General features: G+C 44.7%; 2 protein-coding genes, 1 non-coding gene and 2 pseudogenes across 5 annotated transcripts; 1 reads left to right on the forward strand and 4 right to left on the reverse strand.

The window, feature by feature from the left end:
* Positions 1-10,474: 10,474 nt before the first annotated feature.
* Positions 10,475-11,884, reverse strand: LOC116913867 (annotated as a pseudogene).
* A 5,286-nt stretch (positions 11,885-17,170) lies between these two features.
* LOC116913868 lies at positions 17,171-17,613 on the reverse strand (annotated as a pseudogene).
* Positions 17,614-28,954: 11,341 nt separating this feature from the next.
* Ctsh (cathepsin H) lies at positions 28,955-47,416 on the forward strand. The gene is made up of 12 exons (XM_032917916.1): positions 28,955-29,091; positions 34,033-34,064; positions 34,941-35,046; positions 35,935-36,005; positions 37,413-37,517; positions 37,758-37,844; positions 38,647-38,702; positions 40,181-40,262; positions 41,062-41,130; positions 43,949-44,055; positions 46,196-46,321; positions 46,985-47,416. Exons 1-12 carry the CDS (start codon positions 29,007-29,009, stop codon positions 47,058-47,060), a joined length of 1,002 nt encoding a protein of 333 aa, XP_032773807.1. The 5' UTR covers positions 28,955-29,006; the 3' UTR covers positions 47,061-47,416.
* A 15,637-nt stretch (positions 47,417-63,053) lies between these two features.
* Morf4l1 (mortality factor 4 like 1) lies at positions 63,054-85,342 on the reverse strand. 3 transcript variants are annotated; one of them, XM_032917503.1, is made up of 13 exons: positions 85,163-85,271; positions 80,636-80,682; positions 77,502-77,569; positions 73,843-73,956; positions 72,596-72,682; positions 70,938-71,018; positions 69,183-69,208; positions 68,692-68,780; positions 67,877-67,978; positions 66,617-66,705; positions 65,933-66,105; positions 65,069-65,153; positions 63,054-63,789 (listed from the first exon to the last, which is right to left on the reverse strand). In XM_032917503.1, exons 1-13 carry the CDS (start codon positions 85,200-85,202, stop codon positions 63,705-63,707), a joined length of 1,086 nt encoding a protein of 361 aa, XP_032773394.1. In that variant the 5' UTR covers positions 85,203-85,271; the 3' UTR covers positions 63,054-63,704. The 3 variants fall into 3 exon arrangements, with proteins under 3 accessions (XP_032773394.1, XP_032773393.1, XP_032773395.1); XM_032917502.1 differs by having other exon boundaries at positions 73,843-73,959; XM_032917504.1 differs by lacking the exon at positions 73,843-73,956 and having other exon boundaries at positions 85,163-85,342.
* Positions 85,343-94,468: 9,126 nt separating this feature from the next.
* On the reverse strand, positions 94,469-94,541 carry Trnak-cuu. The gene has a single exon. It is a non-coding gene; the product is annotated as a tRNA-Lys (tRNA).
* Positions 94,542-138,237: the final 43,696 nt, after the last annotated feature.

The raw sequence follows: 138,237 nt of genomic DNA on the forward strand, positions 1-138,237 counted from the left end.
AAAGTGATCTTGCCAGGCAGAAAGGGGTCTTAGGGGAGGGTCATGCCATGCAGAGGGAGAGGCATACAGAAAGTCCCCGAGACATGAGAGAATTACAGTGTTTGAGAAATGCTAGCACAAACGTGCAGGGTGTTCAAGTTGTTGGAAAAGAGGTGGGGGGTACAGCAGAGGAAATCAAGCCATAGGAAACTTGGAAGAGGGCTTGCAAGTGGCCCAGCAGGCAAAGGTTGATCTTGCTGCCAAGCCTGACGACCTGAGTTCAATCTCTGGGGCTCACATGAGGGAAGGAGAAAACGGCCTCTGACCACATGTGCGCATGTGTGCGCGCACGCGCGCGCACACACACACACACACACACACACACACACACACACACACACTCCCCACAAATAAATGGAAACCCAGAAAAAGGATTCCAAACAGAAGAGCACTCAAGACTTGGACAACACTGCAACTACATATAGGGCACATTCCAAAGCCCCCAGGAATGACAGGGGAAGGTGAGCAGACAGCAAATGGAAAAGGTCTGAGCACTGCCCCCTGGAGGAGGTAGCTGGTCACTGCATGGGTCTTTAGGCATGAGTCCTGGAACCAGCATCCACCTCAAATGTCTCCTCAGCGCTACCCATAACCACCACCATCAATCACAGGTAGAAAACCTTCTGTGAGATGAGGCCTAATGCAGAGCTTCCTTCCCATGTCCCACCTTCCCCTGGACATGAAGCCAGGCTCTCTAACTGCTCTTCAGTCTCCCCACCCCACCACACCCCAACCTGTGAATGTTCCCTCCTCCCACTTATGATGGGGCTAAAGGAAAGGCAGAGAGAAAATGGTCTCCAAAGGATAAAGCAGATTTAACCTTCGGCTTCATCAGTGTGGTCATTAATCTTCATGGTCCACTTGATTAGACTTAGGGTCACCTAAGAGACTCGTGTCAGGGAGAGTATTTCCAGAAGGATCTTAAGTGAGGCAGGAACACCCAACCCTAAACACATTTTGGGTTTCCACAGGCTGATCCATGGCTAGACACAAAGGGTAATGGGAGGAAGGCAGCTGACAGCCGTTCCTTCCTTCTTCTTCACTGTGGATGTAACCAACTACCTCATGCTCCTGCCACCGTGTCTCCCCCGCCATGATGGACTATGTCCGTCCCCTGAGCCATGAGCCAAAAGTCAATTCCTCCCTTGAACTGCTTCTGTCAGGGATTTAGTCACAGCACCAAGACAAGCCACCAAGACAAGTGCTTGCTGGCTAGATGAGTGCTCCGACCTGAGGGGAGTTCAACGGAGACCTGGGGAGGGGGCAAAAGAATGGGGGACAGGAGGCGCAAAGAAGGCGAGCAAGTCAGTTGTCTGATCAAGCTCTCAAACTTTACTTCAGGGCAGCGGCTTAAAAAGACAAGCAGGGGGGAAGGCCACACAGGGCCCAAGACCAATGCATCACCATCATCATCCTCCCATAAACCGTAAATTGCAGGTATAACTGAGAAGAACAGACAACTGGCTAGGTTTCCCAGAGCCAGAGACGGTAAAAGTGATAGGAATGGATAACTGGCTAGTTTTCCTGGAGACAAAGGGCTGTAAAAGTGAGTCTGAGAAAACTCCTGAGGAAAATACCTGCGACAGAGCACGCTTGGCTCCCGGAATCTCCTCCCTTTTTAACTCTTTTTATGAGGCCAGTAAGCAGCCAGGGATGATTGCATTATGAGGACAAATGGGCATTAACCAGAAGTGGGAAGCAGTGACCTGATCCCCCAGCACTTTGTGCAGTGGGGTGTCTTTTTGGGGAGGAGACGAATTTTTGTCTTGGTGATCTCAACAGAAGTGTTATCTGTGAAATTCGAACAAGGGAGAGATTAACAACACCAACCTCCATGCAATCAGGGTTACTTCTCAGGGGACTCAGAGACAGGCAATAGGGTCCTCCCCTTGCAGTACTTAGTCTCAAAACCCTGTCAGGTAACCACGTCATGCCCGCGCCTTGTCAGGCTGACGAGCATAGGTCTGAGTCCTATGCAGCTCCTAAAGGAGGTCCGTTTTCTCCTGGCTTGGCCAACCCTTTGTCAGCCAAGTCCAGCCTATGGTGATGAACCTGTGAGGGTTTGGATGCCGGGGAGTCAATTTGTTGTTTGATAAAGTCTGTGAGCCAGTTAAAGGCCCAAGGCCCAAAAGCCAGGAGCAGGAAGAAACCGACCAGGGGCCCCAAACTGGGAGGAGGGGGGTAGTGAGCCAGGGAGAGGAGGAAAACCAGCTCCTAAAGCAGTCCTCTTCCTCTCTCTGTTTCTTTCTCAGTTCTAAACCTTCTCTAGGCTTAGCCATACTATCTCTGACTACCCCGGTTTAGTTGGTGTAGAAGCAACATTCTTCTTTAAGGGTGGCACACAGCCCCCTTTGCTGGAGGGAGAGCAAATCGAGTTCTCCTCAGTTCTGGAGAACCACTTCAGACTAGTCTTGACAGGGAATGATCCATTTTTCTTAATCTGTGAAGAGGAAAGGAAAGAGGGGTCTCAGGGAGTCTCTCTTCCCTGGATTTCGTCACTTTTTAATCTTTCTGGGGGACAAACCTGACAGCCCTAGGGGTTTGTCTCTAATTCGGGGGGCCAGGGGCTAGGCCCCCTGGGAGTTTCCCTGCCTTGGAGGCAGGTTGTTACCCTGGGCATCCGTTTTAGAGAGGCACTCAGAAGTCCAATGCCTGCCTCTTTTGCATCAAGGTCCACAGAGAGGAGGGAGACGTGGGTTCAGCCTTAGGGGCCCTGCATTCTCTGGAAAAATGGCCTGGCTGTTTGCAACTGAAGCAAGTCTTTGGGCAACTATCCTGGGTGAAGTCTTTAAGGGCGACTCCGATGGCTAGGCGGATAGTATGAGCCGAACCGATGCCCGCACAGAGTTTGATATAGCCTGAAATGTCATTGTCGCTATGGTGGGGCCGTATGGCGGCTTGCCAGGTGGGATTTGTGTTTTCAAAAGCAAGAAGTTTAATGAATTTACTTTCGTTTTCCTCTTGGCCAACAAGCCTTTCAGCCGCTTTCATCAGGTGGCTGTGAAACCTTTTCCCCTTCTGAATCTCCTGAAACCTCATTCTCATCATCTGAGGCTTCATCAGCCGGTGTGGGGGTGGGGGTGGGGGGAGGGCGGGGGGTTCCTCCCTGATCAGAAGCATTGTCTTTTCCAGCGTTCCTTCTAGGGGGAGGGGACCTATTTTGATCCATGGGACCGGGAACCCTTGAAGGGTTTTAGGGAATTTTTTTGTTTCTTTGTTTCAGTTGGTTTTTTGTTTGTTTGTTTGTTTTTTGTCTCAATTTTAAGAGGGGTGGACTCGGGAGGGACCGGGTTAGCTCAAGATCCAAAGCCCGAAGTTCTCTCAGTAGAGTAAGATGTTCCCTTTTCTTTAAGAGTAAATCTTTAAGGGAGGCTACCTCCCGGCAAAATTTCGTTTTAGCATTTTCAGTGGCATTGACAGTATCTGAGTCAAAATAAAAAATGGAAGCGCAAAATGGGGGAGCAATGGCGTAGGGGGGTGGCAGCGTGTAAGGGTGGAGCAGCCTTTTCTTCTAGGAATAATGAATCCTTTGAGGGAGGGGCCTCATCGGGCTCGCTGTGGACTGGGGCTTTCAACTCAGTCAAGAAGGGGTAAATTTTAAGAGTAGGGACCTACGCTGATGCCTGCTCGGACTGGGCAGGCAGTCCGGGAGGGCCCGGGTCTGGCATGACAATGGAGACAGAGGGAGCTCAGAATGGCACTGTAGGACCTTTTCTCCCAGAATACTGTGCTCTTAGTCTGTAACCAGAAAAGCTTGTATCATGCACTCTCTCCCAGAGTAATAATATAACCATAACACTCAAAGTCACACCCATTATGAAGATTAAACAATTTTTAAAAGGAAGTAAGCTACACAATAGTGTTAAACAATGAGCCTGATAGGCTTTTCTAATCTGTCATATCAGGAAAATTAACCCAAAATTCCTGCGGAGTCCACGTTAGAAGGAATATGAGCACCCTGAAAGACTTTCTAAATAGCTTTCTTTAAAAAGCAGCTTTAATCTCTAACTCTCTGAGCTGTCACTACTTATCACACAGCAGGGGATCTACAGTCCGCAAGCCTTTGTTTGCTGTAAAATTACAAAAAAGGCTGTCTTTTTCCCCTACTAGATCCAGCACTGTAGTGCCCCAAGATATCTATAGATATCCTCATCTCAGTCAGCAAAGCCTCTCACTCTGGCCCACCTTTTCTCATCAATAGTTTCCTCTTGGGGAAACCAAGAATAAACATCATCAATGAATATAAAGAACTTGGCAAAATCCTTTTTCCTAACCTGAGTTCCTCACACTTTGAGGGACTCCTTAAGACCCTTTAAAAACAAGTCATGTTTACTCAATGCCTGTCCCATAATTGTGTTGCTTAATTTTACCTTACACGGATCGGACTCACAGTGGTGACTGTGGCGATCACAATGTGGATCTTCTCTTGTGTCCTTCGGGAAGCAGCGATCCTATGTGAGGGGGACATCCATGGGCGAGCCTCACGTCTGGGCGCCAGATGCCTGGACCTACAGGGGTTCAGCAAAGATCTGGGAAAGGATGAAAGAATGGGGGACAGGAGGCACAAAGAAGGAGAGAAGTCGATTGTCTGATCAAGCTCTCAAACTTTACTTCAGGGCAGCGGCTTAAAAAGACAAGCAGGTGGGAAGGCCACACAGGGCCCAAGACCAATGCATCACCATCACCACCCTCCCATAAACCATAAATTGCAGGTATAACTGAGAAGAACAGACAACTGGCTAGGTTTCCCAGAGCCAGAGACTATAAAAGTGATAGTAACAGATAACTGGCTAGTTTTCCTGGAGACAAAGGGCTGTAAAAGTGAGTCTGAGAAAACTCCTGAGGAAAATACCTGAGACAGAGCGTGCTTGGCTCCCAGTAGATGCCAGCAATGTCACCGAACCTCTCAGAGACTCAGTTTCCTTATCTGAAAAACTAAATATGAAAATAGCATGTGCAGCTGGAGAGATGGCCCAGAGGTTTAGAAAACCAGCTGCTCTTTCAGAGGACCCAGGATCCAATCCTAGTACCCAGATGGTGGCTCATAAGGGTCTGCAATTCCAGTTCCAGGGATTCCACACCCTTTTCTGGTCTCCACAGGCACTAGGTATACACAGACAGACATCCATGCAGTCAGAACATCCACACGTGTTAATGCTTTAAAAAGGAAAGTTACACTTCATCACAAAGTAGAACTGAGCCAACACAAGCCAAGAATCACTCATTGAAAACCCAAAGTCAAAATGTTTCCAAACCTAAGACTCCTTGATTCCCAACATGGCAGGCACAAATGGAAAATGACATAGTTGACTTCATGAGACAGAGCACTGTCAAAAACAAGCACATCAAAAATGGTGCATCGGGGGCTGGTAAGACGGATCAGCAGTTAAGAGCACCTCTACAGCACTTCCACAGGATCTGGGTTTGGTTCCCTGAACCCACACCGCAGCTCATAACCATCTAAAACTCCCGTTCTGGGGGAACGTGACAACTGGTGCACAGACACAAATGCAAGCAAAACACCCATACATACACTTAAAATAATTTTTAAAATGGCGTATCAAATTACTTTCAGGCTATCTGTATATTAGACTGAGGTTCCATGTCCCCAGATATCTCGTCTTATATATATATATGCAAAAAATAAATATATTAGCCATAAAAAAATTAACCATAAAACACTTCTGATCACAAGTGCTTCAGATAAATACTCAACCTTAAAATACTTAGCACAGAATAAAAAGGTGTGGCTTTCATTCGTAATCCCAACAGGAAGCCGAAGCAAGAAGGTTGGGTAGTCAAGTCTGGGCTACTTAGGACAGTATTGTTAAAAATTAAATTAAATCAAATTAAATTAAACAGAGTTAGGAAGATGGCTCAGTCAGTAAAGTGCTTGCAATGAAAGTATGAGAACCTCGCTCAGTCTCCTGGAATCTATATAGACCCATGGTAGCCTGGGTCTATAACGCAGAGGTAGAGACAGGAAGACCCCTGGGGCTTAATCTAACCAAATCAGCGTGCTCCATGCAATGAGAGAACCTACCTCAAAAAACAACATGGACAGGGACAGAGGGATGACACTGGAGGCTGACCTCTGACCTCCGTGTACCAGCATTTGCTGACCCACGTATGAACACACAGAAACTGGCTGGTCATCTGGTTATCTCAACGATCCTTTTCTTATAAAAGAGAAAGAACAGGACAATAGGGGGGGAAAGGTAACTTCTGGTGTGAGGATTAAAGACAAAAAGAAATGTGAGGATGATCTGTCTGTGACATCTGTCGCCTCATTGGTCGCCAGGGTTGATGCCGCTGATCTGATTGGCTAAGCAGGTGTCCCCTTCCTTCCTCATCCATGTGCATTCCTCCTGAAGCTGTATGCTCTCCCAAATACTGAAGAACTCCGAATACAGGTATCTGTTTTCCCTGTCTAGAACCTTTAAGCAAGCTCTCAGGACCAAAGGAATTCATTCTACTGAGACCAATCTGATTGAAAATGTGGCTGTCATCTCTTTTTTCTATGGCTCTGTTTTGTTGTTTTGGCTTTTGTATATTTATTTTAGTTTTGGTTTGTTTGTTTGTTTATTCATTTGGAGACAGGGTCTAATTGTGTAGCCCTGGCTGGCCTAGAACTCACTGCATAGACCAGGATGGCCTTGAACTCACTCATAGAGATCTGTCTGCCTCTGCCTCCCCAGTGCTGAGATTAAAGACATACACTACCACATCCAGTCTTTGGTTTTTTTTTTGTTTTTTTTTTTTTTTTTTTTTAAAGATTTATTTATTTATTATATATAAGTACACTGTAGCTGTCTTCAGATACACCAGAAGAGGGCATCGGATCTCTTTACAGATGGTTGTGAGCCACCATGTGGTTGCTGGGAATTGAACTCATGACCGCTGGAAGAGCAGTCGGGTGCGCTTAACTGCTGAGCCATCTCTCCAGCCCCCCAGTCTTTGGTTTTAAAGATCAAATAAAGAGCTTAGTTTAGGGTTGGTCATGTGAAACCTGAATATGGGTGACTAACTTGGATTTTAGTCTGTTTTGTTGCAATCCACTGCATACCAAAACTATAGCATCCCGTAACAGTATTTAATCTTCTATAGAAAGGAACACAGGGTTTCTCCATCAAACCCAGAATGTATGTAGCTCACCTATACAGCCGTCTTGTTCAAGATGTTGTTTTGATCATCCGGCATTTATGTGGTACTGGGGATCCCAACCTCCAGCTGTCAGCTTGTTTAGCAAATCTTTTGCTACTAAATCTTTTACCAGACCATAAATATCCTTTAATGTAATGTTTTTTAAAAGACTAAGTTCACACAGAAATTAGCGACACCCAAGATGTCAAACTTGTAAATATCAGACACACTGGTATTTCTCATTGTGGTGGTTTGAATTAAAATGGCTTCCATAGATTCACAGTGAGTGGCACTATTAGGAGATTATGGCCTTGTAGGCGTAGGTATGACCTTGTTGGAGGAAATGTGTCACTAGGGGTAGGCTTTGAGATTTCAAATGTTCAAGCCAGGCCCAGTCTGTCTCTGTCTCTGTCTGTCTGTCTGTCTGTCTCCCTCTCTCTCTCTCTCTCTCTCTCTGCTGCTGCTGCTGCTGCTGCTTACTGATTCAGATATAGAACTCTCAGCTACCTCTCTATTCTCCAGCACCATGTCTGTCTTCCTGTCATAATGATAAATGGACTAAAACTCTGATCTGTAAGACAGCACCAATTAAAGGTTTGTTTGTTTGTTTGTTTGTTTGTTTTATTAGACTTGCTGTGGTCATGGTGTCTCTTCACAGCAGTAAAAACAAATACCCAGTAACCTCAGGATCCTATACAGCTGACTGACATGGGCCATGGTAGACCCTTTGTTGATAATGTACAAAATGCCTCTCAAGAAACAAAAGTTGAGGGGATAGCCCAGAGATAGAGCAATTGCTTAGCAAACTCAAGGCCGCTGGCTCAGTCCTCAGCTCTGGAGAGAGAGAGAGAGAGAGAGAGAGAGAGAGAGAGAGAGAGAGAGAGAGAGAGAGAACAACACTGCTCTGGGTTGAAGATTAATTCCTGGGAAGACAGGTTTGGTTTTTGTGCCTCTGTATTTGACTGGCTTTTTAGGGCTGCATCCAACCCTGTGACAGCACACTGTAAAAGTTGATGCCTTCTTTTTTTATATATTAAATAATTAATGTAAATACTTTATTATAAAACTATTTTACAATTTAAACTTTTATTTGAGAAATGTATTCACACGCACAATTTCTTTAAAAGCTCTTTCCATGACTGCATCCCATAAGGAACAAACAAAAATCATGTTGGGGGGTGGGGGCGGCGGCTAGCATTACCACTTCAAACCGCCTCACTTGCTTATGTCTTAAATGTCTGTGTGTTCACATATGGGTGGCTAGTGACACATGCCTCTTCACCCAAGTGGCAAATCTCAGTATCATTTAGAGACAGGGCAGACCTGGACGCCTGCCACAGGTTGCTTACATCATAAGCGTTGATCATGTCAACAAAGAGCACAAAGTAACACAAAGAGGGCAGCAGTCGGTAAAATGTGAACAAGGAGAACTGAATGCTAATCCCTTCCCTGAGAGGCAGGGATAAGAATCACTTCCTGTTTTATTTAGTTATCGCAGGGGCAGGATGCTGGCGTCTGAAATGTTCAAAACAGCTGTAGATCAGAGACTTTACAGAGCTCAAGTTTCCTGATTCCTCGTATATAGGCCGATACCATCTCAAACTGCCTCTTAAGATTCAAAATAGTGTTCACCAGATGAGCCTGAGAGTTCCTGAGTCACACCCAGATAACAAATCAATATTGTAAGAAGAAAAGATAAAACTGAAAGTTTCCTAGTAATTATCACTTGAAACTCACTCCCACAAAATGGGAGAGAGAAAAAAATAGCTATAGCCAGTTCACACCTAGGCAGAGAATGGGAAGTTCTTGCAGATAACGCCTGCGGTCTCCTGGAGAAAAACCCCCAGAAGGCACCTTACCCAGACCTACTCCGGTTAAAGACCCATTCCTTTTGGGCTCATGTTCGAGCGTGGGCGTTTGCAAACTACGTTTGGCCTGAAAAAGTCCTTCCACGTTACAGAAAACGGCCCTTGGATTGAGCAGTTTGATTTGTAATTCTCAAGGAAAAAGAGGTAAAGGGAGAAAAATGGTCAGGTCATAACCCTTTAGTGCAGAAAGAACAGGCCGTTCAGTTATTTTATCACATCAGCGGGTCAAGTGCAACCAAGGGCAGCTTAACAGCAAAAGGATTTGCAAATTCAATTTCAGGTCTGAAAATACTTTAACAAGGAACAGTTACTTTGAAAAAGTCAGATGACACTTAGTAATCTATTTTTTCAAGGAAGAGTTGCATGCCCGTTGCTCGGAGAGAAATTATCTAGGAAATCTCTGTTAGACTCCACGGAAGTGAAACCTAAGCAGGATTCCTCCGGTGCACTGGGCATGGCAGGGTCCGTTGATGCTTAACCAAATTCTGAGAAATGTTTATGCTAATGTTTAAAAAGTAAATGGGGATTTAAAAAATAAGAATTTTTTAAAATGGAAAAGACTCTTAAAAATTAAAGAAGAAATAAAGTTTCCACCATTCACCTCTCCGAAGCCTCAGACTGGTGATAAAAAGCGTTGTGCTTCATGCCAACTTTCACAACACAGTAAGTGGAGACTTTTCCATGAGTGAAATTCTTTAAAACAAAAGAAAGAAAAGGTAATGTGTTTTTTACAAATAATCTCTCTTCTCTTGACCCTAGGGAGGAAAATTTGTGCTGTTAATTCCAAGACTGTTGCCGGCCATCTGACCCACTCCCCTTCCCATGATGCTCAGCACAGAAGGGGCTGGGGGGAGCCCTGCTGGTGGAGCGCACCCACTTAAGCACCTTTCCTTCATACACTGCGCGCTCTGCCTTTAATACAGAACCCACAGAGCCTTTCTGTGTAAAATGTTCTCCAGGTTTAGGGATGCTTTCTAGATCTTAGGACGGCCTGATAAAGTTATAGTGTAGAGTCAGCTCACCCAGATTGGGTGGACAGAGATTTCATGGTGACTGGCTACGGAAAGCTATGTGACCTCTAGATGACTACGTAATGATTTGCAAGTGTTACAGCTGTTTGCTCCGTGTCCCACACATTCCCTGCTCGACACTCCTGTTTCTTTATTCTTCATAGTTTTTCCCCCCACCTTTATTAAATTGGGTATTTCTTATTTACACTTCAAATGTTATTCCCTTTCCCAGTTTCCAGGCTTATTCTTCATAGTTTTCTAATGAACAAATTAGTATTCCTGAGTAAGAATATAAAAAAAGTTAACCATCTGCCAAAAGTATAAAGACAAATAAAACACTGACACACAATACAAATTTTACAGAGCAGTACAGGTGCACAGCTAACGCCTGCCGCTCTCCGTGGTGATCGGCCCGCTCCTTCACAGACTGCAGCAAGACTCAACTGTCCAAGATACTCCGAAGCACGGCAATTAGATGCTTCAGACCGTAAACATACCCCTCATCCACTGTGTTGCTAGGGAACACGTGAGCAAAGCCTATCATCCGCACTTCTGCTTCTGAGATCTCCTGCCAGCCCACCGGAAGGTGGTAGAACACCTTTTCCAGTTGGGAAAGCACGTTTCCGTTTAAGTGTTCCTGGGACATGCTTTTCCACCCGTTGTCTTGCTCCAGAGTGACTCTGGTGCCTTTTTGCATACAGCTTTCTGTGCCTAGAGTACGCCTTAGATTAGCTCTTGCCTACTGATGTCCCGCTGGCCGGCGAGCTGAACAGGTGGAGGTTGTTATTGCACTCTGGTACATCCGCATCCGACAGGGCTCCTTCGGAGAGAAACCTCCCCGCCAGAGTCCTATCGTTTGATTTTGTGGTAGCTGGCTGAGATGAACCTTCGTAAACAAACAGGAAAGAGCTTGCATAGAAGTTAAGCTGCTTCTGATTTTCAAACCACTGGAGAATCTTCTCCACCTTCTGAATACTGGCTGCAACCGCATCTTTTCTTAAACAGAAGCCGTTGTGGAAAAACTTGGAGACCTTCCTTCAGAGTCTCTTTCTCTTCAGAGTCGGGCCTCTCCCGTAGTGCTGGCTTTGGGTCTCCTAGCTGTCAGAGTGAAGATGATAAACCTTGGCCGCTCAGGACCCTCCCGGCTCCTTCACTTGGCGGCCATGCCTCTCTGTCCTGCACTCTTCTCAGACGTAGCATCTCTCCTCTTCTCCACATTCTCCGGGCTGGCAGATCTCCCATTCCTCTCTCCTCGATGCCTTCTTCTTAATGTCCATCTATCTTAACAGAAACAAAATACCTGGCCAAGACGGCTTAAAGATTATTCTGGTACCCAGTTCCCAGGGATAAAGTGTTCATCATGGCTGGAGAGCCTATGTGTTCAGCTCGACTTCTTTTTAATTACTTCAGGACCCCCGCCCAAACCACCTACATTCGTGGTGTCTTGTTCCACTTAGATTAACGTAACCTAGATACTCCCTCACAGTCATGCTCAGACATTTGCTTCCATGAGGATACTAAATCTCATCAAACTGACAGTCAAGATTAACCATCAGCAGCCAAGAGTATACCTAGTGCTACTTGCAATTTAAAGCAGACATGAGCTATCTCACCTACCTACCCACCACACAGCCTGGCTCCCCCAGCAAGACATTGGGGGTGGAGGGAGATCCAGGTGAATCTTGGGCCCATTGTCTAAGGGGGGGTGAAATACCAAGCTGATGAGACAAGATTGGTGCTTTCAAATGTCCTAGAGCAAGCACCTAGTTGTTAAGGATGCCAAGGACATACATTACAGCCACATTGCCAACATACCTGCCCCATGATGAGGTCCAAGAGTCCCTGGATGTTGCTGTCATTGACATATGACAGTCCCTGATATCATGGAGTTCCGTGAGGCTATGACCAACGACAGCAAGACAATGGTGGTGGTATTTTCTGTAGTACATTGAAGCTGGTGTCCCTGGCCAAGAGCTGCCTGACGATGACCAGCACGTGTTTGGAGTGCTTCCCGGAAGCTGCCTACACCAAGTGGTTGGGCCTGAGGAAAAAGGTAGGAGTGATGATTGGTACAAAACCAAAAGCCACTCCGTGCGCTGCCTCTGCTACTTTTCGGAGTCTTCTGTCCAGCCCACTGTGCTTGGAAAGCCTTGGAGGTCTCTGGTGCCAGGAAGCTCTCCGCCCTCAGCAGGTCTTGCAGTTTGGGTATGCTAACTCAGATGGCACAGAGCCAGCCAGCTTCTTTCCATCTGCTGTCCCCAGGGAAGGCTCTCAGAGAATACTCTCAGGGGAGGAGTAGTGACTGTTGAGCCTAATGGTGCCCTGGGACAGGCCCATCTGTCTATCCCATCATTTTTGTTCCCTCTCTTGGTTGCTGAGATGACCCACCCCAGGCTGCAGCCAGCCAATGCCCGTGATCAAGATTATTACCCCCTAGAGGTGAGACCAGGGCCACATGCTGTTGGGCCATGGATGCTGTTGGCCTCTTCCTGTCTTGGCTGTCACCGCTGAGTTTCAGTTCTTCCTGGGAAGTTTCTGTTCCCCCTGGTAAACCCTTGGGCCTTGCTCTTCAACAAGGCTCTATCTCTTTTCACTGAGGATGGTCTGGACACTTTTGCCGACCACCCTTAGTGTCGATAGCCCCTTCTACATTTCACCAGTGATCGCTAAAACCAGTCTGTTATGTGGCTGACACTGGCCTTGTTGGGACTCTGAGGCCTGGGGCTTGGCTCTCAGTGAGAAAGGGGAGTTGGTTTTTTAAGGGGGGTTTTGTTTGATTGCTTTTGGAGTTTTCTGGTTGTTGTTTGGGTCGTGCATGGAATTAATAATTTGGGATTAAAGTTTGCTACTTATGAAAACGAAGCAAAACAAAAAGGCAGAAGGCTGACCATCACAGTGTCCTTTGTTGTAAGTAGGTTTCATGACATCGCACGCAAATGGTGCGGCTGACATCTGGCTGCCCCTCCCCAAGCTGCTTACTCTCATCCTGTTTAATGGTCACAGCATCTTTCCCAGGTCCATTAACTCTCTCTCCATTCAGGAAGCATCCAGGTAGTCCTGATGAGGAGTATAAAGGAGCCATCGAGAGCCATCCAGACCCACCCACCTGCCCCTTGGAGTGAGTTTCTGTGTGTGCACACCTAGGTAACAAGCATCTACCCACCTCCTGACTCCTGAACTAGTGATTGCTTTGAGGAGAAGAAGCCCACAAGTGAGGTGACTCCCACACTTCCAGTTCCAGCCACCACTATCCGATCTGTAGGCTCTAGACCCTTAGAGCTAACTGTCGCCACCGTCCCAGGTTAGGTTCTCTGCACCCACGTCCAACACACCCTACCGCGCTGACTTGCCACTTCTGTTACCTTCCCTGCCATTCCCATCCCCTCTGCTAACACTCCCATCCACTTTGCCAAGTCAACAATGCCACTCTCCAACTTCCCACTTCCAGAGGGCCATGAGGTCCAGGCTACGTCACGTATTAACTCTCTCTCCATCCAGGAAGCATCGGCTCTACTGTCGCCTTGGGCGAGCTGATCTCTAACACTTTGGCTTCCAAGAGCCCTCCATACTTCTAAAACTGACTGAAAACCCTTAAAATCGTTCGCATATATGGATAATATCTGTCAATATAATTGTACTGATGATTTTTTATTCAAAACTTTGGGAGGACTTATTTGTTGATACATTTAAAAATAACAGTAAGCTGATGCTATATGTAGCTCACCATAGAGAGCCTACCTGGCCTGTCTGAAACCCTGGGTTCGATTGCCAATAGTTAAATAGATAAATAAAAGGAGTTGATGTGATGATACTTTGAAGGTTGAGCCAGGAAAACAAGAAGTTCAAGACCACTTGACTACATAAACAGTTTGAGGCCATCCTGGCCTAGTGAGAATCTGTTAGTATTGGAGAGCTATTTGTGCAAGCAACAGTCTTAGCAGCGACAGGCCAGAAGGTAGAACTAACCTAAATGTATGCGAATGAGTGAATAACATGATAAAAACCATATACTGGCGCATATTCAGATTCCAAAAGGAATAAGATATATACTGCAATTTGGATGCTAAGTGAACTAAGCCAGACACAGAGAAGTCAAATGTATGATTCTTCTTCTATGAAATATCTGTAGACGGAAGGTAGTTCAACAGTTGTCAGAAAAGGGTAGAAGTCAGAGACTGTTCTTTTGGACTGATAAAATCTTTTGAAACCAGAGAGAAGATAGCAGTCCTGTAATGCTATGCACATACTAAATATGCTGAATTGTACACTTTAAACTGCTGGGTGTTTCGGTTGTTCTTTTGTCTGGGTTTCTTTTTGGCTCCTGGTATGTATCCCTGGCTGGCTGGATACTCACTGTGTAGACCAGCCTCACCTCAAACTTTCAGAATTTGAAAGTCCTGCTTCTGCTAAGTGCTAGGCTTGCAGACAAGCACCACCAGGTCCAACCTAAAATTATTAATTTGCTTATGATGTGGGGATTTAACCTCAATGTCAAACCAAAATCCTGGGCAGGGAAGCACAGCTGAAGGACCACTTGAGCCCAGGAATTCAGGGCTGGGTGTGTTATGTCCATAATACAGTAGTGCTAAGGCTGAGACAATGACTCTGGCCTCTCAGGTGCAGACACTCACCAGTTTGCCTAAGAAGGGGAGCCTCTGTACTGGTGGGAAGCCACGAAGGTCCGAACTCCTGTGCTGGACCCACATCCGTGAAGAAGTCTGCACTCCAGCTCTTGGGGATGGAGCTGTAACTCAGTGGAGAGACCTTACTAGAAAGGGTAAGACCCAGGGTTCCATGGCCAGCACAAAACCAAATAAAAGCAGGCCCTTAATAGAAACCTTGGGCTCCTAGTAGAAAGGAATCCCTGGCTGTCCCAGGTAAGTCAGGCCCCTCATGGGAAAGGGCTGAAGTGTGAGAGAACAAGGACAGATGCTTTGAATGGGGCCATGGTAGGTGGAGGGGCCAACCGGAGATGTGAGTGGCTGGCTCAAGAAGTACCACATCATGGAATGATGGTGAAATCCTGCTAGTCCCTGTTGGCCAACCTGATTCCAAGAAGGTGCAGTCAGGCCTTTCCTCAGACCTTATCACAGCATCTGTGATGTATGTTTACCAAGCAATTAGCCCCCATACTCAGACCAAGTGACTCATGACCTAGAAACTGCCCAGGCCACTTCTGAGTACCAGTAGGGGAAGTCAGAGAACTCTGCCCACCCAGGGAAAGTGCTCTCAAGTTTCTAGGACAGTCTGAAAACTGTTCTTTGATTTTCACAAGGGTCTAGGCCAACAACCCACTTTCAACCCTACCCAAACCACAAATGTTCAGCCTCTGTGCCTGACTTTGTTCCCTGTAGGCCTTCAATATCTCCAAATCTCAGTCACTTGGAACCCAAATCCAAACACAGTCCATGCCACAAGCCTTTTGCTATCTGACTCAGAATAAGCAGTGCCCAGGGCTGCTAGGATTTAAGGTTCTGCCCTTGAGTGTGTAAGAATGTCACCCTCCACTTGTCACCAATGAGGGCAAGGTACAGCGTTGCTATGGATCTCCAGAACCACCAGCCCACAGTACGGTATAGGCAAAGCCTCTCAGACTACCACCAGCCAAAAGATACAAGAGTCTTCACAACCAGGCTCCTCAGGACGCCCTACAAGTCAGACAGAATTAAACAAGACTGATGGTATGAAGTACAGGCGATTAGCTTAGGAATTCAGGAAGAGGGGATTTCCAACGTGGGTAAGAAGGGTGTGACTGTGGAGAAGTACAGAGGAGAGTTAAAGGTGGCGGGCGCTGTGCCCAGAACAGGCAGCCGACTGTGGAACAATGCGTGCCGTGTTGATCAGTGTAATCTGAATAGAAATGTGCTACAGAGGAGCTAAAATTTCCAACAAAAGTGAATGTGCAGTGAGAACTTGTGAATGCTGGGAGAATTATTACAGGGAGCCCAGCAGAGCTGACCACTCAGACACAGTGTATAACCAATTAATGTCTTTGTTCCGGCTCTCTGAGATCTCATCCTAGTGTCTGGGGACTTAGGTGTGGTCCCAAGTATACAGAACATGAGATTCTTAAGAGCAGAGGCCTCATGGAGGCTTCTAGTTTGGCAGCTGCAGAGCGGCCTTCATAGAGTAAGCAGTTTGAAGCAAGCACTTTTTAACTGAGGCTAAGAAAAGTGATCAGGCAGCTGGGGAGGGGTTCTGAACAAACAGGCAGCTAAGATAAAAGGTTAGCAGAAACGACTGCCTTTCCAGAGGTCCTGAGTTCGATTCCCAGCAACCACATGGTGGGTCACAACCATCTGTAATGGAATCCGATGCCCTCTTCTGGTGTGTCTGAAGACAGCTACAGTGTACTCATATACATTAAATGAATAAGTAAATAAATCTTTTAATAAAAAGAGGGTAAGATAAGTTAGCTAGGACATCCTGACCTTTGGCACCTACAATAGAGCTGGGAAGTTTTCCATGGAATTCTCCACCAAGGAGCTCAGATTCTAGTTAAACTCGGAAACGGGTCTCATCAAGAGTACAAGACAGAGGAACCTCTGCTCCATCACAAAATAAAGGAGGCCCTGGGGAGGAAACTGGAGGCAGATGTGTTCTAAGTTCTGACCTATGCAGATGTGAAACCGGCTGAGACTGGATCGGTTCCTACACAATGGTGCAGAAGGGATTTACAGGAATGTTCATAGGTTGGTGTATCATGATGAGGTCAGGGTTAGAAGTGAGGCACACCCGTTGCAAAATTTAAGAGAGTTCCTACTCAGTAGCTAAAACTCATGATTTAATGCAGTGGCTTGTTTAAGACACAGACTCACATACCCCAAATTGGCCTTAACCGTCTGCTACAACTCCTGCACGTCCCGAGTGCTTGGATTACAGGTGTGCATCACCATAACTGGCTTATGCAATACATGGTGAGTTGAGAAGTATTAAGACAATGTCTCGTGTTACTCAGGCTGACCCAAACTTGCCATGTAGCTGAGGTTGGCTTTGATCTCTCCATCCCCCTGCCTCTCTCTCCTAAGTACTGGAACTACTGTGTATACCACCATACCTGGTTCTTTAATGCAAACATTTTTTAGAAGCTTTTTAGTTTATTTTATCCTCTCAGAAATCTGCATATCACAGCAGAATATTAAGTCACCTCAGATCTACTCCTTTGGCTCTTTCTAATATACTCACTTTTGCCTCTAATATACACTCACTTTTGCCAGCCCCAACATTGGCCTTCGCAGTCCCCCTGACCTTCATTCTGTTCTTGTGTTCCTTTCACTGTTTGAGGGAGGTCTTTTTCTTCTCATAAAGGCCACGTCTTGTAAGTCTGTGTTGAGGCTCATTCCTCTTTGCACACTAAAGAATCATAGATCATGCCAAAGCCAGGTGTCTTGCCACCACCCAAGTGGGTTCCGAATCCAAATACAAAGATGACATCTGGTGTGGCTTTGTACATCTTAGCCAGTTTTCCCAAATGTCTGTCTTTGGTACTGTTTCCTCTGAAGCAGATGGTTTGTCATGAACTTCCTGGTCCGGATGGTTACCGTGGCATTCATAATGGCTACGGTTCTGGAGCTGTAGAGGAGGAAAAGAATAATGCAAACATTTTTAATCAATTTTTTTCGAGACATAGTCTTGTTATGTAGCCCAGATTGGCTTTTCTCAGGGTAATCCTTGACCTCTCAAATGCCAGGATTTTAGAGATGTACCGTCATAACCAGCTAAAAAATAAAAGACATTTAATGCCATACTTAACAATACATCCCACTCTTAGTTTCTATAGATTTACTTGTTTCACTTTGTGTGTGAATGTTTCGCCAGCTTGTGTGTATGAGCACACCACGTGTGTGATTGTTGGATCTGCTGGAACTGGCGTTAGAAATGGCTGTGAGGCACCACGTGGGGGCTGGGAGTTAAGTGTAGGTCCTCTGCAAGAGCGACAAGTGCTCTCAACTATTGAGCCATCTCTTCAGATCCCATTTTAAAGCAAACACTGTCTGTGGATGCTTTGCAGTGTGACCTTACCTCTTCTCCCAGTCCTGGCTGTGATGAAGGGCCAGCCTCTGGGCTCTTCCACAGGCTAGGTTACAGTGTACAGCTTTCAGTGCTCAGCCAGGAGATGCTATTATTCTTATTCCTTGTCCTCCCAGGGGACAAATACTGTCTTGTGTAATCAGAAAGCATTCTTCTGAGGGCTCTTCTCTGACCCACAGTGATGGGACGTGACCAAAGTGACTAAGCAGGATGCCGCCTGATCTAAAATGAAGCCAACAAAAGGCCCAAGTTACTTTACAATCCAACCTCAGCCATTCTGGTGGCTGAACTAACTTCCTGCCTGTTAAAGATTACAGAAGACCTCATATCTCTGTGGACTAGACCCTGCCCTAGTCCCCACCAGCCAAGACCTGGAATCAAAATATGATCACTCACAATAAAGCTTAAGAAGCTGAAACGCAGTGGTCCAGACGGAGGGAGAAAGAAACAATAGAGAAGTGATGGTTCTATTTCCCAACAGGCCAGTTTCATTTTCTGTGATACTAAAGTTCCCTTTATCTCAAATTAATCGTTACATACAGAAAAGTAACTTTAGGGTATGGTGGTGAGCATCTGTAATCCCAGCTCAGGCAGGACTATTCCAATATCTAGACCAGCCTGGAACTTCATAGGGAGCGGTGTACAAAGCAACCAAGTCATCTAGTGCTAATTAGTAACTTGCCTATTGTTCTCCTTCCTTGCCCTGACACACCTTGCAAGAAAAAGAACAAAGCTAATCCTCTCTTGTCTTTTGTTTTTTCAAGACAGGATTTTCCCCTGTGTCCTCAGCTATCCTGGAACTCACTCCTTAGGCTGGCCTCACACTCATTCCTCCTGCCTCTCCCCTCTGAGTGCTGGAATTAAATGTGTGCCACCACTGTCCATTGTACATGGGTGGTGGTGGTGGTGGTGGTGGTGGTGGTGGTGGTGGTGGTGGTGGTGGTTGTCCAAATGTTCTCTACCTTTGTTTAGCCAACCGCAGCCCTCATTCTATTTAAAGACAGAAGGGTTGCCAGATTGTAAGACTGACAATAAAACCAGCCCCATGATAACTACATACTAAATTCCAGTATTGTGATGCTGAGGCAGGAGGATCATTAGTTTAAGTCAACTTCGGGCTACATGGCTAGACCCTAACAAGGAAGGAAGGAAGGAAGGAAGAAGGAAGGAAGGAAGGGAGGGAGGGAAATGGAGGGAAGGAGGGGGAGAGAAAACAGAGAGGTTATTAATGTATTTACATTGTAATATTAGAAAGAGTGGTCTGTAACTTCAATCCCAGCACTCAGGAGGCAAAGGCAGGCAGAGCTCTGTGAGGTCAAGGACATCCTGACATACATAGCAAATTCCAGGCTACATAATGAGACCCTGTCTCAAAAATAGCTGATTAAATAAATAAAGAAACCGGAGTTTGTCCTTTGCCACATACATCTGTATCCATTAGTATTCTCACCACAAACTTGGGTCAGTCATCTCTGCATTCATCCATCCCTCCTTTAATCCAGGTACCCTTTTTCCTTTCCACCCATCCACCCATGTTTCCATCTGTCCATCCAATCGTGCATTTACTCCATCATGAAGCTGTTTTCCACCCCTTCTTCCTAGTCATCCATATGTACATCCCTACAGTGGGCATCCAACCATGTACTCTATGTAGTTCTTACCTCATGTATAAAGCTAGCGGGTGGAAAGAGCTCCAACACCCAGCATTCGGCCTCTTTAGCTTCTCTGAGTCTTTGTGTTTTTGAGCTTGTGTCTGTTTGTAAGACTCCATGTTGCTGAAGATGCCTCCTGCTTTGTTTTCAGGATCTGGAGAAATCGAGCTATAACTTGGTTGGAAGCTTCCTCCGTGTTAGATAGTCCTTATAGCTAGAAGGTGCTATGGAAGCTTGTGGGGGAAGCTGACATCAATAGTCTTATTCAGCTGTGGGCTCTGCACGCTACACACCAACTGGCCAGGCAGGTAGTGCCGTCATGGCAAGTCTGTTATGAAGGTAACCAACCACTGACTTTTGTTTAATTAAAATAAACATCATTTCCCCCTTCTGTTTTCTCCCCCCAACCCTTCCAACATTCTCCTCCTTGATCTTTCTCAAATTCATAGCTCTATTTTTTAATTTCTGTACATATAATACACATGTATGTGTGTAGATTACATATATACATCATATACATATACACATACATCATATTCATATACACACATACATAATCATAAATAAAATCTGCTCAGTTTATATAATGTTACTGGTATGTGTACGCTTTCAAGGCTGACCCCATGGTATTAGGTAACCAACTTTGGAGGCTCTTCCCTGGAGAAGACCACTTCTCCCACTTTCAGCATTCCTTACATCCCTGTGGTTTTTGTTTAGAATTGAGGCCTCATCAGCTTTCCCTTCCCATGTCAGCATGTCTTTTGTTGTCCTTGTTCACATCTTGTTTAGGCAGCCATTTTGATGGGACTACATGGGTATAGCTTCTCTGTCATTTCTATAAGACATGGTCTCACAGTAAACTTTCTGTCCCTCTGGTTCCTACACGCTTTCTACATGATATCCTTGAAACAGCACCAAAAGCTCGCCACAAGGTTGTTTCCATTTCTTAGTTATTGGGAACGATGAACCATTTAATGACTGGGTGTTTCAAAGGAGGCAACTCACATCTGGTACAGGAAATCTGGTCCAAAACCCAAGGCTGGGGAGGTGTAGGCCCGGGTGGGAAAGTTACCTCTGTTGTTTTGATAACTGGATACAATGTGTTCAACAAACTGCCTTCTAAATGTGTTTTCATTTTAGACCCATAGATAAGAGCTGCTATTGGGCTAAACAGAGAAGCTTCGTTTTGCAACAGGTAGAAGTTATTGCAGAGACTCATTGCTGGTCTATGTTCTGAGAATAACAGACATTGAAAACTGAACCTTAAATGGAACACCTATCTTACCTCCTCCAAGCCTCAGGGAGCATCATGGATGAGGGGACAGAAAGAATGTAGGAGCTAGAGGAAGGGTTGGGGTGCTGTGGAAAACTCTTCTGGGCATAATCCACGCCCTGCGTTCTTGAGCTCAGTAGCTGTGATTATCACACGAGATGCAGCGTCCCAAGATTGATCTTGTCAACATTCTTTTCTTTTTCTTTTATTTGTTATATTGGGGGGTGGCACACATGGGGAGATCAGGGGACAACTTTATGATGTTGGTTGTCTCCTCTACTTTTATGTAGTGTCCAGGGATCAAACTCTAGGCTTACACAGCAAGGGCTTTACCCTTGCAATCATCTCAGAGGTCCTGGGCCTGTCAACATCCTGTCATGAAGTGGAGATAGGGGGACCGTGAGGCCTGACCCCTCCATTATGCTATAAAGGCAATTATCAGTTGCTGAGGGAGAGAAAGACATTTTCTTCAGTGCTATAACCACAGATAAGTTCCCAGGCTCTTGTAAATAACCTATGTTTTTGTTCTTATAAGGAACCCTAATTAAACAAAGTGAGACACACACACACACACACACACACACGGGGCGGGGGGCATGGCAATAGAAGGTGGACTGTAACCACTGCAAACTGAAAAGGCCGGTGAGAGTGGGACTGTGGGGTTTGACAGCCAGCCCAGGTCAGTGCCTCCTGACCTGATGGCACTGCCTAGGTCTTTTCTCTGCCTAGAAGTGAACTGCTCTATCCCAGCCATTTGAATATTCAGACATGAATAATAATTTACACAGGTCCTGTGATGACTAAAGAAACTCAATACGGAGCCAGGCATCACTTAAGAGCTCTTGACCTTTGTGTTCCGGAATCCCTGGGAGATCTTAGTGGCCTGTGGGTGAGATAAAAATAGATAATGGGAGATAAGGTGTTGACAGCTGCCTTTGCTTCTGTAAAATCTGCTTAGTGCTATACGAAAGGGGACCAAATGGTCCTTATGTTATTCTACAGAGGGAAGGAAAAGACACTGAAGGAAGTGAAATAATTTTCTTGCTTAGCTATGAGTTACATGGATTTCTGTAAAGTATATACCTTTCTGTTGTCTACCCTTAGAACGACTCTTAACCACCACTTTCTCATAACAGGCTGTATTGGCTCTATGTCTTCCTACTAGCAGTAAGAAAAATTCATTTAGTAGAAATTTGAATCGAGTCTAAGTCTCTGATTTCTCCCAGTGGATTTGAATGCCACAACAGAGTCAAGAAAGAACCGTGGGGATAAGTATAATCAAAATACAGTGTATAAAATTGTGAATTTCATTTCATAATGAAATCTATTATTGTATGTAATTAATATATTAATTAGAGACCGACAGATGGCTCAGGTAGTGAAGGCATTTGCCACTAAGCCGAATGACCTGAGTCTGGATCGATGAACTCTGAGTTCCACACAATTGGAGAGAACCAACTCCTACAAATTGTATTCTGGCTTCTACACTGTGGCAAACATATGTGAACAAACACATGTGCGCACACACACACACACACACACACATACATACACACACACATATACACATATACACATACACACACATGCACACACACACATGCACGCACACACACAAATATATATATATATATATATATATTTGAATTTAAAAAATAAAATTGGCAGGTTTTTTACAAGCATCAAAGGACAAATTCCACTTCAACAGTGGCCGCTCTTGTTACCGAAGTCACTGTTATCATAATGAGATACCGTGGGTTGAGGCCAGGTTGAATCTGCTCACAAGCCAGTCTATCTGCTAAGACATTAACTCTGGAAGACTGTAGGTAACAGTCTGAGATGAGAAAAAGTTGTGGTGGGGTGGGGTGGGTGAGGGCAGGGCAGGGCAGGGAGGCAGAAAATTTGTCTTAAGGAAAAAAAAAAAATGGATGTGAAGACTAGCCACCAGGAGGCCTTCTGCAGGCAGCTTCACTATCGAGTCCAGAAGCTGGCATTGGCTGCACTCAGAAGCCCTCCTGAGGCTGCTTGGGATTCTGGGCCTAGAAGGTTAGGAAGGTAGACAAGTCTTGGTTTCCTTCATCCACTGTCACAGTGTGTGTGTGTGTGTGTGTGTGTGTGTGTGTGTGTGTGTGTGTGTGTGTGTGTGTGTGTGTGAGAGAGAGAGAGAGAGAGAGAGAGAGAGAGAGAGAGAGAGAGAGATGTGGAAACTGGAGCTCAATGTGGCACTGGTACTTTAGGTCTTCAAATGCCATCTACCCTGTCCCGAGGCCCAGATTTTATGTAGGTGCTGGAAGTTGAACTCCTTACGCTTGCACTTTCTTAACTAAACCTAGAGCTCTGTGCTCAGTTATCCAGGCATTCAAAGCTCCAATCCCAAGTCAGGTGTGGTCTTGCCTTCATGATATGGAGAACCGAGCGTAGGCCTGCGGGATTTAAGAAAGAACAACATACTCAGGTCATTTGTGTTACGAGAATGCCAAAGCTTTGCTGAGGTTCATAGAATATATACCCCAAGTCCACCAAGTGGAAAATTCCAGGAAGCACAATGGAAAAACAAGTTTACACTCTCAGCAGGAAAACAGAAAAGGAAAGAACTGGCATCAAAGATGTCACTGCCCAAGGCTAAACAAGGAATTACCTTCCTAAAGAACAAAGGCTTTCACAGCAAGGCTCAGCAGGGGGTAAACACTGAGGGGGCCTGGGAGGGTCTGACACTTAGTGAAGCCCTCAGAGGCTCAGTCACCTCACCTGTATGAGGATGAAGAGCCCCGACTCCCAAAGTTCATCCGAAACCCGTGGTGCTTGGAGGCAGTGGCTCTAAGCCTGTTCTCTTGGCCTCTCCTATGCTAGACCTCTTATGCTTTCTCCAGCCTTCTGTCACCAGAGGAAGGCACTTGCCTCACTGTTACATAATCATTGCTACATAATCATTGCTACAGACCTAGAGGCTGGGAGCAACACACACACACACACACACACACACACACACACACACACACACACACACACATTCCTGAACTGCCTGTGGTTCAGAGATCACGTGTGTCTTCTTGATGGTACTGCCTGTTTGAGGTCTCCACAGTCAAAATCAAAATTCCAGGGAGAGTTCTCCTTTCTCAAGGATCTGGAGGCAAATTAGCTTCTGAACGCACTTAGATTACTGACAGAACTGTTCTGTCAGTGCTGTGTTGTTACAGAACGTAGGTTCCTTAGCAGGAGTCAAGCAAGGCCATTTCCTGCCAAAGAGTCTACCTGTTTTTGTTGACTTATGCCCTCTGATTCTTAGGATTCTAAACTCTCTGGCTCACTTCCCGCATCATCCCTTCCTAAGTTTGTAGTTGTTTGTTTTTTGTTTTTTAAGATCATGTCTATTGTAGCTTAAACTCTCGATGTAACTGAGTGTGATCGTAAACTCTGGATGTAACTGAGTGTGACCTTGTCCTTTTGACCCTCCTGCCTCTAGAGTGCTCAGATTATATACTAGTATATAATATATATAATACTATTATATATACTATTACATATACTATATAGGAAGTATATATACTATTGTGCTACGTGTCGTATGGTGCTAGGGATTTTGTTGCTGTTGCTTTGATTTCACTTTTCAGTACAGGGTTTCTCTGTGTAGCCCCTGGCCTGTAGACCAGGCTGGCCTCAAGCTCAAGACAGGAGTCAGCGCTCCACACCCCCCAGCTAGAGTCTAAACCCAGAGCTTCCTGCACATTGAGCAAATACACTGCCGACTGACTTAGGTCCCCAGTCTTTCCTCTCTGCCCAATTTTCCTTCCTCTTCTGACTCCCTCTAACCTCATTTCCTACCTCACCTTTCCTCCTCCAATTGTAACAGGGTCCCAGACCTTCACAGCCCCACGTCTTAGCACAACTGACTCCAATTATGAAAATACCACTCAGACCGGAAAACGTATCAAGGAGACAGCACCACCTGCCACATGAAAGCAAAGACTTAATCCATCAAAGTCCACAGCTCTGGGAAAGTCTCTAAATGCACTAACCTTGCTTTTGGCTTCTGTAGTTCCACTTCTGGCTGACTATGCTTGTTAACTGAAGTGTGTCAATTAGAACATGAGTTTTGTGCTTAAAAGCTAACCCTGAGATCATCGCTGGCCAGCTAGTAAAGGTTTTCTGTTGGCTTAAACCCATGCAGAGCAGTCTTCTCTAGTGGATAACCGATAGCATTCTGCCTTTGAGGGTCCTGTGATTGATTACAAGGCTCCCAAACTGATCATGTTTTAAAGTCAATTAACTTGGGGTTACTTTCAGGTTGTAAAGTCCCTTCCCAGCAGTACTCAGAATTTGTTTGACCAGATAACCTGAAAAAAAGGGACCTGCAGAGTCTACCCAGAGCCTGTCCCCACAAGTCTCTGTCATCAGCAACAGCCTTCAATAACTTCACTGCAGATGCATAGAAGCCAAGATCCGTGGAGAAGAAACCTCACAGGTGCAGAGGCAAAAGCCAGCTGACTTCAGTAGGGCAGACAAATTCACAATCAGAGCAGGTACCATGAAACCCAGCTTGTGGAAGGGGCCAATGACTGGTCCAGCTTGAGACGCATGCCAGGAGAGGGAGCCCACTCCTGACATTGCCTGAAGAACCAGGAACCGGAGGCTGGAGACCCCAGAGACCCACAACAGAAGAACACAAACACAATTGGCAAAAAGAAAAAAAAAAAAAAGAAAGAAAAGGTTAATGAAATGATTCCTAATAATACTATGTTCTACTCATAGACCCAAGCCCAGCATGATTGTCATCAGAGATGCTTCATCCAAAGCAACTGCTGGGAACAGATGCAGACTCACAGACAAACACTCAGGGAATCCTGCAGGGGAGGGAAAGAAAGGATTGTAGGAGCCAGAGGGGTCAGGGACACTAAAGGGAAAATCACGGAACCAACTAAGTAGTGTGCATAGGAGCTTACAAAGTCTGAACTCACATCAGGGAGCCTGAGTGGATCTGACCTAGGTCCGCTAAATATATGTTAAGGTGTATAGCTTCTCCTTCTTATGGAACTCCTAAAAGTAGGAGTGTCCTCCTTCTGACTTGCCTTAACCGGTTTTAACATGAGGGGTGTACCTACACTTCCTGCAACGTGATATGCCATATTTGTTTGATATCCCTGGGAGGCCTGCCTTTTTCTGAAGAGAAATAGAGGAAGAGTGGATCTAAGGGAGACAGGGGAGGGGGGATTAGGGGGCCAGAAGAAGAGGAGGGAGGGGATGTAATAACTGAGAGAAGAATAAAAAGTAAAATAAAATAAAATAAAAATCAGGTGTCACAAGCTCAGAATACAGAGTGCATCCGGACTTTGGAGAAGCTCACATGTGGTCATGCTCAGGGCTCCCTTACAACACTTTTCTTGTGACTGTATTTAATCCTTTGACAAGGACAGTTAACTCGTTTTGCAGATAAGGAGACTGAGGCCCTCTGGGAGCAAACCATCCGTTCAGGTGACAGAGGGAATTTGTGGTCAGGCTAGAATGACACACTGGAGCCCAAGAGACCAGGTAGGTACCCTCCACTTCTCACTATCCAGGGGCTTCTGCCTCTGGATAATCTACAATTGTTAAGCCATGGGAACAGCCCTGAGCCAATTCAATACGCAGGGTCCTTAAATCCTGCTCCTCTCCAGGAGGCCAGTGTGAAGGAAGGGTGAGGCAGTCTCCACACCCTGCAAGGCAAGACATCTGCAACAGAGGGCGTCTTCATCGGATCAGGAACTTACACTCCAATTAACAACCAGGAAGGCTCACTTCAGAGACATTGTCCTCAAAGCACAGCTCTCTTCCAGTAGAGCATCTGCAGTACCAGAAGTCCGAGGGCAGGAGCTGGAAAGGTGACTCAGTGGGTAAGATACTCGTCCAACAAGTGTGAGGACCAGACTTCAGATCCCCAGAACCCACTAAAACGCAAGCAAGTTTAGTGCCTTCTTTTTAATCACAACATTCAAGTGGCAGAGACAGGAACACAGCCACAGCAAGCTGACTGTCTAGACAAGCTAGAATCCGCTCAATAAATAGAGCAAATGATCAAGAAAGACACCTAGAGTCAACTTTGGTCCTCGATACGCATCTGCACACTCACTTGCATGAGACACCTGCACATACGCGTGACCACACTTGAGAGTGAGTGCTTGCATGTGTTTGGAAAGAAATGGATAATAAATAAAATGCAAATGCTCTTCAACTTCCATAGTTGAAAACACTATAAATTAAGAGTGTGTTTTACTATATATCCAACTTACCAAACATCACAGCTTTGCCCAAAGAAAACACTCAAAAGCCAACCATTGCCAACAGTGGGGCAAGACCATTTGACAAATGAAGCCCATTACATAGTAAAGACCAAAGACCAAAACAGCTCGAGCCATTCGCCACACAGTTTGCTTCAGAATGTTAGCTGCTTCCCTCAGTATCTCTGTGCTCACTGGAGCTGCGGGGCACTGAAGCTGCCGGCCTGGAAAGAGCTCAACATTCAAAATTGAAACACATCAAGTCAGAAATCCTAAAATGGGAGCCCTTTCCATACTATCCGTCCTTGGAGTCATATTCCAGGTCTGTCAGAACAGATGAACGTAGATTCAGTGTCCACATGTCCAGGGCATCTGAAAGGCATGCCGTTGTGTGGTGGCTCTTGGTTCAGTTTGTCTATTTGGTTATTTGTGGTGTGTGTGTGTGTGTGTGTGTGTGTGTGTGTGTGTGTGTGTGTGTGTGTTTCTAGAAGTACTGGGCATTGAATTTAGAGCCTTGTGCATTGCTGGGCCGTGCTCACTGAGTTACATCCTTAGTCCCGAGGCTTCTTCACTAGAGTTCTGAGAACCGGTTAAATCCACTAGACCAGTAGTTTTCAACCTTCCTAGTGCTGTGACCCTTTAATACAGTTCCTCATGTTACAGTGACACCAACCATGAAATCATCTTTGTTGCTACACCATAACTGTAAATTTGCTACTGCTATGAATTATAATATAAATATCTGTGTTTTTAAGATGGTCTTAGGTGGCCTCTTTTAAAGGGTCATTTGACCTCCAGGTAGAGAACCACCACACTACACTTAATTTTAAAAGACTTCTGGAATCTGCTTCCCCTGGCACCAGAAAGGCAGAATCTGACCAAAGAATGTCAGGAGAGGAAGGTCATTCTATCGTCATCAAAATGCCATGGGCTGCCAGGGGACACTTACTTATAAAGGAGGCTGAAAGAGGAGGGTTACAAATTCAAGGACAGCCTGGGCTATATGGAAGACTGTATGATGAAGAGGGGGGAGTGGGGGAGAGAAGGAAAGAAATGCTATAGTAGGCTCAGACTTACTATGGGGGAAACTACCCATCTAGTTCTAAGGCCTCAGTTTCCCATTTATAAAGTAAGGAGTAAAAAACGCGTCATTTGGTAAGGCAATGATAAAAGTGGGGTAACTCGGCCTCCATGAGTGCCAGGTTTGAGTGCCAGGCCTGGTGTTGTATTGTCTGAATTCCCCTTTCTCTTTTAGAGGAATCTTAGCAAGAGGGCTCCTTAGTACAAAACAGTGCTTTGTCTGTTTATATCATATGCAGACCTTAAATGTTTCTTTTCCTCCTTCAGACTTGGAAAATAAAGAAAATGGCAAAAGTACAGTGTGACTTCCTCGGAACCAACTCAAATTCCTATTGGGGGTGAGCAGTCAGGAGAGCCCTCTTGTTACCTCATTCCAAGCTGTGGGGAAGGCGAGGGAGCTATGGTTCAAGAAACCTCCATGGAGATGGGGACAGAAAGGAAACTGGGGATTAGGCTGCGCTTCCTCCCACTTGGCAGAGACTAGTCTTTAGGGTCAGGCCCTGAGAGCTCTTCTTCCCAAGAAAAGAGAAGGAGTGTAATGGCCGCAGGGGGCGGGAGAGGAACTAGCATCTCTTTGGCGGAGGCCAGAGTCGCCCCACCTCCTTCCCACAGGCTGGGCTCAAAGGGCACTCGGCGGGGACCCAGCAGTGAGCGCCGCGATGTGGACTGCGCTGCCCCTACTGTGCGCTGGGGCCTGGCTGCTGAGTGCTGGGGCCACCGCTGAGCTGACCGTGAATACCATCGGTATGAGGGAGAAAGTGGGGCTCAGGGCTCCGGGGGAGGAACGGGGAGCTCCGGGCTAGTCTCGGGGGACATGCATCTTGTGCGATCCGAGGAACAGGCTGGCAGGTACCCAGAGTCCTTCTGTCTCGGGTCTAGATACAGAAGCCCTCAGCCCCTTCTGCTCGACAGCTGGGACAGCTGAGGACACGGAACTTTCCTGCCCCACGGTGGGAGCGGGACATCCCAGCCTGTACTTTTGTTCTTTCCGTGGACTTGGCCTCCCCGGGGATCGCCTAGTCCGACTGTTCCATGCTGGGTGACTCCCTGCCCTGAGGAACACACTGCACCCACAACAGTTTTAACCCTAGTGCCTGTGGTGTGCCTGGAAAAGCTGGCTCGGGAAAACCGCCTCAACTCTTGGCAACGAAGACTGGCTAGTAAATATTTAAATTGTGTTCAACGTTGGTCTCTGTAGCAGCTCCTAAAGGCTCGCTGTGGGACGAACGCAGCTACCGGTAGCTTGTTCTAAAAGATGTTTATTTATGGACAGTGAAGACAGAAGTTAAATGATTTTCAGGCGCAGCTGTTTTCCCACCTCCTCCCCACCGCCAGCCATTTTTAAATGTAAAACTCCCTTCAATCAAAGCCCCTGGCTCCAGGGTAGGTGCTGGTCTGTGGTTTCCCCCTGCTGCCTGCCCTTCAGCAGAACACACAAAACTTCCTTTTTAAAAATGATTTTTATCAGCACATACTAACTGTGTTGAATGATAAGTTTCATTCTTACATTTTCATGGGTGTTTATAAAATGTTCTGACCGTATTTCAGCCTTCATTACCCTCTTTTGTCCCCCTCCCGTTTCCACTTCCTCTTCCCAGCTTGTCTCTTTTCTTTCTTTTTTGTTTGGTAATTCACTATGTAGCCTTTTCCTAGAGAGAAATGGCCCTGGCTGAGCTTCTGGAACAGGTCTGGGGCTTTCAGAACGAGATATAAATGCCACATAGCAAATGGTTTTCGTATTGCTGTACTGGCATGGATCCCTGGGGACCTCCTTGGGCAACTTGGAGCCAACCCAAAAATGATCCGAACACAGATGGTATCAGCGACGACATCAGTTTAGAAACTAGTTCCTCCCACCTCCTCCCCATTCCTCCCTCTCTCCCTCCTTCGAATCTTTTATGACCCTCTGGGCTTTATTAGGTTATCAAAAACATGGTCACCTTACCTTACCACCTTACCAGCAATGTATCTTCCCTCCTCCAGCAACTATTAACTACCTATAAATCCTCAGGCAGGACCAAGACTGTGTGAGCCCCTTCACCCGTTTTTGGTTTTGTTTGTTCTAACTCATTAAGTAGTCAAGGATGACCTTGAACTCCTGATCTTTTGCCTATCCTTCAAGTACTGAGATCACAGGCATGTGCCATGCCCTAGGTAAAAAACGTTCCTTTTAGAGAGGTAGCTCAGTGCTTAAAGCCCTACAGGTCTGAGAGCCAGAGTCCTTATCCCTCAAACTATGAAAGAACTGGCCAGGTATAGCAGCCATTTGTAATTCAGGAGGCAACTGTGAAAGGTTCTTGGAGTAAACAGGCTAGCTAGCTAGAGCGCCTTGAATCAGCGAGCTCTGGGTTCAGTTAAAGACCTCTACCTCAGTAAAGCAGAGTGTGCGAGAGAGGAAAACATGGGCCATCTCTTCGAGTACACAGTGCACCCTGCCCTGCACACACAGTGCACACACAGACACGTGTAAAAGGATAAATTGATGAAACGACTTCATTTAAGTCAGAGTAAGCTTGGGATGGGTCGAGGTCATCTGTGCCTTCATCCACCAAAACTGAAGAATTCTGGGGCTTTCTTCTTGTTGGTTTGGAAACCACCACTACTACCCCCCAAGCCCTACAAGAGGTAAAGGTTAGCCATAAACTCTACCTGCTGCAGAGCCTGGTCCCGGGCTGACCTTTGTCCTCTCTGAAGGCCTCAGCCACAGCGGGCCCTTAACCCGGGTTTGGAATCCCCTGCTCCCCACTCAGGGCTTGTCTTGAGGAACTATATGACAGCTTCTGGAGCAGGTCTGGGGCTTTTAGATAGACATGTAGGTGCCACAGAGCAATGGCCTTCAAACCGCTGCGCTGGCCTAGATCCCTAGGAATCCCCTGCGGCAACATGGAGCCATCATCCCAATGGATCTGGACACCGATGGTGTCAGTGGAACCAGACTACACCCTATACTTCCAAACTGCCCATTGACCAGATCAATCTGGAGCTGAAATCTCAGCACTCATAGAACTAAAGCGTAAAGACTGTGAATTCAAGGCTAGCCTGGGCTATTTAGCCAGATGCTGTTCTAAACACACATAGGAAAGAAACACTTCCACTCAAGTTTTACTCTTTTAGGTTTAACAATGACTTTGTCACAGTGCAAAATATATTTGGAAAAAAATTAATCAAGGTCTTCATAATAATTTTGATTATTGCTCAATCTAGAATAATCTTTTAATGATTAGGGGGCAAAAATAATTTTAATTGATATTTTTGTGTTGCAGAAAAGGGCGTAGAGTGATTTAATATAAGTGTTCTTTCTTAGGCTGACAGAAAGACAGGTGTTCAAGGAGGAAAAAAATATGTAAAATATCCCAACTCTTCTGTTGTTGCTGTTGGTGGTGGGGTTTTGAGGTAGGATCTTTTATGTAGCCCAGACCACCATTGAACTCCTCCAGATCCCCTTCCTCAGCTCCCCAGAGCTAGAATTAACAGGCTTGTACCCCCACAACTCCTGTGTTTGTGCGTAGGCAGTATATGCATGTATGTTCTCATATATGAACTCACATGCATGTAGATATGTGTGGATGCCCAAGGTTGATATCAGGAACCTTCCTTGATTGTTTTCTACCTTCTTCGTTGAGGCCAGGTCTGTCAGTCAAACCAATCTGGCTAGTACTGCTGAATGCACTCTGGGCTTCCCCTGGTCCCGCCACCCCAGGCTGGAACTGCAGATTAGTTTCTATAGTCTACTGGCATTTAATCATTTAATCATTCTGTAGATGCAAACTCCAGTCCTCCTGCTTCTGTGACCAGTGCCTTAACTCATCAGCCATCTCCCTAGCCATGGTCTTGTTTTCAAATATTAATAGTTAACATAAGAGGCCAACAAGACGGTTCAGAGAGGAAAGGCGCTTGCTACCAGGCCTAACACCTTGAGTTCAGTTCCCAGAATTCACATGGTGGAAAGCAAGAACATGCTTCTGAATGTTGTCTCCGACCACCACAGTCACACCGTGGTGTGTTCCGGCACAACAAATGTACACACTGTAAAAAAAATAATAAAAATAAAAATTTAAAACATTAATAGTACATCAGAACACATCTTGTGCAGCTATTTAAATTTAAAGTGGAAAATTTAAATGGTGTACAAGGGAGGATGTAGCTGGAATCCACAAACAGCTGGTTTGCCTGATTTTGTCAAGTTTTATAGGAGACACAACCATACCCATTTCTTTTCCCATTACCTGTGGCTCCATTTAAGAGACAAAGATGAGTAATATCTGTAACTGTAAGCATTGCTAAAGATTAAACACTTCCCCTCACTGGGCATGGTGGTATAGATCTGTAATCCCAAATCTCAGGGGAGTGAGGAAAATGTATCCAAGTCTTCAATTAACTTTATATTGAACTGTAGTGGCAAAGGTACCCTAATCACTAAACATGAATTTCAGTGAATTCCCATGATTGAACAGACTCAGGTAAATTGCACCGCACGAAACAATAAAATATCCCCAACACTCCAAAATTGTATTTCTGGGTAGACATGGAAAAAAATCTGTTCACCACAGACAGAGAATCAATGACAGACCCAAGTAAACACCACCAAAGTCCAGTTTGATGAACCAATGAGTTTTACTAGGGTAACTTACTGGAGTGTGGGTAAAGGGCCAGTGACAGGAACAGAAGTAACTCAGTGCTGCAGCCACACAAATCCTCCCCAGCAAGGGTGACAGCTCATGAGAGCTGGAAATCCGTATCTCGACTGATCTCTGCTTTTCCAGGAAGTCGCCACGAAGCCTGGAGACCTTTGATCCTGGGGGTCCACTTGGTGAAAGGAAAGACCAACTTCCACAAGCTATCTTGTAACATCTACAAAACACACACACACACACACACACACACACACACACACACACACACAAATAAATATAATTTCCGACTTTTAAGTATACCACTGATGGGGTGTTCAGTGAGTAAAGTGCTTATGGCCCAAGTATGGGGACCTGAGTTCTGATCCCTAGCATCCACCTAAAAAGCCAGATGTGGGGGCGCACGCCTATAATAACCCCAGTGCTGAAAAGAAGAGATAGAAGGATCCTAGGCCTTCTAGCCAGCCTGTAAAGCCAAATCGCTCAGCTCCGGGTTCTTCCAGACACTCTGTCTCTTATATATTTGGTTGTTCTTTAACGGCAGACACTCTGTCTCAAGAAATAAGGTAGAGATAGAGGAAGACCTCTAGTGAGCTAGGGCCTTCCCGTGTGCACACGTGACTGCACACCTCCCCCACATACCAATGCCAATAGCAGCTTCTCAAAATATCTTGTGGCGGTAAAGCAGAAATAGTTTGAGTTCCTCTTTGCACTCACTCTAGATAACCCACATCAACCTCCACTTTGATATTTTGGAAATGCAAATGAGCTAGGCTTGGTAGCACACTTTTAGTCCTGGCCCTCTGAGACAGAGGCAGGCAGATCTCTATGAGTGTGAGGCCAGTCAAGACTACAGAGTGAGACCCTGTCTCACCACCACCACCACCACCACCACATCATCATCATCATCACCACCACCACCACCACCATCATCATCATCATCATAAATTAATAAAATGCAAACCAGCTCTCCAGTGCCCTATTGGGCTCTGGACTCAACATGATCACAAAGCATGTGTAGACCTAATTCTTTTTCTTTTTCTTTTCTTTACAGAAAAGTTTCACTTTACGTCATGGATGAAACAGGTCAGTGACCAACTTCTTCTTTTGAAGTTTCTCTCGTCACAAAGCTTCCAGTTAGCAAACCAAACTGTATCGGAGTTGAGACAAAAGAGTACTCTTCTAACCTTGCTCTACCTGTCCTGGGCCTTTCCATGATTCAAACTGGTCAAACTCCAGGAAGGATAGAGAGAAGTGAACTTCCAAGGAGTGTTGCCCAGTGATGACCTGACGGAAGCCTTCCATGCCTTCTCTTCATTGTCGTAGTTTATATTCAGAGCACTTGGCATAGTAGCTGCAGAATCTATTGAGGACACCGCTGTGTACCATTTTGAAAATTGTGGGTCAGCCATACAACTTGGCTCAGCAATGAGTCATGGTGTCTGCGGGCCACCTACTCTTGGCAGGTCTCCTCACTGGGGTCTCCTGAACTCTTAACTGATGTCCTGACAGTCCTGTGGTCTTCATTCTGGCCACAGGTCCCTGGAGGTAAAGGATTGCTTTGTAACTTCCCGATATTGGCAGTAGAGAACAAGAACGGAGTCCCATCTAACTGTAGATTTGCCCTGCAGAATGAAAACCCCCATGGGCTGGGGATTCAACTCAGCAGGTAGCATGCTTGCCTAGCATGCACAGAACTCCACTTTGGTCCCCAGCACCCTGTAATCCAGGCATAGTGACACATGCCTGCAATCCCAGCACTTGTGTGTGTGTGTGGGGGGGGTAGAGTTAGGATAGGAATCTTAGATGTTCTCGATCATTTTGTCTAGGGACATTTGAAATCGGCCCACATACATGACACCCTGGAGGAGTCTTGAGGGGTATGGGGGAACTCTCTAAAAAGACCCCCTCTGGTAAGTTTCACCTATTCTCAGGACTTGCTGCCGGTGTGTTTTGTTTTAGCATCAAAAGACGTACAGCTCGCGGGAGTACAGCCACAGGCTGCAGGTGTTTACCAACAACTGGAGGAAGATTCAAGCCCACAACCAGAGGAACCACACATTTAAAAGTACTGGGAAGCCCCATTTCCTCCAGACCTCTGAAAGAAGGGAAGAATGGGAACATCTCAGATCTGGAAAAAAGAGGATTAGTGGCAGAGGCTGGTGAAAGGATCCACTCAGGGTTAATAGGCGTATAGAGCAGAGACTCAGAATCAGAGGATGCCTTTGGTGATTCTCAGATTCTGTACTGTATGTAAAAAATTTAGACGGCACTGGTAACCTTCTGTGGGAGTAGCGAAGTTTACAAAAGATTCTAGAGAAGCCCCGCCCCACCACAACCCCACTGTCATCTGGGGTACAGCACACACAACCCAGGTCTGTCTGGGCTGCTGTGAGGCCTTGCCTCTCAGACTGCTCTGAGACCATGGGGGTCTAGTGGCCGCAATCCAGCTTCACTCCTGGTGAGGGTCACTAGAAACATGGCTAACCTGATCACAGCAGTTGCTGAGGATGATGGTAGCTCTGCTAAAGGGACTCTGGGCGGCGAGCATGGACTGAAAGGAAAACAGGAGTTCTGTCTTTTTCTGTCTGGCACTAGCAGGGGCTGACTTGGGTTGGAGTGGAACTGGCTGGGTTGCAGTGAACGCTGGGTACGGTGCGGGCGGCAAGACCGCTCTTTACCTGGGTGTTCATCAGCACCAGTGGGTGCCTAGCTGCACCCCAGATTTACCTCACCCACCAGGACCTCTGGGGTGTGTCTGTCTGCCCAGACTTCTCCGAGGCACGGTATCAGTTGACCTTGCTGTATTGAATCATACAAAATAGAGAATTTTATAGGAGCCAAGTTGCAGCGGCTATAAATAGAACACGGGTGGACAAGGGTTCTTGTTCATTTGTTTATTAGCGTTCACTACGACCCTCGATTTCACTGTGGCTGTGTTTGGTTTGGTTTCCAGTGGGATTGAACCAGTTTTCAGATATGAGCTTTGCCGAAATAAAACACAAATACCTCTGGTCAGAGCCTCAGGTTAGTACAGTTCATTGTAAATATATCTGGGTCTTTCCACTCACACCTGTAAATTAAACATTAAGCCTTCGGTGTTTCCAGTAGGTCCCGCCCTATCCCCAGCCATGCCCAGGGGTGTACGGGTGTCCCTGAATTCTCTGAGGGAGCAGGAGTGTCCATCTCTCAGCCATCCTCAGTCCAGGGCTCTGGCCTTAACTACATGAACCTGTAATCTAGAAGTAGATAGACTACAGGTGCCCACTTGAAAATGATTTCAGACAGGCTTTTTTTCCCTAACATCCCGACTGCGGTTTCTTCTCCCTCCTCTCCACCCATTCCCCTCTTAGCTCCCCTCTTCCTGAACCCCAATCCATTCCCCTGTATCTCTTCAGAAAAGGGTAGATCTTCCATGAATGTCAACCAGCCACGGCATATCAAGGTGCAGTAAGACCATGGCCTGGATCTTGATAAGTAACCAAGGCTAACCTTGAACTTTTCATCCTCCTGCATCTACCTCAAAAGTGCTCCGTGGTTGACACCACACTCAAATTTTCATTTCTCACTCCCTTATGTTTGTGTATATGTGCATGTGTGCTCGAATGTGTGCGGTGTATGCACGTGCTTGGCTGATGCATATGTGTACGGTGTATGAGTGTGTTGTGTGTATAGGTGGTATGTGCATGTGGTGTGGTGGATACACCAGTGTGGATGTGTGTGTGTGAGTGCACTTGTCTAGACACCGACATGTGCCATGAGAGGCCACAGTTAGCATCCCTGTTTCCCTTCAATGTTCTCCACCTGATAATTTTTAAGATTTATTTTTTTATGTATTTAGGTGCGTGTGTGTGTGTGTGTGTCTGTGTGTCTGTATGTGTGTGTCTGTGTATATATGCATATGCACAGAAGACGCAGGTATTGGATCCCCAGGAGTTGAAATTATAGTTAGTAGCCACCTAATGTGGGTGCTGAGAACCAAGCCTGGGTCCTCTGGAAGAACAGCCAGTGCTCTCAGCTGAGCCATCTCTTCAGCCCCTTCATTTTGTTTTTCAGACAAACTCTCATTGTGCAGCCTGGCTGACCTCAAACTCTTTAAGTAAAATAGGCTGGCCTTGAACTCGCAGAGACCCATCTGCCACTGCCTCCTGAATGCTAGGACTAAAGGCATGTGCCACACCACCCCACCTCCACCATAACCTGGAGCTCACCCATTCAGCTAGACTCTCTGACCAAATCCCCAGGATCTGCCTGCCTCCCGCCCCTCCCTCAGCACTAGGGTCACAAAGTCACATAGCTGTGAGGACGCACGACCTCATTTTGCAGACAAAAAACTCTTTACCCACTGAACCATCTCCCCAGACCTTTCAATCCCTTACAACGATTACATCTTGATTACATTTTCCTTGAAAATAATGTATTTGGTTGTTTCAGAATTGCTCAGCCACCAAAAGTAACTACCTTCGTGGTACTGGCCCCTACCCGTCCTCCATGGACTGGAGGAAGAAAGGAAATGTTGTTTCACCAGTGAAGAATCAGGTATGTCTGGCAGTCCCCACATTTTCCCTCTAACAGAGCCATGCTGTCAGACTTCACACTCGGATGGAGAACTCATATACTCACAGCACCTCTGCAAGCATATCCTGCCCCTGCCTCTTTCTTTCATCTCTCTAGTTCTCTCTGCAAGGCTCAGGGTGTCATTGCTTTAAGGTTCCCACACTGGCAGGTGAAGCTGTGTCCTGAGGGCACACACATTCATTGACTCCCTCTTCTCTCTAGGGGGCCTGTGGCAGCTGCTGGACTTTCTCAACCACTGGGGCCCTAGAGTCAGCTGTGGCTATTGCCAGTGGGAAAATGAGGACCTTGGTAAGAAGTCAGCCTTTGGCCACCTCCTACAGACCACCTCTCAACACTGGGCCTGGTCCTTCAGGCTCATTCATGTGTGTCAGCCAAGAGTTCTATTTCCATTGGTTCTCATGGTCCCAACCTTGATGACGTTTAGCCAAAGTTCAGCTAGTGTTTTCCCAAAAAGAAAGGGAGTGAAGAAAGGCCCCAAGAGCTCCTTCCTGAGTCGATGTGGGTGCCCATGCTCCTCAGTTTTTCAACCTGCTACTTTACCAGTAAGAGCTCTGGACAGCACTGCCTAGGAGTTACCCCTTCTAGGCGCTGTGCTCTTTCCCATGCTTCATTATCCTCATGCAGGGGAGAGCTAGGGCCTATCTGTCTATCCACTAACCCCCAAGAGAAGGGTCCCACAAGGGACAGCACTGTCCCACTGTATAGGGAAGAGGGAGAGTCAAGCAAGGTCAGTGTGGCCATGAGAGCCTGGATTCAGGAGTGATGGGGCAATGACTGTGGATCCGACTCCTCTCCCTCTAGCACAGTACCATGAGATGCGCCATTCATCCTGTGTATACCTCTCCAAGACAAGTGCTCATTAGGAAGGAGGCCCTCCCACCTGCTTGGCAACCAGGTCATTCTGTGCCCTTCCCAGCATGTGCCAGCTGCAGGACAGACACTGTGGGATACTCAGATATCACACAGGATCACCACCACACAACACTAATTAGGCCACAAATGTACATGAGCCAGTGAGGGCTGAGCTTCACAGCAGCACCTCCAGGGCCCCTCAGCCACCTCCTCACAGGGACTGTGCTTCTTCCTCTAGGCTGAGCAGCAGCTGGTGGATTGTGCCCAGAACTTCAACAATCATGGCTGCCAAGGGTATGTTCGGGACGGGGAGCGCTCCGACCTTCTCATCTCCCTCCTTTGCTACTGTCTGATTTAGTAGTTGCCCATGGGTAGAATCGAAGGATCTCAAAGCTGAAAGTTCAAGGCTAAGAGTCCAGCCTCTTTCCAAGATGTCACCCGGCCCTGTGCCCAGCGTGGTCAGCCTCACTAGTCATCAAAGCCTCGGGACAAGTGGCCAAAAGAATCAATAGAGGAAAAAACACCACCCTCCAAACTCCAGATTCACACGTGGAGAACTGATAGGCCCTTAGGCGTTTTCCGTGAAGCATAATCTGCCCCAGGTCTCGAGAGCTCTGAGAGTTCTGTACTGTGCCAGCTTCCTGGTCATCCTCTTAATAAGTTACTAGGAAGTAGCTCCCATTTACACAATGACACTTACCCTCTTCCCTTTGTCCATGTGAGCTGATCTCTGGGAGTTTTGTATGGTTGAGCCTTTCTGGGCATATAATGTGCAGAAAGTGTCCCCTAGGGTCCTCTAGGCATATTCTCAGCCTTGACTTCCTGTCAGACCCACTTGTTCTCACTGTTCCTCAGTGGGACGTCTCATGCGCCTCTTCTCTAGCAGCAGTGACTAGCAGGGTCTCTTACAGAAAGCCATGTTCTAGCCTGAGTTCAGAGATCCATCCGGGGCTGGTGCTACAGCCTGCCGGGATGCTCACATTCCCCTCAGTTTCTAACCTCCTCCTTCTGTCCATCATCGGACTGCTCATGAATGACAGGAGGCTGATTCCTGAGCGTGCTGGGGTCTCACCATCTTTGGACGTCTCTTTGCTTTGCTTCATGGCATTACCGCCATTTTCTTTGCAAGTTCCAGTTCCCAGCATGTGCCCCCATGGACCTAGGCACAGGTGACCCAAGAGACAGTAACACACAGAGATAACATTCCTCAGAGCTGGATAAGCCATGCACAACAAGCATGTTGTAGGTCAGGTGTTAACACCGGTTATAGAGAGAGAGAACAAAGTCTAGACAGAGTGGGGTCTGCTGAGTGATTGGTTGGTTGGTTTATTGGTGGAAGGTAGTAAGATGGGGGAAAAAAATGACCCTTAGAGTCTTTAGAGTCTAAATTCAGCTTGCAGCCTGGGCATGGTAGTACCTACCACCTGGGGCTGACAGGAGGGGTCAGGCAGGCTGTCTGTGGAACACTAGCCATGAGGATGCCTGGTGCAGGTGGCCTTGTGGTGATGGTGATTCTTTCAATCCCCTGAGAGGCTGCCTGCTTCTCCTGACAGGGGTCCCTGTCCCAGAGGGGCACTTGCGACTCACACAGACTCCAGTGGCTGAGACCAGGGAAACATTGCTAATCTCTCAGAAACCTCTGCCACTGGAATGTGCCCTACCAAGACCCCAGTGATCTGGGCAAAGGCAAACGTCCCAAACTCCAGTGCTGATGCCCAGTCCTGTCTGTGAGGTGAGGCCCAGAAGGGCTTATGCGTGTGTCCTTCTTTCAGAGGTCTCCCCAGCCAGGCCTTCGAGTACATCCTGTACAACAAGGGCATCATGGGAGAGGACAGCTACCCTTACATAGGCAAGGTAACTGTGGGTGGCCTCAGCTGTGTCTCTCCTTTTCACCCTTTTCCTCCTCCACTCTGCTATCATTCAAATTGGAAGCCTTTGGGGAGTTTACTTGTACCCTCTGCTCTTACCAGGCACCTCTTGTCACTCCTGCCTCTGGAGCATCAATTCTCTGTCATGAATGCCTTTCTTCAGGACCCTCCCACCTCAATTCATATTGCCAAATGCCTTTGTGATTCCACTGGTCCACCCTGTGTCCACCTCCATCCAGATTTTGGCCTCTTCAGAAAACACCTCTCTGACCAGCTCGACCAAAATACCTACCTTGGTCAGAGAACTCTGGAGGCTCCTGGGATGTGCTTCACCCTACAAGGCCATGTCTTTCCTGTTATTATACCCATCAACTCCCGGCTCCCACAAACCACATCCCTTCCCCCCGGTTTCTGGCTGGTGACGTAATCTCTGCCTGCCTCTGGTCAGCACTGTTTTCTGGACTGTCCCTCCCACCCTGCTTCACAGGGCTCAACTCCACTTCTCTTTCTTGATTTCCTTGGGCCACGGCTCAGGTCCTTCCTTAGGCTCTGACCAAGCACTAAGTGTATAGCCCAGCCAGCACAGAAGTATCTCCCGCTCCTTGGTTGTAAACACTTCGAGGACAAGGATACTTCCAAGTCCCTCTGGAATGCCACTGTCAGCAAGCCCATGGTGCACGCAGGCTGCTTAGAAAATGCTGTCAATGTTCATGGGGAGAGTGTCGCCTCAGCTGACCGCTAAGCATCTCTAATCTGTATTCTCTTCCCTGTTTCGCCCCGAACAGAATGGTCAGTGCAAATTCAACCCAGAAAAGGCCGTCGCGTTCGTCAAGAATGTTGTCAACATCACACTCGTGAGTACTGCGTCCATCTCTAGCTAGGGAGTGTGTTCTGCTGTGGAGACCACAGAGCAGCTCTTCTGGGCAGCTTGTCAAGGATGAAGGAATCTGGGTCACTGCTGACTCCTGCTCACTGCCAAGGCTCTGTGGTGGAAGACAGGGAGGAATCATGGGATGACAGGGGATTTTGTGCCTGTGGGTGTGTTTCCTTGTCTAAAATGCAAGGGATAATCGCCACCATCCCTCTAGCACAGTGGTTCTCAACCTTCCTAATGCTGCAGTTCTTTAATACACCGTTTCTTGTGTTGTGGTGACCCCCAACCATACAGTTATTCATATGCTACTTCATAACTATAATTTTGCTACTGGTATGAATCATAATGTAAAAAAAAGTGTCTGATATGTGACCCCCGTGAAAGGACCAGTCATCAACAGCACCGTCCTAAAGGGGTCGAGACCCACAGGTTGAGAACCATTGCACTAGAGGCTGGCTCAGGCAAGTCAGCATGTGGGAGGGTAAGGGCCATGCACTTGTCAATCAGGTCAGGCTAGGATTTGCAGCAGCCCCAGCCTTCCTCAAGTCTGAAAGGCACGTGTGTCTCACCGCTGTAACCTGTGGCTTAGGTGGGGCTGTGTGTATCCTGTGTTATTGGTCTCCCTCTTCACCCTCTTGGGTGTTCAGCACCCAAGCTGAGGGAAAGAGAGTAACCACATCATACCTCTAATAAGGTATACCACACCTCACCTGAGTACCCAGGGAAACACGTTCAGTTTTCCTGGTAAGATATTAATAGACGCCTGCTCACACCAGCTAGGGTACCAACCACAGACCAAAATAATCACACTGCACCCACGTCTAGCTTAGTGAACCTGTGAGTGTGTTTTGTTGGGCTAACTTACAGAAATGTGAGTAACCTCAAAAACAGCTGTATCATCAAAATGTCCCATCCTAGAGAAGATAACAACTTCGCATAGCTGCACAGGTCGCACACACAGCACCTCCTGTGTACACTAGAACCTGCAGAGACTGCCCAGAGCTGGGACAGAGCTTTTATAGCCTTGACAGGGACTCAGAGGGAGGAAGTATCTGGAAGGCAGGTGAGAATCTCCTGAATCTCCCTTGCCCCTCCTAGGAGGGAACATCAGCAAGTCAAATCTTACTGAGTCTGATCAGGTCACTCTAAGGTGGTAATGGCTGTTCTACTTGAAGGACGACATTCCTGAGCACACAGTCATAGTCTGCTTTTCCAAGACAATGTGTGAGCGGGCATGAGTGACCTCATGAGTCTGGTAAGCATGGGCTCAGTCAGGGAGAAGTACGATGTGAGAAAGCTCCACGGTGTGTGCAGGTGTGATGTGCAGGTAAGGGGCGAGTGCCACAAACATATACTTTGTGTAAAGACAGCAGCTGCTATCTAAATGACAGACGTGCCAAGATCTCCATGGCAATAACAGTTTGGAGTGATTAGAGGCAGTTTAAAGCCACCTGATAAGACATTATCTCCAAATAACCTTCAACAGGAACGTGGTTATTACCTTCATGTGATAGATGAGACAGCGAAGTCAGAAGCTAGTGGGTGGGGCTGGATTTGAGCTGAGGACTGTCTTTCTAGAATTGACATTCGCTCTCAGCAACACAGCCCACTTCCTGCAATTGAGATACCATTGTCTCCTGAAACCTGGCTTTTATCACACCCACCAAGTCTGGCCCTCTGGGCCACTGTACTCCACCAGGAAGTGAAGGAAGCACTCAAAGGCTATCTTCCCAGGAAGACACTTGTCTGTCAGGAGCACAAGCAGAGCCCCAGAGAGCAGGCCAGAACTCTCAAGACAGGACAAGGGACAGCTGTTGAAACAGTGCCAGCCACTGAGGTTCTGGCCCTAATGTGGCAGGCCTCTGTGATCTCCCAAGAAATCTAGTAGTACTTGGAAGGAACCCATTGCCTGAGTGAGGACACACAGAGTTCTGCATTCTCCCTCCTCCTGAGCCTTACTTCCTCATTTCCACTCCTAAGTATCTCGTTACCATGAGCCCCTCTCAGTTATTCCCATCTGGGGTGCTTTAAGATACAGAGTGTGGGAACCACCCACCTTGCCCTGGTGGGAGACTTGAGGTCTACCAGATGCTTCTAGCTGCTGCTGACTCCCTGCCTCCAGAAAGCTACCATGACTCCCTTCTGCTTGCCTCCCCTTACTGAAGTAGCAGGTCCTACCCAGAAGGCCCCCAAACCTTGGCTGGTCTAGTTTTTACCTCAGCGTAGTTATTACCTATTTGTGGCTCTGTAAGATCTGTGTTCCACCAGTGAAGTTCCCTAGATTGTCTTCCTAGATGTGGAGTATTGGGAGCTGAAGCAAGAGCGACACACTCATCTCCGTGTCCTCCATAGTGGCTGGCCTCGGCGGTCAGCTGTGACGGAGAGAATGAATGGCTGAGCTGTGTGTGAAGTTGTAAGGGAGACGAATGCGAGAGTCCCAGACACTCAGAACGGGAGGGCAGAGGCCGAAGCCACAGGAAGTTAGTTTGGTTTGGGAGGAAGAAGTGTAAACCAGATAGACCTCCAAATGACACGTAGCTTAGTCATGTTACACTTGCTTAGCCTTAGCATGCACGAGATTTAACCTTGGGCTTGATCCACCACCACCACCACCACCACCACAACAACAAAGGCAACATGGAGTCTGCAATCCTTCTAAATGCCAGGGGCTATTGTTCCTCATGGTCACCTGCACAGCTCTGGAACTCCAGTCCCTGGCTTCAGTCAACAGGCCATAAACATGGTGGGGGAGGCGAGAGATGCCATGCATGTCTGTCTGCCCTTCTGTCTGTCCACAGAATGACGAGGCTGCAATGGTAGAGGCTGTGGCCCTATACAATCCTGTGAGCTTTGCCTTTGAGGTGACTGACGATTTTATGATGTATAAAAGTGGCGTCTACTCCAGGTAAGCCGAGGGACCTCCTCAAACCCAGCACATGGCCTCTGCCTCAACCTAGACTCCTAATTAGATTATATTTGTGAGAATTAGTATATGTTCCCTCTATTTGTCTCCTTGCAGCTCTGACTGTCAGGGACCAAGTCTCTATCCCAGCAAAGAGGTAGCGAAGGATGCCACCGGCCCAGCCATGATAGCTAAATCACAACCAAGGCCAAAATCCATACTCAGAGCTCTGTGGTCATATACAGAAGTGCTGCATCCAGTCAAGAAAACTAAGGTTCAAAATAGAGTCAAATATTGAAGATGGGGTTGGAGATGTAGCTCATTTGGTAAGAGCTTGCCTAGTAGGAGTGGTCCCTAGCAATTCATAAATGGGGCGTGATGGTACCTAAAATTCAAGCACTGAGGAGATAGAAGCAGGAGAACCAGAAGCTCAAGGTTATCCATGGCTGTGTAGTGAGCTTAATAAAAACAACAACAATGGGAAAGGAAAAGTAGCTGTTTTCAGACACCAGAATTCTGTGCTAGAAAGTTCAAAATCTGGTTCTTCAGGAAGACCACAGAGAGACATTAGCACCCAGAGCTGCATGGATAGTATAGGCAGTCACTCTATGGATTAGCTGCACCATGTCCTCCATAGCATGTCTAATATGGGATTTCTTGTGTCCACACCCCCTAGGCTGCACGTTTGAGAGGCTCTCTAGCTACCCCTCTGCTCTCCAGGCTCCTCTTCATGTTCTCTGTTCTCTAGCTACCCCTAGAATGTCCATGTTCTTCGGGGCTTTGCCCTCAGCCCTCTGTGCAGTTGTCAGATACAGCCATAAATCCACTGCCAACAAATATAATATATATATATATATTATACACATACATACATACATGGGAGTGTGTCCAAGTGTGCATGTATATGCGTATGAAGACCAGAAGTCAACCTAACTATGTAGGTGCATGTGTGTGTATGTGGAGGCCAGAAGTCAATCTAAGGTGTCTTCCCTGATGACTTTAGTTTTTGAGACAGGGTCTCTCACTAGACCTGGTGCTCAATGGTTTAGCTGGTTTGGCTGGCAAATGTCTCCACTTCCCCAGCACTGGAGTTACAAAAGTAAACTGGCTTTTTACATGTATGCTGGGAATCGGAACTGGGATCCATTCACCTTTACTCCATGAGCTGTCTCCCCAGCCCTACGATGCCTTGGGTATAAATAGCCAAGGCCTCCCCATTACCCAGGGTCTTAGCTTGTCCTTGGTGATCTCGCTCCCCTCTTCCTCTGCACCACATCTGTCATCAAACTTCCCTTCTTGTCTCTTCTACAAAGCTCATTCTGCCCCTGCTCCCTCACTGAGCCATGAGGAAGGACTTAGAGTTTCATGTATAACTCCTGCTCCTCAAGGAGTCTTCGCTTCCCACCCTATTGGTTTGTCCCACTCCTTGGGGCTCCTACTTCATTGGCACATCCCACAGACCATTTCAGAGCTGCTTCTTTGCCCAGCTGCCCTCTACCAAACAAACCTTTCTAAGAGCAGAGTGGGTCCTGTTGTTTGTAGTTCAGTACCTTGCCCTGTATACGACATATACTGGTGACAGCTCCAAGTCCATCTAATTTCTGTATATCCTTGGGGATCTATCTTTGTTTCTTTCCTTCTTTCTTTCTTTCATCTGCCTGCCTCTGTCTCCAGAGTGCTAGGATTAAAGGATTTATGCCACCCTTTCTTCCATGTCCATTGAATCAACAAGTGGCCCATTGAATCAGCATTTGTCTTCTTGGAGTCCTAGAGTTTTTCACGGAGGATAAATGGCAAGCCTACATATTTGTCATAAGTACGAGGTAATTTTTCAAAGGAACTCGGAGGCAACAGCAGTGGATGGAATACTGTTGCCCACAGAAGTACAGCAGGGGCTCCTCCCCTTGCTGGGAAGTGTCCACTGTAGAGTGTGGCCGGTACTGTGTGGAGACTACTGAAGCAGAAGGGATGAGACTCATTCTTTCCCAACATGGCTGAGCCGTAGCTGATTGATACCCAATGCACCACCCTGCCTCCAATGGGAAACATCTCTCCACAGCACTGGAGAGCCCTTGTTTGTGACAGTCCTTGCCTTTGCCCTCTCTATACTACAAACCTTTATAAATTTCATTTTCATTTCCAGTAACTCCTGTCATAAAACTCCAGATAAAGTAAACCATGCAGTCCTGGCTGTTGGCTATGGAGAACAGAATGGATTACTCTACTGGATTGTGAAAAACTCTTGGGGCTCCAACTGGGGGAACAATGGGTAAGGAGCCCAGGATGCTAAACTCTGGGGGCGCACCATGGTGAAAGGCATCATTAGCTCAAAGTTAGAGTCTAAGGAGTTGGACAGCAAGCTCTAGCCAAGCCAAGGAAAGGGGAACATGAGAATAGAACCTTAACATGCCAAGGCCCGGTTAGCAAGACCCCCTCATAAGATCCCAGGTCCCAATGAGTCTGCAGGGAACAGGACACCAGTTAGCTTAATGAGGTCTGTTATGAAGGTTACAGGCACAGTTCAACATCTTGCTGGGACAAAGCCAACCTCTAGAAGGGTCTGAGAAATGAAAGCAATGAATTTGTTACTGTGAGGGACTGCCCCTCCTTTGAAACAGGATGAAGAGACAGACAGACACACCTGGAGTCTTTATTTGGCTGTTCGTGAGCTATGTGAAGACCCAGACAGCAGCAAGGAAGGGACCTCTGTCCATTCCGGGTAGAAGTAGGATATGCAAGGAGAAAAAGGAAGAAGTTAGTTGCAAAGCAAGGCCAGTCATTTCCTGCGGAAAACCTGCGGTAGCTGTTCTGTGAATAAATAAATACAGAGGGCCTAATCTCTCAAGTCAAGTCTGGTTTGCACCAGAACATTCCAGAAAGTTCTGAGGTACAGATGCCACTAGTCAGTCTTCAATCCTTTCTCTCTACCCAGGTACTTCCTCATTGAGCGTGGAAAGAACATGTGTGGCCTGGCTGCCTGTGCCTCCTACCCCATCCCTCAGGTATAAGCCACGGCTGCACAGGCAACTGCTTGGCAGACAAAGGGGGGAACTGGTCCTACGATGAGAATGCAGCCCTGGAGAAAGTTGTTCGGAAATCTACCCAGAGGCCCTCTCACTCCTGAGTCTAGACGCCTAAAGACAGTAAGGAAGAACTTGACCAGCAACAAGCCCGCCCGTGTGACGACATCACCAGCCATACGCTTTGTTTGAATATGGTTTTTAAATGACCCAAAACCATGTGAACCTAGAATCTTCTCTTTCCAGCTCTCTTCACATAGGGAAAGCTCCGATGGCTACCTATCCTATGTTGTATATTCAATAAATGCAGTGAACGCCTGCCTGGGCTGGGCCTAGACCCCTAACTGACGTTCTATTCCATCTCCCTGGACAGAAGCAGCATCACTAGCTAGGAGTATGGTGGGGGTGCTGGTGCCAGCCAGAGGGAGATCCCAGGAGAAGAGCAGGTTTAGTGAGTCTGGGTTTCCAACCCTAGGAGGAAGAGTGGAGCAAATGGGCCAGGATGTGGCAGAGCCAGGGCAGCCCCGAAATCTCATCTTCTCTGTGGCCTCTGCTGCCACTGGCTCCTAGTAGGGGTGCCCCACAGCTTCCTCAGCAGGTCCTTCCTTGGACAGCATCCCCCTCCTCCATGAAGCTATTCTGCAGGCCCCTCAGCTCCAGCAGCCTGTCTGCTGCTGCTCTTTGTGTCAGTGAGAAAGGCTATCATGTTACTTGAGCCTCCTGAGAGCTAAAACTTAATTGGAAAAAAATGTTCATGACAAAATTTGGCAAATGCAATTGTAGTTTAATCTATTAGAAAATTCTAGTGACATAAGACACTACAACTAAGTCAACACATGTGCACGCACACACAATCATCATCGTCATCGTCATCTAGTTAAGGCCTGGTGGTGCCAGGTGATGAATCCTAAATTCACGGCCTGCCAGGGTAACTTTAGTCACAAAATTCAAAAAAAGGTCTTGTAGGGTTTATGAAGTGGCTCAGAGGGGGTAAGAACATTTGCTGTGAACACAAGACGACTGGAGTTTAAGTCTTCAGCACCCATATATAACCTGGGAGTGGCCATGAGTGCTTTAAATCCAGTGTTGGGAGATAGAAGCAGTGGACTAGGAAACAGCATGCTCAGACTCCATGAAAGACGACTCTCAAAAACCAGCACTGAAGGATGGAACGATGGCTCAGCAGTTCAGAGCACTGTCTTCTCTTCCAGAAGATCAGATCCTCATTGCAAAACCATTTTGAACTTCAGCTACAGAGGATCTGGTGCCCTCTTCTGGTCTCCTAGGGCATTGCATGCATGTAATACTCAGGTATTCGGGCAAAACAAACACAAAAAATTTTTTTAAAGTATGTGGTACATAAAAAATAATAAATAATATAGGAGCTACCTAATGTGCCCTGGTGGCTTCAGCACACATGTGTACCCAACACACATGTGCACATACAGGATATACATACATATGTACACACACAAGACTATGTAGGTCAATGTACTTGTCAAGTACTTGCCAAGACTGTGTGAGGCCCTGAGTTCAATTCCCAGTGCACCTGTGCCTGTGCGCGCATGCACGCACACACACACACACACACACACACACACACACACACACACACACACACACACACACACAAACTGAAAAGACCTAAACATGATTAGATAAAATTTTGTTATAGTTAAAAAAGAACATATAGTTAAGTATAAGTATAATTTCTAAGTATATTAAAAGCTCCCAAATCAATGGACAGGGATACAAAAAGAATCCCATTGAGGCAGATGATAGCAGCAAGGTCCAAAAACACCACAACTGCTCACTATGAACCTGAAATCTAGCCACTATGCTTGCCTAACATTCATGAGGCCATGGGGTTGATCCCCAGCTCCTTGGAAAAGCAAAACAAACAAAAATAAAACTAAAGAAAAGAACTCAGAAAATGGCTAGTTTTTAATCAGATAAGTTAAAAATTTAACAAAATCAGGAAAAAATTTATATAACAAAATGGTGTCTAGGAATAACTGCCAATGTGTTATATGAAGGAAATAATTAAATTATAAAAAAAAAATCGCCAGGTGTGGTGCCGTACACCTTTAGTCCCAACGCTAAGCACAAATCACTAAGTTTGGGGCCAGCCTGGTTTACATAGAAGTTCCAGGCGAGACAAGGCTACAGGGCAAGCTCCATCTCAAAAAGCCAATAACAACAAAATTATGAGACACCCCAAGAAGTACAGAGCATAGTATATCCTCAAGTGCTAAGATTAATGTGGATTGACTTTTGCTAGAAATAGAAATATAAGTTTAGTATATTTCCAACTAAAATCTCAAAAAATAAAGAGCCTGTTTACCTGGGGAAAGAGTGAAGTTTTTAAATTTTACCAGGTTTTAGTCAATTTTAAAATATTTTGGGGGCTGAAGAGATAGATTAGCAGTTAAGAGCACTGACTGTTCTTCCAGAGGACCCGGATTCAATGCCCAGCACCCACATGGTAGCTCGCAACTTACCTGTAGCTTCTACATCTAACATCTTTGCACACACATACATGCAGGCAAAACCAGCAATACACTTAAGTTTTTTAAAAGTTTAAAAAATATTTATCTTGGATGTGCATGCATGTACACATGAGGCCAGAGGTCAGCTTGTGGAAAACCTTGCCGTCCACAATGGAAGGTCTATTTACCCCAGACAGGTCACTAGGCTTGGTTGTAGCAAGTGCCTTCACCTCTTGAGCCATCTCACTAGCCCCAAGAGAAAATTTATTTTTACAAACAAGTAGTGAGAAATTATTTTTGTGCTTAAAATATATATAAAATGGGGGCTGGAGAGGTGGCTCAGAGGTTAAGAGCACTGACTGCTCTTCCAGAGGTCCTGAGTTCAATTCCCAGCAACCACATGGTGGCTCACAACCATCTGTATTGAGATCCGATGCCCTCTTCTGGCCTGCAGGCATACATGCAGGCAGAAAGCTGTATGTTGTATACATAATAAATAAATATATTTTAAAAAGATTGATTTATTTTAAAAAAATATATATATATATAATGTCACCTGTTAAGGCAGTACATAAATTATTATTTTCTTTTTGAAATAGAGTCTCACTGTGTAGCTAGCCCTGGGTGGCCTGACACTCACTACGTAGACCAGGGTGCCTCTGTCTCTTGAGTGCTGGGATTAAAGGTAGACACTACCAGCCCAGCCTATGGTTTTTACTATTAATAAAAGATGTCATGAAAGTCACAATTAAATCAATTTAAACTCTCAGTACCATGTTCTTTCAAAACACTTTTGTAACCATTTTAAATTTACAAGATAATTGCAAAAATAGAGCCCTCATGCACTCACACTGTTATTGTTAAGGTCTGGCTGTGGTATGGTACCTTTGTCACAATTAGTGTACCAGTACTACACACGATTACATTCTAGTTGAGTCCTTCCGATTTTTTTTTTATAAATGTGACTTTAAAAAAGCTAACATTTGGGTGAGGATATAGCTCGGTGAATGACAGTGTATGTATAGCATACATGCACAAGTCTCAACCATTGTGCGCTGAGCACACACACAGAGCATTTTTATGATTGCAAAAAGAACTTCAAGGAACTAGGAAGACATCAGTCTGATAAAGGGCCTCTAAGAAACCCCTTGGCTCACATGTAAATGATTTAATACTGAATACAGGGCCAAGACAGGGATTGGCTATCACCAGTTCTGTCCAGTAAAACAGATTATACTGTGGTGGCCTGAAAAAGGTTGGCCTAAGGAGTGGCAGTAATAGGAGGTGCTGATTGGTTGAAGTAGGTGTGGCCTCGTTGGAGGAAGTGTGTCACTGTTGGAATGAGCCTTGAGACCCCCCTCCAAGCTTCCTGAAGTCAGTCTTCTAGATGCCTTTGGTAAAAGGGGTAAAATTCTCAGCCCCTCCTGTACCATGCCTGCCTAGATGCTGCCGTTTCCCACCATGATGATGGACTGAACCTCTGAATCTGTACGCCACCCCCAATTAAATGTTTTCTTTTATAAGAGTTGCCGTAGTCATGCCGACGTCTCATCACAGAATGAGACCCTAACTAAGACATATATATTGATTGCCTGGGCAATCATATAAGAGAATGGTGGAACAAGTACTCACATTAAAAGAATCAAAACTATTCTATCCATAGATGGCAACTTATATACCCTAAGGACACACTTTCAAGATCTAGAAAAAAAAAAAAACCAAAAAGTCATCCCGAAGTCTTTTGTATATATTAAAGGATACCAAGTGAAAATTCCAACAGGATTTGCAAAATATCGGTGGTCTACCATCTGAAATATGTAAAAGGGATCCCAGTTTTCTTTTGTATTTAAGCTTTTAATTATGTTTCTGTTTGGGAAGGGGTGAGGGGACGTGTACAACCACAAAGCATGTACACAGATCAGAGGACCACCCTCAGGAATCTTCTCTTCCTCCACCTCGAACTCAGTCTTGTGGGCAAGCACCTTACCCACTGCACTATCTCATGACCCTTCCCCCTTTAAACTTTTTATTGCATGTTTATTTTACATATGTGCATGTGTATGTGTGTAGAACGCAGGTACCACAATGTATAAATGGAAGTCAGAGGACAACTTGTGAGAGTTGGTTCTCTCCTACCTTCATGTGGGCCCTGGGGATCAAACTCAGATCATCAGGTTTGGTGGCAAGCACCTTTACCCACTGAGACACTGTGTCTTCCCTCCAAATGCCCCATTTAAGGTGATAGATAATGGAGTTCAAAGTAGAATGCTTGATTAGCATGGTAAGGCCAAAACATATCTTTAGCACTGCAAAAAAAAAAAAAAAAAAAAAAAGCAAACAAGAAAACTGCAAACAGTTAATAGCTAAAGAGATGTGAGAATGGACAAAACCCCTGATATTCCTGTCTTCTCATTGCTACAGCACAATGCCTAGACTTTTAGAGACTGCAGCAATCAGAATCATGGTGATAAAACCTGGCAGTGTGCTTGCTACTATATGTGATGAAATCATCAAAAGTCCATTGTTTCAGAAAAACTGGGGTGCAGTCATTAAGATCACAGGCAGCTCTTGCAGAGGACCTGCATTCAATTCCTGATAGTCTCGTGATGGCTCAGAAACATCTAGAACTCCAGTTTTAAGGGATCCCACACCCTCCTCTGGCTTCTATGGGCACCAGGTATCTACCCAGTGCACATACATACATGCTAGCAAAACACTCACATACAAAATTAAAATTTGGTTGTTTTTATAGAGGCCACAGGCACCAGTGGGAAAGTTTGCTTAAAAAAAAAAAAAACTGCCTTCTAAATATCCTTAGGGGGCTGAAGAGATGGCTTAGCAGCTAAGAGCACTGGCTGCTCTTACAGAGGACTCAGGTTCAATTCTCAGCACCCACATGGCAGAGGACTGTCACACATACACACACAAAGCCAAAATACCAATGCACATAAAATAAAATCATTAAAAAATTAACAAAAGGGGCTGGAGAGATGGCTCAGTGGTCAAGAGCACCATCTGCTCTTCCAGAGGTCCTGAGTTCAAATCCCAGCAACCACATGGTGGCTCATAACCATCTATAAATGAGATCTGATGCCCTCTTCTGGTGCGTTTGAAAACAGCTACAGTATACTCATATATAATAAACAAATCTTTTTTTAAAAAAAGTAACAAAAAATATTTACGTTCATGCCCATAAATTAGTTTTGGACAGAGAAACTTTTTTTAGAGGGCAACAGTAACTGCAGGCTCATAAATGGTTATAGTGTAATGATGCCTTGCCCTAAATGCCCTGATTAGCTGTTTTCACCCCTCCTGAGAGTTGTGGAGCACTGCGGAAGAGGGATTGTAAAGGATACAAGAGCAGGGGGAGCGGTAGTGGTGTCTTCTGTAAATGTAGCCACTGCACCCAGAATAGCTGTATTATGTGTTCGGTCATGGAGGAGGGTGGGGCTTGAGGTTTTACAGCAGTGGTTCTCAACCTTCCTAATGCTGCAACCCTTAAATTCAGTTCCTCATGTTGTGGTGACTCCCAACCATAAACTTATCTTTGTTGCTACTTTGTAACTGTAATTTTGCTAGTTATGAATCGTAATGTGTAAGGTGCAGGATATTTGAGGTGTGACACCTGTTAGGAGTTGAAACCTACAGGTTAAAGAATGGATGTTCTAGGGACAGGTAATGGTTGCTGGGCAAGCCACTGATAAATTGTCCATGCTCCTGAAAACCCTTCACCCATGTTGCTATAAGCAATCATATTAAATTCCTCAGGTAACACACACAAACTTTAAATATGTAAGATTTCCCAACTAATCAGTATCTTCATGAGGTAGATAACATTGTTCTCATCCCGACTTCAGACCGGAACAGCTCATTTGAATGACAACATAGCCCATTTCTTCTTTCCTTTGTTGGGGTTCCAACTATGTTCAAGTTGACCTTGAACCCTGATACCTTTCCCAGTAAAACCCACATTTGTCCCTTATACTTGAATCTTGTAACTTCTTTGAGTAATAAAAACTTAAAACAAAACAAACAAAAGCCAGGATCCTAACAACCCAAGTTTGATGCCCAGGATCCACTTAGTGGAAGGAGAGAAGCAACTCCTGCAGGTTTTCTTCTGACTTGTGTGAGTGCTCAAAATTGTAAACAGTAATTTGCCTAGTGCTAGGCCAAGAATTGGATTGTCCCTGCAACCCTGCTAGGCAGGAATATCATCACTGGAAATGCCAATTCAAAACCAGCTTGGGCAACCCTGTCAGGAGGAGGAGGAAAAGCAGGAGAAAAAAGAAATGGGGGGAAGGGGGGTGGAGAGGCACAACTTTGCAGCCTAGCCTGTAACTAGCCTAGCAGCTAGTTTCTCTTGGAACTCTTGTAGAGGAGTCCTGAGACATTGAGTAAGAAGCTCAACATTCACCTGAAGCTGACACAGGGTGAAGAAGTGGAGTAGAATCACTTGTAACATGCAGAAGCCCTCCCACAGCAGAACCGCTGGCTAAGACAGCAGCCAACATCACACCTATCAGAGGAACTAGCCAGCAAGCCTGTCTGCCGGGTCCAGCATGGCCTCGGTGGGGACAAAATGACAAGGTTCCTGCGCCTGGGACAGGGCCATCAGATGTGGACCTCCACAGGTGTTGATGGCTGCCGTGAGCATAAGGCTTGTTTGTATAACAATGTACGTATATTTTCATATTCCTTCGAGGAATGTCCTCCCTGTTAACGTTAATGACTATGATAAGCATAAGTCACAAAGGCAAAAGGCTAATGTCTCAGCTAAATTGTAAACAATGGGACCTTGAGGACAGCCCTTAAGGCTGTGGAAAAGAACTCTAAAAACATGAGTTCGAAATATACAATTTCTCAACTATGCAAAAAAAATATATAAGGAGCTTTACTAATCAAAAGAAACAAGAGGCAACTACACTATGAAACAGCTTGTCAGACACAAAGGCAGACAAATACTTGAGTTCAAGGTTAGCCTGGGAAGCAGCAGTTTAGGCCCAGGTGGGGTAGAAATGGTAATTTCAAGAAGGGATCCCTGTTTACCATAGTTTACTGTCTGTGCTTGACAGAGGCAGGCCATCTCTAGATTCTTTTACAATGTTAAAAGAAAATGTGTGCTTGCTGCCTCTTAAGAATTAAGAGGTTGGGGGTCATGAGATACTGATTCTTAGGATAATCAAAAGGGAACCTGGAATAAATAACTGAATTGATATGTAAATTTTAAAAACTTGGCTTTTGGTCTTTATGAGGTAAGCTAACAGAAAGCAACAGCAGTGGTTTTTGTTGTTGCTGTTTTGTTTTGTTTTTATAACTTTTTCTCTAGAGAAAGCTATCTGGAGATCTCTGGAAAGTGAAACCAGTTCTTCAAGAATTTTTTTCTAACAGGAATCTTGACTTGGGTCAGAAGACTCAAGAATTTTTTTATAGCAGCTCTGCTGACTTTGGTCAGAAAACCCACGAGTGATCCAGAAGCCTTTAGAATTTTTACCAGCAGAGAGAGCTGTCTCAACCAGAGTTTTAGAACAGCAAAAAAGCTGTCTGAGCAATCTAGAAAGGCAGCTCAGAAGCTAGGCCACTGGCTTCAACCCACAATTTGACTTCCCAAACACCCCTCCCTCAGGAATCTGGACCTAGCCAAGGCTGGTCCTTGGCACCAGTCCTGATTCACCGCTATGTAGTCCTGGCTGGGTTTACTCACATAGTGTCTCCTGTCTCCGCCTCCAAGAGCTAGGGTTACAGACATGCTCCATGTCACCCAGCTTAAAATGCTGCTTTAAGCTAGCTGGACCGACCGTGATGGCGGCACATTACCTTTAATCCTAGCACTTGGGAGGCAAAAACCGAAGAATCTCAAGTTCAGAGCCAGCCTAGTCTACAGAGTGAGTTCCAGGACAGCTAGGGCTAACACAGAAACCTCTTTTCAAAAAAACCAAAAAGAAAATGATGTTGCTTTTAGCTATAGAGTTGTGCTGGGTGGTGGTGGCAATGTGGCTTTATGAATCAGGAGACAGAGGCAGACAGATCCAGATAGCCAGGGCTACACAGAGAAGCCCTAACTCAAAGGATAAGAAAAAAAAAGAGCTACAGTTTTAAGATTGTAAAGTAAACCTGAATACCAGAATAAACACTTCACAAGGCTTTTCCAAAAACTCAAAATAAACCAGGAGTGTGTACACATAAAATCTCCATACTTGGGAAGACAAGGGACAGGAGGGTCCTTCATACAAGATAAGCCTAGGCTACACATTTAATTCTAGGTCAGCCTGGGATAAGGAAGTGAGGGGTAGAGATTGGGGGTAAAGAGAAGGAAAGCGGGAGGGACAGAGACTCTAACCACAGTTTTAAAAAATAATCAAATGGTCTCTTCATGTCTCTGCCTCAGCAAAACTGTGGCTGAAATTGCTGCTCTCCAAGTGGGCAGCACCACCAACAAAAGGTGACTCGTGAGATGTTCAAGGAAGGAGTCCACTGAACGAGAGCAGAGAGCAGAACTCTTCTGCCTGGGCTGTCATCCCTCAGAAAATGAGGACTTGGGTCAACAGCTGACGTAGGCAGCAAGCTAGAGGACCTTTCAATTCTCCAAGGTTCTCTCTAATGATCCTAACTGCAGAAGAAATCAGAGTTATGAGGAGTGAGAGAGAGAGAGAGAGAGAGTGTGTGTGTGTGTGTGTGTGTGTGTGTGTGTGTGTGTGTGTGTGTGTGTGTACATGCCACAGTGAAGGTCAGTCAGGTCAGGAGTCAGTTACTTCCCTCTACCAAATGTGTGCAGAAGATTGAACCCGGGTCTGTTAGACTTGGCACAGTGCTTTTCTTCACCTCTTGACCATCTTGCTTGGTCACTTAATACAGGATCAAAGGCAGATCTAGTATCTACATAATATACTCAGCCATTGCCCTCCTCTGAGGATGCTCATCCCCTAACACTCTTCCACACATTATCACCAGAACAGTCAACAAACACTTCAGGCTGAAATCAAGACTACCTACTCTCCCTGTGAGAACACCTATAACCCCAGAACTTAAGGAAGATCTATGTAGTCTGGACTACATAGAAAAGGTAACAAAAATTATCCAGAAGAATGGAGATGGGGAGGGGTAAGGGGGAAATAAAAAGGAAACACATTGGTATATAGTTTAATTTCTAGAAGTGGTCACAAGTGAAGGCTGGCATTTCTTAAGAGTATGTATATGACTGTAGCTGTCTTCAGACACACCAGAAGAGGGCACTGGATCCCATTCCAGATAGATAGGAGTCACCATGTGATTGCTGGGAATTGAACTCAGGACCTCAGGGAATCAGTGCTCTGAGCTCCAGAGCCATCTCTCAGCTCCATCTTCTGATTCCATGTTTCAACCCATTTGCTATCAGCCAGCACCTAAACAACTGTGTTCATTTGGCTTTGCTTCAGTGACCTCAAATACCATTTCTAGTGCTCAGTGGTACAGCACTTACTAACCATGCATATCCTCAGTAGCAGGAAAAAACATGATGGCCTTGATGTAATGGCTGAAGCTTTTCTAAAAATATTTCTTATGTATATATCATTCAGCTTTCTCCCTGCATGTATGCCTGCAGGCCAGAAGAGGGCACCAGGTCTCATTATAGATGGTTGTGGGCCACCATGTGGTTGCTGGGAATTGAACTCAGGACCTCTGGAAGAGCAGTCAGTGCTCTTAACCTCTGAGCCATCTCTACCACCCATGGCTGAAGCTTTTATTACTAACACTCAGGAGGCTGAGGCAGGAGAATCAGTTCAAGGTCAATCTCTTCTACACAGTTTGAGGCTGGCTTGGGTTACATGAGATCTGCTTGCAGAAAAACAAAACAAACAAAAAACAAAACAAAAAACTCAAGCAAACAAACAAACAAAGATCATTCCTGAGATAAGAGAGATAAAGATTAGCAGCACTGGCAGCTCTTCCACGATCGGGCTTTGACTCCCAGCACCACAGCAGCTCACAACTGTCTGTAGCTTTGTTCTGATGTCCTCCACAGCACCAGAACCCCGTGAGACGGACAAGCATACAAGTAAGACACCCATACTCATACATTTTTTAATCATTCTTAAGGATCTGACTAGTCATCGATGTTGTCTTTCAGTGTTTACCTCAACCATTTGCCTCACAAGGAACTCCAAGGCAAATCCAGAACTGTTCAGCTGAGCCTGCGTGTCTTAAATGACCACTCTTAGATATTTGTGTTGTAGATCTTAACCCCGCACACTAGGTAACAGGTTATGCTGCCGTATCGGATCTGAGTTTCTATTTACTGTCAATTGTTTCTTGGGCTTAATCTTGTGGTTTAAATGCTGATATTTCAGTTTTGAATACATAAAGTATATTCTTCTTTTTAAAGATTTCACCTCTGGCTTTTTTTTTAAGATTTCATTAAGTATATTCTTAAATGTATCATTGTCAGAATGACTTTTCTAAAAACTGAATTTATTTCTTCCCTGTAAAATGAAGGCAACTTGAGTCAACAATGGACATTAGTTCTCCCTTTACACAACTGCAAAAAGTCAACAAAGCTACATCTTAAAGCACATTTGCTGTTAACATTTCTTCTAGGCTCCACCCCAGAGTTACCTGGCAACAGCAAGGTGTGCCTGACTCACTATAAAAGGGGCTGCTTGGGCTCTGCTCAGTCTCTTCTCTTGCTCTTACCCTCTTCCCTGTCCCTTTTCTCCTCATTCTCCTTCCCAGTCCCCACATGCTCATGGCTGGTCTCTACTCTCCCCTCAACTCTCCTCCCTATGCCCTAAATAAACTCTATACTATGCCACTGCGTACCTGGTACCTCAGAGGTACCAGCAGAGGCACCCTTCGCCTGCACCATACTGAATCTGCAAACAAACATATACCTGTTTTGTTTTTTTAACCTAAAACACATTTACCTTTTTTTAAAAGTCTATGTAGCGCTGTATGCCCTGGAACTTAGTATTACTATGTAAATCAGCTCAATTCTGGCCTCAAACAAATATACACGTGTCTCCGGACTTAAAGCATGAGTCATCACACAACGCTTAAGGCACTTTCTAAGGGAGCAACCATTAGCCCCAGTAAGCTACATTAAATATGTGTGTACCACCCTATAGTTTTGTTTTTGATACTGTTGGAATAGTGGTTGGTATAACTTTCTTGGTCTAAGTCCACTTTGTTCCTTTCAATTATTCTTCTTTAATTAAATACTGTCTCGGGGCTGGGGATTTAGCTCAGTGGTAGAGCGCTTACCTAGGAAGCGCAAGGCCCTGGGTTCGGTCCCCAGCTCCGAAAAAAAAACATTGGTCTAAGAGTCGATGTCTTCAAATTGTGCCTTAGTCTGAGGGTGCAGGAGTGGTTTGATGGTAGAGAACACAGTAAGGGTATGAGAATCAGATTTCAAAGTCCAGAATATTGGGGGGTCACAACACTGCACAAACTGCTTTTTTGGGTAAACACTCTCCAAACTACAAAAAGTTAAGTCAAACTGCCTGCTTTCTGTGACCTCTGTGCTCCAGGGCATCTGCTGGCTGCTTTCTGGAATTCCTTGGGCAAATTTGGGGCCCTTTTATTTTTAATGGCCCTTGTTTGGTTGTTTCCTTTATTCCAAACATTCTACATAATAGAGTATCATTTGTCTTCTCGTTAAATTATCTTAAAACTATGGGATATCTCATTATCTACATTGAAGGCAGATGAATCTTCAGACTGTTGTCTCTTTCTGTCCCTGCATATAATGCCCAGTCACACTTCCTCTTATTCCTTGATATTCTGTAAACTCTTGATCTATGATGTCGTACTGGCCAAAGATCACATGTCTAGACTTCTAAATGTTGATACACGCTTATATAAACCTTGGGAAGAACCATATTTCTCATGTATGTATGAGAAAAAGAGCAAGCCAGTAAGAAACATCCCTCCATGGTCTCTGCATCAGTTCCTGCTTCCTGACCTGCTTGAGTTCCAGTCCTGCTTGAGTTCCAGTCCTGACTTCCTTTGGTGATGGAAGTTAGCTGAATAAACCCTTTCCTCCCCAACCTGCTTCTTGGTCATGATGTTTGTGCAGGAATAGAAACCTTGACTAAGACAAATTGGTACCAGCACAGTGATTCCTGTGACAACCTGACCATGTTTTGGGGAGGACTGTGGAACTTCAAGCTAGAAGAGCTATTGGGATGTTAAGAGCTTCTGTAGGAGCTTTGAAGATAATGTTGAGAATAGTGCAGAAGATGGAGGCCTGGCTTGTGAAATTTCAGAGGGAAGATTAAAGACTCTTGTCAGGCTGTTGTGGTTTTGATTGTGAAGATTCTGTGGTTTTGGTTAGCTGTGGCTGAAGAATCAATCAGCTGTGATTAACAAGATATCAAAACTACTAAAGCAAACCTTTGCATTACTGGGACTATTGATGCTGGTCAGCTGGAGCTAAGAAAGTAGTGGTGATTAAGAAGAGACAGCATTGAGGTGAAATCTGGGAAGTGTTTTCTGAGAGCACAAAGAGGCTGTGTTCCAGAGATAACCAAGGTTGTACCTTGTGCTGTGGCTGGACTTGGTAATGTGTAAGAGTCACTCAGGTGGTACTGGTTTTGAAGGCATGAAGGGTCATGAAGAGCAGCTGAGGCTGGGCACTGTGAGAGGCCATGGAAGGCCACTGGTGAAGGTGCACCCTCAGTTGCAATTGGTGGCCCAGGACTGAAGGGGTCATGCAAAGGAGTTGAGGCTTGGCACCATGAAGAGAGCCTGTGAGAGGCTACTGGTGAAGCCTAGCTGCAATGAAGACAGCAGTGTTTTGGAGATGCCAGTACCATGAGATGACCACCAAGAGCAGCAGCAGCAGTGGACAGGCAGCTGGAGCCTAGAGACAAGGTGTGTGCTACAAAGGGCAAAGCTGGAGAAGTGACCCAAGCCCTTGGAGGAGCTAGAAGATCATTGGTGATCTCAGACACTGAACAGTTAAGAGTTTGACTTTGCTTTTGACCGTGACTGTGCCCTGATATTTTTCCCTCTTGAAGAAAAGTATTTTAGTGGAGTCCATAGTTAAGAGACTTTGAATTTAAAACGACTTTGAATTTTAAGAGATATTGGATATTTTAAAGGGATTGAACTTTTAATATGTAAAGACTGTGGGACTCTCAAAGTTTTACACGTATGTATGTATGTATGTATGTATGTATGTATGTATGTATGTATGCATGTATGTATGTATGTATGTATGTATGGAGTGTTAGAGAGTGTTATTCTTCAACGTGCTTTGCTCATTACATGAACGCTACCTAAAAGGGAAGACAAAACTCCAAACAAACCAAAATATTGGCTGAAAGAACAGACAATGAAGACAGGAACACTGTAGTATGAACAGGCAGTGGGAACTACAGCAGCTCGGCAGTCAAAAGCACTCACTAGCTGCTCTTCCAGAGGACCTGGGTAATCATTTCCCAGCACCAGAAGACATGGAGCAGTACGACCTGTACAGTTATGCTCAACAAAGACCAACAATGAAACGATGAGAGCAAACCAGAGCCAAGTATGCCAAACAGGTTGAGTAAGTTAAATAAACACTTAAAGGTTTGGTTTGGTTTTTTTGGGGCGGCAGGGGCAGGGGGGAGCAATAACATCACTAAAGCTTACAGCTTGATCTCTCCATAAACATACTTCTTTGCTGTTGTGGTAAATCTAGCTACAAATTTCAAGGCATACAGTTCAGAGAGACAGGGGAAGCATAGAGACTAGGACTGTTCAGTTCACGGTGGCAGGAACTTGTGGTACCACCTGTTTACTGGCAGGTCAAGCAGCAGAGTATGGCAGGAGGGATAGTCAACCTGGATGGGCCTACTTCTTCCAGACTGGTCTCCTAAGCAGTGCTACCAGCTAGAGATCAAATGTTAACAAATTCCTGAGGGTCATTTTAGTCTCAAGCCATAACTTGTAGAGTGAGCTTTTCATCTTTGGATGGGGATCCTCTATACACTGGCCTCGAGTGGCCCTCCTATCCTGGTCTCAACAGCAGCAGATACTGTAGACTCAGGGTCAGTATGCCTCATACTCCAAGACTAAAACAGCCATTTTTTAGCTTATATTTCTTGGGTTTTTGTTGTTTTCCCTTGTATTTTGAGTCTAGTAGTTGATTCTTGCTTCTACTTTGCTAAAGCCTTTTGTTTCTGCTGGTAGATGACCTGTCTCTACCTTCTCTCTATACAAGAGTTAGATTTATGTTCTGGGGTTCAAACTTGGGTAACTGAGTCTTCAGGGCTAAGAGCCACTTTCCCAGTTCTGTCTTACCAACAAACATGCTTTGGATTAATACAGGAATGGGCTGGGCAGTGGGGGTGCATGCCTTTAATTCCAGCACTTAGGAGCCAAAGGATCTACAGAGTGAGTCCAAATCCAGGCCTATATAGAGAAATTCTGTCTAAACGAATGAAAGAAAAGGTCTTACTTTACTTTGATGTGTTAGACCAGGATGTCCTCAGAACTTGAGTTCCTCCTTCCTCTGACTTCCCAGTGTTAATCATACCTAGCCAATTACTTTTAACAAAATAAAAGTCCTAAAACAAAAAAGCTTTGAGCACAGGTGCTTCTATAAAAAAAAATTCAAACTTAGACATACAGTTGCATAAATTAAATGACTCATAAACCTACTGTGACTGAATAGAACTACAATACACCACTGGGTCCAGGGAACAGCAGGGAAAGGCCTGACAACCTGAGTTCAATCCCCAGAATCATGTACAAGGGGGAAGGGGTAAACTTTCTTAAAAAGTTGTCCTCCAACCAGCTTCACATGTGCAGTGTGGCAACCCCCCTAACCCTACTCTAGATTAAAAACAATAGTCTATATACAGGCACTAAATACAGGAAAACACCACTGTCCCCCAACTTCCTTATATGTACCAAAAAAACAGGTTTATTCCCCGTTCTGTGCTAGGAATTGAACCCAAGACTCAATAAGTAATTAACAGAAAACTATCTTCCACCCCACAAGGAAATCTTTAACATGTACTCAAATATTACTACAGCTCAAGACTATGAGCTCACGCCGTTCCATCACTTACCTTACTCTCAATCCCTCTTATTCCTATACTACTCACATAGATCTTGCCATCTGAACCTTCCCCAATATTCTGTACCTAGATCCAAATCACTGATATCTCTATTAAAGATAACAATGCTTTCCTTTTCAAATATCATAATGCTACATTTCATACTGATTTTTAGCACATTTTTCACAGAAATGCCTTAAACAACACTAACAGCAATTTTTACACAGATTTAAAAAAAAAAAATGCCCCCAAAGCTCAAAACTACCAAGAATCCAAATAAAGGACACTATCATGCGGACATCTGCCTTTTACTAGGACACAGGACGACAAAATCCTACGACCAGTAGTCTACTCCGCTTCCAAGTAAGCTTTTCACTCCATAAACGACCAGATAATTAGCCAGCTCCCTAAGCAATCAACTTCTAATCACAATATACAATGTGCCATGGTCTTTATAACACGGACACACAATCTCTTGAAATTTAAAGAAAAAATTTATTGAAGATCTGAAAAACAACTCCTACAAGATTGACTTTTCCATAAAACTGTAGCTACACGATGCATTGCGTCTATCATGTTAAAACGTGCATTAGACACAAATACAAAAACCATGAAAACAAGCCACCATTCTTTAACAATTGAGCAAAGATAAAATGCCTAAGGAACAACATGGATGAGCTTGCAAAGGATGGGCTCTTTAAGCACCATTTAAAAAAAAAAGAGCACAGATGGATGAGTGTTCAGTTATACACACTGAAGGGAACCTTTGGCACTAGGGAGTCAGAGCATTTTGTCATAGAGCATTAACACATATTATAAAAGTGCGTAGTGTCAAAGGAACAGAACCACCAGCATTCAAAAGCAGCTTTGTCAACTAGGCAAACACTCTACAGCATGTCTCTCCGTTGTCCATCACTGATACACTGGTAGAAACTTTGAAATGAAAAAAAGAAAGAAAAAAGGAGCAGTTAACTCCTTTTATTTTCTCTGTTTAAAATCAAACAGGAAACAAACATCAACTCTGTTATACACTAACGGTCTTCAAAGTACATCATTTGTACAAGAGAAGGACTAAGAACCAAACTGTTTACAGAGATCCAAGCACGAGTGAGAGAGCACACTCCTCACACGGCTTTCCGATGGTACTCAGGAGGAGCCACTTCATAATCACTGGCACTGAACAGAGTTGCAGAATTCTTTGCCAGGTACCTAAAAAGAAAATTGTTCATTCATTGTGAAAATGTTAAAAGTTACAGATACTAACCATAAATCATTGTTTCCCTGAACAACCACATCGCTAAAATACAATCCACTAAGATTACATTAACAGACAAAAATGCACCTCAAGTTATTCTCTATTAAACCAGGGACAGGGGGTTGGGATTTAGCTCAGTGGTAGAGCGCTTGCCTAGCAAGCGCAAGGCCCTGGGTTCAGTCCTCAGCTCCAGGAGAGGGAAAACAAAACAAAACAAAACAAAACAAAACAAAACAAAACAAAACACCAAAAACAGGGACAGCTGCCTTATCCCTAGGGAATCACGAATGGCTATCCTACTATAGTAGCACTACCCTAAAACAGTAATTTTCTTTAGCTTTTTAAGACTTCAATTAAGTACAAGGTTGTCTACAAACATATTTCAAGTTCAAATCTGAAATAATGGTATGCACAATGTGAAACAGTAGCTCAATTCTATACTGTCAACAAAATCGGAGTCTGAAGGAAATATTTACCACTGTAGAAAAAGGGTCCTAAACAAACACTCCAATCCTTTCCTCCAATACCAAGTCTAAGAAGTAACCCACAGTAGCTATGACCCATATTCTGGAAGTTCCAGTCTTTTTCAAATTGAAATGTTTCTCTCTAAACAAGAATCAGAATACTGCATACTTCTACAGCTAATTTCTTCTTCAATTCAGAGTGCTAAACAGTAGTATTCTTGTTAGTATATTTACAGAATCCTATCACTCTCAAAAGCTGCCATTTTAAGTTCTTCCCTATTATAAAAATGTCCTCTAACATATTGGACCTAGAACTACTTCACCATTTCTTCAATCTTTTAAATTCAATGTGATGAGTTAACTATTGTTAACCTATACTTGTATAATATCATTGGGCATTATTTTTGAGACAGGCATCAACTCAAGAGTATGGCTTAACTTACAAATATCCTGCATCAATTTTGACAGGCATGAGACATCTTAAACATTACTGCTGCCCTGACCAATTTAATCTTTCTACTCTAACTGTAAAACTACAAAATCAACGTTCTCATGGTCTTAATAGCTTGGAGGTCTAGTCACTCCATCATTTCCCATACAGCATTTACAAGTTTACTCTCCATCTGTAAGATTCCTATATATGCTATTTATAGTTTTATTGCCTTATTGACATCTGTACAAATACATTATTTTAGTATAATTCACGTTAATCTATTCTTTCACACTTTATGTAACTATCCCAACTGTTTGTGATTTCAATTAAACTTACTTGAGGAAATCATGTAGATAGTTCAGTAATAAAGCAAGGCTTTTCTCATCTAGAGGTGTGTAGGCCAACATCGCTCCAATTCGCACTATTTAACAAAGAATTAAGTTAGTTATAGTCAAAGTAGCACTGTAACATGTATTAACTATGTATAAAGTGAGCTGTCACTGACTCCATAAAACTAGATGTTTTTGTGTGTCTTCTAAGCTAAACAAACAAACAAACAAACAAAACCCTTTGAATGTGTCTTTAAGTGCAACCTACCCTTTTTTAAAGACAGAGTACCTCTCTCACTGGACTAGGGTTCACCAACTAGGTCAAGGCAGCCAATGAGAATCCAGAATGTTCCCCCTCTGCCTACCCAGTACTGGGTGACAAGTATGTACCACTACATCCAGCTTCTTTTTTTTTTTTTTTTTGTGAATTTGGGAGGATGGAGAAATCCTCACACTTAGATTTTATAAACTGAGTTATCTCCCCAGTCTTAATGATTTTTCAAAAATTTTTTTGCAAAAAGGTTTGGTATTTAAATCTTTTAAATGAAAATTTAGGGGCTAGAGAGATGGCTCAGTGGTTAAGAGCACTAACTGCTCTTCCAGAGGTCCTGAGTTCAAATCCCGGCAACCACATGGTGGCTCCAACCATCTGTAATGGGATCTGATGCCCTCTCTTTTCTCTTTGTCTGTGTACTCATATACATTAAATAATAAAAATTTAAAAGAAGGGGGAGAAAAAAGAAAATTTAACTAAAGATTCAAACCGAAACAGTCATGTTTCAGTTACTTTACCTCTCAGTCATTTAGTACAGGCCAAAAACTCAATTACTAAAGGTTTGGGGGGGGGGTCACTTTTCTTAAGTCTTATTACCAAACAATCTCAGTAAGTGTGGCGCTCCATACACCTGGGACATGGGTGCATCCGGGTGATCGGCCAGAATTTCAGCATACTGTGGTCTCTCAAATTTGTAGAGTAGCTGAGTGCCCAACATTACATTGAAGTACTCCTTTATCCCCGCCACAACCTCATTAACAGCATACTCCCTGATGAAAGAACAAAAACATTAGTTTCACAAGATTTCCTTTCTGAGGAATATAAAGGTAAGGAACTATGGCTAAGACTTTTTTTCTTTCTTTCTTTTTTTCGGAGCTGGGGACCGAACCCAGGGCCTTGCGCTTGCTAAGCAAGCACTCTACCACTGAGCTAAATCCCCAACCCTGGCTAAGACTTAACAACTAAAACCCATTTAAAATTATATAAAAATTAAGAAGGCATTTACAATTTCAAAATAGAAGGTTTGGAGTGAGGTTCAAGACCGGGTTTGTGTAACTTTGGTTGTCCTGAAACTCACTCTGTAGATCAGACTGGCCTCAAACTCACAGAGATCCTCCTACCTTTGCCTCTCAAGTGCTGGGATCAAGGGTACGTACCACCACCACTACCCAGCATCAAAATAGCAAAACTCCTAATGCCTGTGAAGTACCTACTGCATACTTTCAGCTACACCTAAGAGTGCTTGAGTACTCTGTGTATCCTCAGAAAGGGCGCACTTACTTATTATCTGTATTTCCTCGAGACTTCTTATAGTTTGCATAATCCTCCAAAATGGAATCCACATTCTTCTTGGCAGGAAGATAAAAAAGCTAGGCAAAAAATTTGAATACAAATGTTTATAAAAATTACATTCCTTCCAAAATGAGTAGATGAGGCACAGAAAGTCTGATAAATGGGTTCAAGATTACAAATACCTTGCAGGGAGATGTAATGTATAATCCAGCCAAATAACATCAACCAAATTCCAACTATGTCCATGAATCTCAAATTTCATCAATCTTTAACATTATTCTCATCCCCACCATTCATTCCCACTGCACTTGCCATTTGTCAATTTAAATAGTTTGTCTAGAGCTTCTAAATCTGAACTTAGAGAAGCCAACTCTTAGTAACATTCAAGTTTTTCTGGATTGTTCTGAGAACAGTTTATAAAGTCTTTAGATTTTGAACATGTTTCTTCAGAGGGAAGGAGAGGCTCCTAAGACTAAGTAATAAGTAAACAAGACTCAGAAAACTGACATTTAAATGACCCAGTGTCCCCAGCACCTAAGCTGGAGCTGCAGGGATGCAACATATTCACAAGCAGCTCTGCTGAGTCATGGGCTCCTTAGCGGTGGGCGTTTCAGTGGTGTACCTACTTTTGAATTGGGCACAATTCTCTAAGCAACCCACCATCCATCTGTAAACCCCAAAGCCTCACCTGTTTGCCGGCTGTTCTGCTATTGGCATATATTCTATCTATCTAAGGACAAGGTCAGTTTGTCTCCATCTCTCCCACAGGGAATTTTTTTTCACATTCTGCAAATGATTAATTAAACCTAGGACCCTAATTACATTCAGGATCAATTGTAGGCAATGACTGTCATATGTTTTCTACTACACTCCATTATGAGGACATGTATAAATGTTCTAATGGTGACAACATTAAGACAGAAGATTCACATATCTCCTTTGTCTACTAGCTTTTTTGGGAGAGCTCTGCTCCAGCAAACTTCTAACTTTTTTAATCATCAACAAAATTTTAAGGGATCGGAGAGATGGCTCAGTAATGAAGAGCATTAGAATCCAAGTTTCAATTCCCAGCGCCACTCTGTGTGCTGGATCACAATCACCTACAACTCCAGCTCTAAGAGACCCAATGCCCTCCACAGGCACTGCACATAGGTCATGCCATGCAGGCAAAAACTAAACACCTGTAAAACAAGATTATAACAGTTTATCATAAGACTCTGAGCGCTCCCCATGTCATTCTCAAGGTACCTGCTTTTGTCTGGTGATCAAGTCCCAGTCATCTACAAGCCATGGTTTCAGCTCCTCAGGAATCTTCACTTTAACTTCAACTCTGTTCATGAATGTTTCTTCCTAAAGAAGAAAGGCAAAGAAAGGTATTGCAAACTTTTTTTGCTTCTCTTTTGATCTTTAAGATATCAGGTATACACTAATTCCTTGAAGGAACCACTCAAAAGAAGGAATTGCCATAGGGGGTGGGGCTCTGTAGGCGAACAAATACATGAAATCATATAGTCAAGAAAAAAATTATGGTCTTGAGTTATTAGGACTCCTTTTCCTCTTTTGGAAATGGAATATTCTCAATTAATACAGCTTAACAGCTTCTTCACATTTACTCTTGATATCCAAATGCTTATACCAAACATGACTTTCTCTCTTCTCCACCCCACCCCATTTAGACATTTAGACATGGTCCTACTATGTAGCTCTGACTGTCCTGGAACTCAATATGTAGACAAGGCTAGCCTCAAACTCACAAGATAGATCTGTCTGTCTCTGCTTCCTGAGTCCTAGAAGTAACAGCATGCCCCACTAGGCACAGCTAACAAGGCTTATCTTTATTTAAAGACATTTTTATTTTTCAGTTACTAGACCAGAACCTGCCTCTGCACTTTAGTAGCGTGTGCCAGTAACCCCAGCATTTGGAAATCTGAGGCAGAGACTAGCCATTTACACAGCAAGATCCTGTCTCAAACATAAATATTGGAAGGGAAGAGAGTGAGGAAGTAGAGAAGGATCATCAGGGCCTTTAGGACAGCCTGCCAGAAGAAAAGATGAAAACTCACATTTTCAACGGTTGGATCTACCCGGGCTCTCTTCTTCCTAGGAGGCTGAGGTGTCTCACTGGTACTGCCACCATCTCCATTTCCAGGTGCTACAAAACGTTTAAGAATGGCGGGGGTGGTACTGGCTAACTAACAAATTCTTAATGTAAAGAGTGTCTTAATTTCTCCCCATTACAGATATTTAATAAATCCAACTTATAGAATAGTTTTTCTTAAAAAAAAAAAATAAAAATAAAAACTTATTTAACACTTTACTTAGGAAATATTTAATAACATATTTAAAAGGCTATCTCCCTAAGACTAAAGCAGGCAGTGAAAACAACTACATCTTTTCAGGCAGTCAAGATAAAAACCACTCCGTCCTTATCTACAAACTCTGTTGAGACCTCTACTTGAGGTCATTAAGCCACATACTGTCCCAGTGTCAGTTTCATAGAGTGAACTCACAACCGAAATATTAATAGGTCAATTTTAAGAACATTTATACTTACTTTTCTGTTTGTTCTTTTTTGTTTTCCTGGAAAGAGCAAAAAACAAAAATTACTCCATAAAAACTGTTCCAATTCTTTGAATGGTAAATTCAGAGAAAAATGGCCCAGTAAAATTATCAGTGACTATATTTTAAGTCTGCTTCCCAAAACACTAATCTTGATTTTAGATGATGATGATGATGATGATGATGATGATGATGATGATGATTAGAGACAAAGTCTCACTATGCAGTTCTAGCATCCTGAAACTCACTATATAGACCAGGCTGGCCTTGAACTCAGATCCACCTGTCCCTGTGGGGACCTGCACACTTGTGAACACACAACCGCATATACACATCAATTTAAAGGTCCAAAAAATAATTTTAACAACAAAAGGCTAGATGTGGTGATGCACATCTTTAACCCCAACATTGGAAAAGCAGAGGCAGGCAGATCTCTTGAGTATGAAGCTAGTCTTTAAATCAAGAACTTCTTCACTTGCATATACATACATGCTAATGATTCATGGTAACCAAAAGGAATCTTATACTTAATCCTTAATACACAAGCTCTGTACCATAATATGAGAATCACTACTCAACTAATCTAAAACCACTCATTCTAATGACTCCTCCTAATAAGGATTCCTAAACAGTCTTGCTTATATTATCTACATGCTACCTATTAAACATATATGCAAGCAGTTCAATTATACAGTAGAATTCATACAGTAATTGCTAATGTTCTGCATTCTAGTGCTAAAATTTATAAGTATATATGTACTTAAAAGATAAACTGTTAAAACCATATGCTAGGGGACTGGAGAGATGATTCAGTCATTAAGAACACTGGCTGCTTTTCCACACAGGACCTGGGCTGTAGACCCAGGAGCTCAGGGAACAAATGTAAAAGCAGGAGGGAAAAAGTGCCATGAAATGCTGACTTCTGGACATGACAGTTGTACTAGAGTTACTTGTACAAGCCAACATTCCAGCAGGAACTGAAGAGCCCATGAGATCCTGCCCTATAGTTGAGGAGCCACTGGCAGTTCAGGGCTGCTGAGGAAGACAAGCCATTTTCCTTTAGGAGTATGGCCACTAGTAAGGCTGCCCATGTTCCACCGAGTGGCCCTATAACCATGAACACAAAACTCATCCTTCAATAATAGTTGTGCCCTATGTTTTTGTATAACTAATATTTAAGATCATGTAGTTGGGGGCTGGAGAGATGGCTCAGTGGTTAAGAGCTCCGACTGCTCTTCCAGAGGTCCTGAGTTCAATTCCCAGCAACCACATGGTGGCTCACAACCATCTGTAATGGGATCTGAAACCTTCTTCTGATGTGTCTGAAGACAGCTACAATGTACTCACTCTACAGTGTCTCACATACGTAAAATAAATAAAAATCTTTAAAAAAAAAAAAAGGATCATGTAGTTGGTCACCTTACTATACTCATTTTCAGTTACATAACCTTTAGAGATCAGTGTACACTGACTTTCACATTATGGTTACCAAGAAGCCTTACAATCCAGAGTTAACAAATTATACTTTTCTTTCTCACGCTCATTTTACCCATGTATTTTTAGCACTACTAAGAAAGTAATCCTTGCCAAAACAATTTACATTTCCTTAATAAGCTGATATCTGAGAATTAAGAATTTCACTGACACTTTTAAAAGCTTCCATTAGAAACAAAATATGTATTATGATAAAAAGTAAATTTAAATTATACCCATAAAGCAGTATGCAATATTTAAGCAAAGAGTATCTTACACTTCAACATTTTTCTGTTGCAGACCAGATGTCTTCTTCCCTGGAGCAGCCCCTCTCATCTTGCCCTCTGCATATTGTTCCCTTCAAAAATAATGTCAGAAAGTCATTATACTTATCTAAGAAAAACTAAAGCTGATTGATTTCACCTAGAATTTCTATTAAACTGAGCTTCCCAGCCAGGTATGGTGGCAAACACTTTTAATCCCAGCACTTTGGAGGCAGAAGCGATGGATGCCTGTGAGGTCAAGGCCAGCCTGGTCTACTTAGTAATAAGTTCCCAGCCAGCAAGACTTGTACAGTGACAAAAGCCTATCTGTTAGTTAGTATAAGTGGACTTTCAGAATGTTCCAAATTGTCTATGCTGTACTTAAGAGTTAAAATGTCTTAAAATATAAGTTCCCACAGAAAGTGTGAAATCAGGGCTGCTCTCCAGCTAAGAATACTTACTTGGGTTGCTCTTCCAGAGACCCTAATTCCCAGGACCTACCTGGCTGCTCCCAGCTACGTATGACTGTAGTCCCATGGGATCTGATACCATCTACTGGTGTGCATGCATGCACACAAACGCACCGCTGCCCCCCCCCCAAATTAGGGAAGATGGCATAGAGGTTTAGAGCACTCCTTCTTCTTGTAGAAGGCCTGGGTTTGATCCCCAGCACCCACATGGTGGCCCACAGCCATCTGTAACCCCAGGGGATCTGATTACCTCTCTTCTGGCTTCCTCAGGTACCAGGCACACATGCAGTGCCCATATATAAAAGATAAAATATTCATATATATAAAATAAACACCAAAATAAAGGCCTACAGAAATCAAACAAAAGATTAAAAAAAGAAAAACAAACGAACCCAAGTATGGAGCCCAAGAGGTCAAAGTGCTACAAATGCTACCAAGCCCACTGACCTAGAACCCACATTTAAGAAAGAAAAACTGACTCCAACCGGCACGATCTCATCATGGCAAACCCATGCCCACATGCAAAGGAATAAATGAATGAAAAATTACTAAAGTCAATTTAATACAAATTGACTAATATATGATCTCAGAAACGGAAAACTCTAATGCTATGCCTGATTGGGAACTCACTAGCAGTTCCAATATTTTCTTTTGATTCCATATTATAATTTTAATCTTTTAAGTATTATAAAAATCAAATGTAATAACTACCCTTTAGATAATTTTTCTGGTCCCTTTTCCTCAATGTGTTTTCAGATATTAATTAGTGGGAATATCTCTTTTTGTTTCTCCATCAGTTAACTGTGCCTTCTATGGTACCCAAGAAGAGGTTTAAAAGCTATGAGTTAAAAAGGTATCTATAGGGGTTGGGGATTTAGCTCAGTGGTAGAGCGCTTGCCCAGAAAGCACAAGGCCCTGGGTTCGGTCCTCAGCTCCAAAAAAATAAATAAATAAAAAAAGGGAAAAAAACAAAAAAGATATCTATAATTTCCAACACGATGTTCTTCTGCTAGAACACATACTCAGAAATGATGCAATATTTTTTACCCTGATAATATGTATTTGAAATCAAGTTTAAACATTGGAACTTACAAGTACCAAGGATCATTTTACAAAAAGTAGAGAGTGAGGAGTCAACATGACCCCGTTTTGTTCATTCCCTGTCCAAAAATCTCAAAATCCATTTTTCACGTCAAACTTACTGATTGGCCTTTTGAAGTTCTCGCTGTTTCTGCAAATTGGTGTCCACGTACTTGAGTACTCTGCTTTCTGGCACCCATTCATCCCAACTGAAAAAGACAAGTTAAAATAGCACTGAGGTACATTCTTAATACAGTTTAGGGTTTCTTCCAAGATAACTTTTGAGGATTTAGGAGTTAAACTTTGGCCTCCCCTGCACTAACTACATGTTTGGTTTTGTCCTTCTCACGTTTGTGTGTATGGAGGCCAGAGAACAGCTTTAGGAGTCCATTCTTCCACCACGTAGACCACGGACTCCAACTTGGGTCTTCACCCTCGGTGCCAAGTACTTTTACCCACTGAGCCATCCTGTCAACCCTAGTTTTTTGAGACCTTTTTAAATGAGCCCCAACTTTGCCTTGAATTCATGGTAGTCCTCCTGTCTCAGTATTCCAAATTCTCTAATTACAGGAATTCACAAACCATGCTTCTAAAATAATTTTAGAAGCTGGCACTGCAAATCCATTCTTTTTTTTTTTTTGAGCTGAGGACCGAACCCAGGGCCTTGTGCTTTCTAGGCAAGCGCTCTACCACTGAGCTAAATCCCCAACCTGCAAATCCATTCTTAAAGGAAAAATCTAGGCAAAGTGTGTTCTAGTGAGAAGTAGCATTTCAAATATAAACTTTATGTATGTAGATTATTCATTTTAAATGGTCTAAAAATAAATCACTTAAGAGTCTCTTGGTTATTATTACCCTTTCAGAATTACAGCACTGTCTTGTTATACAATTCACACATGCTAAAGGGTGCATTGGGAACACATAATAAACTCCATAATACTCACCACCTAGATGACTCGACTAAGTCTATACACTAAAGGCCTAGAATAGTTTTTCAGATACCCCAATTGTTCATTTTCATCTATTCAAAGGGAGCATTCCAATTTACAAGGATGACTAGAAGCTTTCTAAAAGCTCATGTGTCTATCTGGCATCTCACAAAACAAGCCTTTTGCTGACATGTATGGGAAAACAAAACTTTCTGATGGAATGCTGAAGTTTTGAAGCAAACTAACTTTTGAGCAAAACTGGTCTTTTCTCCTGCTGATGGAGCTCCATTAGTGACACCATCAAGTGTATACTTGAAGTAATCTTTTACTTAATGATTCCCACCTCTGACCTCTTATATAGAGTATAGCCAAAAGGAAAATAAATAAAAAAACATTCCTCAACATGATTTCCTAAAGAAAACTTTAAAACATGCATTTACCTAGAGGTCAGGAGGGGGTGGTGTACTGAGGGAGCTCCTTCAGGAACAGGAAAAAGGGCTACAATATCCTCACGTGTCTTCAAAGATTTTTCAGAGCGCCTGGGCCTCACAGCACTTCTGATACAGACAGCATAGTACAAAGTAATCTCAGTAACTATGTGCAGAATTTAGCTTAAGCTTTATCAAGATTCATTTACAAATGGAATAATTTAATGTCTGTGTCAACAAATTCTGGTAAGATTTTTTTGAAAATTTAGAAATATCTTAGTATCTGTGATTTTTAAAAATGAATTTAAAGTAATGTTAAAAAATTCCAGTTTACAATTTATTTTGCTGTACCAGGGTATTTAAAAAGGTGTCCTACAGCGAGGCATAGTGGTGTATACTTTAAATCCCAGCACCCTAGAAGTATGAACAGGTAAATCTGAATTCCAGGTCAGCCTGGTCTATACAACAAGCTCTAGACCAGCCAGGGCTACATATTAAGACACAGTTTCGGGGTTGGGGACTTAGCTCAGTGGTAGAGCGCTTGCCTAGCAAGCGCAAGGCCCTGGGTTCAGTCTTCAGCTCCGAAAAAAAGAAAAAAGAAAAAAAAAAAAAAAAGACACAGTTTCTAAATAAATGAATAGAAGTGTTCTACAAACAGTTGTTTTTGATTTCTCTCTTTTCTTCTCTTGGGGATAGGTTAGGTGAGTACTAGAGACTAAGCCCAAGGCTCCATGCATGCTGGGCAAGAAAGATCTCTACCACTGAACCCTCCCCCGCAACACACTGATGAAGATCTTTTTTCTTTAAATTATAATTCCTATTCTCCCCAAGTCAAAAGGTGCTAACTTTTAACTGCTTTTAAACCTTAAAACCTTAGAAATTCCATCCCCCTCAGATGTAAACCACATCTAAACAAGCACTTGGACCAATATCCAATTACCAAGTCATTTCAAGAGTTTATAAGCAAAGAGCTAAAAATCCTTGATGAAAATGAAAAAAAAACAAAACAAAAACAATTATCTTCATTCTGAGAATCTCTACTAAATTAATAATTAAGGGCTATTCAAATTTTTAAATATAGATCAAACATGTAACTTTCGTATTTTTCCAAAGTAGTTGTGACTAATCCCAAAAGTCAAACCCACAGATAAAATTATATACACGTAGTATACTTTACAGCCATTTAAAGAACACTCCTCTGAAATGGTTTTAAAACTTTCTCTAGAGCTGATTGTGGTGTACAAGCCTGTAATCTCAGCATTCCAGAGGCAGAAAGATTACTCAAAGTTCCAGTAGCTACAAAGAAAAAAAAATAAAAAAGCATTTCTAAAATACTTCCCAAAGGTTAAAATGGAACGTTTAGCAAGCCAACCATGAAAGGCACCTATGTTATCTTAATTCCCCTCAGTACACTTAAACATCACTCCTAAGAACGACAGTCAAACAATGTCTACGATGGCCATTTTCCCCCTCCTTATTTTCCCAAGAGAACAAGCTCTAAATAACACTACCACTGCTGTCATGATCCGCAATCCAACAAAGGAAAAACTTTATGAAAAAGTAAAACTAGAAAACTGGTGGCTTTTAGTTTCACAATTTACAGCAAAAGTTACCTAATGTAGAGATAATGACATGGATATACTATATATATCCACATATAATTTTATACAAAATACCTAATATACAAGAGTGAAACATGAAAGCTGTATTCAGTTATTAAAGGAAAGGGGAAGTAGACCCTGCCCATGGATGAGCTTCATGTTTTCCTTTCATACTTTATATATACGGACTTTTAACTTTCCCATCCCTGGTATGCATAAAGACATTCTACTTCCTATAGGAAAGAGTCTATTACACATTATTTTAGCTAGATATTAGCAAAATATCAACAACAAATATAAGCCTCATAAACTATAAGACAGAAATTCAGTTTTTAATTCATTTTTTTAATAAGATGAGAGCAGCCTGTTCTTTTTTTTTTTTTTTTTAAAGATTTATTCATTTATTATATATAAGTACACAGTGGCTGTCTTCAGATACACCAGAAGAGGGCATCGGATCTCTTTACAGATGGTTGTGAGCCACCATGTGGTTGCGGAATTGAACTCAGGACCTCTGGAAGAGTAGTCGAGCCACCTCTCCAGCCCTTTAATTCATTTCTTAATGTGGAGCTACTTTAGAAGCCTAAAAGTCAGCTTCCTAGATATTACAATCAACTTAAAAACCAAAATTTATAGCTTTTTTTTAAAGACAGGGTCAGTTCTGGCTGGTCTGAAACTCAAGAGATCTTCCTGCTTCTACCTCCTAAGTGCTGGGATTAAAGGCATGTGCAAGCACATCCAGCTCCCCATTCCTTAATACTGGCACCATCCTGAAATACTGACCTACTAACCATTACTAAAAACACTTTGTTTATAAGTTATCAAAATATGCTTCCATGTATTTGGAATTGTGGCCTTTCTACAATTATACTAATCAAGTAAGTTAAAAGTTCAGTATTTCTTACCCACAAGTATTAGCCTATTTTAACAAACTAACTGAACTGACTGGCTGGCTACTCAGACAAGAACTCTAAACTGTAATTTAGACCAAAGTTATAGGGCCAGGAAACTTAACAGGGAAAAAAAAGAAACCAACAACAACCCCCCACCCCCTTCCATCTAGAGTACCAACCATCTTTTTTTTTTCCCTTTTCTTTTTTTTTCCGGAGCTGGGGACTGAACCCAGGGCCTTGCCCTTGCTAGGCAAGTGCTCTACCACTGAGCTAAATCCCCAACCCAGTACCAACCATCTTAACAGTTGGCATCTGCTCCCAGGTACCAGACTCTGGGTGTCAAGTAAGACATCACATTACGAGTTCAGAAAGTAACTCCTGAACAGCTAGTTCCTTGCAACGCCATCCCAAAAGTACAAAAGATCAATAATAAAAATGATTTTAGATTTCCCTAGTAAAAATAATAATCCATTCAATTCCAAACACCAAAAAAGGCCTGGATAGGGCTGGAGAGATGGCTCAGTGGTTAAGAGCACTGACTGCTCTTCCAGAGGTTCTGAGTTCAATTCCCAGCAACCACATGGTGGCTCACAACCATCTGTAAAGAGATCTGATGCCCTCTTCTGGTGTATCTGAAGACAGCTACAGTGTACTTATATATAATAAATGAATAAATCTTAAAAAAAAAAAGGCCTGGATAATTTATTAGGTGCTGTTACTTTTGGGTCCCAAAGAGAACACTACTGACAAAGAGCTCCAATGGCCACTAGAAGGTTAAATTCTGTAAATTTTATGATGAGCCACATGAATCTACTTTCTGTTAATAGCATTATATTTCAAAACTTCATAAAATGGGTTTATAAACTGTCATTTTTAAAACATTTCCCCCCCTTTTCTACAACAATTTTTGAGTTTAACTGTGCATGAGATAAGTCATTTGGTTTGTGCTCAGGCCAAAAATTTACACCATCCTAAAACATGCATCCACCCATAATTGAACCAAGACAGTTGGTCAAGTATAACCACTAGATACAAAATACATGAAATATTGCCAAGAATCAAATACATATAAAATGGTTAGTTCATCATAGTTTCATCATACTAAAAATGACTCTTTCTTGCTTCAATGTGTATGTTACAAGAGTAGACAAAATGCTTTTAAAAATATAATACTCACTTTTTATTCCAGCCACTGTAATGGATAAAATACTTCACTTGTTTGTCCTTTATGGCAACCTTTACACACTGAAATAAAAAAGAATAAGTCTTTGTTTGGTATACACATAATCTTACCACTTCTTAGGCAAAAGCAAATTTGCATCCTAATGACAGAGGTGCTCTTTTTACTATGAAGAATTACACTGTTTGAACTACTTGATACTGTAACTTTCAGAACACCTTTGAGAACTGAGAGTTGTTAGCCAATTTGATTTTAAAATCTAGTGCTGAGAATACCTTTCTATAGTTACAAAACTGCAATTTAAAATACACAGTATTAATAAGAAGTTACTATAAATCGATAGGCTAGATCTGCTATCCAAGGTGAAGAAAAGCTATTTTTGTTTTGCAAACTCCAGTTAAGAACTGCATTTAAAAAAAAAAAATCTCAAAAAAAACTTGTCTTCTCAGTAAATGAATGATACTATGCTGATTTTTTAAAATTAAGTTTTTAAAGTACTCTTAAATTCAGCCAAAAAAAAAAAAAAAAACATTAAAGGAAAGTCACCATGACAAGTGATGATTATCTGACTGGATTTAAGGGTGTTCACTATAGGCAAAGCAAACAATAAGTTTCTCCAATCACCATTTAAAAAAATGTTCACTAGAGTATTTTGCTGCCAAAGAAAAATAGCCAGTTCAGATGACTGCTGAAAGTTCACTCAACAAATCAACAATGGAAACCATACTCGATCATCAAAAGGACTCAGTTATAAACAAGTGTACATTCAAAACACGGGGAATGAACACCACTTTCAGTATTTCATACAATAAAATTCCTAGAAATTTGCAGAAACTGCTTCTAAACACCACACACACACACACACACACACACACACACACGTATAGTATATGTCTGTGTGTGTGAGTGTGTGTGTGATAAGAGGGAGAGAAAGACAAAGAGATGCTGGGCTTTTGTTTTCTGTACTGAGGACTAAGTCAGTGCTTCATTCATGGAAACCACTTTGCCAGAGCTTTGTCCCCTGCCCTGTTTACTACTTTGTGAGACTTTTTGGTCTCACTAAATTGCACAGGCCACCCTTAACTTTGTACCCCAAGTAATCTCTCTCTCAACTTCCCAAGTAGCCTAGCCATAGGCTTGTGCCAGCATTCAGATTCCATGTGTGGGTGTTTTTATTTTGTTTCCTTCAGGGGCAGTGGTGACAGTACTGAGGATTGAACTCAGCGCCTCAGTCATGGTAGGCAAGGATCAGCAGCCTTCGTGTTCAATTCAATCCGTAAACGCCTAGCCAGGCACACCTTTACAATTAATCCCAGTCTGCCCTGAGAAGGCAGAGGCAGTTCAAGACACCTGGGTCTAAAGAGTGGTGTTCCAGGACTACGGCAACAAAGTAAGCCTTTTTACTTTAGATTTATTATATGTATGTGAGTACACTGTAGCTATTTTTTAGACACACCAGAAGAGGGCATCTGATCCCATTACAGATGGTTGTGGGCCACCATGTAGTTGCTGGGAATTGAACTCAGGACCTCTGGAAGAGCAATCAGGGTTTTTTTGTTTTGTTTTGTTTTTTTAAATCTTTATTAACTTGAGTATTCCTTATTTACATTTTGATTGTTATTCCCTTTCCTGGTTTCCGGGCCAATATCCCCCTAACCCCTTCCCCTCCCCTTCTATATTGGTGTTCCCCTCCCCATCCTCCCCCGCATTACCACCCTCCCCCAGCAATCAGGGTTCTTAACAGCTGAATCATCTCTCCAGCCCAAAAATGTTTAAAAAAAAAAAAATGCCTGTAATCCCAACCCAGAATATGATTTAAAGTCTGAACTACCTTTCGACTGAGAACAATCTGAGCTCTATATAGCAAGATCCTGTCTCAAAAAAACAAACGGCTAGGGAAGTGTTCTGTCACGGGAGAGCTCAAAGACAAAAATGGCTGGAATGTTTAAATCCAGGTTCATTACTAAAATGATATCCCAACCTAAAGACTACCAAAAGTCCTAAGAAATAAATTAGTAAAAATAATTTTAGACTCATATGTTTGTTGTACAGGGCATAAGGATGTAACTACAGTAGTAGCCCTCTTCCAAGCATTGCAAAGCCCTGGGTTTAATCCTGAGTGCTACAAACGTTTTTAATAAAAATAAATGCATTTTTCTGTTATCCTTGGGATTTTTGTTTTTTTTTTTTTTTTTTTCAGACAGGGTTTCTCCGTATAGCCATGGCTGTTTAGGAACTCGCTCTGTAGACCAGGCTGGGACAGGGATATCCTCCTGCCCCTGCCTACCCCCTACCTACCCCTATTGAGTGTTGGGAATGAATGTATGAGGTATCTCTGGTTAAATTTGAAGTCTTTATATAAGAGGAGCACTTGATGAAAAGAAAAGAGCCTCCTTTACTCAGGATTATAAGTTTACCATTCAAATTTAACCATGTAACCATGGGGAAGTTAAATGTGTATGACAACCATCCCAGAGACCTCAGCATGAGTGGTTGAGGATGATTGCTGTTAGTTCAAGGCCAGCCTTGAGCAACTGTAAAACTCAAGTATCAAAAGCAGACAGACATAAAGAGATAGACACATGCTCACACACACTGAGGAAATGGCTCAGTGAATAGCAGTGCTTGCCATGCAATAGACTCCCCTAAACTCATAATCCTGCCGCTCCTACACTGAGATGGAAGTTGATAAAAATCACAGGAAATCTGAAGGTCAGATAGGCATGTATAAGGACAACAAAGAGACGGTCCCAAAGCAGGAAAAGACTGGCACTCGAGGTTGTCCTCTAACCTCCACCCATGAGGTAGCACAAATATTATCTGTACAAGTGCTTACAAACATACAATATTGTTTTCTGCTGAGGTTATTATATAAACTGTTATAACCAACAAACCTTCACCTATCACTTAAATGCTATTTCCAACCAAAAAGCTTTTACTAAGTTTAGAAAAGTCAGAAGAGTAGAAAAGTCTGAACTTTCTCAATCCACCAAGCAGTAATAAACTCAAAATGAGATGGGAAATTTATGAATCTATGAAAAAAATGAAATAACTTTTACATATCAAGTAAGAAAATACGTAATCTAGCCAACCTTTTTGGTCACCTTCTCAAAAGAAAGCAGGTTCCATACCTTTGCTTCATAAAGAAGAGGCCCATGAAAGCACAGCACTCGCTCGCCTGGAAAAGAACGTGAAAAGGCAGGTTAATTGTGAGTCCTCTGGCACACAGAAAGATGCAACTCCAAGAGTCACTACACTTGCTAATAATCCCAGCAAAAGTAGGAAAAACAGTTAAGACTATACATGAACACTTCAGAACAAGCTTTACCATATTCTTAGTGTCTAAGGTCAACAACAACCAACTTAAATTTATATTTAATCACCTAATAAATTCTACTGCAGTTACTTAATGGGATAATGTTTGGCTATTTCACTTGTTGTAATTATCTGAAAATAGAACTTTGAAAATGTTCTTCTCCAAGTATCTTAAGTTTAGTCACTTTGACCTCCACTCCCTTTTTTTTTTTTTGGTTCTTTTTTTCGGAGCTGGGGACTGAACCCAGGGCCTTGCGCTTCCTAGGCAAGTGCTCTACCAGTGAGCTAAATCCCCATCCCCCCCCACTCCCTTTTAATGAATACTCTTTCTACACACTAAAATTTGATTGCATACATGAGAGATGGAATGGTTAGTTGTTTTTAGTTTAAGTTATCCTACCTATGTTTATTCCTCAGTATTCTGAAAGCTAGGCTGTTTCAATGAGCAACAGAAACAATCCTAACACTGGAAACTTAAACCCAATGTAATCAGCACTTGCAAATCCAAATAAAATCTGACTAAAGATTTGAAGCCATTTGTGCTCAACCAAGTTAGGTGATTTCTGGACTCTCTGATCCCACATGATGATAGCAGAAGTTTATCTCACACATTAATCAGTCTATTTGCTTTTCACACATCTCAAGCAACTGAAATATCCAATAGGGTCAGGTATGTGACTATAAAACTTAATCTACTGGTCTTATGCTGGAAAAACTCCATTAAAAAGTATACTATAAAATATAAAAATATAAATTATGAGCGTGCCATGGTGGCACACAACTTTAATCCCAGCACTCAGGAGGCAAAGGCTGGTAGATCTCAAGGCTGGTCTGTTCTACATGGCCCAGCCAAGGCTACCTGGTGAATGAAACCTTTTCCTCACTCTTATATGTGGCCCTTAAAGCATCTATTTGCTGGCTCTGTTGTATGCTAAGCATTTCACATTCATAAGGGACACACAGGTAATCAAATGTTTGAATCCTTTTTTGTACTTTTCTTCCCAGTAAGCAATAAAGAGAGCCAACTCCTTGTGAGTGTTCACATAACAGAATCCAGATAGCAGAAACAAGTGTGTAAAAATGTAGTGATATGTTGTTCACTACCCATGAACAGAGTGAACATGTGAAAGTAGTCCTGGGATTACACACCTACCACCTACCACCGTATCTAATGATTCTGTATCCAAATTTGTATATGCTATAGAAGCACTCTTCAAATTCATCCTTAGCCCCTGAATGGGGCTAAGATGGATAATTGACCAGGCTTTCTTTTCCAACAGTCTAGAGGTAAGACCCAAGTAAGTGGGTAAAACATTCTATTAAACAGAAGCACTAAGATCAGATCTGTGATTACTGATTTCACTCCAAGTATCTTTAAGCTACTCTGAAATACATATTTTTTTTAAATTGGCTACTTCAGCTAAAAGCTACACTAATAAGTAAGGTTCCTTGAATAATGAAAATTTACACACACACAGCTAAATGGTGTACACCAGTCAAACAAGTGGAATGGACAAATTACAAAGGCAGTTCTCCACCCTCAGACCCACTCTAGTCTCAAAGGACAAAAATCTTGCCCTGGGCTAATTAATTACTTAAGAAACACCTACAGGGGACTGAGAAACAGTTCCATTCCCAGCAGCCCCAGTTCCTGGGAATTCAATGCTTTCTTCTGGCTTCTGAGGATACTCCTACACACACATACACATACACAAAATGTATATTTACCACCTTTCACTGTCAAAATTCTACCAAGATTTCAAAATAATCCAATCAACACAGTTTCCTTTCTGGACGTTCTCTGGTTTTTATCTACTGTGGGGCGGGGAGTAAATGTATGTATACATGCCACTGTAAATATGTGGAGGTCAGATGACAACTTGTGGGAGACAGTTCTTTACCTCTACCACATGGGCCCTATGAATTAGCCAAGGTGAGGACTGAACATGTCTTTTATACAATTTTAAAAAGATACCCGTATATCTTAGCTTGGATTTCTTCGGTTTGGTTTTGTTTTCTGAGACAGGGTCATTTTATGTACCCCTGGGCTGGTCAGCCTCCTGCCTCTGCTTCTGTAATGCTGGACAGAATTTTAGGTATCACACCCAGCTACACCTGGAATCCACAGCTGGAAAATAATGGTAAAGCAGAGATTTACCAGGCTTTCACAACCTAGCCTTTGTTTCTACTCTTCTCCAACTACACCAACACCATCCTTCTGGTTTACCTTTATCCACCTCACTTTGGCACTGTCTCCTTCAGAAAGAAAGCATTTCTTTCAAAACAACCATTCTTGATTTCTAGTTTCTAACATCAAGCAAGGATTACGCTTTTGTGTTTGTTCTGACAACCTGGAGAAGCCTACGAGCCTCTTGGCATGCTTTGATACCTAAAACATGGCATTACTAAGGAAAACAACTTAGTAGAGTTAGCAAAACTACAGGGTACACCATCTTTCTCCAAGTGAGGGCCAACCAGTTTAATATCTGCCACAGTACTAACTCTTCACTTTTTTAGACAGCTTCTCACTTTAACTCACACATTGGTAGGCTGCCGGCCAATGAGCTACAGAGCTCTACATCTACCTGCTGCTGCAGTTCTCCACCCCTCCAACCCCTGCTGGGTATAGAGCAACACCACACACACACACACACACACACACACACACACACCCACCCCCCCACACGCAAAGGAGTTTCTGTATAGTCTGGATGTCCTAAGTAGCTCTAAGTATCAAGGATGGCCTCAGACCCAGAGTTCCACCCTCCCTTGCCTCCTGAATGTTTTGAATTAACGTGCACACCAACACTACCGGAAGTAAACAAGCTTTTAAAACTGCTTGCTAGGGTTCCAAGCTCGGGTCCTCATGCTTGCCTTAGGAAGTACTTGGTCTCTCCAGCCCCTCAAAACTATTTTAAGTGTCATTATAATTACATAATATTGAGCGAACATACAGGATACGGCAAACAAGACTTAGCTGCTGTACTCTAAAGACTAAGACAAGGAAGATCAATACAGTAGCTGGGGCTACATACCAAGACTTGTCTCAAAAAAAAACAAAAAACAAAAAGCTTCCTCCAAAACACCTAGAAAAACAATGAATGGTCACAGCTTCTCAAAGTGGGAGAAAAATATTAAGAGGCCGCACTAAAATACCCCTGGAATACTCTCTTATGTACATCGATTAGTAAAACGTTTCTATTTGGTGGCACTTGAGACTTGTTATGCAAACTGGACCCAGCATGTATAACAAGCACATACAGACATTGCTAGCAGTAAAAAGTTTAAAGTGTTCCTCTTTATGCTTATAGTTTTATTCCCTTTAGTATACCAAATAAACCACCTCGACAGAATGAGTTGTGAGAACTGAGTAACTGCTTTCCACTGTCAGTACCGTAGTTCAGCAACACTGTTCTCATCAAAGCCAATAAGCGTTAGCTTTCAAATCGCCATTAATCGAATACTATTACAACCAGTCAAGCAACTACTGTATTTAAAAATGACGAGGCCAAGGACCTCTAAACGGAAACGCCCTAAGGAGGAACTGAAAATTGTTTTCACGAACAACGGCTCCGGAGAGCACTCCAAAACCAGCAAAACGATGCCCTCAGGCAACAGCGAGCCGAGGAACTCGCTCGGGCGGCTCCTGTTTTTTTTTTTTTTTCTGTCCCCACCCATCACTCAAGAGGCAAGAGGAGGCAATGAGCGTGATCTCCATGCCAGGGGGCGCTCCATCTGGCCCGAAGCTGCGCGTAGCTGCGAGACGCCGGCAGCCATGATGGCGCGGCCATGTTGCCGCGGCCATTTTATAACGCAGTTCTCCCGCCGCGGGGCGCACAGCCCACCCCCCGTGTCCTCCTACAGTACAACTCTACAGAACGCTGAGGTAGCTCCAGTTTGTCCAACAGCCTCGAACCTTCAGCCCACAGTCACCCGCGCGGCCGATGGCCGAGAGTTAAGCGCGGGGATGGGCTGTCGCTGCTCCCCTCCCCCACGCCACATCACTTCCTAACCGTCGCCATCGCTCGCCCGCCGGGCACCTCCCTACAATAGACTTTCTCTGCTCGCAGAAAAACAAACAAGCGACGAGGCTTTGCCACACGCACGGGGATCCCTCGGCTTTGCCTGTGCCGGAGGCTCGCTTTCGCGCCACGAAGCACTGTCGCCAGATGACGCACTGAAGTTACCCACCGCAATGCGCCTCCCCCCTCCCCCACAAAGCAAGGCCCGCAGTTTCCCCAGGCCGCGAGCCACGCCGACCCCGACCCCCAAACCTCAACAGCTCCGAGTCAGCCTCCCTCCCGTGCACCGTTAGGTCCCTTTTCCCAAAGCTGCACACTCACCCTCCTGGAATTTAGGCTTCGGGTCCTGCTTGGGCGCCATTTATAAGTGATTCGCCGCCTCCTCCTTCTCCCACCACCCCCGACTACCGCCCCCTACTCTCTACCCCACCCAATTTAGCGTCAGACGCGCCGTCGGGAACAGCCAGCTCTACATCCTGGGCGCGATTTGCCAGCGCCGTCTGACCTCACAGCACAGCGACCGGCGCAGCCGCCTCCTCAGCCAACGGCTACCCACCGCGCACACAAGCCTGCGCCCGTGCCGCCCCCGAGGCACGCCGGGATTGGTAGTTCAGCCTCCACTGACGCGAGCAATGGGGGAGGGGAGCGGACGATAACCCCCCCCCCCCGCCCCGCGCCGGCAATCCCCCAACCCCAGTCCCCTGAGTATCCAGACCCCAGAGGCTTGTTACAACCCAGATTTGATTTTCTGTTGGTGACAAGGAGGAGGAAATAAGTAATCACTAGCTAGCGGTGAACGGATAGAAAAGGCTCAGGGGGCAGATGCTTAGTTACGAAATGAGGCCCCAGAGATGTGGTGGGGTGTTGAAGTGGCCTGAGGACAGGACTGTTTCTGCAGCCTGAGTTCCAAGGCATCACCAGGACTTGGCCTAGGAGAGCTTTGAAAGCCAGAAAGGAAGCTAGAGGCGAGTGGGAAGGTGGTCTGCTCAAGAAGAAGCTTCAGCGTTTGGAAAGCCAAGCCCTCATTGGGGGAGTTGGGATGGGTAGGGGGGTCGGTTCTCAGGACCATTTGTAGATTGCAGCTTCTGATTTCTGAAGTACTCGGTCTCACTGAAGGAGGCAAACCCGGATCGCTGCCAAAGTCAAGGTTCCGTATTTAACCTCTCTGCAATCTTATTTCTTTGAGGTAGTATTAGATGCATACTCAATCTGAAAAAGCAAAACAAATAAAAACAAAAAACTTTTTTTCACACCGTTTCTATGTTCAAAAACTCCTTAGTGTACTCTGCTGTAAAAATAGCGTACCCCTATACCCACAGAATTACATAAAGTGCACGCAAAGGCTTAGAGCTGTTAACTAGGAGATAAGTCTGAAAATAGTTGTCCTGATACTTGAAGTCCTTCCACAGTTTACAGCTACCTAACTATCCTAGGCAAACCTTTCTGCCCAAGCCTTTTCTCTTTTAGACAGAGTCTTACTATATCTATATATCTATATCTACATCTACATCTACATCTACATCTACCTCTATCTATCTCTATCTCTATCTCTATCTCTATCTCTATCTATATCTCTATCTCTATCATCTATATCTATATCTATATCTATATCTATATCTATATCTATATCATCTATATCTATATCTCCCTGGCTTGCCTGGACCTGGCCATGTAGACTGGGCTGACCATGAACTCACAGACTCTACCCCCTGAGACTAATTTTTCATTATTTTTTCCAAGACCGAGTTTCTCTGTGTAGCCCTAGCTGTCCTGGAACTAGCTGTGTAGACCAGGCTAGCCAAAACTCAAAACATTTACCTGCCTCTGCCTCCCAAGTGCTGGGATTAGAGGTATGTACCACCAAACCTGGCTTCTGGTATATTTTAAACTACTTTGTGAAAAGCTTCCTCTGGTTACATTTCAACCAGCAAATTGAGAATGCCTGTTTTTTCACATCCTTACCACACATGTTATTTCCACTCTGATTTTAAATCAACAGAAGGATGTGCAGAAGAAGCAAGGTATAAAAGCGAACATTTTCAACATTGATTCGAAATCAGAACAGCATTTAACTGGATGTTCAGGGTGGGTAGAGGGAGAGAATTATGAAAGAGGAGCTTTTCCAAGAGTGGCTTTCACATCTACATGACGCCCCAGAGTGATAGTTAACGTTTCCTTTGCTGTTCATTGTTGAACCAATAAGGTCTTGTGAACCCTAAAAAGAAAGAAAGGCACTAAGGAAGCTTGTTTTTGTTTTTTAATATTTTATGATTATGTGTATTTTTAGCATGTCCAAATGTACATATATGAGTAATGAATTTTATCATACCTACATTACACCTTAATAGTAATTTTTAAATTTATTTCCTATGTGTGGTGTCCCTGTTGGAGGTCAAAAGACAACTTGCAAAAGTCGGTTCTCTCCTCCTGTCTGTGCTCTGGGGATAGAACTCAGGTCACTAACTTAGCAGCTGGTTTCTTTATCCACTGAACCAGTCAGCTCAGCAAAAATATGTTAATGGTCATTTAAAAAGATTTTATTATGAGGACTGAAGAGATGGCTAATCAATCAAGAGCACTGGTTGAGGTCCTGGGTTCAATTCCGGTCACTCACATGGCAGCTCACGGTAACTCCAGTTCCAGCTGTGCATTCCCCTCCCTCTTTTTAAAAATATTATGTGCCCATGATGTGTGTCCTGGCACAAGTGCCCTAGCCCATGTGTGAGTCAGAGGGCAGCTATGTGGAGTTAGTTCTCTTCTCTCACCTTCTGTGAATCCTGCACTGGAACGCAAGTCTCCAGGACTGCAAGACAACAGTCTTTATTTGTTGTACCATTTTAAAATTAGATCAGAAGAGTTTAATCTAGAAGCTCATGAGTGCAATTGTTTTCTACCATTTTGGGTTGGGGATTTAGCTCAGTGGTAGAGCGCTTGCCTAGCAAGCGCAAGGCCCTGGGTTCGGTCCCCAACTCCGAAAAAAAAAAAAATGTTTTCTACCATTTTAAAATTAGATCAGAAGTGCTTAATCTAGAAACCCATGAGCACAATCGTTTTCCCCATGCTCAAGCTAACATGTAGTGTTTCCTTTCTTTATAATGAAGATAATAGGGCTGGAGAGATGACCCAGCAGTTAAAAGAGCTACTTGCTCTTGTAGAGGACCTGGGTTCAATCCCCAGAACCCACAAGGCAGCTCACAACTGCCTTTAACTTCAGTATCAGAGGATCTAATGTCTTCTTCTGGTCTCCATGGTACCAGGAACACACTTGGTACACAAACACACATGAGGGCAAAACACTCAGACACAAAATTATAAACAAACAGAGATAGGACCAGTGAGATGGTCCAGAGGGTAAAGTCTTGCCTGCAAGGCTGAGGACCTGAGTTCTAGTCTCAGGTACCACATGGTAGAAGGAAAGAGTTCACACATACACACACACACACACACACACACACACACACACACACGTGCACACACACTGGCACAAGTGTCCATCCACAACTATAGAACAAGTAAATGTAATAAACTACTAATAAACTAAATGCTATTACTTTAAAACATGAAAATAAATGAAGATAGCAGGCAAGCCATGCTAACTGGCAACACCTAGGACTTTGAAATGAAGCTGTTTTCTTTTGTTTTGGTTTTGGTTTGGGGCTTTTTAAAAAAAGATTATATTAGATGCAGGTTTATTGACCTCCAAGGACGGAACCAGGGAAATCACCAAGGGAAGAGAGAGAGGAAGAAGAGTAAGAGGAAGAAGAGGAGGAGGAGGAGGGAAGAGGAGGAGGAGGAGGAGGGGAAAGAGGAGAGGGGGAGGGGAGGGGGAAGAGGAGAGGAGGAGGGGAGAGGGAAGAGGAGGGGGGAGGGGGGACTGGAGAGATGGCTCAGCAGTTAAGAGCACTGACTGCTTTTCCAGAGGTCCTGAGTTCAATTCCCAGCAACCACATGGTGGCTCACAACCATCTGTCATGAGATCTGATGCCCTCTCTGGTGTCTGAGACAGCGACAGTGTACTCATGTAAAATAAATCTGAAGAAGAAGAAGAAGAGGAAGAGGAGGAGGAGGAGGAGGAGGAAGAAGAAGAAAGGGGCAAGAAAAAGAAAAGCAAATCTGCTTTCTTATCACGTAATAGTTCTTACATATATAGTTCATATATATATATATATATATCTCAGAAATATAATTCACATTCATCACTACTTTGAAATTACTGTGCTTGAGGCTAGAGAGATGACTCAGAAGTTAAGAACTCAGTAGTTAAGTAGTTACAAAGGCTCCAGGTTCTGTTCCCAGCTGTTGTTAGACAGCTCTTAACCACCTGTAACCACAGCTCCAGGAGGATCTGATGCCGCTAGCTTCTGAGGGCATCTGCATTCACATGTGTGGGCACACACAGGCACACACACATTCACATAGTTACAATAGAGTGGATATTGAAAATTCTTACTTATTTTTTTTTTTTTTTTTTTTGGAGCTGGGGACCCGAACCCAGGGCCTTGTGCTTGCTAGGCAAGCCCTCTACCACTGTGCTAAATCCCCAACCCCGAAAATTCTTACTTATTAGACCTGACCTAGATCTTGTTATTTAATAGATCAATGACAAAGCATGCACATACTATATTTTTAAGTATTTGATAGTTTTATTTTTTAATATCTTGTGACTTTTAAAAAAGATTTATTTATTTTGTGTATATGAGCACACTTTCACTATCTTCAGACACACCAGAAGAAAGCATCAGATTTCATTACCGATGGTTGTGAGCCACTATGTGGTTGCTGGGAATTGAGCTCAGGACCTCTGGAAGAGCACTCAATGCTCTTAAACAGTGAGTCATCTCTCCAGCCCTCATAGCTTTATTTTTATAAAATTATTTTCGTTTATGCTCTTATACTTTTTATTTTTTATACCTGAAAACACTCTAAGAAATGAGGGCTAGAGAGATGGCTCAGTGGTTAAGAGGACTGACTGCTCTTCCAGAGGTCCTGAGTTCAAGTCTCTGCAACCATGTGGTGGCTCACAAGCAAAAAAAAAAAAAAAACTGAGTTTAGCTTAACTAACTGCCACCAGGACCTATGGTGTAAATATGGTACACACACCCTGTTCTAACACCACATTCTGCTTTGATGTGAATTTTTTTTAATCTATGTATTTATCCATCTTTGTAAATGTTTATTTGTGTCATGTTGTTGTGTTGTATATGTAAGTAAGGCCACTTACAAAGTCTGGAGGCCAAAGGATGAACTCTTACTATAGGAGTGTTGGGATTTCAGCCACTTGATCTTACTTCCTTCTTTATATGGGTTCTGTGGACTTGAACTGAGGTCATCAAGTGAAAGGACAATATAAAGCCCATCTGTCTCCATTTAAGGACCCCATTTTTAAGGACCAGGCCTGATTTCAAAAAAGACTATAAGGCACAAGCTTCAAGAATAGACTATAAGTCCCAGAAACTAGGTCATAAGACATCAGCTCTAGGAACAGACCATAAAACCCAGAACAGGATCATAAAATCCCCTCCCAAAGAACAGCCTGGGGATAACCACAAAAATAGAAAAAAAATACCAGAATGGGCCATCTGCTCTGGGCAGCCCTATTTCATTATATGGTTAAACGTTCATGACATAGGAATGCAGACCACTGACCACCTGTGAAACCCCTCACACCCACCAATGAAATTTTAGATTATCTAATCCTTCTAAAGAGTTCCCCTAGTTCCCTATAAAAAGGCCTATGTGTCTTTACCTAGGGTCACCATTTGAGAAAATAGTTGACACCCACAAACTAGATGTTCCTACAAAATAAACATTCTGTTTTTATATACTAAGTCTGAGGTCTTTCTTCATTGATTTTCAGCCCCTTACACAAGCTGCATTGAGCTGTCTCCCTAGCCCTTATTTCTTTAACAGGGTCTCATGTTTCCCAGACTGGTAACAAACTCATGACATCAGCAAGGATTGTTCTCTTGCTGCCATTTGCTGAGTAATGGGAGTATAGCCACGTGCCACCATGCCCAGTGCTCCATTTTGACATAAACACACATTCTTCTTATTGTGTTTCTTGAGAATGCCACAGTGCCTCATTGTCTTGTGCACTAAAGAAGTAAAGCTCTTTTTGTTTCCAAATAATCAGTAATGATACTGGAGTTGTTAGTGTCAGAGCTTGGGCCCTGGTGGCCGGAACAAGCCAGTTTCAGCTTGTCCCTGATAGGTCTACTTAACAAACACATAGTAACAAAAAGCAGAGAAAAGCCATTTCTTCACTGTAGCCACACTGGGAAAGGAACCAATGAAGAGGTTCGGTGACATCCGTTTCAGGTTTATCTTCAGGATTCTGATACGTGGTTTACGTAGAGGGAAAAGTGGCACACAGTGTACCTGGACCAGAGACATAGCTAAGTGGGCAAAAGAGCATTCACCGCCAAGCCTGACAACCCGAGCTTGATCCCTGGGACCTACATGGTGGATGGAGAGGGCCAGTTCCCAAAAGTTGTCCAAATACATGCCTCTGTGGCATATTCTCTCTCTCTCTCTCTCTCTCTCTCTCTCTCCCTCTCTCTCTCCCCTCTCTCTCTCTCTCTCCCCCCTCCTCTTTTCATACAAGCACACAACGTAACTGATACAGAAAATTAAAAATTTTAAACAGATATGCACAAAGCATTGTTGGTCAGTCTGGTCCTGGTTGTGGTGGATTGATGGAGAATGCCTCTCATGGCTTCATATGTTTGAATACTTGGCCCTGACTTGGTGGAACTGTTTGGGTGGTGTGGCTTTGTTAGAGGAGGTACACTATTTGGGGGGCAGGTTTTGAGGTTTCAAAAGACTCACACCTACGTCTTATTTCACATCTACATCTTATTTCCAGATCAAGGCGTGAGGTCTCAGCGGCTCCTGTCTAGGTGCCTTTGTGCCGCCATCATGGACTCAATCCCTCTGAAACCATGGCCAATTAAACACTTTCTTGTAAGCTGCCTTGGTCATGGTGTTTTGCCACAGCAACAGAAAAGCAATTGTACACCGATATACTCTTGCGATTTCCAGGCCAGCCAGAGCTCCACAATGAGACCCTGTCTTAAGGTAGGGGTGGGTAGTGTGTTCTAAGCCCTGGTTTTAATCCCCAGCATCACCCTGTCCTCCCCAAATAGATGCAGAAGCAGATTGGGCTCCATGAAGAACCATAGTGTCTCCACTACAGCGTCCACTGTTACTAAAGTGTACCCAATCATATTTCTTAGGTCCTCCACAAGGATATATACACAAATTGCTATTGCATTTTAAACAGTTTTATTTATTTAAATATTTACTTATTTAATGTATGTTGTTTGCTTCAGGCACACCAGAAGAGGGCATCAGACCTCATTATTGGTGGTTGTGAGCCACCATGTGGTTGCTGGGAATTGAACTCAGGACCTCTGGAAGAGCAGTCAGTGGTCTTAACTGCTGAGCCATCTCTCAAGCCCTACTCTATAGGATTAAACATAATTGTAAAAGCTCCTTCCACACATACAGAACATTCCCTTCATGCCTTTCAGGTGTCTAATGGATGTTCAGATTTCTCCATTTCCTCGTAAGTATCAGCATCTAAATAAAGGCCAGGCATTTAATTTGACTAGGATGTCTCTGGGAGAACTCAGGAAGCTGAGGTGGGCCAGTTCAGGCAGTATAGTGAGACCATCTCTTAAAAAAAAATTTTTTTTTAAAGATGTCTGATTTTCCCCGTTGCCATTTAGTAGTTGAAACTGAATCACACAGAACTAAGAAATCGTCTCAAAATGTTTGACATATAGATAACCAAGCATAAAATCTGCAAACATAAGATCCAAGGAAAGACAAACACGCAGTAAACCACACTAGTCCAAAAATCCTCAGCCAAGGGTAAGAGGAGATTAAACTTCTACAAGTGTTGCTTTTCAAAAGCCCAGTCTGAGCAGGTGCTGATTCAATTCTAGGCTGTGGGCCTCAAAGGTGTGGCCTCTCTGTAACCTGACCAGGGACCTGCTGAACCGCTCAGACTGGCTTTTTCTGTTGGGGGCCCAGGCTCTGGCTGCTCCGCACTTCCCGTTCATTTTAGTGCCCCAGGTTGCGGGACAGTGAAAGCCGGGTCCTACACTGTGAACCACAGTTGGATTAGGCCGAGTTTGACCGTTCATTCTGGGTGGGTGGAGAGAGACCTCTGTTTGCTGACAGTATCTGGTGTTCCTTCACTCAGAAACAATGCTTCATTCTCTGGCTGAATATCCTTCCATTGGTCCAAATGGATGCCTTGGTCCGGATTTCTCCTTTGTGATGATGCCAGTAGTCGTTCTGATTAGGAACCTGCCTTGACTTCATCCAGACAAATTACATCCATCCACGACATTATTTCTAAATAAAACTACTTCCTGAGGTAGTGGGGATTAGTCCTCTTTGATGTAGGAATGGAGGTGGACAGGGTGAACACACACTCCTCCGCATTACGCTGATCTGTGTTAATAGATGTGTGGTATTCTCACTGATCTTTTATCAGTTTACAGTTCCTTCTTTGCTCTCCTAGAAAAATTCTGTCCTTCGGCATAACCCCTAGAGACCATGCCTTTGTGTACCTAAGGATCCTCCCTCCGGACCCCTCCCTCCTACTCTCTTTCCTTTCTCCTTCCCCTAGGTTCTTCCCTTCCCCTCTCCCTCTTCCTTTCTTGTTTTGTTCCACGCTCTTTTGTAACACCCAGCTTGACAATTGCAGGAATTGCCCATGTTTTGTCTTCCAAAGTCTGAAATTGTACTTTGAATTGATGATCATAACATATGTTAATTGTGGAGGACAATTAAGAATTCTTTACTGAGGGACCCTATTGCGGTGGTGGCCCAAGGCTTTAATCCCAGCACAGCAGAGGCAGGCAGATCTTTGTGAATTCCAAGCCAGCCTGGTCTATGAAGTGAGTTCCAGGATCCAGGACAGCTAGAATTACACAGAGAAACCATGTCTCCAAAAAGTAAAAACAAGACAAAAAAGAATTGCTGAAGGATAGTTGAAAATATTTAAGGTCTTGGAATTGTCAATACAAAATTTTACTCTGTGTGAATTGTTTTGGGGAAAACTTATGAAGAAAGAGAACTATAAAAGGACAAAAAACACCCCCCTCAACAATTTCAATCACCAACTTTAGTAAAAGGAGTAGGGAAGGGAGGTTTAAAAAAAAAAAAAAAGTGCTAACGATGGGTTCCCGATAGCGCATAGCCCACGCCATCTTATGGTTTAAAGAGGTTAGCGCTGCTCTCCAAACTAACCTTAAATACTACACTTAGCAGTAAGTTAAAAAACTAAAGATCACTTCCGCAGTGTTCGTTAATTTTCATATCACGATATTTCCCAACTTTTTCACTTTAGGCTGCCCCTAAAAATAGAACATTGAAATAACAAAAAGTCTTGGGTCAGTGCTGGTTGTACGTGGGTTGGTGGTGTGGATATAAGGTAACTTGTAGGAGTCATTTCTGTCCTTACGTGGGCAAAAGCGCCTTCAACAATTGGGACAAACCATTAGCAAGGTAGGAGCTTCATCTTTGTGGTTCTTTTGGTATTGGATTGTTTGACAATAAAGTAACTCGGTCTGATAACAACTATGGTGGAGAACCGGAAAACCCAAAAGGAATCGCCCAACGTGGGGCTCGAACCCACGACCCTGGGATTAAGAGTCCCATGCTCTACCGACTGAGCTAGCCGGGCAGCTGGACTGCCTCCTTTTCTAGGTCCTTTCAAAGGAATGACATTATTTTAATTCGTTTCGAGTACTGTAATAGATATTAAACTGTCTTTTCCAAGTTCTCTTTTCTCTGCATTTCCGTTTCTTTTCTTTCCTTCTTTTTTTGTAAAATTGCTCACGAAATGGATTGTATTTTGTTTCTGCCTCCATGCGACCAATCTTCTGCTGTTCAATACAAGTGTTTAAAAGGCCCTCTAGTGGCCAGAGTCTCCCGTTCCCTTATGTAAAACCGAGCAAGGCGGCTGGTCCGCTACCTGCTTGGGGGTCTGTCATCCAGAGCTCCGACGCTGCCAGGAGCTGGACCTGTGCTCTGCGCGGGCACCAACGCAGCTCGGGACCAAAATCCGGACAGTCCTCATCACCTCAGCAGATTAACAAGGGGTGGCAAGAAGGCTCAATGGGAGGGAACCTAACTTCCCGACCCCAGCTAACCAATTTCTTGCGTTCCATCCCTGGGATCCCCATCACGACAGGAGAGAACCGACTGCTGCGTGCACGCACACACACTTTTATTTAAAATACCCTTGAAAAGACGCTAACTGAATTTACAAGGTTCAGGAAGCTTAGAAAGATAGAAGATTCAGAAGTCCCTCCCTTCCCCAAGGAGTTCCAATGATGCTTTCCTGAAGACGGAAGTAGGGCGGGCTCTTTCCTGTCTCAGCTGCCTTTGGGTCACTCGCACTTGGCAAGTAATCCCTACAAGATCACCACGCTGAGCTTAGGTACAATGAGCCTCTTGGCTGGTGCCCTATCAAAGCAGACGTTCGTTCACATATCGGAGGAAAAGTTACACAACACCTTCTAAATAAAGACTATTGGCCGGTAGAAACAATGGGTACTGCTTATCTAGAAATAGAAAAAGAACATCAATGAGATAACGTGTCATCAACATTGATGCCATACAAGGTCGACAGTAATTATTCTCAGTCACACATGAATACCTATGTGTTTATTGAGAACAATGGTGCTATTTAATCTCACCAGAAATAGTTTCTTTGGAGCCATCTGCCTTTAGATCTTATTGCTTGACTATGGGAAGTAAAAGGGAATGGTATAGAAATTTAATATAATGAAAAAGCAAAATTGTTACTTTCCGGCTTAGTTTTGATTTTGGAACAGAAACTCCAGACTTAGTTGGAATTCAGAGATCTCCTATCTCTGCCTTCTGACTGCTGGGGTTGAAGGGATAGCCCATTGATTGTATCTGGCCTCGGTTTTGTTTTGATTGCAGGGCTGGGAATCAAACCCAGACCCATCTTCATGCTAGGCAAGCTATGTAGGCTGAGCTACAATACTACATCCCTTTTGATGATTTCTGCTAGGTTAAAAGAGTCAGAGGATCATAATTTCCATATATAGTAATCGACCTGGACAAAATGTTTAGGGAGAGGTTTGGGGGCTAACTGGAGAATTTGGATAGTTTGAATGTAAGAGGCGAAATAAGGGCATGCTGAAATGGAAAAGTGCAGACTTGACTTGATGAGAGCAGACTGCAGAATAAAATGTGATCTTGCGTTTAACTGGAAATACGAGCCAGGCATGGTCCATGGCTTTAATCCCAACACTCAGGAGGCAGAGGCCGGTGGATCTCTGAGTGGGAGGCCAGCCTGGTGTACAGAGGGAGTTCCAGGACAGCCAGGGCTACACAGAGAACACTGTTTCAAAGGCAAACAACCAAAACAAAACAGTTGACCTGTATACCTGAAACCTTGAACCTTTTCTGAGCTAATTTTTTCAAGCCTTATTTTTAAGGATGGTTCTTTTTTTTTTTTTTTTTTTTTCCGGAGCTGGGGACCAAACCCAGGGCCTTGTGCTTCCTAGGCAAGTGCTCTACCACTGAGCTAAATCCCCAACCTTAACGATGGTTCTTAAATGCGTTAACCTTCCTTGTAGTCCACCACCCACCAGAGGTAGTAGGAAAGAAAGGATTGGGATGGAGGGGAAGTAGACTGGTTTAGAAATCTTGTTTGGATCAACTCCTGTCTTCTAATATCACCATGGTGATTGCTGACAGGCGATCTGTGATGCTCCTTCCCCTCCCTTTGGCACATACAAGTTCATAACTAAACCAGATGCCTTAGCCATCTGGGTGGATCTTGGTAGCCAGCTCAAACTTCCTAACAAGATCCTCCATGGATGCCTTACGATGAAGCCCAAGGCCCGGACTCCCTAACAGGGCTCACCACATCCAATTCACTCTAGCTTCAGTCTTTCTAGCCTCTTCCACACTGCTGGCCACCATCCATCCTAGATATTCCAGCAAAACCATGTACTTTCAAGTCTCTGGAAAACCAAAGCACTTCTGCTTTCCTCTGGATGTGCACCTCATTCTGTCCTTTCTCAGTGTCACTCTGAACCCCTTGGTCAGGAGGCACGCCCTGCGGGAAGGCTTTGCTGTCGACTCTGACGGTAAGGCAGGGTTCCGGATGCTTAGAACACTTGTTTCTCCATGTGCTTGGAGCTCAGGTACCCGAGGCTCTTGTTTTTGACCCTTTGGTGGTGACCATTAGATGAGAGGCGTCATGTCTGGTCCTCTCCTCCAGTGACTTGTCCCTACATAACCACAGTTGATTGTGCTGTCTTCTAATTCAACATTGACTCTCTGCTATGGTGTAGAAGGAAAGCACCCCAAGAAACTGAAACAGATTCATATCAGTCACTCGTTCTAAATTATTTATTTATGTGTTTGGGCTGCATGCACATCTGTGAGCCACGTGTATGACCGGTACCTGAGGAGGTCAGAAGAGGATGTCTGATCCTCTGGAACTGGAGTTACAGGTTGTGATCCATCATGTAGATGTCGTGAACCAAACCTGGGTCACCTGAAGGGTAATGAGTGCTCTCAACAGCTAAGCCATCTTTAAAACGATTCTGCCATTTTTCTTCTTTAGCAACCAAGTATTGGCTTCGTTGTGGCATCTTCACGTGTGTGTCATCCAGTGTATTCTGTTCTCCTTCACCCCTCCATTGTCCTTGCCTGTGCCCGCTCAGCTCCCCTCAGTTGCCCCTCCCCTGCTTCTTTTGAGTCACATGTATTCCATTCCCTTAAATTTTGTTTAATTTATTTAATTTATTTTTAAAGATATTTTGAGACAGGGTTTCTCTGTGTAGCCCTGGCTATCCTGGAACTCACTCTGTAGAACAGGATGCCCTATAACTGAGAGTATCTGCCTGTCTCTGCCTCCCAAGGGCTGGGATTAAAGACATGGGCCACCATGCTGGACTTCCTTTATCTTTTCTATTTTCTTTCCTTTAAAGTTTCTTTCTTTAATTTTGTGTTTTTAGGGTTTTTGTTTTTTTTTTTGTTCTGTTAGTTCATTTGTTTTTCAAGACAGGATTTATCTGTGTAACCCTTGCCATGTTGGAACTGGATCGGTAGAGCAAGCTGGCTTCAAACTCAGAAATCTGCCTGCCTCTACTTCCCAAGTGTTGGGGTAAAGATGCGTGTCACCACTGCTAGCATCTTCTTGCTTTCTAACCATCTTCTGATCTCTCTCTCTCTCTCTCTCTCTCTCTCTCTCTCTCTCTCTCTCCCTCTCTCTCTCTCTCCCTCTCTCTCCTAAGACCTGCACACTCACATACATAAACACACATAGAACTGCACAGCTTAAAAGGGCTAATTTTGTGATATGCTTTTATTTTTAAAACAGAATCTCACTGTGTTGCCCACACTGGTTTCAAACTCTTTTTTAAATGTATATATTTATTTTATTTATATGAATATACTGTAGCTGTCTTCAGACACACCAGAAGAGGGCATCAGATCCCATTACAGATGGTTGTGAGCCACCATGTGGTTGCTGGGAATTGAACTCAGGACCTCTGGAAAAGCAATTGGTGCTCTTAACCACTGAGCCATCTCTCCAGCCTCTGGTTTCAAACTCAAATGATATTTTACCTGTAATGGAACTACAGGCATGTGCCATCACAACATGTTATATTTATGTCCGTATCTGCATCTATCTGTCTGTCTGTCTGTCTGTTTGACTATCTATCTATCTATCTATCTATCTATCTATCTATCATATATCTATAATTTTTTTTTGGTTTTTTTTTTTTGTTGTTGTTTTTCAAGACAAGGGGTTTTCTGAGTAGCCCTGGTTGTCCTGGAACTCACTCTGTAGACGAGGCTGTTTTCAAACTCACAGAGATCCATCTACTTCAAGTGTTGAGATTAAAGGCCTGTGCCACCACCACCCTGCTTATTTTATTGATTCTAAGGTTATGTAGTGCTTTGAATGAGAAGGGTCTCCACAGATTCATAGGTTTCCATGCTTGGTCTCCGGTTGGTGGAATTATTTAAGAAGGATTGGGAGGTGTGGCCTTGTTGGAGGAGGTGTGTCACTGGAGGTGAGCTTTGAGGCGTTACGAGCCAAGTGATGTCCAGAGTTCTCTCTGCTCCTTGCTTGCAATTCAGAAGAGATATAAGACCTCAGTTGCTCCCGCCACCTTGCCTTTGGTCCACCATTATGGACTCTAACCCTCTGGAATCCTAAGCACATTCACACCCTCTCTTATATAAGTTGCCTTAGTCATGGTGTTTTATCACAGCTAGAGTAATGCAGCTAATACAGGCTATTTATTACATTTTAATTTATTCATGTATCTTGTGTATGGGGAATGGCTGTGACATGTCAGGACAACTTCTGGGAGTTGTTTCTCTCTTTCCTCCACGTGGGTCCTGGAGATCAAACTAAGGTTACCAGCTTAGCAGCAAGCAGCTTTGCCTGTTTGCTTTATCTTGCCAGCCCCAAAACTGTTATTTTTTTTTTCTTTTTTTTCCGGAGCTGGGGACCGAACCCAGGGCCTTGCACTTGCTAGGCAAGCACTCTACCACTGAGCTAAATCCCCAACCCCAAACCTGTTATTTTTATTTTCCAAAAGGTTTACTTTTTTCTTTATGTCTATTTGTGTGTGTGCTTCTGTGAGTTTATGTGAACCACACGCCTGCAGGTGCCTGAGGATGCAAGAAGAGGATGTTAAACCCCCTGGGACTGGAGTTATAGGAGTTGTGACACCTTATGTAGACTAATGGGAACTGAACTGGGGTCCTCTGTAAGAGCAGAAAGTCTTAACCACGAAGTCATTTCTTTACCTACCCCCCATATTTACTATTTTAAAAGAAGAAGGGCAAGCAGTGGTGGCACAGGTCTTTAATCCCAGCACTCAGGAGGCAGAGGCAGGCAGATCTCTGTGAGTTTGAGGCCAGCCTGGTCTTCACAGTGAGTTCCAGGACAGCTAATGCTAAAGGAGAGAAACCATGTCTCAAAACAACAACAACAACAACAACAACAATAACAACAATAACAACAACAACAACAACAAAGCCACAACTGTATTATTACAGGAATTTAGATGTACCTTAAATATTTAAGTTACAAGATAAATGTTAGAGCGTTTTCATCTCATCAGGAAGTTCAATGATAACATACACAACTTCCTTTGGATAACAGGTCAAATTTCTCAAGCATACACGGTTAAAGTGTCCTTTGGGGATGTGGGCAGGCATCCTGGCAGCCTCCATGGGAGACAGGCTTTGGTCTCTGTGCTCCTCTCAGTGGTCTCTCTCTGGAGAGCAGGGCATTTCTCTTCCCCACTCTGAGCCCACGATTCTTCTTCCTTTCACCTAGAAACTCGTTGTACGAAGATGCCTGGGGCTCATCCCTCCCCGCTCTCCCCCAAGTTAACTGGCGGACAGTTCTGGGCCGGCTCCCTGCCTTGCCACTCAGGCCCAGAATGGCATTCCTTCAAGTTGAAAGGACAGAGGAAATTGTGAGCTCCATGGTTCACAGTGCTGCCATTGTGCCTGGCAGAATCTCTTTGTCTTTCAGATCAATATCCACCCCTCACGCTGCCCTCCAGCCTTACGAGGGGTGGGCAGCAGGCTTGAGAACGCTGTAGAAGCCAGCCAAGAGCACCGAGAAACACTTAATAACCATCCTCTTTGGAGTGCCTCTACTCTGTGAAGGCATTTCAAATACCACGAGGGCCTCTGCATAAATGATTCAAAGGTTGGTCCAGTAACTTGCAGTGAGCAAATGACCAAGTTGGGTTTCCTACTCAGTCCTGGGCACGATCAAACCCTCCCGTTATCCTCAATCTTGTCTCCTGTATCTGCGTTCACTTTCCACCTCTCAGGCACCTCATTACTCAAAGCACTGTGTTTGCGTTAGCAAGCAGTCTCATTTCAGGGCTGCGAGGAAGGCTGTGCTATCCTCCGAGGGCTGGGGCAGAGTAGTTAAGTGAATTGTTCCAAGTCCCACTGCTGTGGAAAGGCAGAGCCCAACTGGGATAAGGCAATCTGGCATTCATCTCGACACCCCGACTTATGGGCAGTCTGATTACACGTTTTTGAATGGAACCTTTCAATTTGGGACCATTCTGAAGTATTTCTAGTTTGGGTAAAAGGGACTTAAGTATAATTCTAAGAACTCTGGTGTCCAGGTCTGCCTAGGCAGCCAGATGGGAAAGCGAAGAGACCGGAGGTTCCTGTAAAATTGGCTTCTTTGTGTGGGACCTGAAGGACAACCACTGCTGGGCTCATTCCTTTATTTAGAAAGGAGCCAGATAGCAGGGTTTCAAATTGGAGGAGGCAGCCTGCTGGTAGAGCACTTGGTTAGCAAGCTTGAGGTCCTAGGTTCGAGCCCAGTACTTCAGCAAATAAACACTGAATTTTAAATCTCCTTTCTGTCTTGTTTTGTTTTCCCCTGAAACTTGTTTTGAGGTTTTAAAGCCAGGGATGAAAAAGAAGGCATGACTCACAGTACCCCTGCCCCACCGTGTGCGTGTGTGTGTGTGTGTGTGTGTGTGTGTGTGTGTGTATGCATTTTTTTCCTATGTAACCAGATACTTCTGGTTCCTGCCACCATGACTTCCTATACCTTACTGTACACCTGACATAGTGTCAGGTACAGAAACCCAGACACAAAGAGTTAAAACAAAATGGAGTCTGGAGAATCATCGATTTTGACCTAGATAAGGAGCGAGGAAGCTCAGAATATAAAATCCTCAATTCATGTTCCATGATTCCTGATGCCTAGGCCAGTGGTTTTTCTATCAGTCCAATTCCTTTCCACACATCCCACTTCCGACTGCCTGTACCAGCCGTGGTGTAATGTAAGTGCGGGTACCAAAGGCTTGAGCGTCCTTCAACACTCTGGACTCCAGCTCTGGTCTCATTTTCTCACCTCCACCCGCCTGTGCTGCCCCCTACCGTGATACCTCTGCAAACGCAGGTACTGAAACCCTGCATATCCTTCGGAGCTCCAGCCGGATTCTCACCATTTCCTGAGAAAGGTGGCGATAAAACAATGCCATTAAACAGAAACTCATAGATATTTATGAGTATACTTGGGTTATAGATCTTCAAGAGCAAGGAGGGAGAAATCTTATATCTTCATCGGACATCCGTGTCTTCACTAACCCTTGCTTGACTTCCCCCAACCTTTTAAAGAAAGGACAGTCTAGACCCAGACGTTTCAGGGATGGCACATGACAACTCTTTTTTACTGAGCACTCATTGTGTACCGGAAAAATCTCCAGTCATTTCTCCATCCATTTCCAGTGCTATTCAATGAGATCGATTCTAGTACTTCCCATGTCTGACAACGGGAAACCGAGACTCCAGGGTGAGCCGAGATTTTGCTCATGGCCACATTAGCAGCTAGGGAAAGAGTTGACTGGACTGTCATAAACTCCAAAACAACCAAAAAGCATGCCAGCAAATCGCTAAACAGACTCTCCAAACATACAGCACGTGAGGGTCTGGTACTTATCAAAAGAAATGTTTGTAGAGATCAAAGTCAAACAGCCTCAGCAGAGCTTTGAAAGTTGTGTCTTTGGTGTAACAGAGCAAAGCTGCAGAGGGGGGAGCGTTCCTAGTGTCCGAGTGGCCTAGTAGGGTGGTGGAAGTGTCCACAGCAGGGTGGTGGCCAGCAGCCCAGCTCCCTGCCGGGACAGGCCACACCATTGATCTCAGTGGGTTCATCTGACACTCGCATCTGGGCCTCAGATACTTTTTTATTTTTTATCCTGAAACTTGGCTGGAGGCTTTAGAGCTAGGGAAGAGAAAGAAGGCACGACCCACAGCAGTACGCTGAAGCCGCCCGCCATGCTTTGCCTGGGCCTCTCTCAGTTTTAACACTGAGTGTTTGAGGTGCTGAGGAACTTCTCAGGGCCAGCCTTCTAGAAGGCTGGTCGCCCCGCACCAGAGGCTAGGGGGCTGCCATCCTCCTGGTACCCTGCTACAGTGATAGAGGCAGGTTGTGATATCAACTGCCTGCGTGACCTAGTGCTCCTCTCTAGACCTTGATGTTGACATCTCTAAGACAAGGCTGTTGGCTCAGGAGCTCACACATTCCATGGTTTATGAGTCCGTGTCTTGCTGACCTAATTAAGGGCATTTTTGGTTCCCTGCCTATATTGCTGCCTCCCAGGGGAAGTGCTAAAAATTCATTTGGGACAACTAGATCCCTGCAGAAGCAACCTCATAAACACATCAACACACACACACACACACACACACACACACACACACACACACACACACACACACTCTTTTATTTTTCAGTGTATATATAAAGCATGTCACTTTGGAGGTCCTTGTCAATCACAGCAGAAGGACCCACTTCCCCACCCCCACCCAAGAGAAACTAAGAGCTGGTTGACAGGTTCCTGTTTACTTGACATTTTTAATAGGAAAGAGGAGCAGAGACAGAATGTGGAAAGGCCGGGACCTGGCCACACGCATTTCCATTTCCGTAAGGAACCAACCTCTTGATCCTGCTTCAGGCCAGAGGCTGTTGTGAGGGGGGAGACAAACAAGTCAGATTGTAGAAGAACTCACTTTGAGAAGCTTCTACTCAGTGAATGAAGGAAGGGAATCCTGCTCATGAGAGACAGAATCACCCAGCACCTTAAGGGAAAACAACTCTCGGACCAGAGTTTGGGAGTCCAGATGAATGACAGCTAGACAGCGTGCGACAGAAACCCCTTCCTTTCCTTTCCTTTCCTTCTTTCCTTTCTTTTTCTTTTGATTTATTTATTTTGTGTATATGAGTACGCTGTAGCTGACATACCAGAAGAGGGCATCAGATCCCATTACAGATGGTTGTGAGCCACCATGTGGTTGCTGGAGAATTGAACTCAGGACCTCTGGAAGAGCAGTCAGTGCTCTTAACCACTGAGTGGCTCTCGAGCTGCTGGAAACTTTTTCTCTCCAGCCAGACTTCTGAGTGTTTCACTTACTGATTTATTTTTCAGACAGGATTTCATACATCTCAGGCTGGCCTGGAAGTTGCTACGAGGCAACTTCAGGGTAGGGGGCTGGCGCTCCAGAGAGATGAAGCAGCATGAGCGGTCATGTTTAGGGTGCAGGGCATGAGAGGGGGAAGACTGTAGCCACACAGAGGCATGGAAAAGGCTAAGGGCCTTATCATGCAACGTCTTAGCTGCCAAGTCAGTGCGTATGTAACATTTCCTGAGACTGTCAGTGACTTGAGGAGGGCAAAGGTGTGATTTGTTTGTTTGTTTTCTTTTTAAAGATTTATTTATTTATTTTATGTACGTGAGTGCGTGTACATCTGCATGCCAGAAGAGGACATCAGAAGAGAACACAGAGCTGGGAATGCACCTTAGTGGTAAACTGCTCGCCTAGTGACCTGACTAGTTCTATTTCAACTTGATAGAAGTTGGAGTCATCAGAGTGAGGGGGAGCCTCATTCGAGAAAATGCCTCCCTCCATAAGATTAAGGCGTCGGCAAGCCTGTAGGGTGTTTTCTTAATTAGTGATTGGTGTGGGAAGGCACTGCGATTGTGGGTGGGGTCATTCCTGGGCTGGGGGTCCTGGTTTACAAGAAAGCAGGAACAGAAGGCCAGGAGGAGCAAGCCACTAGGCAGCCTCCCTCCATGGCCCCAGCATCAGCTCTGGCCTCCAGACTCTCCCCATTTGAGTTCCTAACTTGATTTTCTTTATTGATAGACGATGAATGTGGAAGTGTAAACTAAATAAAGCCTTTCTTTCCCAACTTGCTTTTGGCCATGGTGTTTCATCCTGGCAAGAGTAACCCAAACTAAGATGTGTAATAAATATGTATGCATAAGGCCCTGGGTTTGATTCTTATCTCTGTCAAAAATAAATTAGCTACACCAAGAACACAAAGGGCGAAGATTAAATCATATATTTGAAAATGTATAAAGAAACCTCAACCCTCTCTCACTTTACACTTGAGGAAGCAGGTTGAGAGTTGTGAAGTGACTTAAAGACATAAGCAAGGGCATCGGACCAGGCTGACGCCAAGCCGAGGGCCGTTGCATTCCGTACATACTGTGTGTTATGGAACCGTCCCTGCAACTTCTGTAATATCTCCTTGGTATGTGTGTGCTGGAGATCAAACCCAGGACCTTCTGAAGGTACAGCAAGCTCTCTGTTACTGAGACACTTCTAATCCACATGTTATTTTAGGGTTTCTCTGTGTAGCCCTGGCTGTCCTGGAACTCACAGGTTGGCCTTGAACTCAGAGATCCATCTGCCTCTGCCTCTGTCTCCCGAGAACTGGGATGAAAGGCGTGCTCCACCACTGCCCAGCTAAAACACAATGTTCTTAGAAGTTTAAATTCTCCGTGTGTGTTTGATGGGTTTGTCACACTGTGGGCATGGGTGTGGGGATCAGAAGACAACTTCCAGGAGTCAGTTCCCTTTCTTCACCGCAGATCGATCTGGTCAGCAGGCCAGTGAAGCAATCGCTTTTACTCTCTGAGCCATCTTGCCAGTTTTAAACATGTTATTCTTGACAGGACCACTGTCCTGATGTTCTATTCAATAAACTCATTTTCTGATTCAGAGTGCCTGTAGCTCCCCGACAGCTCTTCCTCTCTTGGGAGGGTAGCCATGATCTTGGGTCTTAGGGCAAGTCCTAATAACCCAGAGGGTGGGCTGCAGGAAGTCAGGAAGGAAGTTTGGTTGGCACTTCGTCTTCCTGTAGCAAATGACTCACAAACAAGAGGAAATCAGGTGTGGAGATAGATGTAAGCATTTCACCTTTCCAGTTTAAAAAAAAATGCTTTTTTTTTTATGTCCAAGCACTGCAAGAAACTAAGATCCATCTTTTCTTGAATATTGGAAGAAATATTATTATTCATTCCTTTCCACTGGATTTGAAAGAAATGTTATCATTCATATCAAAATGCCTAAGAACTCTTATTCCACAAAGTAGAAGCCACAGAAACTGTCAGGACTCTGGGTAACTCTGAACTGATAATTGAGTAGATCCAAGCTCCTGCCTGGGTTCCCATTTGTGTACACACACCCTCCGCATTCTGGAAAGGTGTCTTCCCCATAAAAACAACAATGCCAACCAACCAGAGCTTCCAGGGACTAAACCACTACCAAAAGACTATACATGGACTGACGCAGGGGTCCAACTGCATATGTAGAACAGAATATCCTTGTTGGGGCACCTGTGGAAGTGGAAGCCCTTGTTCTTAACAAGGTTGGACCCTCAGTGCAGGGGAATATGGGGGGCAGTAAGGGGGTTTATGGGGGAATACTCATATGGGGAGGTGGATGGGAGGGAATGGGGGTTTATGGACAGGAAACCAGGAAGGGGAATAACATTTGAAATGTAAGTAAAGAAATACATCTAATAAAAAAAAAAAAAGAAAGGGGTCTTGTCCATGACAAGCATGGAGCATGGAGTTCATTAGCAGGCCTTTGCAAAGAGGTAAGTATAATAGACTCTGATTTGCCCACTGAATATACACTGAAAATGTCACATGCAGTGACATGTGTGGGGAAGACATAATGAAGGTTCTGTGTTAGCATGAGAAGCAAGCCTTTTCTACCACAAAAAAGGACGGAAGTTAGCTGCCCTCAAATTTGTCTGTGGGTACATTTGGGAAGAAGGTGAGACCTACTGCTGAGGCATTCATCAGGAAGATAGGTACAAATGCTATGTTCCACATGTCCCATGTCAGCCCCCAAGGTCCCTGGGTTAAAAGGGATTCCTGAGATTAGACACTCTAGCCCAATGGTTCTCAACCTTCCTCATGCTGCGACCCTTTAATCCCGTTCCCCATGTTGTGATCTCCCCCAACCATAAAAATAGTCTCATTACTGTACTTTTGCTACCCTTATGAATCACGATGTAAATATCCGTGTTTTCTGATGGTCTTAAGTGACACCTGTGAAGGGGTCCTTCGACCCACAAAGGGGTGGAGACTCATAGATTGAGCACAGCTGCCCTACAACCTGCCGGATGCAATACTTCAATCTTTAGCCATGTACGTGACTAACCCGTCTCTTGTAGAATGCACACTAAGACAGGAAGCTCACTTCCTCGTGAGCCCCAGGTCCTGGGAAGTGGGAAAGAGCGTGCAGAACGTCGTACCTTGGGTTTCTCATGGCTTCTTATCACCTGTTCTAGTTCCTGTCACCTATGGCTTTGTAAGTCACTGCCACCTAGCCGGGGGGGGATGACGACGACAAGATGACCAGTTCACTCCATCACCTTATCCTCCAAGCTCCAAGGCATCAGGTCCTTCGGCCGCCTTCACAGCTTCCGTTTCTGTAACATTTAGCATGCTCGGGATTATACTAATTCAGAGCTTTTTATGATCAGCCATGCTTTGGGATCTGGAGAAGATACAGAGCAAACAGCCTTTACAGATAACTAGGTTGAGGGGTTGGGGATTTGGCTCAGTGGTAGAGCGCTTGCCTAGAAAGCGCAAGGCCCTGGGTTCGGTCCCCAGCTCCGAAAAAAAGAATAGAAAAAAAAAAAAAAAGATAACATGGTTGAGACATACTGTACAAAACAAACAAATAAAAACATTAAAAAAAAAAAAAAAAAAAAGACAAAAGCTTAGAAATTTTCAGCCTGTCGAAGGGTTTTTTGAGCCGTGGTTCTCCGACTCTAGATTCTCAGACCTCCTCCTTGCTGCTCCCCTGTGAGATTAAAGGAAACCAGTAAAGTAGGAAGCAGGACTATGAAGGGAGATAAAGGGAGCTCAGAGTTTCCAGAGGCTGCACCAGAAAGCAGTGCCAGCCAGCCACAGCAAGTTCTCCTAGTTCTCTGGTCCCCACCACTCCTTATAAGGAACCAGGACAGAAGGGATTCTTACAGAAGGCTGATGGGAAGAATCCATTTTAACTTATCTCTACCAACTAGCCATTCGACTTTCTCCAAGAGGCCCCAGAACACTGGTCCTAGGTCATCCCAACCCCAAATAGCCCGATCTGCCCAGCAGACTGATACTGGCAAGCATCTGGTATGTTGGCAAGCATTTGGTAGGTCTTATTGCACTTCTGGCTTAGGCCTAATGGAAGAACATTGGTGCTGGGGCCCAGTTGTCAGAGTCAACTCATAGGTTTGTGGGGGATTGTTGGACACTCACACAAGTCTCTCTAGCCCTGGCAGAAGTCAGTCACAGCAGACAGTAAAGCAGTGGCTGGAGGGAGCTCTTGGAGAGCACCAGGCAGATGTAGACAAGAAAGAGATAGGCCTGGGCTAGCAAGTAGGTTCAGTCCTAAGGCTTGACACTTATTTGGTGAACACCCTCTCCTCCCACTAACCCAGACAGTGAGGGCACTTGGTAAAGCAGTCAATGGGCCAGCACGGGAGTGGTTCGGAGCCCATCAGGGGAGGACTCTTGACTGCCAGGGAGAAGAGCAACAGCAGTAGTGAGGAGGTCCCATGCAGGGACAGAGGCTGCGGGAAGGCGTTTGACATCTCTTGCAGGTGAAAGAGCATCAACCATTTTGGAGTGCTATTAGGGGAGTGCCACAGAGAGAACGGCCCATTCTCCACTTTAGCCAACGTGGCAAACGGAGCGGTGGATGCTGTAGCGGGAACGCTGTGGCCTGGTTTCCGTGCCCTACCCATCGTGCAATAGCAAACCATGTTCACCGAGTTGAGGAAGTACCTTCAGGCACACATTGACTTCCGTGAGCAAAACTGTGCCATGGCTCCTTTGCACGGTCAATTGAAGACCAGAAGGGTGATGTCGGCAACAGCCGCAGGTCAACGGCTGCCAGGTTGAGAAGGAAGAAAGTCACTGAGCAGCAAATGACATTGCCGCTGTGGCTGAGACTGCACCAGCATTTGGCCTACCAGCTGACTGTGTTCGGGATCTCCTAGGCTCTACAGATCTCCACCCAAACTACTAGTGCCTGCTAATGCTTTTAGGTGAGGAGAGAACTGACGACAGGAGGTACCCCACCTCATCTAGTCAGCAGCAGGGGAGCATGCTCCCCAGGTTGCCATTGGTGGATGCCTTCCCCATTGCTGGGTTTCTGTAGATGTCTGCTGGTAGGCAGTAACAAAGTGAGGAGAGACTACAGCGCTTTGCCCCCCGCATATTTGAGGGAATGGTCTCCTTGCCAGCAATTGCCTGGCTGCATACATAGTCCCAGTCCAAGTGCCTGTGAGTATTTTTCTCTCAGCTGCTTCTTCACCCATTGTCATGTCGGGAACTGGGATCCTTCTGCCAGTGAACTTGGGACCCAGAAGACTGGGCAGAGTGAACATTTGCAATTCTCCCGAGTGTGCGAGTGTGCGAGTGTGCGAGTGTGCAGGACGACAAGTCTGGTCTTTCCAGGCAACTGATGGGGAAAGGTCATTCAAGTTCTGTCTCTGTAGGCATCACTGCCTTTCCCCTCCACCACAGGTCTGAGGATAGCAAAGATGGAGGATAGCTTCTCAGGTTCAGACTCAAGAGGCTGACAAGACCCTCTCTCTTTCTGCCTTCCAACTTTGTTTTCTTGGTTCCCCTCTCCACCTCTGTTTCCCAGTAGAGACATTTCTCTTCCTTGTCCTTACCTATGGCTCCTCTTACCCACACTGTCCTTTAATCGACTTCTCCAAATATCTGTGACCAGGAAAAGCAAGAGAAGGAGACATTTGACAGCTTAAATGAGCTTCTTCTAACTTCCACACCCATTTCTATGCCTGGCTTCACTCATGCTGGCTGGCCCTGCTGACCCTCAAAAGAGCAGTGAAAGCCTTTTTCTACCAGCATCCTTGTGCAGTTAGAGGTCTCTACTTGGAGGGCTTTTCTTCCAGTTCACATGAGGACTAATTTTTTCCCCCCAGATCTCTGATCATGTCTCTCTTGACTATCCAACTATGTTGACAAACCATGGGTGTGTTGTAATCTCCATCCCGGGTCACATAGTAGAGCTAGTTGGTGACCATGATCCTCACTTCTAGCTGGAGTCATTTGGCTTGGTTTTGCTCTTCAGTATGTGCTCCACACATGCGGACTCCATCAGGTTCTGGTGTGCTGCAGCACATCCTTCATCACTACTAAGTCATTTCCCTCTTCCTTTTCTCTTCTTTTATTTTTTCTTTTTGGAGTGCTTGGGAATTGAACCTAGGGCCTCACACATACCAGGCAAACACTCTTCCACCGGGCTCCATCGTCGGCCCTCATCTCTTGGTTTTAGTCATGGTGTTCTTCACAGAATCTGAGCAAGTATGTGGCACATTTATTTCATCAGTTCACACTAACAAGTCAGATCCTGTGCCCCTCGGATGCTCTGTGAAGAAGTGGTGGTGGAGGTCTGCCGGCTATCCTGTGCATAGCATTTGTCAGCACCGTGATGGAGCTGTTCCAGTAAGCTTCAGCTGTCAGCTTATGCAACCTTGAGTCACCTGGGAAAGGGGACCACCCGTTAAAAAAAACTGCCTCCCTTAAATTGGCCCTTGGACACATCTGCCTGGTCCATGAAGCATTTTGTTAATTGCTAATTGATGTAGAAGGAACCAGTTCTCTTTTTTTTTTTTCTTTTTTTTCAGAGCTGGGGACCGAACCCAGGGCCTTGCGCTTGCTAGGCAAGCGCTCTACCACTGAGCTAAATCCCCAACCCTAGGAACCAGTTCTCTGTGTGGGGTACCATCCTTCGGCAGCTGGATAAGGACTGTATGAGAGAGGTAGTTGAGCAAGCTAGTGGAAGTGAGTCAGTAAGCAGCACTTCCCATGGTTCCTGCTTCCGTCTCCTGCCTTTCTTCTTGCCTTTGCTTCCCTCGCTGATGAGCTATAACCTGTAAGCCAGATAGACTTTCTCTCCCGGAAAGTTACTTTTGGCCATGATGTTTATTACAGCAACAGAAGCAAACTGGACTAGAATTGGCACCAGGGAAGGGATGTCATATTCATGTAGGTTGTTTGGGGGCTGAATTGTGGAAGCCTTGGAACTTTGATCTGGAAAAGCCATCCACTGCTCAGGGTTTTAAGGGCTGTTCTGTGAAAGCCCAGAAAATAATGTGGGCAGAAATTCGGACGATGGAAGCCTGATTTGTGAAGTTTCAGAGGGAAGTTTGAAAGTTCTTCAAAGAGTCTATCAAGGTCGTTTATGTGATATTTTGGTTCAAGAATCTGTTGAAGTGAAACCTTTGCTTCTCTGGAACAACAGATGCTGGTTAGCTGAGGCTAGGAAGTATTTCCCTAGGTTAGCACACAGAAGCTATATGTTCTACTGTGTGTACTGGCAGGGGTGGGGAGCAAGACCGCATATAAAAACGGCAGCAGAACTTGGCAAATAATGTATAAGAGCAATATATGGTACCCGTCTTTAAGGCTGAAAGGGTCATGGGAAGTAGCTAAGGCTTGGCACTCTAACAGGGTCAGAGTCTCCTTGAGTAGTTCTGAAGGTGCAGCTTCAGGTAGAGATGACAGGACCGTGGAATAACCACCAAAGACAGTGGTAGGTGTGGAATAGAGCCATCTTGAACCTTTGAGACAAGCTGCATGTGCAATTGATAGCAGAGCTGACAGGCTGGGTGCCCGAGCCCTTTGGGGCCTAGAAGATCATGAATGAGTCCCAGAAGTCGGACACTAATCTAGTTATACCCTTGGATTTTGGTTTTGCGTTTCTCTGATGGTAACTGTGCCCTGGTTTTCCCTTCGTGGAATAAGAAAGCATATAGTTAGTTGTTTTGTTTTGCTTTTTTTTTTTTTAAAACAGGAGCCCACAGTTTAAGAGACTTTGAGTGATTTAAAAATAAGATTTATTTTTGCTATTTTAAATTACATGTAGGTATGGACACCTACACGTGAGAGCATGCATGCGTACATGACGGTCAGAGGGGAGCTTGGACTCCTCTAGATCTGGAGTTACAGATGGTGGTTAGCCACCTGGCATGGGTGCTGGGAACTGAATATGGGTCCTCTAGAGCTGCAGCAATGACTCTTAACCACCAAGGCATCTCTCCTACCCCGAGACTTTTACATAGTTGGAAGTTAAGGGACTGTGGAATTGTTTAAAGTTGTTACTGCACTTTATGTTATGATATTAGCATGGGATTTTGTGAAAAAACAAGAAAGGAAAGGTTTAGCTTAAAGATGTGTGTGTGTGTGTGTGTGTGTGTGTGTGTGTGTATGTGTGTGTTAAAGTTGACAAGAACTGGAATGTCATTGTTAGCTTCAGCTGCTAACTAGACCCAACCCAGAGTCACCTGGGAATAGGGATCCTCAACTGAAGTATGGCTTCTATCAGATTGGCTTGTGGCCATGTCTGTGAGGCATTTTCTAAATTGGTAATTGGTGTAGGGGGCACCTGGTCTCTCTATAGGCAGGTGGACCTGAACTGTAAGTAACTGAGGAAGCCGTGAGAGACGAACCAGGAAGCAGCATTCTTTCGTTGCTTCGTAGTTTCTGTTTGCCTTGAATTTCCTCGATGACAGATTGTAATCTTTACGCCAAATAAATAAGCAAATACATCGTTTCCTCCCTGAAGTTGCTTTTGGTCATGGTGCTTATTACAGCAACAGAGAAGCAAAGTAGGACAGAGACCAAGCTGGGTTGCACTCTTAGCCTCAGGACTCGACAGATTATAGAGAGCTCAGTGAGGCAGTACCGGGACAGAGGCCAGCTGGGAGAGGTTGGGGCTAGGCTGGGAAGATTTCTCTGCACAGCTTGAGGGTGAATCCTGGCCACTAAGACAGAGGTTCTGGAAGGGACCCAGGAGGCTAGAGCCAGAAGGGCACTGGAATACACACGGACAGATGAACCCAGGGAGTGTCATGGAGCGAGAGAGTTGTTGGAGCCAAGGGAGGGGACAGCACTGAAACGGAGGTGCTGAGGTGCTCTATGGAAGGCTGCCCCCTCCCCAAGCAAAGCATCCATGTGTGCCAGGTTGTTAGAGGTACCATCCTTTCCACAGAGGGCCACAGAGGAGCAGAGAAGCAGAGAACGTGATCCCCATGGACACAGGGGGAAACCGAGGAGGTAGCCCAGTTGTGAAACAGTTTTCTAGTATGGGGGGGGGGAGGAGAGAGAGAGAGAGAGAGAGGGGAGAGAGAGAGAGAGAGAGAGAGAGAGAGAGAATGAATGAATATGTGTTCTGGTTGCCCTAGAGAGCCCAGACATGACCACCATTCTCCTAAAGCAGTACAAAGAGAGTCAACTAAAAGGAGGTGGCTATTGGTGGTAAAGGGATATCCAGGATACAAGATTTATGCTTTATTTGTGTGTGTGTGTGTGTGTGTGTGTGTGTGTGTGTGTGTGTGTGTGTGTGTGCTTTGAAGGTAGGGGGCCTCTGAGGGAAATTGAGCTCTAACCCCAACTCAATTATTTTGCTTTAAATCTTTGCTTTTATTGTTACACGCCATGGAACAGTTCTGCAAATAGTTCTGTGCACATCATGCAGCCGGTGCTGGGTTTCCCCTTGGGGATGATCTCTTCACTGTGGTACCACAGATGACTGTGTGAAAGGGCAGTGTGTTTTTTGGGTTCATTCTGCTATCCCTTGCCTCCCCACAACTCTTCATTCTGCATCCCAGTCAGGGCCAGCCTTTAGCTTGGCTGCAGTCAAGTGATTACAGACGTTAACAAGACAGCATTTCACAGAGGCCCGGAAGAACGCAGGGGTTGGAAGGCAAAGGCCATGATGGAGAGGCTGGACTGGCTCAGGGGCTCTCTTCAGATTGCATTTCATCTTCCTGCAGGCGTGTGTGTGTGTGTGTGTGTGTGTGTGTGTGTGTGTGTGTGTGTGTGTGTGTGTGTGTGTGTACATGTGGCACATATGTGTTTTATGGGCTAGGGCAGAGTCTGCTGCTTTTCATGTCTTAAAGATTCAGCTTATTCTTGTCCTGATTAACTTTCACTACATAAAATAATACATGTTCATGGTTTAAAAGAGACACGTTCAAATCTGACCTGTTTTGTCTTTTAAAAACATGTTTGTGTTCTTAAAACATACACACATACATTTTACATGCATACATATATAATACACACACATATGTAAAATTAAATGGAGGGGATGGCTCAATGGGATGGCTCTACTTTTGCAGAGGACTTGGGCTTGGTTTTAGCACCTACCTGGTGGCTCATAATTACCCATAACTACAATTCCAAGGCATCCAGTGCCCTCTTCTGGTGTCTGTGGGCACCAGGCACAAGCATGACTAAACACTCATATACATTAAATTAAAAAATCATTTAAATACTGTACAGTGGTATGTGCATACTTATCCATGGGTTAATGTTCATGCATATAGGTGTGGATGGAGACCTGAGGTTGGCTACATGTAGGGATCGTCCTATCTCCCATCCCACCCCAGTGCTGGAAGAATGGGCATATGCTACCATGACTGGTTTTTGCATTGGTGCCGGAAATCTGAACCCCATGCTTGCATAGCAAACACTTTACAGGTTGGGTCAGCTCTCCAGTCCGTTCTTAACAAACAAACAAACAAACTCTGTGTGTGTGTGTGTGTGTGTGTGTGTGTGTGTGTGTGTGTACTGGATCATGTGCATATGAGTGTAGAGGTCAGAGGACATCCTCAAGAATCATGCTTAGGAATGCAATCCACTTCCTTTGAGAAGTGGATTTTCATTATCCTGGACGTCATCAATTAGACTAGTCCAAAAGCCCTTAGGATTCCGCTCTCTCTGACCCTTCAGGGATGGGATAACAGGTGCTTGTTATCACAGGGGTGCTGGGGCTCCATTTTAGGTCTTTGTGTTTGTAAGACAAATATTTTACTGAATGATTCATCTTCCCAGCTCCTTGGAGTTTTGAGAGAGAGAGAGAGAGAGAGCGCTGAGGCTGACCCTGGAGATCTGATTCTGCTGACCCCACATCCTAAGTGCTAGGTTTGATGCCTGGCTGCCCTCTGCTTCTTTTAGCCACAAATGTGTGTTATTTTATGTAATTCACATTTAATAGCAGAAGGAGGAGGAGGAAGAGAAAGAAGAGGAAGAGGAAGATGAGGAGGAGGAGGAAGGACGAGGAAGAGAAAGAAGAGGAAGAAATAGAAGAGGAGGAGGAAGAGGAAGAAGTAGAAGAGGAGGAAGAGGAAGAAAAAAAGGAAGAGGAAGAGGAAGTTTGCAAATCTGATAGGAAAGAGCTGCTCCTTGGATGCTCAGCTCTGCACGCTTTAATTTCTGGCAAGAACACATATTTCTCAAGTGTTTCTGTACCATCTGTGTGTTCTCTAAACTCTCCCGCTGAAGAGTAGGGTAATGTGTGCCTAGGATAAACAGGCTGTTAGATTTACCTTCAAGCTCTGGCCCTACTGTTTATTGACAACTGACCAAACCCTTGCCTTCTCCCCCTGTAACATAGTAGCAGCCTCCCTCATTGAGGCAGAAAACCCCTATGAAGAGCCAGTCTTTTCATAAGCACACCAGTGTCAGCGAGGGACTGAAGAACACTCAGATTAAATCTCGAGCAAGTTTATAACGCGCTGGATACACAGAGGAGCTACTGGGCTGACAGGGCTAAATAGTGAGGGCATGCTGCCCCCAGCCTGTCAACAGAACAGCCAACCTACAAAATGCCCCAGTAGGCAACGCTGCAGCTATCAAGCTGATTGTGGTGGCCTGCTCCTTTACACACGTACACACACACACACACACACACACACACACACACACACACACGTGCATGCACACACCCATACATGCATTTGCACACCCTCTCTCACACAAAAACAAAATTCAGGATATCGGAGTTTGTCTGGTAGTCTCCCCAGATTGAATTCTAATTATAAATAATCGTTCTCACCAAATCACTTTGGATGTAGTTCCAACATCAAGCTTTAAACTTTTTATTTTAAATATTTTTGTTTTACTTAATGCATCTGAGTGCTTACTTGCATGTATACACATGCCTCCAGTGCCCACACAGGCCACAGGAAATCATCAGATCCCCTGAATGGACTTACAGGACATTTGTGAGCTGCCATGTGGGTTCTGGTTAACTTAACCCAGATCCTCTGGAACCGGGCATCCAGATCTCTTAATGATGAGCCATCTCTCTACCCTCTCAACTTGGTTTTAATGGAAACAATAACTCTCATTTTTGTGATTTTGGTTTACTTACTTAATTGAGTTTCATAATTATGATAATAGAAACCATATTAGAAACCAGCTTGGGAACTCTTAGAAAGTCTAATTCTTTTGGTGGGAGAAACATGGGCAGGGCCTAGAACACCACTGCTTAATGTGTCCACCAATAATCCCTTGGTCTGGGCAAACACAGACTCTCGTTCTATAGCTTTTGAGTGGACCTAAGAACCATCTTGTATTTTAACAAGCTCTCAGGTAATGTCCCGAGACCTGGACCAAGAGGCTACTCTTTCTATAGTGAGAATGAATACTACTAGTATGATGAGTCCACAAGCCTTGGATATTGGCTCCGATGCTCAGTTCACCAGGAGTATGGTTAACTTACAGTGAATGGGCTAACCAGGGCTGCTAAGAGGTTGCACTGTAACGAGTGTCACAGAATATTTTCACATACGTCATCGTCATCTCATTAGCTTCACATGTCATGGGGCATTGTTTAATGTGTCTCTTTGCCCTGTTCTTTTAAACAAAGAATTTAAGACTAAGAAGGTTTCAGCAGTTTACCCAAGGGGCCTACTCCATTCATAAGCAGATCTCTCTCTCTCTCTCTCTCTCTCTCTCTCTCTCTCTCTCTCTCCATTTCTCTTTGTCTCTCTCTCTCTCTGTCTCTCTCTCTCTGTCTGTCTGCCTGTCTGTCTGTCTCTCTTTCTCTGTATGTATGTATGTATGTGTGTGTATGTATTTTTTTTTCTTTTTTTCGGAGCTGGGGACCGAACCCAGGGCCTTGCGCTTGCTAAGCAAGCGCTCTACCACTGAGCTAAATCCCCAACCCTGTGTGTATGTATTTTGAGACAGAGTTCCATGTAGCCCAGTCTAGTCTCAAGCTTGTTATGTATCTAAGGGTGGCTTTGAACTCCTGATCTTATTACTTCTCTCTCTGAGTGCTGGATTATAGGCCTGTGCCACTGTATAGGTTACTTCCCTACTGCACTGATGAGGCACTTTATAGAAGGGAGGGTTCATCTTGGGCTTTGGTTCCTGAAGGGTAAGAGTCTATTACCATCATGGCAGTAAAACATGGCAGCAAGCAAGTACCAGGCCTCTTCAACTGTAAGCAGGAAACAGACAGTGAACTTGAAAGGGTGTGAAACTTCAAAGCCTGTCCAGCGACACACTTCCTCCATCAAGGTCCTACTTCCTTAAGCCCTCCCACCAGAGTCACAAACCAGGGGCCACAGATTCAAATGCCCAGACTGTGAGGGACATCTTATTGAACTATCTCACCCATGACGGTCAGCTAGTCATACCTGGGGCTTGAACATAACCACAACTTAAGTTGTCCATGCATTACATCATAACATGGAGTTCATGTGAGAAAAATATAGATCTATCATAAGGTCTTCCTGATGGCTCCTGCTGAACCCTGTGTGGACTCTTGTATATACATCGAATAATCACTGTCTTTCATTTTTGATCCCCACCCCACAGCCCAGATCTCTGATTTCCTGTTCTAATCTGCACTTGTGGCTCTCTTAGCTCACTCAACAGCCATAATTCTTGAATTTGCCTTGAGTATTACTATTCTGGAAACTCCTTTTACCTTCCTTCCTCCCTTCCTCCCTTCCTTCCTTCCTTCCTTCCTTCCTTCCTTCCTTCCTTCCTTTCTTTTCTTTCTCTCTTTTCTTTGTTTCAAGACAAGATTTCTCTGTGTAGCCCCGGTTATCCTAGAACTAGCTCAGGCTGGCCTCGAACTCACAGAAATGTGAAGGCCTTTGACTCTGGAGTACTGGGTGTTCACCTCCACTACCTCACTGAATTGTCCACTTCTTAGTTCCTTGGTTTTTCACTTTTCTGTCTTATTCCTTCATTTTGGTAGAGTTTGTCATCCCTTAGCTTTCTGAGAACGGATGTAGAGAAAAAAAAAATACTTTGAGTTTTTCCATGCCTTAAAATCTCCTCATGCTATATTCTCACATTTGACTGAGAACCTCAGAGCTGGAAAACCACTTCTCCCCGAATTTTGAAGGCTTTGTTGTTGTTGTTGTTGTTGTTGTTGTTGACTTTGCATCTGTAAAACGTATGGAGAGAATTTTAGGGTCTTCTAGTCATATTTTCTGTCTTTCTCTGAAAACAATTTTCTCTAATAGTTAAAAAAAAATCCATGAGCTTCCCTCTACAAATTTTACTGTTTATTTCATCTTTGAAATACTCTTCCCTTCCACAGACCATAAAAGCAACTCCATTTTAAATGCTGGAAAGAGTAATTTCATAAGTAGTTTCATGCTATGTTTGTTCACTTAAGCCTCACTGCAGGCAGTACAAATGAGTATTTGTTGGATAAACGATGGAGTGAAATGACTTAGTGATTAAAAGAAAGGAAAAGAAAAATGGCCTACGCAACTCATTTCTCCAATCTCTTCTTACGAGGAAGGACCATGGCTTTTAAATGTCAAAATGAACACTTTCATTATAAAAGTTAATACAGTCCATGAAACAGTTGTTTCTGGGCTCTTTCGACTCATTCTTTATCCTTAACATTCAACAGTACAACAGAGAAGCATAAAAATGCCTCCAAATTATTTCCAGACATGAGCCCATGGAGCTTCGTCCACTGTTGAAACAATGGCATGGAAATGAAGAAATTAGCTTAAGAGAAAAATAGAGCCAAGGCAAGAACGATACTAGTAGGAGCAGCCGAAGTCTCAAAGGCGGTTGGTTATGGCTGTACTGGCGTAAGGCTCTGCTGCCGTCAGGGTGTGTGGCTTCCCATCTGAGGTCTAGTTGTTCTCTCAGATAACAGTTCACAGAGATCCTACCCAGTGGTGCACCAGATACAGATGAGAGTTTGAGGGCAAAAGGCAAGGACAATATGTGACTTCGGGTAATAACGCAGTGGCCATTACTATAGATCCTCTTGAAAACCAGCGTGGCTCTTGACTATTGGCACTTATACAATGTACCAGGACATCAAGGGGTCGCTAGTGAAGAGGAAGTGATCCACCTCTCACACACCTTACTGTCTGAAAGTGAAAGGCTTTAAAGGGTGAACCCTTCAAGAAGCAGATCTCTAAGTGGCAAGTCAGTGGTGGAAACCGGAAGAGTCTTCAAGACTATCAAAGATGGGGCATGAGACAAATCACCCACTCTCCAAGCCTCTAAGGAGGAGATTAATATTTACTTTATGTTGAGAGGAATATTACCCAGAAAATGTCCGTGCGTACACACACGCACATGCACACATTCCTCCTCCTCCTCTTCTTCCTCCTCTTCCTCTCCTTCCTCCTCCTCCTCTTCTTTTTCCTCCTCCTCCTCCTCTTTCTGGTCTTTCAAGACAGGGTTTCTCTGTGTAGCCTTGACTGCCCTTGAACTCACTCTGTAGACCAGGCTGGCCTCCAACTTAAGAGATTCTCCTGCCTCTACCTCTGCCTCTTGATTTCTGGGATCAAAGGCACCACTACCACCCAGTGGCCACCGTCATTCTTGAGGCTTGAACAGCAACTGAAAAGACAGAAGCCAGTCTAGGGAACATTTCTTTTCTCATTCAACTGATGGCTTCAACATCTCAGTGTGGATAGGAAGACAAGGCTGTTTCTATGGCATTATCCTTCACAGTATGGGATTGCACCCTTAGCCTTGTAAGGCTGTAGCCATTTACAGAGCGGGAATAGATTGAGAATTCCTGTGCCTCTAGGGCTTCCAAAACAATGGCCAGTTAGGCCCACAGAGACAGCTCACATCCTGTTCCTGGCTAAGTCATCTCAAGCGATTTCAAGGTCACCTCTTACTCAGCCTCTTTCCTGTCCTGTAGGGGCCTTTTTTTTTGGACATTTTTTGTTCAGCAATTGGAACTGAATGAGCATTTTCAATTTCTTTGCAATTTTCTGGGGTGGAAGAGATTCAACAAAAATAATATCTTTAATTTATCAATACCGGTCTATCAATGTTAGAAATGCATAGAACCAGGACTGGAGAAATAATCCAGCAGTTAAGAATATTGGGGGCTCTTTGATTCCCAGCATCTACATAGTGGCTCAAATCAATCCATAACTCCAATCCTGGGGAATCAAATGTCCTTCCTATTCTGGCTTTGACAGGCACTGTGAATGTGTTTCAGAGACACGCATGCAGGTAAAGAACTATCCATATATATGTGTGTGTGTTTAATATGTATTTAATACATATGTTTAATATATATAATAAAAATAAATTTGATAAAAGGACAAAGAATGCTTATGATCTATCTGACCATGATGGCATATGTCTGTAATCCTAATATTCAGAAAGTGGAGACAGGAGATTCAGGGGTTTGAGATCATCAAGCTAGCCTGATGTCTCAGTGTTTCCATTGTTGTGAAGACACATCACAAACATGGAAACTCTTCTAAAAGATACCATTTAATTGGGGCTGGCTTACAGTTTCAGAGGCTTGAGTCTATTATCGCCCTGAGGGGAAGCATGGCAGCATACAGGCCAACATGGTGCTCAGGGTCCTACCTCCGATCCACAGGCAGCGGAAGGAGACTGTCTTCCACATCGGGCAGAGCTTGAGCATGTATGAGACCTCAAAGCCCACCTTCACAGTGACACACTTCCTCCAACAAGGCCATACCTCCTAATAATGCCACTCCTGATGGATCAACCATTCAAACACTTGAGTCTATCTATGATGGCCATTCCTATTCAAACCATCATGCTTGGGTTACACGCAATTCTGTCTCAAAACACTAAACAAAAACGCACATCCTCTTACCAGCAACTCTAGACCAAGCTTTTCATCTACACATGAACTCATGTGAAGTGTACAGTCACAGCAAGAGATGGAAAACAACCCAAGGACTTACCTTAGGAGGTAAGAGTAAGGGCGTACACCCATAATGGAATGCCAATCATGCAATGTCTATCTGCATATTGAAAATATCTAATTGAAAATATAGTTAGCATGAGACCAAGAGAGCAATTCAGAAACCAAGAGAGAGACACCAGATTGAATCAGTCAGCTTGGTGAGAAGTTTGATCCAGAACAGCTGACTTGAACTAGACACTCAGAGATCAGAAAGAACTAGGAAGGAGTGAGCTTATTCAGACAAAAGTCTGAGGCAGAAAACATTCTAAGCCTAGATTAGATTGTACCTAGGCCAGAGGATTCCAGGACTAGGCCTAGGTTAGCAGACAGAGGCAGTAACCCTGGGAGACAACAATTACTTCAGGTGAATAAAAGTTACTTTTGTTTCTGTCACCAAACTTGGGGCATGAAACCATGACCCTAAAAGTCCTGTGTTCTATTGACTCTTTCTTATGTATGGGGAGAGGAGTTGCAAAGAAAAAGGGGGGTTATAGTAATATTAAAGGAATAATAGAAAAGGGGATAGATTATTGAATTGAATCTACTCTTAAACCAAAAAAGTTTTATAGCCAATAATGAACATTGGTATAGATCTTGTATATTGATACATATTAAGTTATATTTGGTTACAGTGGTATAGAGCTTTGTATATTGATACAAATTTAATATTATATTTTGCTACAACATACTATAGTATTGTAATTATGCAATTCATTTGAAAATGTAATGTTAAGTTCTAGTTCTTGATAGCTGATATAACTATTATGATTATTATGAAATGCAAATTATCATCGGACTATCAAACTCGTGGTCATGTTAGATACTAGTTTAGTTAATTACAAAAATATGTTTCCTAGATTGAGCAGAGAGTAAATAGCTAGAAACAAACAATTCAGACATATTATAGATAGATGGTCTTTAAAAGCATTAAATGTCTACGGAATATGATATTTAAAATATTTTATTAAGGGGGCTGGAGAGATGGCTCAGTGGTTAAGAGTACTGACTGCTCTTCCAGAGGTCCTGAGTTCAATTCCCAGCAACCACATGGTGGCTCACAACCATTTGTAATGAGATCTGATGCCCTCTTCTGGTATATCTGAAGACAGCTATAGTGTACTTAAATATAATAAATATATAAATCTTTTTAAAAAAACATTCTGTTAAATTAAAGCCTTTTTTGGCAATGAGATAGGTCTGCTCCTGGCAACACCTCCATTCCATTTCAATGATGAGAATCTAAGAACCTCCATATGGAGTTTGCTTCATATATAGCAAGTTAGGAGCTGTGCAAGAAAATGCCCTTACCTGGGGTTGGGGATTTAGCTCAGTGGTAGAGCGCTTGCCTAGCAAGTGCAAGGCCCTGGGTTCGGTCCCCAGCTCAAAAAAAAAAAAAAAAAAAAAAAAAAAGAAAATGCCCTTACCTCAACTGCATACAAAATGCTGTCCAAACTGGACACAGGAAAGTCGGCTGCTGACTTTTGCAAGGACAAGGTAGGCAACTCCTTCCTAATTCCTACTTCACAGAAAGGTCTGTCAGATATTCTGGGCCAGAAGGTTGAAGATCATGCTCCAGTGTTGTTCAGGCAGCTAACTGTCTCTGTTCTTTCTGTAGCTTTGGAAACCACTTGCCTGCACTTCCCGCATACTCAGGGAATATTTATTCCTTCTTAGGTCTTTGATGGGGTTGAAGACTAGATAGTTGTAGTCTCACAATTAAGCTTAAGTTTGGGATTTAAAAAGATGTTTTTAGATCTAATAAGATGTTTTTAGGTTTGTAATACAAGTTGTTGGCTATATCAGTTATTAACCTATATATTAATAACCTATATTTTAATTAGTAATACAAGTTATTAGTTATATAGTTATATCATATGTATCAGCTATATATAGGTATATAGTAATATCCAAGTTATATATAGAAAATTATTTAGGCACAGAACTCAAAACTCAACAAGACAGGATAGATATTACAGTACTTTACCAAAAACTTACCAAACAGACTGGACATTGTAAATTTAATTCCTACTTAATAGTTTTCACAATTGTTTTATATTTGTTATATGTCTTTTTTTTTTCTTTTTCTTTCTTTTTTTTTTTCCGGAGCTGGGGACCGAACCCAGGACCTTGTGCTTGCTAGGCAAGCGCTCTACCACTGAGCTAAATCCCCAACCCCTGTCATTTTTTATTGTAAGAGAAAGAATCTTTTTATTTAGACAAAAAGGGGGACGTGTTTGGGGTTTGTCTGGTGCTATTTATACAAATGCTAAATTCTGAACCCCCAAATCTGGTTGTCCCCAGGCAAGCAAATTCTCATTTACACCAGCCTCTGTTATGTAAACCTCACTCCCAGTTTAAAACTATTGGTTGAATAAAAGTGACTACATTCAGTTTCTGGGGAGAATAGAAGTAGGCAGGGCCTCCAGTTACTGGGCTGGTGTCGAAGGTAGGGACCATGGGGAGAGAGGGTCCTGGAGACGCCTTGATAAAACAGCTCCAGTAGAGAAAGCCATAAAATGCAAATATCTCTGGGATTTCGGCTGGGAGGAAGGCAGATTAGCTTAGAGGATTAAGATAGAGTAATACTGCTCAGTTGTTGTGCCTTTAAAGCACGTTAAATAAATGTAGTGGTTCAGTCTCAATTGTCTGATAGCTAGCAGGGTAAGAGGAAAATTGTAACACAATTCTTAAAAAGCCACTAACACCACTGTTTTCGGTGTAGTTCCCAAAGAGGTTTACAATGAGGGTACTTAGCAAGATGTGGACAGAATATAAACTAAGACCTGGGACACGATGGAAACAGAACAGAGATGTTGATAGCTGTGGATTTGAAAATACAAACTTTAGGAACTGGATAAATGATTTAGGGGTTAAGAGCCCTGGCTGAGGTCACAGATTCAATTCCCAGCAACCACATGGTGGCTCATAATCATCTGTAACTCCAGTTCCAGGGGATCTGACTCTCTTCTGGCCTTTCCGCGCACCAGGCACCAGCACACACACACATGCAGACAAAACATCCAGACAAATAAATAATAAATAAAAAGAAAATACAAATGTCAATGTGGCATTTCCCTCAAACCTCTAATCTATTGTTTGGCTTTGGAGACTGGCTAAAGAAATAAGGGAAACAGGTTATGTTGGCCTGGAAAGGCTATGCTGGGTTCATGAAGACCAATAAAAGCCAGCCTTAGTCGTTCGCAGTGGTGGGACTGGCAGACCCATTCCAGGCAATGGCTGGTTAGTGTAATTAGTGCCATGGTATGGTGTTCTGGAACCCTGAAAAGGGATTACAAAGGCTTCCTGAAAGAAGTAACATAAAGGCTAGGCCTGAGAGTTCGACAAGCATTTGCCCATCTTTTTCTCTTTCATGCAATTGTTACTACTTGGTCATTGTGGCTATGTAATCGTGACAGCATTCCGTGTCTAGCACACAGAAAATAGACCTCTCTTTTCTTGCAGTTTATTTTCTTCAGTGTGCTTCTCAGTGGCTGGTTCCATTTCTACATTTTCCTACGTGCTTTTTGGGTGACCTCCTTCAGAGTCTGGATTCATTGATTTTTTTTTTAAAACAGATGTATCCCTTGGTCCTACAGTGAAGCCTACCACTTGTGGAGTGAACAGCTTGCTAAGAAGAGGACATGTCCAATATGCAGTGGCCAATCAGTGTAAAGGTTTCTGCTTTGAGATTTGTATGAGGGTACATGAGGGGCTGAGCAGGACAAGTGATAGGAACAACCCTCTGGAGAAGGTTGAGAAGAGGGCAGAGCCAGTAGGAGTTACAAGGGACAGTTATCCTCAGAGGGGTGCATCAGTGTCTACTAGGAATAGACTGTTTTATACTCATGGAAACCATGGCAGAAGAGGATATTGGGACTGAATCCTTTGGGGAAGAGGGAGGGAGAGGGCCCCAGAGTCCTGGTGAAATCATTTTCCAGCAGTGCAAAATGTTTGCTCTACATATTCAGAGGAAGAGAAAGCAGTTAGGTGCCAGTTTTTGGCACCTTTGCACGGGGAGATGTTCGGGAGGATGGGGTAGTCTTAGTTGTTCCTGCCACTGTCAGAGATGTCAGAGGTGGAGGGAGAGAGAGGATGGAACCAGAAGAGGCCAAGGACAGAGAGAGAAGAAAGATGACAAGGGACTGGAGAAACCAAAACGAAACAAACAGTGCAGAAGGTGAGTAGACAGCAGTCACAGCCTCGGGTGGTCCCAAGACAGAAAGGAACCAAGACGGAGTCACCCAGGATGCCTGTGAAGAGAGCAGAGGGCATGCATTGTACAAGTCTCCCCAGAGGTAAGGGAGCCGGACAGCAGAGAGGTAGAAGAAGTGAGCTCCTAGGTATGAGAGAGACTGTGAGACTGCCAAGGAGCTGTATGGGTCCCCGTGTACCTTGGTGGGGGACACAAAGAGTGGCCAAGGGGAGAAGTTGGGCTGTGCAAGTACATCACTCTCAGGGTATAACCAGGTTTAGTGAAGGTGGGGTGTGTGTGGTGTGTGTGTGGTGTGTGTGTGTGTGGTGTGGTGTGGTGTGTGTGTGTATGTGTGTGTGTGTGTGTGGTGTGTGTGTGTGTGTGTGTGTGTGTGTGGTGTGTGTGGTGTGGTGTGTGTGTCTGTGTGTGGTGTGTGTGTGTGTGTGGTGTGTGTGTGTGTGTGGTGTGTGTGGTGTGTGTGTGTGTGTGTGTGTGTGTGTGTGTGTGTGTGTGTGGTGTGTGTGGTGTGTGTGTGTGTGGTGTGGTGTGGTGTGGTGTGTGGTGTGTGTGTGTGGTGTGTGGGGGGTGTGGTGTGTGTGTGTGTGGGTGTGTGTGTGGTGGGTTTGTGTGGGGTGTGAGGGGTGTGTGTGTGTGGTGTGTGTGGTGTGTGTGTGGGGTGTGTGTGTGTGGTGTGTGTGGTGGTGTGTGTGTGTGTGGTGTGTGTGTGTGGTGTGGTGTGTGTGTGTGTGGTGTGGTGTGTGTGGGGTGTGGTGTGTGTGTTGGTGGGTGTGTGTGTGGGGGTGGGTGTGTGTTGGTGTGTGTGGTGTGTGTGTGGTGGTGTTGTGTGTGGTTTTGTGGGTGTGTGTTGGGTGTGTGGTGTGTGGGGTGTGTTGTGTGTGTGTGTGTGGGTGTGTGTGTGTTGTGTGGTGTGTGTGTGTGTTGTGGGGTGTATGTGTGGTGTGTGTGTGTGTGTGGGTGTGTGTGTGTGTGTGTGTGTGGTGTGTGTGTGTGTGTGTGTGTGTGTGTGGTGTGTGTGTGTGTGTGTGTGGTGTGTGTGTGTGTGGTGTGTGTGTGTGTGTGTGTGTGGTGTGTGTGTGTGTGTGTGTGTGTGTGTGTGTGTGGTGTGTGTGTGTGTGTGTGTGTGTGGTGTGTGTGTGTGTGGTGTGTGTGTGTGTGTGTGTGTGTGTGTGGTGTGTGTGTGGTGTGTGTGTGTGTGTGTGTGTGTGGTGTGTGTGTGTGTGTGTGTGTGTGTGTGTGTGGTGTGTGTGTGGGGTGGGGTGGTTGGTGTGTCTGTTGTGTGTGGGGTGTGTGTGTATGTGTGTGTGTTGTGTTGTGTGTGTGTGGGGTGTGTGGGTGTGAGTGTGGTGTGTGGTGTGGTGTGTGTGTGTCTGTGTGTGTGGTGTGGTGTGTGGTGTGTGGTGTGTGTGTGTGTGTGTGTGTGTGTGGTGTGGTGTGTGTGTGTGTGTGTGTGTGTGTGTGTGTGTGTGTGTGTGTGTGTGTGTGCAGTGGTGTGTGGTGTGTGTGTGTGTGTGTGGTGTGCGGTGTGTGTGGTGTCTGTGGTGTGTGTGTGTGTGTGTGGTGTGTGTGTGTGTGTGTGTGTGTGTGTGTGTGTGTGGTGTGTGTGTGTGTGTGTGTGTGTGTGTGTGTCTGTGTGTGTGTGTGTGTGTGTGTGTGTGTGTGTGTGTCTGTGTGTGTGTGTGTGTTCTCCTGGTCTGCTCCTGGAAGTATAGGCTAAAAAGGGGTAAGACCAGACCAGGTTAAGACCACCAAGGACAGAAGGGTTTTGGGAATATGAGGCAAGGTTGGCCGGCCAGCAGGCTGCCAGTGTCCCTTCTCGACCCAGCAGAGTCTCCAGGCTGTTGGCAGAACTCTGTCCTGATTCCACGGGAAACAGATGCAGAAAGCATCTGGAGACAAGGAATCAGAACTCTATCTCCAGGAAGAAACCGCTGCCCAGTCTAGAAGGGCCTAGGCCTCTTTCCTGGGTTGACTTTGGACACAAATCTAGAAGCCCCCCAAGGAGATCCTGCCTCCTCTCTGTGCCATCTCGGTCTCTTGGGAGTTTCCAGGTTTCCTTCTCTGAAGGGCAGGCATTCTTTGCCTGGGACCCCAAAACATCTGAAACACAGATTGGTGACAAGAAACTGCAGAACTCCAGATTTTTTGGGGGGACCTCAGAGGGTACAGATGGCCTGGGCCTGCTCCACCGCCAGGGGACGTCTGTAGCCCTGCAGGCGGTCCAGAGCCTAAGTTGTAGGGTGGGGACCGTGCTCCGTAAGGGGTGGCCCGCCCGCGGGGCTCTGAGGCCTGGCGGGGGCGGGGCGAGGCCGGTGGGGGCGGGGGCAGGAGCCCGCCGGGCGGGGCGGGGGTGGGCGCCCTGTTCCCCCTCCCGCCCTCCCTCCCTCCTTCCTTTTCTTTCTTTCTTTCTTTCTTTTTTTTTCCCCTAGGCTTCTCGCTCTCTTTCTTTGCCTGGGCAGCTGGCTGAGGGGGCGGGCCTTGCAGTCTTTGTTGCCGGAGGAGCGAGTGCAGCTGCCCGGCGGCTAGAGTCAGGACCTGGACCTTGGGAAGAGTTTAAAACCAGCCATGTCCTGAGTCGGACCCAGGCCCGGCTAGGGCGCAAAGGCGCAGACCAAGGCGTGCACAAGGGGTCGTCCTGCGGCCACCCCATTCTGGCCATGCACCGTGGTCTGAATCTCCTCCTGATCCTGTGCGCTCTGGCGCCCCACGTCCTCGGACCTGCATCAGGTGGGTAGATGAGCCTCTGGGACCCTTCTGACCCTGCCATCCTTCCGGCAATCCCAGCGGCTTCTCTGGGCACCCCGCGCCGGGACCGGTTTACCCTGGGATTAGGGATCAGCCGGGGTCGGATTGGTAGCTGAGAAAAGCTGCACTCACCGGGAGCCATCCTTCAGTTGTCCACTCAGCTGGCGTCCGGGACTTGCCCTTGGAGTGAGCTTGTGCTCTTTGGGCTTCGGCTTCCCCGCCGCGCGTGCTGTGCTGAGTGCATCTCTCCGGGGACAGCGTTCCTCTGAGTGGGCTGAACGATTTGCGAGAGACACGGCTTCTCACACTCTCCTTCTGGTGACTCTCCTGGAAAGCAAACTAGCCAGGACACTGTTGGGGACCGCGCCAGGTCTCAGGTCTACCAGGGTCCGCCGCCGTTCCTCTGTGCTTGGCGGGCGCGGGGGTCCGGGTCCCCATCGTCTTTGCATTTCCTGCCTCCCCCTCCCCCAAGTGTTCAAGGGAGGGGAGTGGGGAGCCGGAGCTTCTTCCTCCGCCCTGGGTTAACTCTCCCAGCCCCGCCCGGCCGGCCGGCCTCCGACGAGCCTCTGGCCAGCGTCCAGGCTCTTGTTTGGCCGCGACCTGGGTTGCAGCGCGCTTCTGGCGAGCCTGGAGCAGCGGGTTTGGGACTGTGAGAGTCAGGGATGTGGGAGACCCCAGAGCCTGTGTTTAGGAAGCTCTAGGCTAAATGGGGGCTGGTCAAGTGTCAGCAGGCGAGGAATTCAAGGGTATGACAGGGATGAAGGGACTGGAGAGATAGATGAACTCTTGAGTTGGACCAATATGGATGGGGCAAGGAGGACCTCAAGGAAGATCTGCCCTGGGCCGGATTAGACCATTTGCCTTCCTGGTGAAGATACTGTAGCTATGGGTCTGATGCCAGGAACATTTAAACCACTGAGGGGTGTGGTGGAGGAGAGCAGCATTTTGGGATTCACCTAACAGTAGCATTGAAGAAGGTTGGGTATGTGCGTATGTGAGTAGCTGCTAGGAGCCAGCCTTACTCTTATTTCTCATCATGTGTTACCGGGACCACAAGGCAGCCGGCATGTATAAAAAGTTCTTCTATGGGTACAGAGACGGGTTAAAAGACTAGTGTGAACTGTCAGAGAGGGCAGTGGAAAGAGAGAGAAGAAACAGCCCCGGGGCCTGGGTCCTTGGAAGGTGTGTGTAGTCGGGAGAGGTCCACCTTTTAGGATTTTATGAGGTCCGAAATACTGAAGATCAGTTGCTTATTACTGGGTAGTAACTGCCATGTAGGGGCCATTGTCGTTATTACCCTGTTAGACAGACACCATAGGATTACTGGTCTTCGATGAGCCCCGCTATTTGGATTTGTTGCCAGGGTGCCAGCAGGCCAGCCACCCTCCCGTCACTAACCGAGTTACTGCTGCCCACCAGGGTGGAGTGTGTGTCTTTGGAATCCCTCTAGATATGTAGTGTGAGGTCCTCCTGTTTCTGGTCTCAAGATTTCTGACTGAGGCTGTGGACCTCTTCGTCTTTTTTTTTTTCTAAGTGTGGACTCTTGCCACTAAATAGAAGATCAAGGAGCATGTTCTAGGCTCAGGTTTTAGGAAAATTCATATTAAATTTTTTTTCTCAAGGTCTCTGGGGTTGCCCAGTGGGTTATGACTGCCCCCTCCCTTCACACCCGTTGTATTTTCTTCTGCAAGCCCTGTGTGTGTGTACTTCTGCAGGTCATTTGAAGGGCTGGATGGTAATTTAGGCTCTTGATAGTGAGGTGAGGGTTGGTACAATGTTGGCATTTCTCTGGCAAGAAGCTCTGGGGTGAGATTTGTCACCTAGGAGTGATATGCAGAGTCTTTATCACAGGAGTGTGTGTCGTGGGGCAGGAGCTCAGTCACTTCAAGGCAGACCTGAGCTGGCAGAACACTTTGCCATGAGCCCCTGGCGCCCTATTGGGTGGTGGTGCCAGCTGCTACGCCATGGGAATTTCAGCCCCCGAGAATGTATTTGAACCTGCAATTATCCTTTACGACCACTAGGGGCTGATGGTTTCAGCCACCCAAGTCTCTCCCAGGGTCTTTTGGTAGGTGACTGAGAATTACTCATCTTTTAATTCATTGTGCTTATCTTTTGACGTGGTTTCAGGCTAAGGAGGTGACTCAGTTCACATGGCACATGTGAACTCTCTGAGGACATGTGAGCAAGTCTGAGGACCCGTGGTTTACAGTGAGCTGTCTCTGATGAAGAGATCTTCATCCCAGTCCAGTCTAAGCAAGGGGCGTCTCCTTCCTTTGCGTGGACTTTCTCTATGCTGCGCCAGGGTGAGAGGCTGTGGATGCCTTGTGCCAACCTCTCTATTTAATGAGGGTAGGGCAGTGTCTTTTGCATTTTCCTGGACTTTGGAACACTGAATGCTCCCAGTTAGGATCCAGGGCATACACCAGGTGCCGTGAACCCAGCATTTCATAACAGAAATGAGCAAACAAGGCTGGTGGAAAGACAGATTTGTTTAGAACAAAGGGGTCTTGGCCTGTTTATTGCTCTTTCCACTTTGGTTAGAGATGAAGTTTCTGACTGAATGAGAGAAAATACGTGCGTGGAACTGAACAGGCAACCTGTCTCCACTCAGCCTCAGTGCTGGCCACAATAGTAAGTAGTGGGGACAGAGACAGATGGGGAACACAGGTTTTGAAGGAGGACTCACTGCTTTTCTGCAGCCATTTTTTAAAAAAAATTTCTTTATTTATTATATATGAGCATACTGTAGCTGTCTTCAGACGTACTAGAAGAGGGAATCGGATCCCATTACAGATGGTTGTGAGCCACCATGTGGTTGCTGGGATTTGAACTCAGGACCTCTGGGAGAGCAGTCAGTATTCTCAACCACTGAGCCATCTCTCCAGCCCTCTCCAGCCACTTTTGACAGGTAGGAGTTTAGGTCGGATGTGTGTAGATAACAAGACTTCAAGGAAGACTTGGAATTTTTTTTTTTTTTTTTTTTTGGTAAAGGTCATATAATTGTTTTAAAAAATTATTTTATGGGGTTGGGGATTTAGCTCAGTGGTAGAGCGCTTGCCTAGGAAGCTCAAGGCCCTGGGTTCGGTCCCCAGCTCCGAAAAAAAGAACCAAAAAAAAATTATTTTATTTATTTTATGTATATGAGCACACTGTCGCTGTCTTCAGACACACCAGAAGAAGGCATTGGATTCCATTATGGATGGTCGTGAGCCACCATGTGGTTGCTGGGAATCGAACTCAGGACCTCTGGAAGAGCAGTCAGTGCTCTTACCTGATAAGCCATCTCTCCAGCCCAGATCATATAATTTTTAAACATTAGAAGTTGGCTAATTTTTTTCAACATATTTGCCAAAAAGTAGAACAGGTCTCCAGGTCATGGGGTAGTAGTCTCAATCACTCTTCTCAGGATGCCAGGACAGCAAGTGTACCAGCCTCTGAAAGGACCTGGCTAGAACCCCTGGGAAGGTGTGATCACCCAGCAATACGTCTTGGGACCCTAGAACCCCAAACCTACAGAATAGCAGCTTGTGGGCTAGGTCTTATGTGCCCAGAGCTTTTCAAAGCTCTGACTGAGGTCAGTCAGTCAAGTTCACTCCCAGTGGGAGATTTCTATCCTTCCTCACAGTCCAGTTCGTTCCCTGAGGTTTTTGCTTAAAAAAAAAAAAAAAAAAAGAAACGTCCTCATCCTCCTTTGTGGAGATGCTGATTCAGTGAGTCTGGGATGGGGCCTGGGAATTTGTTTTTAAGAAATTCTTGTCCAGGAAGTCTGGGAACTCTCTGCACTTCCCCCACCCCGTGAAGTTCATTGATTGGAAAGACTTGCTCAGAGCCACTCGTCCTGTGCCTCTGAGGGAGGTCAGGGCAGCCGTGGGCAGAGGGCCATGTCTTGAGTAGGAGTGCGCCATTGGCATGTGAGAGGCGCCCCGTGTGAGTTTTGGCAGCAGGTGAAGGGAAGCTTTGGTTCTGTAACGTGGCCATAGTTGAGCCTCTGAGTAGGCTCAGCCTCCCAGCTTGGCAGGTGGCAGCCAAGAGTTCAGGATATGTCTGCAGGACACTTGGACCAGAACATTCCTCTGGGCCTGAGGGGTCAGATATCTGGCTGACAACCTCAGTGAATCAGAGCATCGAGTTTCCTAGCTGTTCCCCGGAGTCTACAAACTTCGGAGAGGGAAAGGGCTAGGGGACAATGGAAGAGCAGGGGCTCCCAGCACCACTGTGGTAGGTGTGCAGAAAAATTAACTGTTTTTGAGGGTCTTAAATAACTCAGTCTGAACTCACACGCTGTATGCAGCTAAGGATAACCTTAGATCTCTGGTTCTCATTTCTCCCGTCCCAAATGCTGGGATTACAGGTGCGTGCCATCAGTTTTGCCAAGCTGGTGGTTACACACTCAGGCTCATATACTCGTGTTATGCTACCCATCACTCCACCGTCCGAGCGACATCTCTGAGATCCCTTCTGAATCTAGCTATGGACTTCTAGGAAACGTGTCTCATCAAGTTTCTTCATCTTGATAATGAGAAAGGACAGACGTGTGAGAGTATAGACAGATATTACTGAAGAGAAGCCGTCTGGGAAACAGGGTCGAGTCGTCATTCTCTCACTCTCAGAGTGTGGCGCTAGCTTACTCTACCTCTCATTCGCTCTCTTACCTGGAAGGCAGTCTGATAATACCGTATTCTTGGAGCCCTAACCTAGAGTCTTCAGCCCGAGGGAACCACAAATCCCAGGAAGTGATGAACCTGGATTGGAAAATATTACACCTACAACTTTTACAACCTCAAAAGACATGTAGCATTTTTCTTTAGTTATGCATAAGACTAACACACTAAATTTATGAAATATGAATACTTAATTATGAACATTCTCAATGAATCCCAATATTAACACATACATGTGGAAGCCAGAGAACAACATTGGTATCATCTTTATGAAAGACATTCACCTCCACTGAGACAGTGGCTATCATTGGCCTGGAGCTAGCCAATTTAGCTAGACTGGCTGGCCATGGAGTCCCTGGATGCCCAGCCTCCACCTCCCTAGTGCTGGGATCACCTAGTGTGTATCACCTGGCCTGGATGTTTATGTGGTTCCGGGGATCGAACTTACACTTGAAGGCAAGCACTTTACTGACTGACCTAACTATCTTTCCCAGCTCTGCAAGTACATTTTTTTCTTAACCTAAACGATTTATTGGGGCTGGAGAGATGATTCAGCGGTTAAGAACACTGACTGCTCTTCTGGAGGTCCTGAGTTCAATTCCTAGCAATCATATGGTGGCTCACAACCATCTCTAATGGGATCAGATGCCCTCTTCTGGTGTGTCTGAACACAGCGGCAGGGTACTCACATACATTAAATAAATAAATAAATAAATGAATGAATACATCTTTAAAAAATTTATTTTATGTTGTGTATGCTAAGTGTATGCATGTGTACCACATGTGTACAAAGGACAGAGGAGGGCAGAAGAGAATATGAAGGTACAGTTGTTTGTGACCTGCCATGGGTGTGCTAGAAACTGGACCCAGGTCCGCTGCAAGAGAAGCATGTGTCTTAACCGCCATCCCTTCTCCCCAGCCCTAATTTTCTTGTCCCACTGATGCAGAAACTTTGAAGTAAGCTTTACTGCTCATCACGACTTCAAAATAACCATTGTTGCTCATGTCGTCCTTAGACCTTGCTTAGTGACTCAGTGACCACACAATTCTGCACTCCACCTTCAAGGTTATATTGAGAGCTATAATTCCGTATGGTGGACCTCTCTTTGATCTTCCTTGCGTCTAAGGCATTTGCAAATGCTTCTCTTAGAAGGGATGAGTGGAAAACAAACCAAGAGACAAATAGACAATGTGAAGAATGTTTTTCCTTTCTGGACAGTTCTAAACCTTAAGGGCTTAAGCTGAGGTCTTCAGACTTTCTCCAGCTCATGAGTGCTTTCTTCACAAGGACTCTTTGAAAGGAAGAAGTCATGAGCCGGCTAGAAAGGCAGCAGAGGGCCCAGGGCCCGGTCTGGATGGTCCTCCTCCCTAACCCAGGAGGGCAACAGATATGTGCATATCCCACAGGCATCTGCAGACACACCCCACCAGGCTAACAATCCCAACAATGTCTGCGGAGTCTAGTGGGCCAGGCACCACTGTGTGTAGAGTGACTTAGTATGCTCAGTCCTCAGAGAAGCCCCTGAAATGTAAGTTCTACTGTTATTCCATCCCACACATCCATTCAACAGACATTTCCTGAAAAACAGCTGTGTTCCAAACACTTGTAGCACTTAAATTCTTCAACAAACAACATGAAGATCTTCACCTTCCTAGAAATGACATTGTGAGGAGAGAGGGAGCTAAGGGACACATGACAAAAGACGTTAAGTGACAGGGTGTGTCATTGCTGTAGGGGAGAAACAAAACAGGGAAGGGGGATAGAGAAAGCCAGTGAGTCAAAATATTAAAATAAAACAGCCAAGAGAGGCTTCACAGAGATGTGTTTGAGCAAGGGCTTTGAGGAGGTTACGCATGAACCATGGGAGAAACAGACACAAAGCAAGAAGTTAATGGAATTTGTTGGCTGTAATTCACTGAGTATTCCTAGCTTAAATCAATTGGTACTCATAGTCATCAGCAAACAGGTATTCCCCCCTGCCCCACCTCTCTCTGTGCGTTTACTGGGTAGTGTATATGCGTGGGCATTTCCATGTACTCATGCACGTGGAGGTCACAGGTAGACGTTGTCTTTCCTCAAGTACTCTCACCTTAACTTCTGAGGAAGAGTTTTTCACTGGTCGTGAAACTTGTTGATTCTGGCTAATGACCTTCAGAGACCTGCCTGTCTTCCTACTCCTTTCCTCAGAGTTGGGGTTCCAGGTAGGTACTACTGCACCCAGCTTTTTCTGGGGATCCAAACTCTTCACACTCTTGTGCAGTGGTCTTCTTACCAAGTGAGCCTTCTCTCCAGCCCTTAGTAAACAGGTTATTTCATTATTGTTTTTCTGAAGTGTGTGTGTGTGTGTGTGTGTGTGTGTGTGTGTGTGTGTGTGTGTGTGTGTGTGTGTGTGTGTGGCATGTGTGTACATTGTAGAAGTCAGGGAGGACAACTTTGGGCGTCCTCTTCAGGACTTCTTGTCCACCTCCTTTGAGAGAGGGTCTTACCGATTTGGTGAGAATGGCTGGTTTGTCAGGAGGCCTATGGATTTTCCTGTCTGCCTGCCCCAGGTCTGGGATTACGGATACATGCCAATACACCTGGTTTTTAAACCTTGGTTGTGGGGATTGAGCTCGGGCCCTTGTGCTAGAGTTGTAAGCACTTCACCCACGGAACCATCCATCCTAGCCCCCTAGTCTCATCTTAGTTACTAATATTAACTCTCGCTGGCACATCATCCATCACACAATTCTATATAAATGTTACAGAATGTGATAAAGAGGCAGCCAGCTTCAAAGCAGGACCAAGCAAGTTTCATGACCGGCGAGCCACAGAGCTGTCGGAGCTCAGGGTTAGCAAATGCAGGTCCAGGTGGCAGCAGTTTTGAGTGTCAGGTTTTTTTTTTTTCTTTTTTTGGAGCTGGGGACCGAACCCAGGGCCTTGCGCTTGCTAGGCAAGCGCTCTACCACTGAGCTAAATCCCCAACCCCTTGAGTGTCAGTTTTAAGCGGGCCATATGTCCCTGACAGAAAAAACTGCTTGAGCGGAATCCCCAGGACAGATGAAGGTTCCTCACGGTGACAGCTTTTCTGGATAAGGCTCATGATGGTAGGTCAGTGTGCCTGCCATGTTCAATCTTGGGACTCCTTTAAAGTGCAAAGTGAGAAGATTCTATCTGGTGTGGCAAACTCCCACACCTGGTGATTCTGGTATTATGTTGATGTATTCACATGCGTCTTTCCTTAGCAGCACAAGTAAGTTAGTTACCAGTTAGTCCTCGAAATGCTGGCAATAGGAGTTGTTCACGTGTATGAGCAGGAGGTAGAGACATTGCACCCTGACCCCTGTACTCAGAATGGTGTGACTCTTGGTGAAGACGGTTTCTAACTGAGGACCAGGGTTTGGCTTGAAAGCTGCTGTTCTGACAACATCATGTCTCAGAGCAGAGGTGAAGGAAGACGGTGGAAGACAGAGGGGAGGTTGTTCAGACACAGGGAGTAACAATCCTGAGGTGGGGAGACATCTGGTTTGCTGAGACTGGGAGATCGAGCAGAGGGAAGGAGGGGTTGGAGATAAGATTGGAGAAGCCTCCTTGCCGAGCGCCTCGTGCGACACTGCTGTAACGCTGAGCTGCGCTTTAAGTGGGATGGTTTCGTATAGTGGGGGGTGCCCTCGATATAGGGTCTCAATGAACCCCCAGAGTGCTGGAATTACAAACTTTCCACACTCTGCTTAGTCACTGTAGGAATTTGCATCTAGGTATCCTGCCACCTCTTAGCTGCCCTTTCTCTAGTTCCTGGTGATCGGCTAGACCTCCGAGTCTGCCTTGGACCTAAATGTTGCTTTCTCTCTGCAGGTCTCCCAACTGAGGGCCGGGCGGGTTTGGATATTGTGCACCCTGTGCGAGTGGATGCTGGAGGCTCCTTCCTGTCCTATGAGCTGTGGCCACGGGTGCTGCGTAAGCGGGATGTGTCTGCTGCGCAGGCCTCATCCGCCTTCTACCAGCTGCAGTACCAAGGGCGGGAGCTGCTCTTCAACCTGACCACCAACCCTTATCTCCTGGCTCCCGGCTTTGTGAGTGAGATCCGACGTCGCAGCAACTTAAGCAACGTGCACATCCAAACCAGTGTCCCAACCTGCCATTTGCTTGGCGATGTCCAAGACCCAGAGCTGGAAGGTGGCTTTGCAGCCATCAGCGCCTGTGATGGCCTAGTGAGTTCTCTGGGATGCATGCGGGGAGGGCTGGGGTTGGTGCGACATGGACTCTGGCTGGTGGCTTTGCTCAGTATAACCCTTCCTCTGTCAGCTCCGTGCTTATGAGGGAAACAGAAACGGCAGTGCAGACTTCCTTGTTCTAAAGGACAGAAAGCCTGAAAGTTTTATGTGTGTCAGAATCCTTGTTTGCCTTGGTTGGGCAACTCACTCTGTAGACCATTCTGTCCTTGAACTCAGAGATCCTGCCTCTGCCTCCCGAGTGCTGGGATTGAAGGTGTGTACCACTACGGCCCTGGCTTTGTTTGTTTGTTATGGGATCCAATTCTTGGAGTTCTGAAAATGTCCTGGGTAGCAAGGAAGCTACTACCCCAGAGACCCCAGAGTTTGTAGAGGCTAAGTAAGCAGTTGACCCCTTTCCCCTGGGGTGCCAGTTATGAGCGTTTCTCTGCAAACTCACTTACGAGCCAAACCCTTTGTCTTTTAGCCTTGCAGCCCAGCCTAGAGATCCCAGAAACCCCTCTTTTCCCTCCTCTGCTAGCCTCTAAGACAGTTCCTAATTGCCTGTGGGATTCCATTTCCCAAAGGTTACACTATTCATTTGCTTTCTGCACCATCAAACCCCCGAGGGGTGTAGCTGGAATGGGGGTACACAGACACAACCATCCACTGCTTCCAAAGGTCTCTCACCAAAATGGCTCAGGTGAAACCATGAGACCAGAAACAAAAGGCATGCACCGTGAGCTGCACAGTGCCCAGGCCTGAGCGGCCCATCTGCACAGTGATCTGGTCTGGTTTAGAAGCCTGTGCCTGCTTCTTAGGTGCAGCTCCTCTCATTGAACCTGTATAGAGGCTGAGCAGAGGAGTTCTTCCCGTTCCACACAGAAAGGGAACAGTTTCAAGCAGACCTTGCCTAAGGGGTGGAGGCTGATTCAAAGCCCCTTCCGTAGTCCCTAAAGCAGGTGTACTTTCTGGTACTCTGGGTTTCTTGGCTCTGTGGGGTCTAATTGATGCTAGTGGGAGAAGTCTAAAGGGGGTGACCCCTTCCTCTCTATTGGAGTCTCCAGCTTGCTAGGGACACGGTGGCCTGCCTGAATGTGTCTTACGACCTTCCATTCTCTGAACTCTATGCCAGGCAGATGCGTCCAAAGCGCTTCTGCCAGTTTTCCTTTTCTGGCCATCTGTGGACTCAGGGAGCAGAATATCTTGGTGGCCATGGCAACTGGGTGGCTTGGGTGTGACAGAGCTGCTTTTGAAGTGATTCATTGCCTCAGGGAGACTGAAGAGGTCAAGAGAAGCAATGGCCAGCTGGGAGGGGGCATGGTGACTGGAGAAGACTGGCAGGCACAGGAAGCACAAAACATCCTGGGGACATGGACGTGGGCCATCCGACTCAGGAGGGCCTTCTGAGACTGTGTAAAACGCCATCTTGTCAGATTCCAATGCAGGCCACTTTCTCCCTCCTAATGGTGTGTCAGGGATGGGACAAAGCCTTGGGGATGCTTCAAGAGGCTTCTAGTAAGGGCCCTGAGCTTTTCTTTGAAGCCCTTGGCTGTGCAGAATGGCAAGGAAAGAATTAGCAACAGCCCAGAAGGAGGGAGTTGCCCTATCTATCTATTGTGGGTCCAGATTGTGGAGGTGGGGCCCAACTAGGCAGGGCAGGGGTATGTGGAAAGGCAATTGTGCCAACCTGTGTCCCTGGTAAATTTTTCCCA

Source organism: Rattus rattus, chromosome 12 (assembly GCF_011064425.1).
Source record: "Rattus rattus isolate New Zealand chromosome 12, Rrattus_CSIRO_v1, whole genome shotgun sequence".
NCBI classification, from domain to species: Eukaryota; Metazoa; Chordata; class Mammalia; order Rodentia; family Muridae; genus Rattus; species Rattus rattus.

What these genes read in the sequence shown, in the direction of transcription:
- Ctsh (XM_032917916.1), top strand. Translation starts at nt 29,007, where the DNA reads ATGTGGACTGCGCTGCCCCTACTGTGCGCTGGGGCCTGGCTGCTGAGT. An exon ending in TTTCACCAGTGAAGAATCAG is followed by an intron (nt 37,518 to 37,757) that starts GTATGTCTGGCA and finishes TCTTCTCTCTAG; the next exon opens with GGGGCCTGTGGCAGCTGCTG. An exon ending in GTGGGAAAATGAGGACCTTG is followed by an intron (nt 37,845 to 38,646) that starts GTAAGAAGTCAG and finishes TTCTTCCTCTAG; the next exon opens with GCTGAGCAGCAGCTGGTGGA.
- Morf4l1 (XM_032917502.1), bottom strand. Translation starts at nt 85,202, where the DNA reads ATGGCGCCCAAGCAGGACCCGAAGCCTAAATTCCAGGAGG. An exon ending in CACCCCCTCCTGACCTCTAG is followed by an intron (nt 72,683 to 73,842) that starts GTAAATGCATGT and finishes TGTCTTTTTCAG; the next exon opens with TTGGGATGAATGGGTGCCAG. An exon ending in TGATCACCAGACAAAAGCAG is followed by an intron (nt 66,706 to 67,876) that starts GTACCTTGAGAA and finishes TTTTTTGCCTAG; the next exon opens with CTTTTTTATCTTCCTGCCAA.